This window comes from Dermochelys coriacea, chromosome 8 (assembly GCF_009764565.3).
Source record: "Dermochelys coriacea isolate rDerCor1 chromosome 8, rDerCor1.pri.v4, whole genome shotgun sequence".
NCBI lineage: Eukaryota > Metazoa > Chordata > Testudines > Dermochelyidae > Dermochelys > Dermochelys coriacea.
In genome coordinates, this window is record NC_050075.1 from 101,205,092 (window position 1) to 101,315,165 (window position 110,074).

General features: G+C 42.5%; 1 protein-coding gene and 1 long non-coding RNA gene across 7 annotated transcripts; one reads left to right on the forward strand and one right to left on the reverse strand.

Annotated features, from left to right (window-relative positions):
• The first annotated feature begins 37,567 nt into the window (after positions 1 to 37,567).
• SPATA6 (spermatogenesis associated 6) lies at positions 37,568 to 96,787 on the forward strand. 6 transcript variants are annotated; one of them, XM_043490586.1, is made up of 14 exons: positions 37,582 to 37,761; positions 38,748 to 38,913; positions 49,367 to 49,504; positions 51,517 to 51,565; positions 53,029 to 53,070; positions 54,374 to 54,498; positions 59,094 to 59,174; positions 61,814 to 62,092; positions 63,996 to 64,083; positions 67,144 to 67,184; positions 69,938 to 70,119; positions 84,510 to 84,609; positions 92,191 to 92,279; positions 96,410 to 96,787. In XM_043490586.1, exons 2-14 carry the CDS (start codon positions 38,899 to 38,901, stop codon positions 96,588 to 96,590), a joined length of 1,410 nt encoding a protein of 469 aa, XP_043346521.1. In that variant the 5' UTR covers positions 37,582 to 37,761; positions 38,748 to 38,898; the 3' UTR covers positions 96,591 to 96,787. The 6 variants fall into 6 exon arrangements, with proteins under 6 accessions (XP_043346523.1, XP_043346520.1, XP_043346522.1 ...); XM_043490583.1 differs by lacking the exon at positions 38,748 to 38,913 and having other exon boundaries at positions 37,581 to 37,761; XM_043490584.1 differs by lacking the exons at positions 37,582 to 37,761; positions 38,748 to 38,913 and adding an exon at positions 38,925 to 39,123.
• Positions 96,409 to 102,341, reverse strand: LOC122455474. Its single transcript, XR_006273695.1, has 3 exons — positions 102,065 to 102,341; positions 101,041 to 101,300; positions 96,409 to 96,518 (listed from the first exon to the last, which is right to left on the reverse strand). It is a non-coding gene; the product is annotated as an uncharacterized LOC122455474 (long non-coding RNA).
• Positions 102,342 to 110,074: the final 7,733 nt, after the last annotated feature.

A 110,074-nucleotide genomic window follows, 5' to 3' on the forward strand; every position in this document is an offset into this window, starting at 1 on the left:
AATCTCTGGGAAGGGGAGAGATGGGAGAATAGGAAACAAGCTGAGAACAAGAAATAAGATGACCCACGGGAAGGAAAATGATAAAAACAAACTCAATATTGTCAGCATTTCAAGGTTACAAGGTTAAACTGTGTGCATTTTTAAGGAGGGTGAAATGCCTTAATATGATGAATACCAATGCATCTAAAAGGCACAGTGCTGCTTTCCTGGCTCTGTACACAGAGTAATGAATAGTGGTGACAGCATGATAATTAAAATGACCTCTCGGAGATATGGATTAGAAGGCACGCAGAGCAGGGATAACTTGTCCTTTGAATTAATCTAGTGTTAATTTATTACTATAGTTGGATTTTATAAGGTTTTAGTGGAAGACTTTCAAAGTTGGTTTACTTGGAGGAAAAAAATGTTCCCTTTGCATATTGATTGAAACAAAACATTTGCAGAATTCCATGGTGTTTCTTTCTGAATGGCTCCATGTATCTAGGATTTCAGGCAAAGTCTCCTATTTGTTGGAGAATCTAGTCTAGAAAGAATGAATAAAGTGATAAATGCAACAGCTGAGTGTGTCTCTACATTTTCCTTCTCTTCCTCCCTGCAGATGTGCTCACAACCCTCGGGGTTGGCTGGACAGTGAAGGGTGGCTAAGGGAGGCATGGTCACTGTCCTGCTACCAGTTCTCAAAGTTCCTATCATTTGGCTTGTGTATTCAGACTGTTTTAATTTACATGGATATTTACACAATGTACAGTCAACCTGTGGAACTCTTTGCCAGAGGATGTTGTGATGGCCAAGACTATAACAGGGTTCAAAAAAGAACTCGATAAATTCATGGAGGATAGGTCCATCAGTGGCTATTAACTAGGATGGGGAAGGATGGTGTCCCTAGTCTCTGTTTGCCAGAAGCTGGGAATGGGCGACAGGGGATGGATCATCTGATGATTACCTGTTCTGTTCATTCCCTCTGGGGCACCTGGCATTGGCCACTGTCAGAAGACAGGATACTGGGCTAGATGGACCCTTGGTCTGACCCACTATGGCCGTTCTTATGTTCTAATGGCTTTATTGCCATGGAGATTAACCTCTCCACTCCTGACCTGCCTCCTTCCATTCAATCCTGCATCTCAGCCATGTGCAACATCTCCTCCTCCAATGTACTCCACCATCACCTCCTCTGCAACTTCATGTGCATTTCTACACTACAGTGGGGGTTCAATCCTGCCTCTGGATCTGAGCATCACTACAATAGAAATACTAAATAATGATGCTATCTGGGACCCATAATCTCCCAAGCAATAACCCTGGCCCTGCCACCAACTTGGGCAAGTCATTCCACCTTTCTGTGATCCCCTCTGTAAACAGAGGATAATAATTATAATTAATTGGGGCCTGATTTGACCATCCTCCCATCGAGTAGTATTTTACGCTGCAAGCAGTCCCATTTAGAGTGTGGTACAACATGAGCAAGGGTGGAACAAGCAGGTCCTTAATATTTGTACAATGTGAAATGCTATGTAAGTGCTAAATATGGTATCAAATTAAATCTTTCCTGGAATTCTGCAGGGCCAGCTTCATGGAAGTTCTTTCTGATAGTCCAGGTGTATGTGTGTTGGATGGAGACAGATGGACCAATGCATGCAAAATGCACGCAAGAGAATTCCCCCACTCCACGTAGATCATATACCTCCTAGCTCATCTTCTCCTGTACAGTCAGTTTCTTTTGAAAGGAAAACAGTTATCTACACATAAGGGTGAAGATTTTCTTTGAAAGAATGATGTCTATTAAAGGTCTATGAATTAAGAGGACAGATGCCTGTATGGAGCATGCAAAGATCTCCAAGGAGGACAACATGACACAGCTTTGTGATGAGGTGGTTATGTACAGTGATGGAAAAGGAAAATGCTTTCAGGCAGCTGTATTTTATAACCAATACCAAATATTTATAATAATTTTTCAGTCACAGCAAGGTATGGTTCTGCAGTTAATATTAGCAATAAGGTTGTCCTCTGATTGATCAAAGCTCAGACCAATGGATAGGAGAAAAGGCTCCTTTTTTTAAAGCAAGAGGACAGAACTAGTATATTAAAGAAATGTGTGGAGCTAGGAGCCAAATTCAGCACAGGTCTAAGCAGGCCCAAGTCCCATTGACTTGACTAGGAAAACCAACTCCGTTCCCTTTTATGTGATGCCAAATGGTCTCTGGAAAGTGCATTTAGAAATACTTCTCTACACATCACCAAGTTGTCTGACATGCAGACCCTGCAGAAGTGAGTTCCACAGGTCAATCAAATACTGCAGCTGGATTTTAGGAGAGGATTAAGTCCACTGGACCCTCGCTAGAATGCAGGATTTGGGGACCATGAGCAGTACCACATTAAAATGAATTGTAATGGAAGTAATTACATTTGGTAGCCATGGCCACGACCGTGTTATATGTGAATTTGTGCTATATAGATGCGCGTTCTAGCGAGGGTCCGGTGTAATTACATTACTATTTGCAAAGAAATAGGAGCTTTTATTTCCTCTCAAGGGCCATTTTTAAAATGTATTATTTGCCTCTGGATGGACATACAGGGCCCTTGTTTAATGAATTGAGAGCTGCATGTGTGGATTAGAAACAAATGTGTTCCTTATGAAACAAAGATCTTCAGGAGAAAGCCGGAGGTAAGAGACATGCATATAAAATACACCTGTATATCGGTATGTAGAAGCGAGGAAAGCAAGAGATGGCTGGCTGGCCCTGAATGTTAAGGTAACCTAGAATATAAGGCACAGCCTTGCATTGGGAGTGGTGTTGATGCATTGCCCATGGAGGCACATTGCAGCCCAGTGTGTGAGGGGCACTCGCCCACCCTCCAGATGCATGCACTATACACTACCGAAGCAAGCTGCCTCTGCTAGCTGGGGCCAGGACTCCCACCCTCCACAACCCTTAGGGGAGAACAGTGCTAGTGTAGGAGCTGGAATCACCTGGCTCTTCTGCTCCCCTCTCCCTGGCTCCCCTTGGCCCACTGAAGTCCAGTGGAAAGATGCCAGTGAGCTTGAGATCAGTCCCAGAGACAGGACAACAGAAGAAAAGTAATCTCTAAAAAGAATACTTGTCCCAGTTGCCAGCTTTGAACCATTCCTGTGTCTTCCGTTCTTGAGGAGACGCTCTGTGTCTCAGAGGCACTTGGACGTACATTATTGATCTGTATGACAAAACACTTTGATAACACAGGGACTGGCAGCACGGCAGAAGACAGATGGGTCAGGTGCCACCAGGGCTATTTTAGAGGTTCAAAATCCCCAAGGCGGGTCCCAATACTGGGCATTGTGCCAGATTTTGGAAAATGCATTACTATTTAAAATGAATCATCCTTTTATTCTGACACAAATCGAGGCTCTTTGTTTTTGGGGAGGTGGAATCAGTTGCATTCCCGTGCTGTTTTCTCCCTAATCTTGGGAGATTCTGCCCTTAGGAAGTGCAATGGCGAATTAGCTCCCTGTACACAGAGGCTGATTCATGAATATTAAACCACTGAAATTACCTTATGTTCTGTGCATCCCGCTCTCCTGACATGAAAATCCTGCTGCAAGCCCCTGCGTAGACAGTCTAACTATTGAATTGGACCCTCGCTGTGAGGGGATTATATATTCTGACTGGGGCTGCATTTGCAATTATTTTCTCTGCTGCACCAAAGACCTTTACTGCAGAGCTGCAAACCAGTTATAGGAACATGAAATGCTTTGACTTCTTCACTAGGGAAACATTAATCAAATCACAGGTTATGTCCATTACAGACTATGGCAATATTGTGTACAGGAACTCCCAGGAGAAATGTCTACAAAAATTGGAATCTCTCTATTACCATGTTATGAGATTTACTGGTGTGGATAAAATGGGCAGAGTTAAAATTACCAGGCTGGCTATCTCTAAAAGACAGGTGAAGTCTGCTGGCTATCATTGCTTCATAATATTACAAATGGAAAAGCCCTGAAGTAATTGAATAACACATCTGCTGAAAAACGCTGTGAACTGCTATAACTTAAAGATAGACTGCAAGGAAACAATATATATACAGCAGCAAGTTAAAAGGAAAAAGATGTTTTCCTTACCTGGCACCAGAGATCTCACAAATGCTGGGGTTTCTCATTGCCTCCATATATATATATAAAGAGAGAGAGAGATGAGAAACCAATTTCATCAGCACCTTAAAGGATGGAAGAGGATGGCAAAGACTTTTCAATCAGAGCAGGGCAAGTTTCCATTTTGAATTGGGGCTTTCCTATGGTTGGCAATGCTTGTGAGCAGCTTGGTTGTATATTTCAAAATAACAAGTAAGGGTCATAATAACAGGAGGGATCTCCAAGCACTTAGCAAGTATTAGTCAGGGCCTTGTCTATGCTTGGAGTTAACATTCAGCAATCAGTGGCCAGCAGCCGGTGAGTAAAGATCCATTCGACTGGTCCAAATGGCAGCTTTCCTCATCTACGCTTTGGCCACTGATGGCTGCATCTCAAACAGGTCTATGTCTCATAACCCCCAGAGGAGGTAAGCATATCCTATATTCATCACATGCATGGGGAAGTTGACACACAGGCTTGTGACTGGCACAAGATCTCTGTGTAAACTGGGTTGGCTTAGCTTTAGGCATGAAATGCCTAGACTCTCTTGGAACCAGAAATTCTAATCCCAGCATGGGCAACTCAATCCTCCAGCCTTCTAAGGTAAATCAAATGGAGTATTGGAGGTTTATTATGTGGGGGTCTTCTGAGATGCCATAAAAACTGAGGCTCTTTTTGGTCTGTCTGGCCATTAAAGATCCCATAGCACTGTTTGTGAGTCATGTTCTTCACTTGCTGAAGTTTCCAAGTGATGTTCCAAGGGCATCCCATGTGAATTGCATTGCAGGAATGCAGTAATATGGTAGTCAGGGGGTTATCTTAACCAGGTATCAGATATAGGAGAATCTGATTTATGCTTTTATTTATTTGTTGTTAATAGCTCACCCAAGCCTGTCTCTAGCAGGCTGGCATATATGTAGTAACATTTTTAAAAGAATGACTCTAAAAGGGTTTAAATCACCTTGTTAAACGAACACTCAGAATGCGAGGATCCTGAGTTCTTTTCAGCACGGTAAGATGAGGACTGTAGAAATTAGAGGTGGTTGAAAATGTTTTGGGTTTTTTTTCAATCGAAAAATTTCAACGTTTTAATTTTTTGACCACCTTACAGAGATCCTATTTCTCTACAGCACTCGGACTTTTTCTCTGGAAAGCAGAGCTATTGAATACTCAGGGCTGAGGCACATTAGGCTGTGATCTCCTGAGGCCTAAGCAGTGGTGTGCTTGTTCATACTGGATGGGACACAATGTAGGGGGGGGGGAAAACAGGGTTGTGCTAGTGACCTGGAAAGTGGTGCTCTTCTCTGAGTCAGAATTGAAACTGTGCTCCGGCACAATCACACGGTACCGGTGAGATGTAAAACCGAGCTGCTGACTACTCGTGGGCTTTAAAGGTCTTACAGCACTCTTTTGGCAAGAATAGGGGTATTAGTCCCGTTGCCTGAGGTCAAACTTCAACCCAGCTAGTACACCCTTCCTCATGGCTTCAGATGAGCATGGGTTTGTTTTCACGTCCTGTCCAAAATAGCTGAGTAATGTTGCTGGGCAGTAGTGAACAGCTGCCATGTTCCACCCCAAAGGTGGCTGCACGCCTGGGATGGTGAAGTGATTCCCACGTAGATAATTTGGGGGATTCTCTGAGGTGAAATGCGCTACATAAGTAGAACCAAACCACCTTTGCCCGTGCCCATGAATGCTCCTTGGCTGTAGTTCAACAAACTGGAGCCTTAGCCTTGTGTGGTCTGCAGTTCAACAGAGGGATGCTACGCTCTTTATGGAGACTTTGTCTCAAAAGACCCATGCACCACTTAGAGAGAGTTCTTTTCCTGAACTAGACACCACGTAAGCACAACTGGAACCCCTTTTCTGTCGCTGAGGCCCATCCCCGTCACGCACCCAAAGCATCTGAAAAACTGGGATCCCGAGTTACAAAAGGCAACACCTGACGAAGAACTTGCAAGGGGAGGAGCTGCAGCCCAACCTAACTCTAGCTTTACAGGCTAGTCATAATCCAGGGTTATAAAAAGGTGGGCGTACGCATCAGGGGAGAAGTCCTGCCCCCCACTGCCATCTGTGAGAGTTTTGCCACTGACGTCAATGAGACCAGCACGTCATGCCAAGAGTTCTGTGCCCAGTGCTCTCACAGACTCCCTGCCAGCCCCTGGACAAGTCCCATAACATTTTTCTGTGCTTCATCCTTGTCATCTGTATAATTAGCATACAACAAAATAGTAATACTACTCCACCTTCGTAATAGTACCCTCCTCTAGCAGCTGCTACATGAGAAATCTCAGAGGACTTTATAAGCATGAATGCAGTAAACCTTCCTAGCAGAGAGACGCCGGTGTCAAGTGGAGTGCCCCAGGGGTCGGTCCTGGGGCCCGTTTTGTTCAATATCTTCATAAATGATCTGGAGGATGGTGTGGATTGCACTCTCAGCAAATTTGCGGATGATACTAAACTGGGAGGAGTGGTAGATACGCTGGAGGGGAGGGATAGGATACAGAAGGACCTAGACAAATTGGAAGATTGGGCCAAAAGAAATCTAATGAGGTTCAATAAGGATAAGTGCAGGGTCCTGCACTTAGGATGGAAGAATCCAATGCACCGCTACAGACTAGGGACCGAATGGCTCGGCAGCAGTTCTGCGGAAAAGGACCTAGGGGTGACAGTGGACGAGAAGCTGGATATGAGTCAGCAGTGTGCCCTTGTTGCCAAGAAGGCCAATGGCATTTTGGGATGTATAAGTAGGGGCATAGCGAGCAGATCGAGGGACGTGATCGTTCCCCTCTATTCGACACTGGTGAGGCCTCATCTGGAGTACTGTGTCCAGTTTTGGGCCCCACACTACAAGAAGGATGTGGATAAATTGGAAAGAGTACAGCGAAGGGCAACAAAAATGATTAGGGGTCTAGAGCACATGACTTATGAGGAGAGGCTGAGGGAGCTGGGATTGTTTAGTCTGCAGAAGAGAAGAATGAGGGGGGATTTGATAGCTGCTTTCAACTACCTGAAAGGGGGTTTCAAAGAGGATGGCTCTAGACTGTTCTCAATGGTAGCAGATGACAGAACGAGGAGTAATGGTCTCAAGTTGCAATGGGGGAGGTTTAGATTGGATATTAGGAAAAACTTTTTCACTAAGAGGGTGGTGAAACACTGGAATGCGTTACCTAGGGAGGTGGTAGAATCTCCTTCCTTAGAGGTTTTTAAGGTCAGGCTTGACAAAGCCCTGGCTGGGATGATTTAACTGGGACTTGGTCCTGCTTTGAGCAGGGGGTTGGACTAGATGACCTTCTGGGGTCCCTTCCAACCCTGATATTCTATGATTCTATGATTCTATGACACCAGCAGGGAAAGGCTGGCCTGCTGACTACCCCCGCCCTACGGGGATTAACAGGGGGAAAGGAGGCAGCTGAAGAAGAAGCTGGCTAAGCCTCTACATCTGGCTCAAATGACTGGGCAGCTCCAGGGAGGACAGACTGTGAGTCCGGTCTGAAGACTATGACTGGCCAAGTTCAACCCAGCTCCAGGAGGAGGACTGGGGAGAGCTCCTGAACGGGGGCAAGAAAAATCTACCAGGAATCTTATATGGAGCCAGTGTGGGTGTGAACTTGAGCAACTAAAGAAGCAAATTATGCTCTGTGGAAGGAATTAATAAACCAGACCTTCCTGAAGGGAGTAGGTACTTTGAATTAATCTGGTGTGAGTCATTGACTGCCAGATCTCAAGTGGGGCTGAAGACCAAGCACCTGCAGGGCCGTGAGGGGCCACAAAAAGGCGTGCTTCAGGGCAGTGCCCCATGACCAGAACACTTCATATTACATCTAGGGACACTGAGGCACAAAGACTTTGTGACTTGCCTGAAGTCACATAGGACGTCTGAAGGACAGTGTTGGCACAAGAACAAGTGGGTGCTCAACTGGCCATGAACACAGTCAGGCTGGAAATTAGAAGAAGGTTTCTAACCATCAGAGGGGGTGAGGTCCCGGAACAGCCTCCCAATAGGAGTCATGTGAGGAAACAGTTAGTTTTGAGAGAGCTGGACACATTTGAGTGGGACTATGTGATAGGTTTGCTTGTGGTGGCAGGCGGGGGTGTGTAGACAGGGCTCAGCAGCTCTGGGCCTCACTCCTGGTTTGTCTCGTGTTCCTAAAAGCTCATGCTTCAGGGTTTCATCTGGCCATTGGCTGGGGTCAGGAAGGGATTCACCCCATGTATTCTGTTTTGTTTTGTTTTGATTTCCTTCTTCTGAAGCATCAAGGATGGCTACAGCTGGAGGTGGGAGATAGGATGGGGTGGGGCAGGGCTCTGAGGTGGCACCAAGCGCGCACACATTCTCTATCCCAGAGTCTAACTGATTGCCATATGTGGGGTCGGAAAGAAATTCCCCCTTAGGTCAGACTGTCAGTGACCGTGGGATTTTTGCCTTCTTCTGCAGTATGGGGCAGCAGGTTGCTTGCCTGGTTTATCTGGGTATATTTCACTTAATCACTTGGCCACAGGGGGGGTCCCAGTGTAACACCGACAGACCCCAGTCGTCAGCAGGTGGGATTGAACCTGGGACCTCTGGAGCTTAGTGCATGAGCTAAAAGCCATATGGCTGTTAGGTAAGGCTGCAGAAGAACCTTTTTTTTCTCTCTCTCTCTCATGGCCACAAGATGGAACAACACCACACCCAGGAGGTGTGTGGGTTACACCAGGCACTGGTGCACCTCGGTCCTTCTAGTCTCCCACAGTGGCACATGATGGGCTAGTCTCCTGAAGGCTGTAAAACTTTGGTCTAATTTCAGTTCTTGGGTTTAGTGTATTGGTGGTCTGTGATGTACAGGAGGTCAAACTACATAATCTGGGAGTCCCTTCTGGCCTTAAACTCTGTGCCTTTCTGTGTGGTAGAGTTGGGAACAGAACCTAGATCACCTGATGCTGAGTCTTCCAAGGCTGCTGGGGATAGTGATTAACACAGAGATAATGATTAACCAGGCTTAATTCATTGATGCTTGTAAAATGCTCACATGGTTGGTGCTGTGGAAGAGGAAAGTATATTATTATTTACAGTGGCTATTAAATAAAATAGCTTTAGTAAAAAAAAAAAAGTTCCTCTCTCTTCCCAGTAAAATATAAATGTAATAATATCTTACTGTTAGGCACAGCATTCATCTGAAGACCTCACTGTTATTTATGAAAATAGCACTATGCTTTAATCCCTGCTCCAATTTAATAGCATTCCCATTCTACTGAGGGGGAAACTGAGGCAGGGAGCGTTGAGTTGTTTGCTGAATGGCACGTTGCAAGGTAAGGCACAGCCAGGAGATGATCGTTGCTCTAATCATTGTGTTATACGGCCTCTCAGGCCAACGGTGCCATTTGTTCTGTGGGTATGTGTGACGAAAGCGCTTTTATCCTTATTTAATTGATCTTTAAATATTCAGGGTAAATAGGCCAAATCCCCTGAGATGGGATATTAGATGGATGGGATCTGAGTTATTATAGAAAATTCTTTCCTGGGTATCTGGCTGGTGAATCTTGCCCATATGCTCAGGGTTTAGCTGATCGCCATATTTGGGGTTGGGAAGGAATTTTCCTCCAGGGCTGATTGGAGCCCTGGAGGTTTTTCGCCTTCCTCTGTAGCATGGGGCATGGTTGACTTGAGGGAGGCTTCTCTGCTCCTTGAAGTCTTTGAACCATGATTTAAGGACTTCAATAGCTCAGACATGGGTGAGGTTTTTCATAGGAGTGGGTGGGTGAGATTCTGTGGCCTGCGCTGTGCAGGAGGTCGGACTAGATGATCAGAATGGTCCCTTCTGACCTTAGTATCTATGAATCCCTTTGCTCAGCCTGCTTGTCACTGCAAGTTTCACGCATCCATGTGGCACAGCAGCAACCAACCACATGAGTTTATTTTGTAATGAGCCAAAGAGACCGGCCAGTGGGCACGGGCTAGTTAGCTGGACCATTTCTGTTGTGTGTGCCGAGCGCTGAGTCTTATGGAAGGTAGGCCCACAGCTCGACTTGAGAAGACAGTATGGCTAGGGTTGCCAACTTTCTACTTGCACAAACCCGAACACCCTTGCCCCGCCCCCTGCCCTGCCTCTCCTCTGAGGCCACGCCCCCTCCTCCAAGGCCCTGCCCCTGCTCACCCCATTGCCCCGCCCTTTGTCACGCTCTCTCCCCACCCTCATTCACTTGCTCATTTTCACTGGGGTGGGGCAGGGGGTGGGGTGCAGGATGGGGGTCAGGGCTCCGGGGTGGGGCCAGAAATGAGGAGTTCTCACCCCGGGTGCAGGGGTGGGCTCCAGGATGAGGCAGTGGATTAGGCTGTGGTAGGGGGTGAGGGCTCTGGCTGGGGATGCGGGATCTGGGATGGGGCCAGGGATGAGGGGTGTGGGTTGCCAGAAGGGGCTCTGGGATGGGGGGTGGAGCCAAGGGGTTGGGAGGGGGGTTGGGAGGGGGTTCCGGGCTGAAGCAGGGAGTTGGGGTGTGGGAGGGGATGCTGGTGTGGGTTCCAGGGCGGGGCCAGAAATGAGGGGTTCAAGGTGCAGGAGGGGGATCCAGGCTGGGGCAGGGGATTGGGGTGTGGGGGGTAAGGGCTCTAGCTGGGGGTGTGGGCTATGGTGTGGGGCCAGGGATGAGAGATTTGGGGTGAAGAGGGGGGCACCTGGCTGGGGCTGAGTGGTTCAGAGTGTGGGAGGGGGCTCCGGCCTGGGGCAATGGTTTGGGGTGCGATGGGGCTGTGAGGGCTGTGGCTGGAGGAGCAGACTCTGGGGTGGGGCTGGTGATGAGGGGCTTGGGGTGTAGGAGGGTGCTCTGGGCTGGAACCGAGGGGTTTGGAGGGAGGGAGGGGGATCAGGGCTGGGGCAGGGTTTTGGGGTGCGGGGGGGGGGTGAGGGTGCAGGCTTTGGGCAGCGCTTACCTCAAGCAGCTCCCGGAAGCAGCGGCATGTCCCCGTTCTGGCTCCTATGGGGAGGTGTGGCCAGGTGGCTCTGTGCGCTGCCCTATCCGCAGGCGCTGCCCCGGCAGCTTCCCCTTTTTGCCTCGGTTCCTGGCCAATGGGAGCTGCGGAGCTGGGGCTTGCGGCGGGGCAGCACACGGAGCCACCTGGCTCCCCTATGCGTAAGAGCCAGACGGGGGACATACCACTGCTTCCAGGAGCCGTGTGAAGCCACAGCCAGCGGGGAGCCTGCCTTAGCCCTGCTGCGTTGCCGACTGGACTATCAACGGCCGGTCAGCATGGTGGCAACTAAACTAGCCAGGAGCGACAGGCCTGAGCGGGGCTTAGGCACCTAAGTAGCTCACCTTGGGCACCTGGCTGATTGGCTGGAAATAGGCACCTCCCTCTATTTGGGATCCTCAGCTACAAACTCTCCCTAGGAGGCAGGTCAGCTGCTTAGGTAGCCCCATGCCCCATCAGCCAAAACCACTTCGCTCCACTTCCTGCTCATGCTGCTTACCTCTCACGCTCGTTCTGTGTTTCCCAGTGTCCTAGGCTGACCAGATGTCACGATTTTTGGGGCTTTGTCTGATAGAGATGCCTATTAGCCCCCCACCCCATCACATTTACTATCTGTGCTCCTCCTCTGACCTCCCCATGGGATGATGAGAGGGAGAGAAAAGGGCCCCCAAAATGTCTGTAACTTGGGCTAAGATGGGATGAAATGGGAGGGGATGGGGCCTCAACGAATAGGATGGACCTGCCCCAGCTGTCTTTTGTGCTGGTGCTATACTGCCCATCCCCACCATCTCCCAGGGGCCTGTACCCAGCCCTGCTGCGCAGCTATCAGGGCTTAGGCCTGCTCCTAAGGAGCACACCTACGGGATCAGGTCCAGATGGTGAGCGAGGCAGTTCCTCACCTCGTTTGCGAATCCTACTCACAGGGCTTTGGCTTAAGCCAGGGCCTCTGAGCAGCTTGTTCACTGTGGGGCGACAGCAGCACATGGCCATCCCTGAAAATACCAACTAGTGGAAGGGAGGCACCCACCGTGCAGCAGAAATTCAGCAGTGCCTAGATGGTGGACTTACGTAACGAGGCCGACGGGTGCCTAAATACCCTTATGGCTCTGGGGCCCAGTGCTGCAGCAAGCAGAGGCTGGTTGCCAGGCAGAAATGCTCCAACTCCACTCAGTGTGGGAGGTTGCAGCAGGAAGAACCAGAGCAAATAGTTTTAAAGAGTGTCTCATGCAGGAAGCTGAGCAGCAGTGGGACCCACCATGCAGACGCCAGCTGCCAAAGGAAATAATAAGACCTCGCTCTTGCACAGCATTTTTTGCTCCTGGGTCTCAAAGTTCCTTCCAAAGTCCGTGTCGATTCATTGTCCTCGCTTCACAGGTAGGGAAACTGAGGCACGTGAAGGTTAAGTGGTTTGCACGTGGGAATGCAGCAGGCCTGTGACAGAAGAGCCTTCCCTTGACTCATATGGCCTGCCCCAAAGAGCCACACTGCAATGATGGCCTCTAAGCAGTTGATGTGACAGGTGAAAAGCCTGCTGCGGTAGGTGTAGAATGGTGTCGTGACTAAAGGCCAACTGCCACCCTTTCCCCAAAGGCCAGTCCATGAAAGGATCAGGCCCCTAAAACTGCAAACGAAAACAGGCGAGAAGCTTCTATGCTCCGCCAGCGAGACAACAGAGCAGCAAGCACCGCTCCCGCAGGCTCAGCTGAACCGCGTGCCTCAGACAGACAAGCTGGGGTTTTAACGGAGGCATGTTTGTGACAGGTAGCAGATTCTTACACTCACCCGTTTCAGCCACAAGCCTGGTTGCCAATTATTGTTTGTAGACTGTTTACTGCAGGGCTCGTTGCCATCCGGGTAGCAGAGCTTCAAACCAGAAGTAGATGGTTATTATTTGTCAGTAGGTGCTGGCTCTCTCTCATGTTACTAATGCTCCTTAATTAAAACTTGCATTTCTGTGGTTGGGTCCCGGAGTGATTTATTTTGATCCACTGACCCTGCGTGAATGTGTGCCTTTTTCCAGAATAAATGTACCGAGTTTCTCATAAACATTGAAAATCTGGAAGGGGGGCAAAAACCCAACCATCAAGTATTTGTTTACATTCAAAATCCTGACGAATGAGAATAATCTTCCTGTTACCCTTATGGCGAGCTGAGCTGGTGCTTGGGTTGCATTTGTGTGGAATATAGGCAGCACGCAACGGCCATTTATGGTTGATTAATCGCAGCCGTGTATCCTTTATTTCTTATTTACGGGTGATACAGTAGGATGAATTTTAATCAGCTCTCAGTTGCTTTGCTGGGCTCATCGTGTTCTCTGCTTTGAAGCCTCAGAAGTTAACTGTTTCAGGAGATACAAGAAAAACAGATCAGCTGAACAATGGGACAATTGGTTTCTGCTCCCACTGATTTGCTGTGGACTAGTGGAAAGTCGAGTGTGACAATATACATATTTAATGACAATGCAAGCCACAGAACAATCTCCACAGTAGGAAAAATCGCCGTTCCCGACTACATTTAGTGGGCCTGATACTCCACAGTGCTGCAACTTATCTCATTTAAATCTGTGCAAAGTGGGTGGGAAATAAGAAAACAAGAATGGCCATAGTGGGTCAGACCAATGGTCCATCTAGCCCAGCATCCTGTCTTTCAACAGGGGCTTGGGCCAGATGCTTAAGAAGACATGAATAGTACAAGGTAATTTACTGAGTGATTCATCTCATGTTGTCTAGTCACAGCTTCTGGCAGTTGGAGGTTAAGGGATACCCCGAGAATGGGGTTGCATCCCTGACCATCTTGGCCGATAGCCACTGATGGACCTATCCTCCATGAATGTATCTAGTTCTTTTTTGAACCCAGTGATACTTTTGGCCTTCACAACATCCTCTGGCGACAAGTTCCACAGGTTAACTGCATTTTGTGAAGTACTTCCTTTTGTTTGCTTTAAACCTGCTCCCTATTAATTTCATTGGGTGACCGCTGGTTCTTGTGTTATATGAATGGGTAAATAACACTTCCCTCTTCACTTTCTCCACACCAGTCATGATTTTATAGACCGCTGTCATATCCCCATTAAGTCATCTCTTTGCTAAACTGAACAGTCCAGATTTTTTTAACCTCTCCTCAGACGGAAGCTGGGCCATACTCCTAATCATTGTTATTGCCCTTCTCTGTACCTTTTCCAATTCTAATATATCTTTTGTGAGATGGGGCAACCAGAACTGCACGCAGTTTTCAAGGGGTGGGTGTGCCATGGGTTTATATAGCAGCATTATGATATTTACTGTCTTATTATGTACCCCTTTCCGAAAGGTTCCTCACAGTCCGTTGGCTTTTTCGACTGCTGCTGCACATTGAGCAGATGTTTTCAGAGAACTGTCCACGGTGAGCCCAAGAGCTCTTCCTTGAGTGGCAACAGCTGATTTAGACCCCATTGTTTTGTATGCATAGTTGGGATTATGTTTTCCAATATGCATTATTTTGCACTTAGCAACATTGAATGCTACCACTAGTGCGAGAGGTGACTTGGTGACTTCTCATGTTGTAGTGTTTTACACCCACTTTCCTAAATGCATGTGGCTAGTGCTAAGCAAATGAAGCTCACAATTTTGTGTCACAGTTTGTACATAACTGCTTTTAAACCAAGAACTTTTAAAGGTTGAGCTGTTTGTTTAATAATGCATTTCCTTGATTTCTCTTTGCATTGGTAAATCAAGCCCATTATTATTCACGGTCTGTTTAATGGGCAGAATCAGAAGATTTATCCTTGTCTGGATCGTTTAATTGCCTCTGTGTCTGGGTTCTGGCCAGGAGTTTTGTACTGTCTTAGCTATGAAGTCCTACACAGCTTTTGTGGACCACTTTTGATTTCAGTAGAGCTTCGTATTGGTGCATGGATTTTCCTATGCACAATCAATTGCAGGATCAGGGTCTTCATTCTTAATCCTTTTAATACTTTGCAAACTGTATCCAGCTGGAGGACACTGTCTAGCACAGCAGCTGTAAGCACATTCAGGTATTCCTTTGACAGAGGCAGGAGGAGAATAACAATTCATGCATAGTTTAGCTCAAAGCCTTGGATTATGTTCATCTTGGGTCCCTTACGGTGCTAAAACGGCAATAAAATAAAAATCCTGGGTTAGATTCTGACCTCGGATACACTGGTATAATTTTGAATCTGGGGTCACTTCACTGAAGTCATTAGAGTTGCTCTGGATTTAGACTAATATGACTGACATCCATATATGGTAATTAAATCAGCCTAAACGTATGTGTGTGTATATATAGAAATGTATATGTATTTATATATGATATAATACTCACACACACACAATATATTCATTACCTGTCTTATTAATAACACTGTAGGCTATTAAAACTGAAAGAGTTTTGAAAATCTAATGAATGTTTCACCATCACACCATTTGGATCTAGGCCTAATTTTCAAATTTCATCTCTGTTTAAGGAGAGGGCTAGGAGAATTGGAGCCTCCAAAAAACAATTCATCCCCTTAGTTTAGTGGGGCTTGGAGAAGAGACTCCACTGAGTGAATATGAATTCTTACAGAGCTTGGCACTATCATCAGAGTAAGACTGAGATGTGAAATTAACAGGCATCTCAGGTTGGCTCTTTCTCAGAAATATATTTACAAAATTGATGCAGAGAAATTATGAAATCCTGCACCTCATGCCATTGTTTTCCTTTCAAATAAGGGCCTGTAGGTGATGGGCATTTTTCCATGTATTAGGACTCTGTCAGCCCAACATAAAATACAAGAGCAAGAAAGTAAATGGAAGGAGTTACTTTTATTACAGATAATGCTACCGTTTTCAGCTAGCCATGCTTCAGTTAAACCCACCAAACAAAATTCCATATCACAATTCAGTCTGGAAAGTAGGTGCCTTAAGATAGCATGTAGAACAAGCAAAATTACTAAGCTGAATAACTTTTAGGACTATCATCATAGGTACAGTCAGCTGGATTTTATTTATTTATTTTTATCATGCCGTTTTTACCTTGAGATATTCTGCTCAGATCCAATTCTCCTGGTCTAGCCTAAAAAATGGACAAGTCTTTATAAAAGGAAAGCAGCATCAGGATCTTCTACTACCAGATGAGTCAACAGAGCAGGCCCAGCTAAATCCTGATCCCATTCATGGCAATGACAACACTTCCATTGACTTCAGTGGAACCAGGTTTTGGTCCTAAATGGCCCTTTGGGGACTTTGAGGCCTCAGGGATTTGGGAATAACATTATAGATTTCACCTCTCAGTACTCTCTTCAAAGTCAGCCTAGGTCTGTAGAGACTGAAAGTCCAGCTTTAGTAGCTACCATTTGTTGTTCTCACTCCAGTTCCTAGTGGATGGGTAGCTACGTCACAGAACTACTATCAGAAAGGCCAGGGCATCTTTCTTGACAGGAGGAGTTGAGGCTTGAATAGGTGATGGAGATCAATTACCCTCCAGAGCTGGTCATCCCTTCATACAGGACTGGGGAAGCCTGCACTACCTGGTCTGGGGATTAACAGAGCTTGGGCTTCAATCACAGGTACTAAACATACAGAGTGAAATTTTGCCACCCAGGAGCTCGTGAGACAAGTGTTGTGTCTGTAAAAAAGGAAGAAAGCAGAGAAGGAAGAGGATGCAAAGTTGCCATGGTAGGTAGAACTACTGTTGAAGTGGAGTTAAGAAGGGAATACACATTCTGCTCCCAATTATACCAAAGTAAAGCTAGCTTCCTTGGAGCTAGCTTGGATGTTGCACTAGGAGAAGAAGGTGGCTCGTTTTGTTTTTTGAAGAAATATCATTTGCAACTGGCTTTCATAAAGTGAGTGAGTAAATAGTGTCACTTGGCATTTGTGCATGTGTGAAACGTACGTGTGTGTGTGTGTGTGTGTGTGTGTGAGAGAGAGAGAGAGAGAGAGCGCGAGCGAGCAAGCATGTATGCATGTACACAAGCTTGTACGGCTTAAACCAAAGGTCTGTTTTTCAGTTACTGAGAACAACAACAGCCGCTCCTCTAAGTCTGGCCAACGTGAACAGCATGGAAATGAAGTATATTATCCTTAATGCTGTTAATAAATCATTAATGCTCAGCACTCATGTAGCACCTTACAGCTGAGATTTTCAAAGCTGCCCAGCTGCTTTGGATGCCCCTTTCCCATTCACGTTGTTAGGAATTCAGCATTCAGAGCCCATCTGCAGCTTTGAAAATCTCAGCCTATGTGTTGGATTTGTGTAGTCCGTGATTACTTAGCTCTCACAACAGGCTTTGTCTACAGCTAGATAGGTAGGTGAATATTATTCCTAATTCTCTGAGGCACAAAGAGGTCAAGTGATGGATATGGACCTGGCCACACTAACATGCACTTTTGTGACCTCCAAGCTTGACAACTTTAACAGAATATACATAGGAATGGCAGCAGGTACATTCAAAAAGATCCAGCAGCTGGTTAGCCAACATGTATGTTGTACGTATAAAACACTGCATTGCTTTGTATATTAATTATATTATGTTATATTGTATTATTTTTTACATTTTAATGTTATGTAGTTATGCTAAGTCATATAAGTGTGAATGTACTATGGTGACAGGTTTCAGAGTGGTAGCTGTGTTAGTCTGTATCAGCAAAAAAATAAGGAATCCTTGTGGCACCTTAGAGACTATCAAATTTATTTGGGCATAAGCTTTCGTGGGCTAAAATCCAATTCATCAGATGCAAGCAGTAGAAAATACAGTAAGCAGTGCATATATATTTCAGCACATGAAAAGATGGGAGTTGCCATACCAAGTTGGGGGTCAGTGCTAACAAGCCAATTCAATTAAGGTAGAAGTGGCCTATTCTCAACAGTTTACAAGAAGAGGTGAATATCAACAGAGGCGAAATTACCTTTGTAGTGCTAACGAGGCCAATACAATCAAGATGGATGTTGCCCATTCCCAACAGTTGACAAGAAAGTGTGACAGGTTTCAGAGTAGCAGCGTGTTAGTCTGTATTCGCAAAAAGAAAAGGAGTACTTGTGGCACCTTAGAGACTAACAAATTTATTAGAGCATAAGCTTTCGTGAGCTACAGCTCACTTCATCGGATGCATTTGGTGGAAAAAACAGAGGAGAGATTTATATACACACACAGAGAACATGAAACAATGGGTTTATCATACACACTGTAAGAAGAGTGATCACTTAAGATAAGCCATCACCAGCAGCAGGGGGGGGAAAGGAGGAAAACCTTTCATGGTGACAAGCAAGGTAGGCTATTTCCAGCAGTTAACAAGAATATCTGAGGAACAGTGGGGGGTGGGGTGGGGGGAGAAATACCATGGGGAAATAGTTTTACTTTGTGTAATGACTCATCCATTCCCAGTCTCTATTCAAGCCTAAGTTAATTGTATCCAGTTTGCAAATTAATTCCAATTCAGCAGTCTCTCGTTGGAGTCTGTTTTTGAAGCTTTTTTGTTGAAGGATAGCCACTCTTAGGTCTGTAATCGAGTGACCAGAGAGATTGAAGTGTTCTCCAACTGGTTTTTGAATGTTATAATTCTTGACGTCTGATTTGTGTCCATTCATTCTTTTACGTAGAGACTGTCCAGTTTGGCCAATGTACATGGCAGAGGGACACTAAGCTATCTAAACTACTACATGCCACAAGGGGGCACAACAATGGTTCCCGTAACCCACCCAGCAATATTGTTAATCTATCCAACTATACTCTTAACCCAGCAGAAGAATCTGTCCTATCTCGGGGCCTCTCCTTTTGCCCCTACACCCCCACGAACATGATACAGTTCTGTGGTGACCTAGAATCCTATTTTCGACGTCTCCGACTCAAGGAATATTTCCAACATACCTCTGACCAATGTATTAACCCACAGAGACCTTCCTACCAACACTACAAAAAGAAGGATTCTGGGTGGACTCCTCCTGAAGGTCGAAACAGCAGCCTGGACTTCTACATAGAGTGCTTCCACCGACGTGCACGAGCTGAAATTGTGGAAAAGCAGCATCGCTTACCCCATAACCTCAGCTATGCAGAACACAGTGCCATCCACAGCCTCAGAAACAACTCTGACATCATAATCAAAAAGGCTGACAAAGGAGGTGCTGTTGTCATCATGAATAGGTCGGAGTATGAACAAGAGGCTACTAGGCAGCTCTCCAACACCACTTTCTACAAGCCATTACCCTCTGATCCCACTGAGAGTTACCAAAAGAAACTAAAGCATTTGCTCAAGAAACTCCCTGAAAAAGCACAAGAACAAATCCGCACAGAGACACCCCTAGAACCCCGACCTGGGATATTCTATCTGCTACCCAAGATCCATAAACCTGGACGCCCCATCATCTCAGGCATTGGCACCCTGACAGCAGGATTGTCTGGCTATGTAGACTCCCTCCTCAGGCCCTACGTTACCAGCACTCCCAGCTATCTTCGAGACACCACTGACTTCCTGAGGAAACTACAATCCATTGGTGATCTTCCTAAAAACACCATCCTGGCCACTATGGATGAAGAAGCCCTCTACACCAACATTCCACACAAAGATGGACTACAAGCCGTCAGGAACAGTATCCCCGATAATGTCATGGTTAACCTGGTGGCTGAACTTTGTGACTTTGTCCTCACCCATAACTATTTCACATTTGGGGACAATGTATACCTTCAAATCAGCGGCACTGCAATGGGTACCCGCATGGCCCCACAGTATGCCAACATTTTTATGGCTGACTTAGAACAACGCTTCCTCAGCTCTCGTCCCCTAATGCCCCTACTCTACTTGCGCTACACTGATGACATCTTCATCATCTGGACCCATGGAAAAGAAGCCCTTGAGGAATTCCACCATGATTTCAACAATTTCCATCCCACCATCAACCTCAGCCTGGACCAGTGCACACAAGAGATCCACTTCCTGGACACTACGGTGCTAATAAGCGATGGTTACATAAATACCACCCTATATCGGAAACCTACTGACCACTATTCCTACTTACATGCCTCTAGCTTTCATCCAGATCATACCACTCGATCCATTGTCTACAGCCAAGCTCTACGATATAACCGCATTTGCTCCAACCCCTCAGACAGAGACAAACACCTACAAGATCTCTATCATGCATTCCTACAACTACAATACCCACCTGCTGAAGTGAAGAAACAGATTGATAGAGCCAGAAGAGTACCCAGAAGTCATCTACTATAGGACAGGGCCAACAAAGAAAATAACAGAACGCCACTAGCCATCACCTTCAGCCCCCAACTAAAACCTCTCCAACGCATCATCAAGGATCTACAACCTATCCTGAAGGACGACCCATCACTCTCACAGATCTTGGGAGACAGACCAGTCCTTGCTTACAGACAGCCCCCCAATCTGAAGCAAATACTCACCATCAACCACACACCACACAACAGAACCACTAACCCAGGAACCTATCCTTGCAACAAAGCCCGTTGCCAACTCTGTCCACATATCTATTCAGGGGATACCATCATAGGGCCTAATCACATCAGCCACACTATCAGAGGCTCGTTTACCTGCGCATCTACCAATGTGATATATGCCATCATGTGCCAGCAATGCCCCTCTGCCATGTACATTGGCCAAACTGGACAGTCTCTACGTAAAAGAATGAATGGGCACAAATCAGACGTCAAGAATTATAACATTCAAAAACCAGTTGGAGAACACTTCAATCTCTCTGGTCACTCGATTACAGACCTAAGAGTGGCTATCCTTCAACAAAAAAGCTTCAAAAACAGACTCCAACGAGAGACTGCTGAATTGGAATTAATTTGCAAACTGGATACAATTAACTTAGGCTTGAATAGAGACTGGGAATGGATGAGTCATTACACAAAGTAAAACTATTTCCCCATGGTATTTCTCCCCCCACCCCACCCCACCCCCCACTGTTCCTCAGATATTCTTGTTAACTGCTGGAAATAGCCTACCTTGCTTGTCACCATGAAAGGTTTTCCTCCTTCCCCCCCCTCCCCCGCTGCTGCTGATGGCTTATCTTAAGTGATCACTCTCCTTACAGTGTGTATGATAAACCCATTGTTTCATGTTCTCTGTGTGTGTATATAAATCTCCCCTCTGTTTTTTCCACCAAATGCATCCGATGAAGTGAGCTGTAGCTCACGAAAGCTTATGCTCTAATAAATGTTAGTCTCTAAGGTGCCACAAGTACTCCTTTTCTTTTTAAGAAAGTGTGAGTATCAGCAGAGGGAAAATTACTTTTTGTAGTGACCCATCCACTCCCAGTCTTTATTCAGGCCTAATTTGATGGTGTTCAGTTCGCAAATTAATTCCAGTTCTGCAGTTTCTTGTTGAAGTCCGTCTTTTAAGTTTTTTTGTTGAAGAATTTGCCACTTTTAAGTCTGTTATTGAGTGTCCAGGGAGATTGAAGTGCTCTCCTACTGGTTTTCGAATGTCACAATTCTTGATGTCTGATTTGTGTCCGCTTATTCTTTTGCATAGAGAGTGTTCGGTTTGGCCAACGTACATGGCAGAGGGGTGTCCCATGACACTTGGCAACAGTTGAACTTGGCTTTTTGCAGAAGTAAAAACTAAGCCTGTCAGAGACTAGATATATTAATAGTATGTCCTGGTACTGTGAGGGGTGCCTTCACAGCCTCCTGACACCTGTAATGTGGTATTCAAAATAATATAAGGAAAGGTACAGGATGGTACAACAAAACAGGTACAGACTGGCGGATGATTGTAGAGGGCTCTCTAACTTGTAATCAAGTGTGCTCTAAATGTGAGTAGTCTTAGAAGCATATTTTTGAAGCAGACGTTCTATGTACGATGAACGCTGCTTCCCGATATTGCTTCTCTCTTTTTGTATTGATCTGTCTTTGGTTAATAACCTGACTAAGCTTGGCTATTTGCTCTTGTGAATAATTTTAACATTAAACTGAGAGTGTAGTCAAGCAATTGGCCGAATCTACTCAATGTGGTACTACGTGCAGCCGCCCATCTGCTAAGAAATACCAACTTATGTGAACGCATAGTCCTGGTATGCTCATTGCTATGCTGGCTCCCACAAAATATCGCCTTTGGGTTGTGGTCTTGATCTTCAAGGGTTCAATCCTGCTTGGTGCTGAACCCTCTATCCTGATACAGCAAAGCACTTAATCATGTAAGTAGTCCATTGAATTCACATGCTTAAACAAAAGCTCAGTGAACAAGGATGGGCCAGTGGATTAGAGTGCTGGGGCTTGAAAAACCTGCTTTCCATTCCCTCCTCTGCCACAAACTCCCTGTGTAACCCTGGACAAGTCACTTAGGGCCTGGAATATTAAGTGTATTTAGGTGCCTGCAGATGCAGATGGGTGCTGAGTAGAATTTTCAAAAGTACCTAACTCCCATTGGAAGTGAGGCACTAAATCCTTTTGAAAATCTTTAGGCACCTAAATACCTTTCAAAATCTGTCCCTTAGTGTCTCTATGCCTCTTCTATAAAATGGGATAACAACACCTCACAGGGTGTTGTGAAGAGTGTGAGTGCTCAGACAGTGCAGTGATGGAGGCTACATAAGTACCAGAAAAAGACAGAAGCTTGCAGGATTGAGTCCCAAACCCTAAATGGCACAGACTGAGTTACCTCAGGGAAGGGTTCTTCCTCTGCAGCTCATGGATGTCAATGGAACGATCAATGACAAGACTCATAAAATTAGAGGTTCTTCATCAGAGGGATCAAAGCTTTCCACATCCGTTCTAAATGTGAAACCCACCTTGTCACCTTGTCTTTTCCATAAAATGGTAATATACATCCATCAACGACACCCCATCACCCAGGCAGTAGGAATTAAAGAGAGGCTCTTCACCTTGTCAAGTTTCTTCGCCATTGTGAAGTCCTCCTAGACCATGGCTCTATGTGGGGTACAACAACCCAGATTAGAACAGAAAGCTCTTCCCAGAGAGCATGTTTTCCAGCAGCAAAGATGCAGCTTTAGACTGATGTTCATTTTATTTCTTGATAGTAGCTAATTAAAAGAAATTAATAGAAGCATAGCCAGATCCAAAAATGTATTAGATGAGGCACATTGTAAGTTTAATTACACTGGTATGTTTTGTACGACACAAAGCCCACTGAAAGATGAATACTTGATGATCTCTGGAATTTGTCTGGGAGCTCTTCAGCCGGAGGGAGAATCTTCACAATTTCTAATCTACATATGCTGACACTCTCTGTGTAGCGGGGGCCCCAGGAGGGTCTTTAATTGCTCTGTAAACTTCAGACTGGAGTGTTTTTCAATAGTAAGAGTCAAGATGCTGTATTAAAGTTAAAAAGAAACCATAGTTGACATGTTTATTAAATACCCTACCCACAAAGGACACCAGGGTGGAGTAAATTATGCATGGAAAGAAAGAGTTAGTCAGTGCAAAACAATTATACTTAAATGTCAAGGTGTGACTACAGCTGTGTGAGTTCTGGGGAGAGATATTGGCAAACATTTCCCAAATTCTAAGCCACACCTAGGTTCTGCCATGTCTAGACCCCTTTTTATTTGCTTTTCTGCACCCAAGGGGACGAGTGGTTTCTATTTACACAAACATTAGGGGATCAGCTGCTATTTGTGGAAGAAGGTTTCTTTTATACAAGACTATAACAGGGTTCCAAAAAGAACTAGATAAATTAATGGACAATAGGTCCATCAATAGGCAGGGATGGTGTCCCTAACCTCTGTTTGCCAGAAGTTGGGAAAGGGCGACAGGGGATGGATCACTTGATGATTACCTGTTCTGTTCATTCCCTCTGGGTCACCTGGCATTGGCCACTGTTGGAAGACAGGATACTTGGCTAGATGGACCTTTGGTCTGACCTAGTATAGCTACTCTTATGTTCTCACAAGGACATGTATTTGTGTGAGATGCATTAGCCCACAGGTCACAAAATAAATAAGTAAAGGAAGGAGAGCTGAGGTTCTCCTTACATTTCCATTCATGGAGTTCTGTTACCTCACCCTATCAGGGTCAACGGCCGACCTTGGACCGGTTAACCTCTGTGCCTTCAACCTGGCCTGCTCTCTTTACTGAGAAAAGCAAGATGTTACTCCAGCTCATTCTCCCACCTCCAATGCTATCCAGACTCTCTTTTGCCTTGTGCATCACGAACGGAATTGCCAGCGCCATTCTGATTGCGGAATCTTTATTTTTTTTTTATTTATATTGCATTGCACTGCAGGGCACTCCTTGAGCTAAACACTGTACACACCCAACAGAAAGATGGTTCCTGCCCCCAAAGAGCTTACAATCTATGTATGAGATGAGAGAGAAATGGATGCAACAAACTCATAGGGAACGGTAACCATGAGACCATTCGCAAAAAGAAAAGGAGTACTTGTGGCACCTTAGAGACTAACAAATTTATTAGAGCATAAGCTTTCGTGAGCTATAGCTCACTTCATCGGATGCATTTGGTGGAAAAAACAGAGGAGAGATTTATATACACACACACACAGAGAACATGAAACAATGGGTTTATCATACACACTGTAAGGAGAGTGATCACTTAAGATGAGCCATCACCAGCAGCGGGGGGGGGAAAGGAGGAAAACCTTTCATGGTGACAAGCAAGGTAGGCTAATTCCAGCAGTTAACAAGAATATCAGAGGAACAGTGGGGGGTGGGATGGGGGGGGAGAAATACCATGGGGAAATAGTTTTACTTTGTGTAATGACTCATCCATTCCCAGTCTCTATTCAAGCCTAAGTTAATTGTATCCAGTTTGCAAATTAATTCCAATTCAGCAGTCTCTCGTTGGAGTCTGTTTTTGAAGCTTTTTTGTTGAAGGATAGCCACTCTTAGGTCTGTGATCGAGTGACCAGAGAGATTGAAGTGTTCTCCAACTGGTTTTTGAATGTTATAATTCTTGACGTCTGATTTGTGCCCATTCATTCTTTTACGTAGAGACTGTCCAGTTTGGCCAATGTACATGGCAGAGGGGCATTGCTGGCACATGATGGCATATATCACATTGGTAGATGTGCAGGTGAACGAGCCTCTGATAGTGTGGCTGATGTGATTAGGCCCTATGATGGTATCCCCTGAATAGATATGTGGACAGAGTTGGGGGAGAGACTTGAAGGAGGCTAGGGTAGTGGTCATAAGGATTTTTATGGGAAGCACCACAACCTCTGGTGACCACGTAAGAGGCAGAAAGAGCCTAGCCTGCAAGAGGCTACCAGAATCCAGCTGCAGTTTGAGGCACTCTCATTTAGGAAAACTAGCTTGTGATGGAACAAAATTGATCTTGGGCATAACTGGGAGAGAATAAATCTGGAAACTCACAAAGTCATTTTTTTTTACAATCACTCTTTAGCCTCTAATTATGCAATCCAGAGCCTTAAGTATAGAGCGTACATAAAGGCAGCTCTTCAAAAATCTTAGCTCTAGTGGGGCAATTGTGTTTCCGTAATATTTGTTTATTAGCAGAATGCATCTGATCTCAGAGGCCTGCATGACAAGTTCATTACATATCAATTTAATTAGTCGATTTACATTTAATTTCCATTTCAATTAATGTCTTTAGCAACAAAACGTTGCCTTAATAGGGTAATTGCCTCTTAGGCAATATGTAAAAGAATAAATAGTCACATTCCAAGGAAGAATTCCTATTTTCAATTTTTTATTACCATAAATAACCTAAATAATTATTGTTCTTAAGGGGCCAAGTCCCAGTTCCCTTCTGGGCCTAATTATAAAGACTTAGTACCTCATTAAGCAAGATGGTTTTGGAGTCACAGAAAAGCATTACTCTAATCGTGACTCATTAGTTTCAACAAAAGAGGAGAAAACTGCAAAAGTCGGCACATTTAGCCATATTATTCTTGTGGTTTCATAAGCAGTGGCCCATTTCTGAAGTGGCTGTTACAACTGTGTAGGTGTTACCCTCAGAAAGCCCAGTTCTCAGAAGGTTTCTTGTAACTTTGGTTGTTGGGGGGGGGGGGGAAATATCACACAGGGCTGAAAGTTGACATGGAGTGTAGTGGCGTAAAGCAAGCACGTTTAGCAAATTTCCCCCTCTTCTGTGCCAGTGCTCTCCCCGTCCTCCCAAACAAACAAATCCATTTGTTTGGGTTTTAAATTAAGTTCATGCCGGTAAAATATAACAGGCCAAATTCTGCTCTCAAAGACTGAAATTCACCAGCGTGCAAAGGGTCAATCCAAGGACTATGAACCACTTAAGTTCCAATTAAGGTCTGTTTGCACCCAGTGACACACCAGAATGAATGCCTGTTAAGTTAGTGGAATCGGTCCTTATTTATTCTGCTGTAGCTGAGAGCTGAATTGAGCTCTTAAGGGTTTATTGATCTAAAATGATTTCATGGAAGCGGGGAAAGTAGAGGGAGAGGGTAAGGTTGATTACAAATGTGTTTGGGAAGTGATTAGTCTGCAATGTGTTCTGGTGAGTTTTAGTATTTTTAAATCAAAGTGTTCAGTTGGAAAGATCTCAAGCAGTGGGAAGTAACTACTTTTCATATTGAGTTTTTTCTAGCATGGCAACATTTAAGGAGCAATCCACATGAAAAAACCAAGCTCTGTGCTAAGGAACGTCCCTTCTTGTGTTGCAATTAGCGGAAACTAAAAATAGATGTTAGGAGTGATAATATTTTGTACTTTAGGTAGTGCCTTTCAGATGACGAGCTAGTGCTTTGCAAAGGTGGATAAGTTTTATGCCTGATGTTCAAAGGTGGTTACATATTAATATCCCCACTGAACATTACAGATTGGAGGAATTGTGATTCTCCAAATGTCATACAGACAGAGCTGAGAAGAGACCCCACCACGAGACGTCAATCGCAATGCTCAGACCACAAGGTGTCTCCCTATGTTCTACCTCCCGCAGACATTTTATTGTCCTTCCTACATTTGTGCTGATCTGGAATTTTCCCTTTCAGGCTGTTAGGTCACTTTTTGCTTTTTTAAAGCTCATTTTAAAGCTTTCCTTCTTCCTTTAGCCTGTGATTAACACTAATCCTCACCCCCGCCCTTTCCCTCTCCTCTCCACTTATATTCACCCCTTGCTGCAGCCTGCCAGAATATTAACTGACACTTGCATTTCTTTGGGATTTCGATTCTTCTCTTTCTTGTTGCTGCATTTTCTCTCTGTTCCTGTGCAAGCTGTTCTATGCTTTCACCCCCACTTCTGCCTATTGCCGCAAATGATATTATGGTGCTTTGTAGGAAAAGCACCAATAATAGCCATAACACAGTGCTGGCCCTTTAAAATAGTTTCTTTCCATGAGAGAATATCCTGCTTTGTGGAGTGAATTCCAGTGAAAACACTGCGTTCCTGTAAAAAGGACTCTTTGTTCCTGCTGGATAGGAGCAATTTTAAAAGATGAAAAATTCAACCAACAACTTCAGGACTCTATATTAGCTAATGTAGCCTCAGCCTTTATGTAAAGAAAGTATAATAGTATCTACTGTAATGGTGCAAAACACTGCAGCTTACAATAAGGAAAAGAGCCAGACACCACATGAAATTCACGACGGACTTTACAATTGCCATTCTGCTTAATGTGGAAGCTGCTCAGATGTGACGTGATGGGTAGCAGCACAAACTCCTGAAATAGATATAATATAAAACACTGGCATTTTTTAAAAATAAGTCACAAGGCTCCATGGGAATTAGATAAATATTGAGGCACACAGAGGCTAAGCGACTTACCCAAGATCACTCACAGCAATTCAGGAACAGAAACCAAAAATTCTCTTGACTCCCAGTCTCCTCCCGCCCACCCACGTTAGCCTCTGCACAACCCTCCATCTTTTATTACTGCATTTTATTAACATACTTCATAGATTCATAGAGTTTAAGGCCAGAAGGGACCATTATATCATCTAGTCTGCCTTCCTGTATATCACAGGCCATTAAATTTCCCCCAGATACTCCTGTATTCAGCTCAGTAACTTGGGTCTCATTAAAGTACAACTTGTGTTTGACTAGAGCATATCTTCCAAACAGGCATCCAGTCTTGATTTGAAGACATCATGATCCAATGGCTGGAAGTTGAAACTAGACAAATTCAGACTGGAAACAAGGCATACATTTGTAACGGTGAGAATAATTAACCACTGGAGCAATTTACAAAAGGTCATGGATTCTCCAGTACTGACTGTTTTTAAATCAAGATTGGATGTGTTTTTCTAAAAGATCTGCTGTAGGAATTATTCTAGGGAAGTTCTCTGGCCTGTGTTATGCAGGAGGTCAGACTAGATGACCCACAATGGTCCCTTCTGACCTTAGAATCTATGAAATGGAGAATTCACCACTTCCTTTGGGAGTTTGTTCCAGGGGGTAAAAATTCTCCTTGTTAAAAATGTGCCTAATTTTAATGTGAATTTGTCTGGCTTCAGCTTCCCGCCATTGGTTCTTATTAAGCCTTTCTCCACTAGATTAAAGAGCCTTTTAGTAACTCATATTTTCTTCCTGCAAAGGTACTAATGCACTATAATCAAGTCACCTCTTTTAGTTTCTCTGACTGGCCACTTAGCTATTCTTGTTGTAGACAGGGACATCACTGCACACTTTTCTTAGCAGAAGCCCTAAATTACAGTTTAAATACTTTATTGTCCAGCCTTTTATATGCTAGCAGAATGCCATGCATTCCCTTTTCTACCCTCCCCAGCCATTTACATTGAGTTATTGCTGAATCAGGATCATTGGCATTGGGGTGGTACACCAATGAAATTCCACTTTCAAGTGCTACTTTCTAGTTCCTCCACCACAATCATCTGGAGTCACTTTGCCAGCCTGCCAATATTCTTTTCTTTGCTTTTTCAAATACAAAGCGGTGCATACATGAGAAATAAAACCCCCTAATTTATTCTACAGAAGTGTTCATCAAGTGAGAGACAGGACTCTTGGAAAAGATTAAGAGCTTACATTTTTCATTTGACTTATTTCACATAAAATTTCATAGAGGATAAAATGATGGGAGGCAAAGAGGAGAAATGATATTTCTGTTTTATCCCCGTCTAAGGACCATAAATCTTCCTGAAGTATCATTAATTGTAGCAGCTCCATTCACACAGCTATTGTTAAGCGTCTATCAACAGTCCCATTATAAACCCCCATTTTCAGGGGTTTATAACTTGGTTGGAAGAATTTTGTTTCAGGCTGAAACTTCACTTGTGCTGTGTCTCCGCATAGGAGAATTCTGATTGCATTTTTTTACATAACATATTAAAAGCGTCACCTGTTTTGAAGGTTTCAGAGTAGCAGCCGTGTTAGTCTGTATTCGCAAAAAGAAAAGGAGTACTTGTGGCACCTTAGAGACTAACAAATTTATTAGAGCATAAGCTTTCGTGAGCTACAGCTCACTTCATCGGATGCATTTGGTGGAAAAAACAGAGGAGAGATTTATATACACACACACAGAGAACATGAAACAATGGGTTTATCATACACACTGTAAGGAGATTTCAGAGTAGCAGCCGTGTTAGTCTGTATTCGCAAAAAGAAAAGGAGTACTTGTGGCACCTTAGAGACTAACAAATTTATTAGAGCATAAGCTTTCGTGAGCTACAGCTCACTTCATCGGATGCATTTGGTGGAAAAAACAGAGGAGAGATTTATATATACACACACAGAGAACATGAAACAATGGGTTTATCATACACACTGTAAGGAGAGTGATCACTTAAGATAAGCCATCACCAACAGCAGGGGGGGGAAGGAGGAAAACCTTTCATGGTGACAAGCAGGTAGGCTAATTCCAGCAGTTAACAAGAATATCAGAGGAACAGTGGGGGGTGGGGTGGGAGGGAGAAATACCATGGGGAAATAGTTTTACTTTGTGTAATGACTCATCCATTCCCAGTCTCTATTCAAGCCTAAGTTAATTGTATCCAGTTTGCAAATTAATTCCAATTCAGCAGTCTCTCGTTGGAGTCTGTTTTTGAAGCTTTTTTGTTGAAGTATAGCCACTCTTAGGTCTGTGATCGAGTGACCAGAGAGATTGAAGTGTTCTCCAACTGGTTTTTGAATGTTATAATTCTTGACGTCTGATTTGTGTCCATTCATTCTTTTACGTAGAGACTGTCCAGTTTGGCCAATGTACATGGCAGAGGGGCATTGCTGGCACATGATGGCATATATCACATTGGTAGATGCGCAGGTGAACGAGCCTCTGATAGTGTGGCTGATGTGATTAGGCCCTATGATGGTATCCCCTGAATAGATATGTGGACAGAGTTGGCAACGGGCTTTGTTGCAAGGATAGGTTCCTGGGTTAGTGGTTCTGTTGTGTGGTGTGTGGTTGCTGGTGAGTATTTGCTTCAGATTGGGGGGCTGTCTGTAAGCAAGGACTGGTCTGTCTCCCAAGATCTGAGAGAGCGATGGCTCGTCCTTCAGGATAGGTTGTAGATCCTTGATGATGCGTTGGAGAGGTTTTAGTTGGGGGCTGAAGGTGATGGCTAGTGGCGTTCTGTTGTTTTCTTTGTTGGGCCTGTCCTGTAGTAGGTGACTTCTGGGTACTCTTCTGGCTCTGTCAATCTGTTTCTTCACTTCAGCAGGTGGGTATTGTAGTTGTAGGAATGCATGATAGAGATCTTGTAGGTGTTTGTCTCTGTCTGAGGGGTTGGAGCAAATGTGGTTATATCGTAGCGCTTGGCTGTAGACAATGGATCGAGTGGTATGATCTGGATGAAAGCTAGAGGCATGTAGGTAGGAATAGCGGTCAGTAGGTTTCCGATATAGGGTGGTGTTTATGTGACCATCGCTTATTAGCACCGTAGTGTCCAGGAAGTGGATCTCTTGTGTGGACTGGTCCAGGCTGAGGTTGATGGTGGGATGGAAATTGTTGAAATCATGGTGGAATTCCTCAAGAGCTTCTTTTCCATGGGTCCAGATGATGAAGATGTCATCAATGTAGCGCAAGTAGAGTAGGGGCATTAGGGAACGAGAGCTGAGGAAGCGTTGTTCTAAGTCAGCCATAAAAATGTTGGCATACTGTGGGGCCATGCGGGTACCCATCGCAGTGCCGCTGATTTGAAGGTATACATTGTCACCAAATGTGAAATAGTTATGGGTCAGGACAAAGTCACAAAGTTCTGCCACCAGGTTAGCCGTGACAGTATCGGGGATACTGTTCCTGACGGCTTGTAGTCCATCTTTGTGTGGAATGTTGGTGTAGAGGCTTCTACATCCATAGTGGCTAGGATGGTGTTTTTAGGAAGATCACCAATGGACTGTAGTTTCCTCAGGAAATCGGTGGTGTCTCGAAGATAGCTGGGAGTGCTGGTAACGAAGGGCCTGAGGAGGGAGTCTACATAGCCAGACAATCCTGCTGTCAGGGTGCCAATGCCTGAGATGATGGGGCGTCCAGGATTTCCAGGTTTATGGATCTTGGGTAGCAGATAGAATACCCCAGGTCCTGGCTCCAGGGGTGTGTCTGTGCGGATTTGTTCTTGTGCTTTTTCAGGGAGTTTCTTGAGCAAATGCTGTAGTTTCTTTTGGTAACTCTCAGTGGGATCAGAGGGTAATGGCTTGTAGAAAGTGGTGTTGGAGAGCTGCCTAGTAGCCTCTTGTTCATACTCTGACCTATTCATGATGACGACAGCACCTCCTTTGTCAGCCTTTTTGATTATGATGTCAGAGTTGTTTCTGAGGCTGTGGATGGCACTGTGTTCTGCATGGCTGAGGTTATGGGGTAAGCGATGCTGCTTTTCCACAATTTCAGCTCGTGCACGTCGGCGGAAGCAGTCTATGTAGAAATCCAGGCTGCTGTTTCGACCTTCAGGAGGAGTCCACCTAGAATCCTTCTTTTTGTAGTGTTGGCAGGAAGGTCTCTGTGGGTTAATATGTTGGTCAGAGGTGTGTTGGAAATATTCCTTGAGTCTGAGACGTCAAAAATAGGATTCTAGGTCACCACAGAACTGTATCATGTTCGTGGGGGTGGAGGGGCAAAAGGAGAGGCCCCGAGATAGGACAGATTCTTCCGCTGGGCTAAGAGTATAGTTGGATAGATTAACAATATTGCTGGGTGGGTTACGGGAACCATTGTTGTGGCCCCTTGTGGCATATAGTAGTTTAGATAGCTTAGTGTCCTTTTTCTTTTGTAGAGAATCAAAGTGTATTTTGTAAATGGCTTGTCTAGTTTTTGTAAAGTCCAGCCACGAGGAAGTTTGTGTGGAAGGTTGGTTCTTTATGAGAGTATCCAGTTTTGAGAGCTCATTCTTAATCTTTCCCTGTTTGAACTGATTAAAGGGTGCAGATGTGACCTTTTAGATGTGTAAAATCATCCTTCATATGCCAAAGAAAGAATGAATGTACTGTTTGTAGCTGTGATAGGGTTGACTTCACTGGAATTACATGCAGGATGAATATGGACCAATGCGTCTGACATTCAGTCATTTCATATGGCAAGATTCTGATTAGTACCACTGAGTTCTGATTAGTACAACTGGCCTATTCCTCCAGTGGCTGTGGTCTCATCAAAACTTACCAGATAAATCCGTACTTTGATGGGAGTCATCCAAGATCAAAACAAAACCAGAAGACTGCTACAGGCTGGCTTGCCTCTGAAAAGCTGGAGGGCCTGGGGCTAGACAACTCTGATTACTGAAGAAGCACAGCTGGGTTGGAATAGGTGATTCCCTGTAAAGAGCAGCAGGAAGCTGCAAAGAGTGCAAGCTCAGGAAATTGCAGGGAGTGAGTGAGGCTGTGGCAGGAAGGATTTTGACATCAGGGTAATTTGGATACCAGAACTCAGTGAGGAGGAGGGTCCTGAGAGAAACCTTGACTGAGTCTGGCCCTAAAGATCAAAGCTGGAAGGCTCAGCTTCAATTAGGAGGAATGGGGAGGAGTGGCTGTGAGAAGACACTGGGATGGAAGAAGATGTCTGGTTGTGAAAGGAGGTGCTGGAGCTAAATAGAAATGTTTGTGTTGTGGCAATGGGCTTTATTTTGGGCCGCTGATGACTGTTTCAAACTGTTTCTGGTACACCGTACATAAGAATGACCACGCTGGGTCAGACCAGTGGTCCCTCTAGCCATGTCTTCTGACAGTGACCAGTCCCAGATGCTTTAGAGGGTGTAATCCATCCACTATCACCAGTTCCAGCTTCTGGCAGTTTGAAGTGGAAGGACAACGAGAGCATGAGGTTGTGCCCCTCATCATCTTGGCTAACACGTATTTAATTATTTCTTTAACCCAGTTATACTTTTGGCCTTCACAACATCCTCTGACAAGTTCCAGCTGTTGACTGTGTATGGTGTGAGGAAATAGTTTCTTATGTTTGTTCTAAACATGCTGCCCATTCATTTCATTGGGTGACCCCTGGTTCTTGTGTTTATTTGAATTGGTAAATAACATTTCTCTTTTCACTTTCTGCACACCATTCATGATTGTATAGACTTCTATCATATATCCCCCTTAAGTGATGATCTAAGTAAGGGTTGTTTTCCAGAACCAGGGCCTAAATGATTACTATTGGTATGTGCACTGCATAAAAGAATCCCTGGATTGTGACTGGGTGAAAAATGATTGAGTAATTTTCTATAGTTTACTTCAGCCAAAGCCAATAACACTGAGATCTGGAATAAATGTTAAGTAATAAAAAGCATGTTAAAATAGATCCACCCATTTCTTCTCCCCTCTTAGGCTGTTCATTTCAATGGAGAAACTGTTTATACTGTACAACTTCACTGTAATGATGCAATTGTTCAAGCCATGCAAAATGTATGTAACAATGCATACGCTGACTATTGAGATACGTTGTCCCTCCATGAAAATAAAACCTTGGCTTTACTTCAGTCACAATTTACTTCAAAAGTCAAAGCTTGATATTCACTTCAGCCAACATCAGTATCCGCTTAGTAGCGGAATAGAGATCACTTCCCCAATCAGAACTGAAAGAGAGTCTGTAAAAAACAAGAAGAAATGTCTGAGATGTAGTCAGGCTTGTTCCAGGTGGCAGGCGCTGCAGAGGAGAAAGCTCACTCTCCAATCTCACCCCTCTCTGTTAGAGAAAGAGAGAGCAGAGGCTCATGCTTGATATAGAATAGAGAGAGTGAGAAAGTCCCCGGGGACTTTTGCCGATAATGATTTTAAGGTACAGCGAGTTGATTTTGGAGTCCAATAGCTTTGCCCGGTTGTGTCCCAGTAGGTAAGGAGGGCTCAAGATGAATGCAATACATGGCATTGAGCTGAAATTAACTAAACAAACGTGGCCTTAATCTAAAGCAATAGCTATTAATGAACACTAACATGTGGGGAGCTTTTTTCTTCTTGCTTCGAAGTAGAAAGATTATATGAAAATATGTTTTTGTGAAGTCTTCCGATAATCTCCATCTTCCAACCTCATCCATCGCCTATCATTCTACCCTTCCCAGTGCCTCTCATATTACTGTCTGTGATAACACAATTTACTTTGCTCCTCCTAGATCCCATTAGAATCTCTTCCATTACAAAATTCTCTCTGCTTTACTCCACCACATGCTGGGATTGTTTAACATTAGCTTTTTCTGGAAGCTCCCTTGTACTAATCAGAATCTTGCCATATGACTGCACTGTGAAAGGTACAGTTATCCCAGTATTGAATCTGGAGATAGAAATGAGATGTGAACACAGGTATTGTCCTAGTAGATCAGACAAGAGGTCCATCTAGTTCAGTACCCTCTCTCACACAATGGTTGGTTTCAGAAACTTCTGAGGCAAACATTAAATCCCAACAATTATGCAATAAGATGCCTATGGGAGAAGTTTCTTACTAACCCTAGGTCTCGTCTTGTAGCACGAGCACATCCCTTTGTGCATTATAATTTATTTATTTGCATTGCAACTGTGCTTAGGAGCACCAATTGTGGACTAGAACTCTACTGCGCTAGGTACTGTATTAAAACAAAACAAAGATAATCACTGCCCCAGCTGCAGGTATTCCTATTGTTCATATAAATATCTGGCTTTCCAAATCCTCCGAAGATCTTTGCCTCATTAATGTGTAGCAGCAGTGAGTTCCATGGGTTAATTCTGTCTTCATAAAGCACTTTCTTTTATAATTTTTGACCAGGTTGCCTTTAAATTTTCATATTACCTTGTATTCTTGCCCTCTATACAATGAGAGTCCTAAACTTTTGTTTCTTTTCATAGGGAAATCTTTCCATGCCTAGCAATTTTTTTTGTAGCCCTCCTTCAGGACTGCACATAGGGGAGATGTTGTCATTGTTTCCACAATTATTGTTAGGGCAATTACTCTCAGTGATGAACTCTCAAGAGAAAAGAGAGGCCTAATTCTTAGTTAAGGCTCTTTTTGTGCTGCTCTATCAATATAGAGGCTTTAAAGGTAGAGACAAATTAAATGAAATGGAAATAATTGAATCAAGGCACAATTGCTCTCTGATCTAAACTATCTACTCTGCCTCTCTCTAGTCCAGAGTACTTCCAAGACTTTGATCACCAAAATATCATCTGCTGCTTTAGGTATGTGATTTCTTCCCTTTCCCACACTTCTGGATCCCTGAACCCCCTCCCCCCACATCCCATCAACAGGACTAAGTGAATAGTCTAGAAAATGTCCTGCTGCAACAGATCTAAAGCCCGATCCTTCTCCCAATGAAGAAAATAGGGTCATGATTCTCCTCATGTTTGTCTGGTACTGGTGTAACTCCAATTCTTTTAGTGGTTACTCCGATTCTCACTGGTAGAAGTGAATGCCTCTTCCATTTACTTCCCTGTTACCAGGATTTTCACTTTCTCTGTACATTGCCCAAATAGGGGGAGCAGCAGCAGAAGCTGCATTGGGTTCTTGATCATTTAGAGGGAGTTGAGTGTGAAAAATTAATATTATGCAAGGCAGCCACCCAGACATCTTTATTCACCTCCATACAACTGAGTGGAAATAATGCTAAGAGAAGATTTATGTCTGCAGAAGCAAAGGCATTCAGAGTTGAAGGGGTACTTCCACGCTAGGGGAAAGCTTAAGTCCTTTTAAACCTCGAATCCTTGAAACTAGCAGGTGTTTCTTGTACTTCTGGTAACCAGTGTTTCTAATCAGTAAATGTTTGTGCTGATATAGGGGTTTTCTTCCCTCAAAGCCCATCTATTAGAGCCGCTTGGGTCTATAGTGCAGTCATTGGACCAGATCATAACTGAAAGATCCAAATGGCTCTCGTCCCTCTAACTAAATGGGACAAGGACTCAGATCCCCGTAGGGTATGGCAGTGGGGACTTTACAAACTGAGACAGGGTTGGGGCAGTGTATGAGTGCAGGATGGGAATTGCAGCAGTGAGATGCAGGGTGGTGAGGGGCTGTGTGTGGACTGGGGGGGAAGGGGTATGTGTGGGCAGTGGAGTGCTGCAGATGGGGATCACAGTTGTGGGGTGCAGGTTTGGCTGGGGTGGTTGGTGGGCAGGGAGGTGCAGGCGGGTTGGGGCGCTGTGTGGGTATAGGGTGGGGATTGCAGCAGTGAGGTGCAGGGCCGGGGCTGAGGGGCTGTGCAGGACCAGAGGGGCAGAGTGGGAGGGGCTCGCAGCACTGGAGCGATGGGTGGGTGGAGGGTGCTGGGAGGGGATGTTAAGAATCAAAAAGCAAACGGGATGTTAGGAATCATTAAAAAAGGGATAGAGAATAAGATGGAGAATATCTTATTGCCCTTTTATAAATCCATGGTACACCCACATCCACAAGTAGTCCTTTTCTTTTTTCATCTCAAAAAAGATATACTGGCATTAGAAAAAGTTCAGAAAAGGGCAACTAAAATGATTAGGGGTTTGGAACGGGTCCCATCTGAGGAGAGATTAAAGAGGCTAGGGCTTTTCAGCTTGGAAAAGAGAAGACTAAGGGGGGATATGATGGAAGTCTATAAAATCATGAGTGGTGTGGAGAAAGTGAATAAGGAAAAGTTATTTACTTGTTCCCATACTATAAGAACTAGGGGCCACCAAATGAAATTAATGGGCCGCAGGTTTAAAACAAATAAAAGGAAGTTCTTCACTCAGCACACAGTCAACCTGTGGAACTCCTTGCCAGAGGAAGTTGTGAAGGCTAGGACTATAACAGGGTTTACAAGAGAACTGGATAGATTCATGAAGGTTAAGTCCAGTAATGGCTATTAGCCAGGACGGGTAAGGAACGGTGTCCCTCGCCTCTGTTTGTCAGAGGGTGGAGATGGAGGGCAGGAGAGAGATCACTGATCATTACCTGTTAGGCTCACTCCCTCTGGGGCACTGGCCGCTGTCGGCGGGCAGGATGCTGGGCTGGCTGGACCTTTGCTCTCACCCACTCTGGCCGCTCCTTTGCTCTTACCCCGCCCGTGGCACCTGCAGCCAGGGCTCGCTGCGGAGCTGAGTGGCTGGTGCCGCGGGGATGCAGGGAGCGCAGCGTGGCCCCGCCCCCGCTCCACAGAGCTCCGCCCCCTCCCGCTCTGTTCGCCGTGCCCCCTCCAGAGCGCGGCCCGGCTACTGGAGTCAGCCTTCTGCGCATGCGCATCGCCGCCGAGGGCGTCGCTCGGTCGAACCCGGCCCATGGCGCCAACGTCATTCCATTAGCCCCGCCCCGGGTCACGTGGTAGCGTTCCGGTTGCCACGACGACAGCGTTGTTCCCTGCGGGCGGGGCCGAGCGAGCGCCGCATCCTGTGCGGGCCCGGAGCTGCCCTTCCCCCTCCGGCCAGGGCCCCGCGCGGCCCCCGGCCCGGCCCCCCCCATGCCGCGGAAGGCGCTGGTCTGCGCCCTGGAGCTGGAGCTCCGCTCGGTGAGTGGGCGGCGGCGGGGGGGCCGCGCCGCCTCCCCCCCCCCCGGGCTGTGCTGTGACAGGGCGTGGCGGGCTCCTGGCTCCTCTGTCCCCCTCCCGCCGGCGCTCGGGGAGGAGACCGCTGCCCGGCGGGGAAACTGAGGCACGGGAAGGCCGCGGCCGCACCCGCCGGGAGATGGAGTCCGGCGCTCCCGATGCCCGCTCCGCTCTGGCCCCGCCCCCCGCGGACAGCCCCGGGCCGCCTTGTCGCGGGGCGGTGGGTTAAAAGGCCCCCGGGTCCCCGTTACTTTCGGCCTCCTCCGCCGGCCGCGCTCGCCTTGCCCGGCCCCTGCGGGGCGGCGGGCTGAGCGCGGGACCCCGGGGTCAGAGTCTTCCTAGGGGGTGAAACCCGCGCAGACCGGGGGCCGCTGGAGATCTGGGCAAAGTGGGGGGGGGGATTGAATTAATCTAGTCTGCTGGTATTTCTCCTGGCTACAGATGTCACGGGGGAGACCGGTGTTTCTCAAATTGCGGGTCCTGGCCCAAAAGGGCATCGCAGGGGGGAATCACAAGGTTATTGCAGGGGGTCATGGTATGGCCACTCCCACGTCTGTGCTGGCTTCAAAGCTCAGCAGGGCGGAAGTAAGGGTAGCGATACCACAACCGCCCCCCTACAATAACTTTGCCATCGCACCCCTCCCCCAGCTCCTTTTGGGGTCAGGACCCCTACAATTACAACACGCTGACATTTCAGATTTAAATAGCTGACACCATGAAATTTATGATTTTTTAAAATCCCATGACTGTGAAAGTGACCAAAACGGACCATGAATTTGGTAGTGCCTTCCTCATGGCAATCTTGCAAAAGAAGCGATCAATTCTTCCTGGCGGTTCCTGCCCTGCAGTTTCTCCTTGGGACTAAAATGTTTTAGGTAAAAGAGGAGGAGTGGAGACTGCTATATTTTACCCTAGACTTGCCAGGAGACAAGTGTCATCTATTTCTCCAGGTGACGACTGTGAATTGAAATGTTATGAAGGAGTCATGTGACCTCACCTGTGACCGCTCAAAGTAGCATACCTATATTCTGATTTACTCAACATAACTGTCTCTTCCCATGATCCCCCACCATAATTTTTAGACCTTCGGAGACACCTTGCATGCCAGCTGGCAAAGTGAGGTTGGGATTATGGTTGACTTTGCATGGTCAGTGCTCGCTTTGATCTATTGGTTATATTGGCCCACTGGTTCCTGAATGTACTTTGCACAAAGAAAAATCCTGGATGCCATCTAAAATATGAAAGTGCATTGTCCTCACATTGCCAGTGAGAGGCTATGTGGAGATGGAGCTGGTGTTTTTGGTTTCTGATTTGTTCCTACTGCTGGTAATTGCACGTTTGCTCTAAAACAGCCACCTGACCATGTACTTGTTATGAGATGAAGGATGGGGAGGGTACCAGCTTTCCTACAGTTGTTCGGGGATGGCAGCTTGGTAGATTTCGTATTAGCCTGTATCTATGGCTGTCTGATGAAATATGACTTTCTTCCCCCCTTCTCCCCAAAAAGCCCTTTTTGGCTGCTGGAAAGAAGAACTAGTATTTTCTCTTGGTTCCTCCTCACACCCCAGGTTTTGGGTGCTGAATGGGGTATGGGGACAGGTAGCCCCTACTCCCTCGCCTCTGGCTGCTGCAATTAGGGATATTTGCTACCCTTCCCACCCTCAAGATTCCAGGTTGCAATCAAAGCAGGCTTTTCAGTTATGTCCACCTGCGTCGGTTCTGAATGCGCCTTCCTAGAGAATAGCTCAAGTGCCTGCCTTTGATGCTGCCTGTACCTCTCCCAAATAGCTGCAGAGTGAAATTCACCTGATTCTTCATTTCACTGCCAGCTAGAGACTTCTTACCTGCAGCAACATGCCGATGACTAGAGCTGTGTGTCTGCAGGCTAAGGAAGTTAGCGTTGCACCTGTTTACATTCCATTCACATTTGGAAGGTTACCTTTGCAACCTGTGACGGGGCAAAGGCAGATGGCTATAGAAAAGTAGTCTTATTGGGATCTGGGAAGTGGGCGGGCGAAGCCTGTCCACTGCTAAAGGATCCCCCCCAGCCTAGAAGGGGGATCCACAGGACCTAGATTCCAATTAATTTCGGGGGACAACTAATGAAATAACAGGGATATAGAAAAGTAGTGGGAGATAGATATATTAGCTGCAGGCTAAACAAATCCCTGGTACCAGGTTAAGTGAATTAGAAGTTGCTCCAGGTGAATTAAGACACCTGGGGCCAATTAAGAACTTTCCAGAAGGCAGGGCAAATGCTATGTTGATTGGGACACCTGAAGCCAATCAGGGGCTGGCTGAAACTAGTTAAAAGCCTCCCAGTTAGTCAGGTGGGGGTGCATGTCAGGAGCCGTGGGAAGAAGTTGCGCGGTTGGAGAGGCTGAGTAGTACACACCATATCAGGCACAAGGAAGGAGGCCCTGAGGTAAGGGTGAAGTGGAGTTGAGGAAGTGAGGGCTGCTATGGGGAAAGTAGCCCAGGGAATTGTACATGTCATGTTTCTAAAAGGTCAGCTACCATAGCTGATACTATTAAGGTCCCTGGGCTGGAGCCCGGAGTATAGGGTGGGCCCAGGCTCTCCCCCCCCCCTCACCTTTTCCCCCTGATTAATCACTGAGACTGGGAGACAACAGATTGTGCAAGGAAGGATAACTTCTCCTCCCCTCCCTTGCTGGCTTATGATGAAAATGGCTCAGTAGACTGTGACCCTTGTCTCTAGAGAAAGAAGGGTTACGTTGAGGGTCACAGTGAGCCTCTGAGGCTAGCAAAATCCACCAGGAAATGCGGGACCCATGGAGGCAAGACAGAGCTTTGTCACAAATGGTGTCAGGAGTGGGATTTCATTCACAGCATGGCAGAAAAAAGAGGGTTTTTTTTTTTTAAAAAAAAAAAGTGCACTGGGATTTTGGATTTTTGTTTTTGTTTGTTTGCTTTATACCACAATGGAGGAGGTGGTAAGAGCTCTGGTACAAGCCACAGCAGCCCAGCAGGAGGCCACCTGGGTTCAGGCAATGGCATAACAGGAGTCTATGTGGCTACAGCAGGAAACCAATCAATTATTGATGAGCCAGGCGACCCAAGATCGTGCCCTCTTGAGAGCGGTGGTGGACCAGCTGAAGATCCTCACCACCCAGGCCTGGGGGTCCGACGGGATGCGAACCCTGAGGGCCACTGGTTGTCTGCCAAATATGACGTCAGGAGATGACGTAGAGGCATATCTCCTCTCATTCGAAAGGACTGCTCAGCGTGAGGCGTGGCCCCAGGAGCAGTGGGCCAGCATTCTCACCCCTTTTTTGTGTGGAGAGACCCAGAAGGCCTACTTTGACTTGCCTGCCACGGATGCCACTGACTATACCCGTCTGAAGGCAGAGATCCTAGCACGATCAGGGGTAATGACAGCGGTAAGGGCCAGAGGTTCTATGAATGGAAATACCAAGAGAACAAACCCCCGAGGTCCCAGCTATTCGACCTCATACACCTCGCACAGAAGTGGTTACAGCCCTAGGTGTGCAGGCCGGAGGAGATTTTGGAGAACCTGGTCATAGACCATTACATGTGGGGACTGCTGCCAGATCTCCGCAAATGGGTAGGCCAGAACGATCCGTCCACGTGCGACGAGATGATCACAATGGTAGAAAGACGGATGACAGCCAGGGAACTGACCCGACTACCCAAGGAAGGCCCCTTTCGAAGCAAGCACCCGACCCCAATCCTGGAAGGTTGGGCAGCCAAATCCCCGGGGAGTCCTAGGTGGAAAGGGGGGGGGGGCGAAAACCAGCGGGGACCCCAGAAGGAAGGGATTGGCCTGAGTGAGGGGAACCCTGGGACTAAACCTCCTAACCCCCGGGATAGGGGAGTGATTAAAAGCAATTATAGATGTTATGCAGGTGGGGAGTGGGGACACATAGCAGCACAGTGTCCCAGCACTGAGGAGCCTATGCAATGTAACTTGGGGGATTGGGAGGTCCCATGCTCCCTTATCCACCTCGCGGAGGTCGCATTAGCCCCGCATAATTACACCAGGCCAGTGAGGATAAATGGAGCAGAGACTACAGCGCTTGTGGACTCTGGGAGTGCTATCACCCTCATATCGGGTAAGCTGGTAAAAAATAGTCAGCTGCTACAAGCCAAATGCGTAGCAGTGGCATGCGTGCATGGGGCCATGAGCCATTACCCCACCATCCCAGTGGAGACAGAGGTTGAGGGTAACCCCATTGAGGTGACCGTGGGCATAGTTCCTAAACTCCCATATCCTGTAGTCATTGGGAGGGACTATCCAGGGTTTGATAATTTACTCCCCCCGGAGAGGCTGGAGGGAGGTGGGGATCCTGAGGACAGCGACTCGTCACCGGGGGAACGTCAACCCCTGATGTTCGCTGAGATTTCTCAGGATCTGTTCTCAGCCCCCCAAAAGACCCGGAAGATAAAAAAAAAAAAAGAGAGGAAGGCTGCAAAGGCCTTGGGAGCCCAGATCCTGACCCAGGGCCAGAAGACCTCCCTTCTAGTAGGCAGATGGATGCGAGCAGCCAACAGAGAAACTTCCACCACAGAAGGTGAGCCAGAAGCTGCCCCCAGCCATGATGGTGGCGAGCTGTTGGAAGAAGCAGAAGCCGGCCCCTGTGACCTTGGGCAGGTTAGTCCCGGGAGAGAGACTTTTGGGCGGGACCAGGCGGAAGACCCCAGATATGATAACACCAGGAAAGAGGTGGCCGAGATCGATGGGATACCCGTGGATGGGAAGGTGCAGGGTCCCGGACCTTACTTTATAGTGAAGAAAGATCTCCCGTTTCGCGTGGTGCAAACGCAGGAGCAAGAGATACAACAACTTCCGGTGCCACGAAAACATCAAAAAGCCATATTGAGTCTTGCCCACAGTCACCTGTTTGGAGGACACCTAGGGGTAGAGAAAACCCAGGCACGGATCCTGTGGAGGTTCTTCTGGCCAGGAGTACATGAAGATGTCCGGCGATACTGCACCTCTTGTCTGGAGTGTCAGTTACGTAGCCCTCGCCCGCACTTGCGGGCTCCTTTGATACCTATTCCAATAATAGAGGTTCCTTTCGAATGGATAGCCATGTAGATACGCTGGAGGGTAGGGATAGGATACAGAGGGTCCTAGACAAATTAGAGGATTGGGCCAAAAGCAATCTGATGAGGTTCAACAAGGACAAGTGCAGAGTCCTGCAGTTAGGACGGAAGAATCCCATGCACCGCTACAGACTAGGGACCGAATGGCTAGGCAGCAGTTCTGCAGAAAAGGACCTAGGGGTTACAGTGGATGAGAAGCTGGATACGAGTCAACAGTGTGCCCTTGTTGCCAAGAAGGCCAGTGGCATTTGAGGATGTATAAGTAGGGGCATTGCCAGCAGATCAAGGGACGTGATGGTTCCCCTCTATTCGACATTGGTGAGGCCTCATCTGGAGTACTGTGTCCGGTTTTGGGCCCCACACTACAAGAAGGATGTGGAAAAATTGGAAAATGTCCAGCGGAGGGCAACAAAAATGATTAGGACTGAACACATGACTTATGAGGAGAGGCTGAGGGAACTGGGATTGTTTAGTCTGCGGAAGAGAAGAATGAGGGGGGATTTGATAGCTGCTTTCAACTACCTGAAAGGGGGTTCCAAAGAGGATGGATCTAGACTGTTCTCAGTTGTAGCAAATGACAGAACAAGGAGTAATGGTCTCAAGTTGAAGTGGGGGAGGTTTAGGTTAGATATTAGGAAAATCTTTTTCACTAGGAGAGTGGTGAAACACTGGAATGCGTTACCTAGGGAGGTGGTGGGATCTTCTTCCTTACAAGTTTTAAAGGTCAGGCTTGACAAAGCCCTGGCTTGGATGATTTAGTTGGGGATTGGTCCTGCTTTGAGCAGGGGGTTGGACTAGATGACCTCTTGAGGTCCCTTCCAACCCTGATATTCTATGATTCTATGATTCTATGATCTGGTAGGGCCCCTAGAGAAGACAGCTCAGGGCCACCAACATGTGCTTGTTGTACTGGACTATACAACCCGGTACCCGGAAGCTGTTCCCCTGCGCAACCCAGCTTCCAAGACAATAGCTAAGGAGCTAGTACAGATCTTTACCCGGGTTGGGCTACCCAAGGAGATATTGGGATATTGATCAAGGGACACCTTTCATGTCCAAGTTGATGAAAGATCTCTGTTTATTGCTCCATGTACAAGCCCTACGGACCTCTGTATACCACTCGCAAACAGATGGCCTTGTGGAGAGGTTCAATAGGACCCTCAAGGCCATGAGGTGGTGGCCAGGAAAGTGGTGAGCTGGGATGGGAAAGATTGGGATACCCTATTGCCTTACCTCATTTTCGCCATCTGGGAGGTCCTGCAAGCCTCCACGGGTTTCTCTTCATTCAAACTACTATATGGGCGCCACCCTTGGGGCATACTGGATATAGCCAGAGAAGCTTGGGAAGAGGAGCCAAATGCCGGAAGGAACATAGTTGAGCATGTACTGCAGATGAGAGATCGGATAGCCCGAGTTACGCCCATTGTACGGGAACACTTGGAGAAAGCAAAGGAGACCCAACGAACCCATTATAACCACCAAACAGGGGATCGGGTGATGGTACTGGTGCCCAAAGTACCAGAAAGTAAACTGTTGGCCCAGTGGCAGGGACCCTACAAAATAATCGAAGCCGTGGGAGAAGTGAACTATAAGGGGCGGCAGCCAGGCCGCCGGAAATCGGAGCAAATTTACCACATCAATCTTCTAAAACCTTGGTACGATTAAGGGGCATGCTTAGTCATGCAGGAGACCCTTCCCCAGGAGGATAACTTACACGAGCAAATGAGGATATCATCCGACTTGACTCTGATCCAAAAGATCGAGGCAGCCGACATGATTAATCGCAACAGAGATGTGTTCTCCACAAAACCAGGGCAGACGACTGAGACCTATCACCATATCCGCACGATCCCCGGAGCCAAGGTAACACTGAGACCCTACCAAATCCCAGCAGCCAAAAGAGAGGAAATCAAGGCTGAAGTAAAGAAAATGTTAGAATGAGGGGTTATTGAAGAGTCTTGCAGTCAGTGGTCCAGTCCAATTGTTCTAGTGCCTAAACCTGACGGTACCATGAGATTCTGTAATGACTTTCGCCGACTGAGTGAAATATCCCAGTTTGATGCATACCCCATACCATGCATCGATGAACTGGTTGACCGACTGGGTAGTGCCTGATTCTTGACTACACTGGATCTCACAAAAAGGTACTGACAGATTCCTCTGACCAAAGAAGCTAAAGAAAAGACAGCATTCTCCACCCCGGATGGGCTATTCCAGTACACCGTCCTCCCATTTGGGCTCCATGGGGCCCCAGCCACATTCCAGCGCCTCATGGATAAGCTGCTGTGCTCCCATACTAATTTTGCAGCTGCATACCTAGATGATGTCATCATCCATATGCCAGACTGGGGAACCCACTTGGAGAAAGTTGAGGCAGTACTGTGCACCTTAAGGCAGGCTGGCCTCACTGCTAATCCCGCTAAATGCGCCATAGGGCTAGCAGAGACTAGGTACCTGGGATATATTGTGGGAAGGGGCATAGTGAAGCCCCAAATGAATAAGCTAGAGGCAATTCAAAACTGGCCCCGGCCGACCCAAAAGAAGCAGGTCCGTCCGTTCCTAGGCACGGTAGGCTACTACCGACGGTTTATTCCCGACTTCACCACTAGGACAAGTCCCCTAACAGACCTGGAGAAGGCCCAAGGTCCAGACATGGTAAAGTGGACTGACGTAGCAGAGGGGGCATTTACAGACCTTCAGACGGCCCTCTGTAATGACCCCGTACTCATAGCCCCAGAATTTAACAGGGAATTTATTTTACAAACAGACGCTTCCGATGTGGGGTTGGGAGCAGTTCTGTTGCAGATGGTGGGAGAAGAGGAACACCCGATCCTCTGCCTAAGCAGAAAGCTTCTCCCAAGAGAACAGAAAAACACAGTAGCCGAGAGAGAATGGCTTGCTGTCAAATGGGCTATGGAGACACTGCGTTATTACCTCTTAGGCTGGCGATTTACTCTTGTGACGGACCATGCACCCCTCCAGTGGATGCAGCGGAAGAAGGAAAAGAACTCAAGGGTCACCAGGTGGTTCTTATCCCTCCAACCATTCCAGTTCCGCATACGGCACAGGGCTGGATGCCACCATGGCAACGCTGATGGTCTGTCACGAGCATATTGCCTGGCGTCCCAAGTTGTCCAACTCTATGGTGTTGAGCGGGGTCGGGGGATATGTGACGGGGCAAGGCCAGATGGCTATAGAAAAGTAGTGGGAGATAGACATGTTAGCTCCAGGCTAAACAAATCCCTGGTACCAGGATAAGTGAAAAGGCAGCTGCTCCAGGTCAATTAAGACACCTGGGGCCAATTAAGAACTTTCCAGAAGGCAGGGAGAAGGCTAGGTTGATTGGGACACCTGAAGCCAATCAGGGGCTGGCTGAAACTAGTTAAAAGCCTCCCAGTTAGTCAGGTGGGGGTGCATGTCAGGAGCTGTGGGAGGAAGTTGCGCTGTTGGAGAGGCTTTGTAGTACACACCATATCAGGCCCAAGGAAAGAGTAAGGGTAAAGTGGAGCTTGAGGAAGTGAGGGCTGCTATGGGGGAAGTAGCCCAGGGAATTGTATATGTCATGTTTCTAAAAGGTCGGCAACCATAGCTGATACTATTAGGGTCCCTGGGCTGGAGCTCGGAGTAGAGGGTGGGCCCAGGCTCCCCGCCCCCACCTTTGCCCCCTGATTAATCACTGAGACTGGGAGACAACAGAGACTGTGCAAGGAAGGATAACTTCTCCTCCCCTCCCTCGCTGGCTTATGATGAAAATGGCTAAGTAGACTGTGACCCTTGTCTCTAGAGAAAGAAGGGTTACGTGGAGGGTCACAGTGAGCCTCTGAGGCTAGTGAAATCCACCGGGAAATGCGGGACCCACGGAGGCAACACAGAGCTTTGTCACAAACCGTATTGGCTAACACCTTATTGTAAGTGAAAATTCTGTAGGAGTTAATGGGCATTGTTTGTCCTTGACACTGAGAGTGTCTTATTTGTTATTAGAGAGTAGGCAAGTGGATTTTTGAAGCTCTGTGACTGGAGTTAGTTAAATACACACACATCACAGGCCTAAAACTGCATGTAAAATCAGACAGTGGGACTTCCCTTGAAAGGAGATCATGGTTCATTATAATATGCTGTCCCCTTATGTGAAATGAGTTTGGTGGTTCTCATTCCTTTTCTTATTGGATGCTTATTACATTACAAGACCACTATGACCACACATTTTTGGAAAGCTTGGCTCAGAAGACACAAATTGAATGAGTATGGATGCTGATCCAGTTTGTTACTGTATCTTTACTGGTAGTACCTCCAGGTCTGTTTTGAGATCAGTTTGGGTATACCACTGTCGCTCCCCTAACTGTACTTGTTTTACGGATAATATTAACATATTTTTACATAGCACATAACAAAACATAGAGTAAAACTGTCCATTGTACTTATCAAATAGGGGTTTCAGCGTAGTTGCCAAGGTCTGTGCAGCTCCATGTGACTTTATGGAAATTATTTCGTGAGTTAAAATGTATATTTGTAATTCACTGGTATATGCCCATAAATTGGCTTTAAAAGTTGTAGATTTATGCTTTTGCAGCTCAGCTAAATGAAGCCCTCAGTTTGTCTACAGGGCAGCAGAAGTGCAAACTTCCAGTATACCTGAACCCTGATCGGGGAAGAAGTTCATTTTTCTGGCAAGGCAAAATGGGATACTGGATGAAACTTGGGTCTGTCGGATTGGAGACTTGTCTTCAGTGACCTCCTTCAAGCTTTCATTTTTCTTATCTGTAAAATGGGGGAATGCTAGCTGCATCCACTAAGGTAAAGATATGAGGCCTTGGTTATTAAGGGTTGTGAAGTGCACAGAAATATTAAGAGCATTCAGTTGAAGAGCTGAGACAAATACATTGTCTCAGTTTGTAGCTCAGAGAATCTTCCCCTAGGCAACAGGGTGCCTTATGGGGAAGTCTCTCTCGCATTCATACTTATGTATGCATGAGTTTCATGCAAAGTATAATGCTTGGCAGGTGTGCTTTAATCTTTAGGACTGTTAGCCTGGTGCCTTTCATCAGAGATAATAGCTCTTGGAGGGGGAAACCTTTTGCTTAGCTAATATATGTTTTAACAGACTTTCTTGTTTAGACCACAGGTCCCCATTAAATTCCACAAATCCAGTGCTTAACCACCTTTAGGGTTGGCCCTTCATAGCTCCAGCATATCTGAGCTTGCTGCATCAGTTATGAATGTAAAACATTTTTTTTTGCTTGAGCCCCGGCTCCTTTTTCATTACAAATTGATTGAGCACTGCACAAATCCATTGGATTTAGGCTCCATAACTTCTTTCATTCAAGGATTATTTTTCTGTGACATATGAAGAATCCTTCTTTAGGTCCAGTAGGTATTCCTCATGTTCATCTGAGAGAAGAACTGTAGCAAATGTACCTCACTTAATTCCTGTCACTCTGCTCCATTTCTCTTCTAGCTGTCAATTGAAAATCTGAGCACTGCTTCTCCTGCAACCTTGTGTTGAAAGAGGCAACCTCACATTTATAATACTGTGATAATATGAGAGCAGCATAAACTGAAGTGAAAGGTGACTGGGAATTCTCTAGCTGGATCACACAGCAGAACCATCAGAATTGGAGAAAATAACATGTAGCTGTGGGGAAGAGATTTGTGTGTGTTCTTAATGTGAGAGAATAGCTGAGAATTGTGTGATGTACATCACAGCTTGAAAAAATGTATGAGATGCTCACTAGCCCGAGAACTAAACCTATGAGTTAGAAATAGATGTGAAAGACAGTGCACTGGCCACCCACCAGCAGTGTCCAGAGTATCACTCTAGTAAAAAAGTCCAGTCTCCCTTTGGTACTCCTCTGCAGTACGCAAACTTTGCAACATCAGGAATTGCATTGGCAACTTTCTGGGAGCCCAAGAGCTACACCTAATTCCCACATACATTTACATAAACTTTAAAAAAACAAACAAACCCCAACCCTAAAACAAATCTGCCTTTCTTAGGCAGATTATTGCTTGTGAACAAATTCAAAAACCACCAGTTCATCAGCTGAGTCCTCACTCCGGGAGGCTACGTTTTAGGACTTGGACAGCTTTTGGCTCTTGGGGCATGTTATGGATATCTCGTGTGTCATTGTTTGCTCCGTATAACCCTTAGTGATTAAATGATGTGGGTCGTGAACACCAGCAGTTATTATAAAGTGTGACCTTAAGGTTGGGGAGTCTGGCTGAAGTTAATGGAGCTGTGACTGCTTACGCTAGGGGAGAACTTAGTCCTAAATATTTTAAAACTATAAGTATTTGCCTTACTATAAGTAAGTACAGCTAGAATTACTTTAGAAAAGGAGGGTGTGCCACTGAACTATGTTACCATATGGTTCCCAAGCAAACAACTATTTTCATCTTAGCCCATTCTATTTTTTCTCCCAAACATAACCAATAATTCTAATGCTAAAGCTCAGTTTGTATAATAAATATGTTGTTCTTCCAGATAACTTGCCCTGGAGTGTTGCTGAAAGACAAAAGCGAACTCTATCTCAGCGCCTGTGTATTTGGACAGTACAAAAGGACTCAATGTGTCCCTGCAGCATTTCCACTCTTCTTAGAAAAGAAACTAGTATTTGAAAAGGTATGATCATAACATCGGACATAAGCATGTAAAAAACAAAGAACCAGAATCCCCAAACACAAATGATCACACCGAAAATGGTATTGTATTACTACTAATTTCTGCAGCTCTTCAACACAAAATACTTTTGTTTTTTAATTATAGATATAGTAATTTAAAAATAAATTTGTGAACATATGACCAAAGTATATCATGAGGATTTTTAGGTTTTTGTTCTTTCTTCTTTTATGAAATGATCTTTTTTCCCAATAGCTCCTCTTAGTTCCTGCCAACTGTTATGCTCCTTAAATATAGGTCAAAATGGAAAATTCAAGTAGGGAATAAGGAGAAGAATGAAAATTAAAAATCACAAAGTAAGATTATAAAAACAGTCTGAAGCAAAAAGATGAAATATGAGCTTGGGCTTTCTGGTGACAGCTCTCTGCTCTTTCCTGGTTTGATGTCGCAAGAGCCCCCTTGATGGCACTGTAGTCTTGTATTTTACCGTTGCCTATCACTTCTTCTGTGTCCCTACTAGTTTCATTGTGAGTGACGTAGGAATAATGAAATTCTGTACCTTACAAACATGATTCCGGTTTTTGACTACTCATGAATAACAATACTTTGCACGTCTCTAGTGCTTTTCATCCAAGTATCCCAAAGCACTTTCAAAGACTGACCAATTAAGCCTCAACAACACCTTTGTGAGATAGGTAAGGAATGGAGAGGGATAATTTCACCCACGACCGAAAGGCAGGATGGAAATGGAACATAGCAGCTATTTAACAGTGCACAACCAGACTACAAAACAACTTAGGACAGGAAGTGCTGATTACTGTATTCAACTGAAACTGAGGGAGAAATCTAGGTGCATTTATAGAGTGCAATTTCTTAAGTAGGAATTTAGTCAGAGAACTGGGAAGAACATCCATGCTCGTACAAATAGTGTCATTTAATAGCTTGAGGTATTCAGGCTCTCTACTTTTACATCGTCAAAAGTTTGGTAGCTCCAACAATAGGATGCCTCGCAACATCATGCTGAGGCATTGGCTCAGTATTGAATCAGAGAGAAGAGTGTCAGCTGCTGAACTTCCAACACCACCATCTGCAGCTAAATTTGCTGTTTACCCTCTAATTGGGTGTGATGTTTGTTTAAAAATCTCACTGAAAGATTCTGTAATGTTACAGTCCATATTCCGAAGATGAAAACATAGCGTATTTGTCAATAGAGTACAATTCTGGCATACGTTGCAACTGTTAAACTGCAGAAGAACATCTCCACTGAAGTATAACTTATTAATCTATTTTCCCCTAGAAATTATAATAACAAACTAGTCACTATTTTTTCAGGACTTGCAAAAATGTTGTAGAGAGCTTCCCTTTCTGGCTTTACAGCAGTCGTTAGTGAATGAACGGTATTCCCAAGTGCTGACATGATCAGTAATAGTTATGCACAAACAAGAACATAATGAAAATGTGTCATGTTATTTTCAGGTCAGTTACAAGTGCCAGAAGAATTTATCAACATTATACAAATGGAAAGAAGAAAAAACAAAAGGGAGAATAATTCTATTTTCAAATATCTAAAAAAATTGTGGGATCGCTCAGTGTAGAAAACCCAATAATTAAAGTTGCTGACATTGTCCCTTTAATCTTTTTCAGTTAAAGATGAAAGATGAACTTTTCTAACAAGATCAGCTATTTGTCTTTTTATATTGCTGAAATTTGTGCAGACTGCAATTTCATGTTCATGGCTCTTTATCTATGGTAGCTCACATAATTTAGATGGAGAGGAAGAATCTTGAAATGGTTAGAAATCAGATGACCAAAAGTGCTGTCTTTCTAAGAAATATATTCTGTCTCGGTGCCAGGTTATAATTTCAGTTTTCTGTTGTTCACCCCCCCGCCCCCGAAGGGGGAATAGTACTGTTTGCAATAATCAGAATCAAAGAGAAACTTTAGTTTTCTCTAAGCACATCTGTTATTTCTGATCAAATGTGTCCATTACATTTTTTTTAAATCTTTTGTTTTAGGTATTTACTGATGTAGTTGATCCTGGAGAACTTGTTGAGCTACTTGAATGTAGGTTTTGCTTTTTATATACATTATATTGTATGCACCTAGGTCTAGATCCTCAGAAACAGTGCTTAGGCTCAGCTTTGTAGTGCCTAATATGTAGGCATTCTGCTGCCCATGAATTTGGTGCTTAGACTCTGTATACAATGCAGTGGGGAGTTAAGTTCCTTAAAAATAGTCATGGGGCAAAAGAAAAAGAGAGAGACTCTGTCTCCTAGTGGTTAGTGCTCTTTCCTGGGAGACTCTGGTCCAGTCCCTGCTTCAAGGAATATTTAAGTATTTCATACAAAGTAAAACAGCTTTAACAGAAGAGATTGAGAGCCCTGCGTGAGCTGGGTTCCGAGCTGCTCAGTGACTTAAACAGTTTTGCTCATGCCCACAGTCACAAATTTAGATGCTTAAGGGACTTTACCAGTGAAAACTTACGGTTCTGGGTAATTTAGGTTCCTACAGGATTATGTGGCCACTGAGCAAGGGTTTAGAGGCTCTAAAGTTTGAAACTTAAGTGTCTAAACTGGCATTTAGCATCTGAATCCCTTTGTGGATCTAGCCCTTGCTGGCTAATATTATATTAATAATATGGAATCTAAAGATATTTTTGAGAGTTGAGGGGTTAGATTGGGAACAGGAAAACATTCTTGCTATCTCTTTGAAACCCTAGTGGCTGAGGAATGATCAGTACTCCATCTGCTACAAATATGTGTGACCATTAAATGAAATAGTCATTGCTCAAAGAGTGATCCTTCAAATGTGAGCCTAGGAATGTTTTAGAGGATGTGATGGCTTCTTTTGATAGTAATAACTTACCAGGAATACAGATAAATAAGCACTTCCAGAAATCTCTAAATTTTACATTTCTTCTAGTGTATTCAAGAGAGTGAAATTTAAAACAGTTAAAAACGTACCTTGTTCATATACAAAGACTTCATGAACTCAACAAACTGACCACATATAGCAAGCTGTGTTCAAATACTTTTGAACTTCAGTGAGCGTTTTACTTTGTCAAATGATTGATTTTTTTTTAAACAGAGTGACTCCACAATGAACAATCCTGCCATACATGGAACATGACAAATCATATTAAAATAGTATTGTGCCTGAACTAAAACTCCGAATTTAGGTCCCCTCAAACCTTGTGAGAATTACAGTCCAAAACAGGATCCAAACTTCATGGCTTCTCTGTAGTCTCTTCAAAGGATTGAATCCATCTGCTGCCATACTTGACAGTGTCTGTTACAAGCTTGAGCCAATAATTTATTATTTGCATTATGGTAGTGCCTGAGGACTCCATTGTGTTAGCCTAGATTTGCAGTATTCATATAAAGTGTTCCTAATTGAACTTAATACATTAGCGAATACATTGCTGAGATGGTTAAATCAGTGAATGGGTGCTCTTTTACTTTGCATATTAAAATTACTTCTGATCATAGTTTAGTTTTTGACTTTTGAAAACTTTTTTTCCTTTCTAGTTGACACAGCAGTACTTGAACTAATACAACTTGTTCCTCCAGGTATTGTATCAATCTCTTCATAAATTATGCAGTTTAATCGGTGAATTTCCGTGAGGACATACAATCATTTTTCTCAACATACAAACCATGTAGAAAGCTCTTCAACAAATAGTCCTCTGAATATAAAATGTTAATAGATGAAGAGGATCTCATTTTTGAAAGAGAATAAAGCTAATATTGAAATGTTCCATTCTGAGGCTTACGAAAGTGATAATACTTTAAAAATTGAAAATAAACCGAAATCACACAATGCATACTTATTAAAGGCATCAGAATTCACTTGTGGTCTCCTGTGAGGTTTCAAAGTGTATAATCTTGTTCTCAAAATGACACTTTTATTTTATTTTAATGGTGACTGCTGGGGAAAACCCTTATCCACGCTATAAATATTACAGGTCTCTGGGGAGAGGTGAAGATAATAAATAATGATTTGTCATATTTCTGTTATAGGTTTGTGTGATTATAAAAAAATCTATCTTAATGAAATTCAGATATTCCCATGGATACTATAAATCTGCATTTTATTGGAAATAAAATAGAGTTTGAAGGAGGACTTGATTGAGAACTGTGGAATTAAAAGCATCCATAGTACAGGTCCTTAATAACATTACAGCAAGCAAGAAAATACCTGTTTCTCTCAGTGGCTTACTGGGATATTTACACAAAGAAACAAACTAAATATGGATTTTGTTGTTGTAGGAGCGTAGGAGATTTAAGAAGGAGAGAGAGCTTATAATGGACGCTTGGCAAAGTGACTGTGGTAGAACAACTTGAAAGATTTATATAATCGATCTTGTTTTTTTCCTTAAAGAAAATAAAACAAGATTTGAGGATCTTGAAATATTCTTTTTGATTGTACCTAAATTCCTTTCTGACAGCTGGCTAAATCTCTGATTAAACAACCATAATTGTTCTGTAATACAGAATAACAGATGTGAAGTTTGCTACTATTAGAAAATCATTGGCTGTACATAGGAGAGGAAGAAAGAAAGAAATTGAAGAAATGTCGTAGGAAAACCTTTTACATGTCTCTTAGTGCAACAAAGGCAGTCTGCTTTACATAAATTTGATACAGTTTTCCTGTTTTCCAGTTTTCAGTAAAAGGTGCTCAAGGGCCCAATCCTGTGCATTCTTACTGTCGGGGCATAGTCCCACTTTAGTCAGTCATCTTATGGCCTAGTGTAGTAAGAGCTTACTCTTAATTTTTAAAGGTAAAACATTGTACTAGTTTCGGCATAGTCTCGTGCATGTGTGTCTACACATGACTGTTTCCCAATACATTAAGTACATATTTCCTTTTTAGTGGGAGAAATTCTAGCCACTTATGAAGAAAATATAAGAGATTTCCTGTTCCCTGACCCTAAGCTTACTCGTGGACATCATGGTTCAGATCGCGAAGTTTTAATGAAGAGGTCTTCTAGTTTTACAGTAAGTGCATATCTGTGTATTGTACTTATGATACAGTATGTTTCACAGGAGCAGCTTCGTAAACTACCTCAAGCCAAAAGTGATTACTTTTGACAGATAATTCAATACCTGAAATGGCAAGTACTAATCCAAGGCTGAACTTTGTGAAGATAGAATATGTCTGCTGGAAATGTTATTTTAACTTGATGTGCAAACTGTACTTGTATAATGTGAACAAGTTAGTATCTAGATTGATTTGATATATAGTACCATGGCCTTTATATCTTCTTTTCACCCATCCACTGGGTGCAAAACTAGATTTACTGCCAACAGGAACCATCAAATTGTACAGCAATTGAACTATGTAACAGGACAATCTTATTTTTGACACTTTCCCACACTTACTCTTTTGGTTGCATTTTGTCTCCAGTTACATTGGAAACCCTCTGGGTCAAGGTCTGTTGATCCATCTCTTTGTACAACACTGTGCGCGGTGCGTCTCCAGCACTCATTGGAGCTTGAGGGATCTCATGTAATAAGAATGAATAATCATCATAACCTGTATTTAAACTTGATTCAGACACTGTGATAGCTTTGGTTTTCCCTTCTAGAACTTGTTTGTCAAACGCTTTAGCCTCTGTTCACACTGACTGGCCAAGCCATTTTAGAAACTAGCCACATTTAGGCTTTCAAAAAAGCCATAATTGCTGAGGGGTGATTGGAAAAGTGAATAGAATGAATTAGCATTGGTCTTTTGTAGCTGCAGGCTCAAATGTATACTAAATGAAAATAAGTTTGATCTCAGCCTGCACCTTGGTAGGTGTTAAAAGCTGACAATTCTCAGATGGGAACGGGATAGTCCTGAAAGCAACTTTAAAGAAAAAACACAGTTCCCAAAGGTATTTCCTTAATTTGATATAATTGTATCATTAAAGTGACAGAACACTGAGATTGGGATGATTTGGTTCTCAATTACTACTAGATTTCTTAAATTGATGATTAAAGGTCAAAAATGGCTTGCAGCTGGTACACTGTGCCTCATAAGGGCAACGTGAAAAATCACCCTGTCAGTTACAAGTAGAGGTGCTAATTTGATGGTTAGAGGTAGCATACTTCATTTGAATGACTTGAGTAGCAGAGATGGGCTTATGATGATAGGTTTTATTTGAATGAACTTTGTTTAAATGAAAACTTTGTTGGGCGAGTTGGAATCCAGATACGTGTGTTTAAGTGATTTCTCCTGTACCACAAAATTGTAACATCATGTGATGCAATTGGAAGCCTGCTTATAACCAATCCAGATCTGGACCAGGAGTGTTTTTATGTCAAAATTCAATACACAGGTGCACCTTCTTTTGGGAGATTCCCCAATAACTGCTTTATACAAACCATTTTTTGTTAGCATCCTATCTGCATGTTATCAAATATATTTAGCCTGATGATAGATAACCTAATACAGTATGATTTACTTTTATATTGTAACTTCTAATATTAGTAGGAAGGTTTTTTCCCCAAATGAAAATATAGTCCTATTACACATTGCAGTTTGGGGCTTAAGGTATATATTTGACAGTTGAGGAGTATTAAATATGAAGCTTATTATAATTTTTACTTATTATAGCTTATTATAATTTAATTTTATTAAATTAAAATTTGGAATTCTTTAATTCTGTTGAAAAACTAGTTCATGTCTCCCAAAGTTCTTTATGGTAAATCAAATATATTTGCATTTGAATTCATTTTGAAAGGCTGTCTACCTCTTTGAGGTACAAGTGTCCAGATAATTGGCTTTTTGCAATAATCACTGTAGTAAACCATGGTAGTTCAGCGGTGCTTTAGGGCCTTTCATTCTTGTTGAGGTGTTGAGCAGAGCCAACTGGGGCATCGGCATCTGCATAATAAAGCTGTAGCAGCCCTAAAATGACTGGAATGATGGAATGGAAAAAAGTGCTCCAGTCTCTCTCACCCCCAGGAAAGTATGCGGAGCAGTTTTAGAAGGTGAAATCTGTTCCTGCAGAAGCATGTGTGTCTCTTCCCTCGCAGAAACATGGAATGGCTTAGAAGGGGTAGTGGGTAATGACAATACTCCCAGAATAATAAAGACAATTTGTGGGGGAGAGAGAGATGTGGAATGGAGGATTTGCAACTCCTTTCTCTAGATCAGTGCTACTCAAAGTGGTCCGTGGACCGGTGCCAGTCCGCAGGCCATCGGCTGCCGGTCTGCGCGCACATTGGGGGGGAAAAAATGCCGGTCCCCCACATCAGATAGCTCGAGAAGCACTGCTCTAGATGATGGTTTGGGCAGCCATGAGGGAAACAAACTCCCCTTCCAAACCAAGATGAAAGAGTCTCAAATGTTCCTTCCCAGATCCCCATCATACCAGCTGTGTTTCCTTTTGGGTGGGTCTCCCTCTACTCTCTGAACTGCTTCAGATTCCTGAGGTTGGGAATGATGGGTGCTTCTGCCCCACCCCTCTGCTCTCTTTCCTCTTGGGTGAAGGGTGTTCTTGCTGTCCCTGTAGGCAGCAATCAATGTGTGTAAATTTTATTGCAAATGGTAAAATGTTAATCATGATCTTGAGAACCAAAACCACTCACCTTATTTCAACACTGGTCAGTTGAATTCTTCCCACAAGAAAAGTTACAACAAGCTGCCATAATAAGTATATTTGACTGACAGCTGTGCTACAGTAGTGCTTTGATGCCCAGTAACTTTTTCTTGTGTTAAAACTAAAGGTAGGAAAAGCAAGGTTACTGTTCTGGACTTCAGCTAGGCAGTGACAAGCAGTGTCTGATTAGCACTGCTAATCTGCCAGTTGGAAAGAATTCCAAGATTAGAATATCAGAACTCCTCCAGAAAGCTGGCACTTGGCTGATAATGTCTCTAGCTAAATGTCTTACAAGGCTCACAACACACAGTAAGAATATAAGGCATTCCTGGAGTTCTCTCAGAACAATTATATTTCTTTTTTCCTGCTCCAGTGTTGTCCTGCTGATGCTTTTGCTGGCTCTTCAACATTTCTGTGCAGACCTCACCTCTAAGAACATGATTAACCTGCTCTGATTGTGACAGCTTATATAATGCACTGTCTTCTCTCTCTGTGCAATATTTGCAGCATCACTTAAACAGACCTTTTCTCCCCTCCAGTATCTTTCATTAGAGTCCCAATTGGGGAGCTGTTTTTTGTTTTGTTTTGTTCTTTTTAAAACACAGACTTTCAAGAAACTGTTTCTCTGTTGAACAAACTTCTAAAGTTTCTGTAATAATTCCTGGTGTCTTTAAGAACAGTAGGCACTCTACTGAGGCTTTTCATAGCAGATGTATTAATTCTAATTTTCTCCTTTTTAGACAGTTGATAATTCATGTAGATAATAAAAATGAGTGCTGATTAAAGAAGGTCAGCTTTAAGATGTGTTTATACCCTGTGGTTTGACTTTTTCACAAAAAATTAACCACTAGATTGAATTTGTCACCATCCAGGGCCCTGATGATTGTCAAGGCTAAAGGTAACAAAAATCACGGTTGGCATTTTTGTCTCTTACACTTCTGATTTTAGTATTCTAGCATGGGGCCAGATCATGCCATCTCATGGGGCGTGGGGAAATCAATGGTGTAGGCGTGGGGAAAGGAGGGGCAGAGAAGGGTCTCCCTCATGGAGTTCCCCCCAGGTGATGGAAGCAGGGTTCACAATGGAAGAAGGCTACCTAAAATCTCTGATCTTGGAGACCTACTGGAGACATGAGAGCCACTAGTGCGGAGGTCCTTTGCCTCCATACTGAATCCAAAGCCCCTCTGTCTTTCTGTGGTAGTGCACCTTCTCTACCACTTGTGACAGTGCCCAGGACCTCCAGGCTGTATCAACTGTCCTGCAGAATGTCCCAGCCCTCAGCCCTCCTGTCTCCCCCTCCCCCCATTTCGGATACCTAGACCCCAGTGTCCTCTGCGGGTCTAGGGATCTGCACATGGATAGATGTGTGGTCCTTGGAGGGGGTGGGGGATGAGGTTCCCTAGGTTCCCTTCGCTAGCTGACCCCAGCTCTCTTCTGCACATCTGAGAAAGATGCATGTGTAGATGGGTCCCGCTGTCCCTTGATCTGCAGAACATGGTAGGCTCTTAATGCTGTATACTTTTTTTCCTAACATTCTACACAATCAGTGAATACCAAAAGCTTACATATAAGTAAATTGAAAAACATTAGTTTAGCATAAGCTACAGAAACCACAAGCAATAATGTGTTTATAAACAAGTTTACAAAGTCAGTAGGAATGAAACTTGCAAAGCTTTACTTGAATTTTTATTGATGGTGTAACATGACATGAAAAATCTTTAAAACTGCTTTTGACAAAGAAATATGTTGAAATAAAAGTCAGACCTTAATTGTTGTACAAAATTGTACAGTAATCATCTGTAATTGAATTGTCAGAAATGCAAATGTTATCTTCTTGACATTTACCATTGCTGTTCTGTCTTTTCTAATTATCTTTATTAAAGGCTGAAATTAACAAAGGAAATGGTTTAAAATTAGGAATGGTTTGTTACATTAGGTGACATTTATTTCTTTGATACCCTTTATCTTTAGTTGGAGCTTGATGTTCAATTATTGTCTCTCTTCTAGGGAATTGCACCAAAATTGAGATTTTCTACCAGCTCCCTTATTACAGAAAGCCTGTTAAGTTCAGGAAGGATTCATGTACAGGTTAGCATAATTTAACTGTTTGTGATTTAATTTCTAGATTTAAACTGACAGCTATGCTGTCAAATGTTTGCATGTGCTACTCCCTACAAACTTTTTTCTTCCTTTTGTTTGGGTACAACAGTTGTCAGAGGTGCTTGACAACTTGATTAAATTTTTAATCAAGCATGAGTAAAGAGAAGGCTAGGTGCTTGACAGTAGGTGCTGAGAGTTCCTCGAATACGAAACAATTAACAGCTGCCATATCCTGTGATCAGCTGAGGTGCGAGTCCCTGGTGTGTGTGGAGTTGGAGAGATGCCTTCTCATCATTATCTAACTGTAGCTGGGTGAACCTGGAGATGACAAATTATTAAAAACAAACCAAACCAATACATAAAGTATAACTGTAATTATCTTGAGAAATTATTTTTGTAATGGATATGAAGACTTCATTTTAAAAGGCGACCATCAACTTGTCAATCAAATATCCATCTGGAAATTATGAAACAATGGTTAGTAACGCTTTAGAAGAACTAACTGAAGGAAACTCTTTTTCTGCAATTTGTTTACTTTGTGTTTGACAGCATTTTGTGTATAGTCAGTTTTACCGTTTCAAGCCTCTGTTGGGCTTCCTGTCTTATACACTTATATGATGACATCACTCTTTTCCCTATTGTTCAAAATAGTGTTTATTAGTAATAGCAACAGCAAAACTGAAAATGAACAGGCGGCAGGCAGGAATGTGCACAGACAGAGAAGGCGTAGCCTGTGAATGTTTGAGTGGTGGTGATGACGTTGGGCCTATTCTTAAGCAGGGGAGCTAAATAAAAAAAACCTTATCAACATTTTTAAAGGCACATTCTATTAGAAAACTGAATGTTTCTAAACTGATAAACGTAAAAAAAAAGTTGACATTGTCACTTTAAAGAGATGCAATCATATTGGTGTTTTTCTAAAGTGTACATAGCATGTACTTCAGGTTTCAGAGTAACAGCCGTGTTAGTCTGTAATCGCAAAAAAGAAAAGGAATACTTGTGGCACCTTAGAGACTAACAAATTTATTTGAGAATAAGCTTTCGTGAGCTACAGCTCACTTCATCAGATGCCCCAATGCATCCGATGAAGTGAGCTGTAGCTCACAAAAGCTTATGCTCAAATAAATTTGTTAGTCTCTAAGGTGCCACAAGTACTCCTTTTCTTTATAGCATGTACTTGAGATTTTTAATGTACTAAAAAGTACCTGAGATTCTTAAAATACCACTCTGAAACCAGTCTTAAACACTTAACTCACTGTGTGTGCAGATGGAAAGGCAAGCAACAAACAGTTAGTCTGTAGTCAATTTCTATTTCAGTTCTTATGCACTGATGTAGTGCAGTTGTATTGTATATGCACAGAATGATGTCTGTCATCCCTTTTTATTTTAAAAGGAAAAGTAATTTCCAAACGAAAATAATAAAAAATATACAACATTAAATACCAATAAAAATTAGGTTTAATGAAATGAGAATTTGGAGCCAAACTTTACCTGAAATTCCAGTTCATGATACTGTGACATCAAAGCCAAAATGTTCAACTGAGAGAGCTTTCAAAGCATAGCCTTTTTTCTAGCGTGTCACCAACTATAAAGCTTGTAGAGGCAGCTGAAAGATGATTTTGTGTTGAAATTACAAAAGAGTGATAATGTATTTCAAATTAACCTTCAATACTGAAAGTATTAATCTTGACAGTTGATTTTTAAACTGGTCAGTGAAGAAGTTAATAGTTAGGGCTGGCTCTTTTCCTAATAACTGTTAGTTTGGTGTTGCTGGTTACAAAAGAATTGTGGTTTGTTAATATACCATGCATGTGCACAATGTAGTATTTTTAAAGCTTGTGTCAACTCTGAGCTAGACACCTAGGCTGGCATTTTAAATGGTCGCCAAACTTTGCCTCCAAACCCTGTATTTGTGGATGCAAAAAATGCCATTTTTACCGGCAAATGTTTAGGTTTGGTATTTGCATTATATTATTGGCGTAACTTAAGAGGAACATTGGAAAGTGGGTCATTAGAGTTATATTATTATAGCTTTTTGATAATAACCTTGTCTTTAAAAAAATATCCCGGTAAATTTGGTCAGCTTCTAAAATGCATATAATTTAACCATAAACAAGAGTTCAGTCTGTTGCCATCCACTCTTTAAAATTAAATAAATAATTTAACCTTACAATCGGAACAGTAAAAACTTTAAAAGATTTTACAAAAAAAGGTGTTAGCCAGTTGAGCAAATAATTTCAAATCTGTAAACTTTTAATCATATATGCTAGGCAGAGTTGTCATTAAATGAACTAAAGTGACATAATTCAACTTAATTTTATATAGTGTCTTTAGCACCAACTGTGTGAGCAAGCTAATTGGATAAGTATCAGGTGCTTAACCTTAAAGTCTGCCATTTAACAATGTGCATTTTATCCTCCTCCTGGTTTTAAACGCATTATTTTTTTCTAAATTGCTGCGTGATTATAGTTTCGTTAGGGTAACTTGCACTGACATACGTCTATTTCTGTCGGAGGTATTGGTTCCCGTTTTGCAGATGTTTGTTTGTTTGTTTGTTTGTTTTTATCATCACTAGCAATCTTTGCTCGGCATGCTGTCAAACCAGATAATTTCTCTTTTCACTTTAGGATAATTTGGATTGGGTGCATCATTCAACACCAAATGGAAGATTACAAACAAGGTCACTAAAGAAAAACACCCCTTCACCTGAGAAAAACAGGCACTGCTTAGCAACAAAGAACTATGAGCAGCCCACAATAGCTTCTAAATCACGATCTCCATCTCCATATACAAAAAGACGAATGTGTGAGCTATCAGAAGAAGCCAGACAACGACTGGCCCATTTAAACCTGGGGCCTTTTGAATTCAGAAGAGAAACTGATAAACCTCCATTTGTAGTTAGACGTGTATGTATTCTCTGCAAAGTGTTTCCAATTTAAGCTCAGCTCAAACATTATTCTTTTGCTAAATATTACTCCCCAAATCTAGTTCAAATGAAAAACCTTTTTTTCTTCTAAACAGCCTGCTACATAGTGATTTAAATGTAAAATTAACTAGAATAAAAGTCCTTTTGTCAGCACTGGTAACTGACAAGGCTCAAACTCTTTCATGAATACCATGTTTAAATTCTGAGTGACCATTCTTTTTCTTCTAGCACACTGGACAGCATAATAGGTGCATAATTCAAGTTGGAAGTAATTGTTATCGGTATTAAAAGTGGCTGAATAGGATTTGAAAAGAGTGCAGTGACTTTATGAAGAGTCAGACTCCCTCCTTTGTACCTTTCTTTACATTATCATCTTGTCTTTGAAATTGTCCCTTTTCTAAAATATAAACTTAATCCTTCAAGTTCTTGAGCATTCTGACCCCAATCTAGCAAAGCACTTATGCATATGCTTAACTTTAAGTATGTGGGTCATCCTGCTGAAGTCAACAGGACTACCCTTGCTTAAAGCTAAGCATGTTCTTAATTTGCTGGATTGGGGCCAGAGTGCTTAGCATCTTGGAGAATCATATTGTTCAATATGTACTTTAATGTTAGTTTTCTTTTTTCTTAATATTTCCCATGATCACTATAAACATCTCCCTTAAGAATCCAACCTTGAAAGATTGCAGAGAGAAGGAGAAATGGGGCTCTTTTGTTTCTGTGCTATGACATCAGGGCTTGCGTGCAATTCTAGTGATCTTATCTGCCACGTTACCTGATTATCTTAGTTACTTCTCTGATTATTCCTTTTTTTAGCTTATTACTAATTAATTCATTAGCATATGTTATCAAACTCTGGAATTCACTTACACGTTTTCTTTTACTCCTAGATACCCTTTAGAAATTCAGATGAGCCTTAAGCAACCATTAATCTTCATCCTACCGCTTATCGCACTCCCAGGGATATTATTTTTTCTTTTAACTCAAATTAATCAATTCTTCTGTTTCTGATCTATAGGTGATGTTCACAGTGTAATTACAGCACCTTTACATGACAATTGCTGACTCTGATTACTCTGACTACTTTTGTGCCTCTTCAACAAAAAGAAAATGTGTATCTGCTGCATTCTTTTAATGTACTATATCCAGACTTTCATTGCCTTTCTGATCTTAAGGATATCTTTAATTCTGTGGTCTTCTTGGACTGGGAATTCTGTGTGTTACATTAAGATCAAAATTTGAACTTGCTAAAACATTATCCTTTAATTAGGAAGAAGAGCTGTGCTTTAAATATCTTGGTGAGATCTGAACTATTTCTGGTAAATATTAGATATCTATTCTGTAGCTTTTCCTTTTTTCCTGTTATGTAACTGGTGCCGTAGTAGACTATGTATAACAAAGCTGTAAGCAGGGCTTTGGACCTGTGCTCCGGCTCTGCTCCAGCTCCAGGCAAAAACTTGCAGCTCCACTGCTCCGGAGCTGCTCCAGCTCCAGCTCCGGGCTCCACTCCAAAGCCCTGGCTGTAAGAAGGTTCTAGTGGATCTGCATTAATATATAAGACAATAAGTTACATCTTGTTCTGCTGCATGTCACCTTCTCGCCTCCTTTCTGGTTTGCTTTATAATTTCTAATTTAAGGGTTTTTATAACTGTTCTTACATTATCGTCTGTGTATATGTAATAATACTACATTTACACAGACAAAATACTGAGAATAGCTTTCTAAACATTATCATCAAAAATCTTAATTTATAAATTGAACCAGAAAGGAGCAGAGGTAGACATACAGGAGAAGGAAAGGTAATTTAATTTATTTGTGTGTTTGTGGTCGTATAAAAAGTTTATCTCCACACACTAAATGTTTTAACAATGTTTTGGCTCCAGGTTGAACATCTGAGCCCCACTGTTGATGTTCATACTTGGCGTCCCACCAGAGAAAGTGGACGAGAAGCTTGGTCCAGGGTATCTTATGGTAAGTATTGACTTGTGTATCTCGTCTTAGATACTCCTGTTCCATACAACAGGTTAGGCTTTTAACCCCTTAGTGTGGAAAGACTGTCCTTTCTTTCGAGGATTTAGGCAGGATGCTGGGGTGAATGAACCTACTGTTTATATATATTAAAAAAAAAAAGTGGCTTAGGATATTTAATTAGTCCAATGATTGGGTCCTTAGTTCTATGTCATCTGAAAACAGAGTGTCTCCCAACACAGGCTGGTGTACTGGTAAAGTACAGCCTATGCTGGCAAGGAGCCAGTGCAGAGACAGCTGGTGAGAGACACTAACTAACCCTGGCCTATTTGGGTGAACAAAGATGATGCTGGAGAGGGCACTCCAAGCACTAGGCCTGAGGAGCCCTGACAACCCAAACAAAAAACCCTATTACTCACTTTGAACTGTAACTATTTTAAGCCTCTGTACCTTGGATATCTGCAATCTTTCCCTTTCCTGCCAGCCAAAGTAAAATATCCTTTCACTTAGCCATGTGTCTGATTGGTTATTGGGGCCCACCAGGGCTAGCCCCTACAGGGCCTAGCTTCTGAAGCCCCTATAATGCTTGCCTCTGAATTTCAGTACATCTGGCATGCTACTGTTAGCCTACAGGGTTGGTGTACTGGGTAGGGACAATAATTATGTATCTTTATATGAACTGAAAAATACAGGTCTTCCTACAGTGTTGGTTATGCTTTGCCATTTTATTTAGCTTCTGATCTCATTTCCCATATGCACGACATGGATTATTTGCTTTGTTGCTTCCAGTAATCCATGGATTAAAGTTAGAATCCTTTAGTGGAGAGCTATATTGAAAACAATCCTTCTCCCATATAGTGTATTTCCACAGACTTGGAGATTACCTGTCTGTCTCAGGTAAAATTAGGGAAGGCAGTACTTTAAAACATGGTTTATTTTGTTCAGTATTCCTCATGTATGATAGCATGAATTCTAGTAAACTTCGTCAGTATTTATGTGTACTTCTATTTACATTTTATTTCAGAGTAGCAGCCGTGTTAGTCTGTATTCGCAAAAAGAAAAGGAGTACTTGTGGCACCTTAGAGACTAACAAATTTATTAGAGCATAAGCTTTCGTGAGCTACAGCTCACTAAGTGAGCTGTAGCTCACGAAAGCTTATGCTCTAATAAATTTGTTAGTCTCTAAGGTGCCACAAGTACTCCTTTTCTTTTTACATTTTATTGTGACTCCTCACTAGTAATACCTTCATTGCAATTCACCATGAATTAAAGGTACTTTGCAGTTTGCCCATAGTGGAAGGACTGGAGGCTGAGATGTAGACATTGGGATGCAAAGCCTTTCACCTTAGGGTCGTAAACTTGACCCTATTAGAGCCACATTACCACCTGATAGGCATTAAGCACGTATATGAAATGAGTTAGAGGTCTTGGGCCAGTCACTAGGGGACTGAAATCTACTTCAGAAAAGAGTTGTCACTTCTAATAGTCATAAGATTCATTGGTAGAGAGCCATCCCCAGCCTATGTTCTGGGTTGTAACAGTTATAAGGATCAGACTTCTGAAAAATACAGATGTTCTAATCCTAGAAATGACAGCCTAGTGCTCTTTCATCCTTCTGGAGGTAGTTTACTGAGTCCATGCAGTTTACTGCAGGTATATATTGATCTTCTGGATGAGACTAAAAACATGGAGGTCCTGTCTGCTTTCTGTGGAGGGGATTTTCAAATTTGGTTACTTGGTTGCACCCCCAAATTAGATACTAAATTTCATCATTTTGTGCCTGTAAAATCAGAGGCAGTTATTGAAAATTTGACTCTACAGATACTATGGTGCTTTTAATTAAAGAAGGGTTTGCCCCAGTGCTTTAGAGGGAAGCTTTCGTCCTGATAGTTTCAAATATATGGCCCCTCTTAGATATAAGCACATTTTATCAAAACTTGGGAGCCATTGATATCGGTGGGATTTTGGTGCATGTATCTGTAGATAGAATTGGAGCCCCTGTCTGGTTGTCCTGCACTCTGGATATCGCAGAAGAACTAAGCATTAGATACTATTAGGTGAGCTTACTCTCACCTTGAAGGTACTATCCACTAAACTGATTCGAGGCATAGCAGTACAGAGTGAGAATAGTTGGGACATTTCCAGTCCTGTGGATATACAGTGGACTTCTCTTTTAGGATGGAAATTTGATTTCCTTTTCAAAGTGGCTTACTACAGTGTAGTAGAAAATATGGTCCATATTCTGGTATAGTTTTACTTTACATTGGTTTAAGCAATGAATAACAATATAAGTCACTTCAGTCCACTCACAAAACTATACTCATCCTCTGTGATGAGTTCCCATTCATTTAGACCATGTCTACTCTACAATTTATGTCGGCAAAACTTATGTCACTCATGGGTGTGAAAAAACTACCCCTCTGAGCAACATAAGTTTCTCCGGCATAAATGGTAGTGTGCACAGCACTATACCAGCGGGAGAGCGTCTCCCACTGACATAGCTACCACTGCTTGTTGCAGGTGGTTTAGTTATGTCTACAGGAGAGCTCTCTCCCGTTGGCATAGAGCAGCTACGTGAGAAATTTTGCAGCAGTGCAGCTACATCGGTACAGCTGTGCTACTGTAAGGTGTCTAGTGTAGTCATGGCCTTAGTGCTGCAGCCAAACCTAAAGTTATTGTTGTCAGATGAAGAAATTGAAACCCTAAAACACTAATGGCCGTGACATATTTTGAATTACACAATGTATCATGTATCAGAGGGGTAGTCGTGTTAGTCTGTATCCACAAAAACAATGAGGAGTCCAGTGGCATCTTAAAGACTAACAAATCTATTTGGGCATAAGCTTTCCTGGGTAAAAAACCCACTTCTTCAGATGAATGTAAATTGCATCTGAAGAATGTAAATGTATAACAGTAAATTGCTTTGGCTACTGTTTTGAAAGGTGAGTTGTAAGTGATTTTTGGGAAAGACTTTTTTTTAAAATGCCCTAAACTGCATGTAGATTCTAGACCTATAGTCTCAAAACTTGTTTAAAAATTCTGTTGGGGTGCACTTTTTTCCAGATCCTTCTCTTCTTGGCAGCTATAGACCCAAGCATACTAAAGTAAGTAATGCAAATAAAATTGCATGTAAATTTTTCTATGTTTTGGAGTACGTGGAATAGAAAAGCATGTGGGATTTTTGTTGAAGGTGCCTGAGTGAAATCAAGTACACAACTTCTTCATCTTGTTGTTTGATGCTGTATATGCACCGTTACCTGAATATAGATATTGTTTGATTATACTATAAAGCGTTCTCAAAAAATTCTGCACACACAAACTGTTAACACTATGGACATAAACTCATAGTGAATAATCATGTTCTGCAGTTATAGAACCTAATTTTTATTTACAGTAAAGTCACTTTCACTTTATGATGCCGGGGTGAGTAAAGGCACCTTAAAGTGAGTGTGAAATTACATTTACAACCACTTCAAGAGGATCTCTTGTATCACCAGAGCATTGGTGTAAACGACAGCTGGATCCACAATGTTTTATTTTTGTTTTGTTTTTTTAAATTGCTGCTCATTACTTCAAATGTTTGGCTCTTGTGATTTATTCTCAAGTTTTGTCTTTCCTTCCTCAGCTAGCTGCTTTTCATATGTTCTTGGTTGGGATGGAGAGCCTTGTTTGTTTCACCCACCTGACAGACATGTGAAACGAGATGTCACTTCTTTGTTTATCTTTTTTTTCCCTAATTTTTGTCTTTCCTGAAATACCCTGGAAATCTTACTAGGAGACGGTAGACCGTTATTTATTGTGTGTGTGCCCTATTAGATTTCCTAATGGCTGGCAAGAGAGATGGTGCAGGGAGGGACAAGGAAAGTGAATTAAAAGAATAAACCTTTGGTTCAGACCAAACATTCTTGTCAGCTTCTTAACTTTCACTGTGTAGGATTGCAGTTTTATGTGGCATGTAAGTCTAATATATTGTGCTGCGTCTGGATTGTTCCATAGTGATAAGTGATAAACTATACTGAGAACTTCTAAATATGCTTTTATGATGGATGTTTTAATTCAAATCCATTTTTCTCAAATGGGGAAGAAGATATTTGTGGCAGTCATTGTTTGGAGCACATAGATAACACAGATACAGATTAAATTCATCACTCTCCTGATGCCCCTTAAGCATTCCTGGTTTCAACAAAAAAATAAAGGCAAAAGGGAATATACCTTTTCTGTTGCCAAAATTGATAGTATAGCTCTGAACTAGATGTTGTTAATATTGTGTAGAGTAAGAGGACCTGAGAATTACTATTGGTGTAATGTAGCTGTTAAGGGGAAATCAGTGTTAAATTTAATAAAGCAGATTATATTTGGGCATGCTGTTTGTCTGTGTGTTTAATCTGAAGATTACATTTGAATGGGATTCTAATTTTGTAGCAAACATCAACTACATCTTTTAAAATTGTTAGGTGAATTAGCTCATGGGGCTGAAATGTTTGGACTCTCCTGGCTTTTATTTGTTAATTTAGGTCTTCTGTATGGTGTGACTAGGGTATTAAACTTTGGTTAAAGTTCACCTAAAAATAGTGTATTGTGCGATGGGGACAGATACAGTCCTGCCTTTCAGAGGGTTTCCTGGCTAGCATGGAGAATTCCATGGAATATTATTGAGTTCCTCTACGTGTGTGGTGTAAAATAACAAAACAAATTCCTTTCTCCCACAGGGCACAAGAAGCTTTAAAGGGCCAATGGTGGAAAGCTTTAGTCAAGGTTACATTTGAATAACACTCTGATGAATCTCTTTGTAGGAATATATGGGAACAGATCAAATCTTGATCTAAAAATGCTATTTCTGCATAAGTGGGCATGGCAAACCAGATGAGACATGGCCTGGTCCCCTAAGCTTACAAGCTAAGCTGGAAAACATGTATCCTTATCCCGCCCCACATCTTTGTCATGGAGCTGTTCTGGCAGCTCTACAGTGTCCAATGATCTCCCTTATGTGGCTGCAGCAGTATCTAGAGATCAAGAGTATGGCCCTAGCTGATGGGACCAGCAGGGAGTGAGATGCTGGATCAAGATGGTGGAATATTAAAGGTTCATCATGGTTGGACACCTTTCTGTGAAACTTAAGGAATATAGCAACCCTTCTAAGCCCTTTACACTGCTTGCATATTTTTCATTAGCAGCAAACTCCATTATTCAAGCATGCAAGGTGTAGCTTTCCTTAGCACTTTACAAGCTTACAGAGAAAACCCATGCAAAATGAACTGTAAGGGTGTAGTATTCAAAGAGTCATAATTTGGGCAAATAGAGAACACTTTCAGGGGAAATCTTCAAGGTCTCTTTTCACTAGAAACCTGCAAGGCACTTTCTTCAGTGAGGGCTGTTTCAGATTTTTACCTCTAACTTTTTTCAGCTCTGAAGCTGCTCCAAAAAAATTCAAACATTTCTTTATAATTGGGGAAAATGTTGTCTCCCTCCCCTGCACCATCTTGTTTGATAATCCAATATGACTGAAGAGCTTTTGCTGAGACTAAAAAGTCCCTGTTCAGAAACCAATCCTAGAAAATTTCATCCGGAAAGGTGAAAACTTCAAAAAGATATCAGTGACTGAAAACAGGGGTTAGCCTGGAATGCAATCTTAATTATGGGGGGGTGCTGCTGCTCCCACTCCAATGTTATATGCAAACCTCTGTAAATAATTGCCTTATGTGTATCGCTTAATACAGACAACGTTAATTTTTAACTTTGTTTTACATACAGAACAGGTGGAAAGTGTACATCTCTGCTCCGTTAGCTTCTGCACAGGCATAGCCAAGGCACGTTTTATATACTGTTTGAAGTTCTGCTGCTGTTTTTTCTCTGACAGATGATCAGGTCTCATCATGGGAAAGACTTAGATGGCTCTTCTGACAGCTGTGATGAGCACCCGATCTCGGGTACTGCTAGTAGGCGTTTTTGTTCTACTAGTTCATTAGTACGTTCAGCACCCTCCTCAATGCAGAAACATTCCTCAAGTCCTGTACTAAACCGTTCTTCGCTTAGAGAAAGGTAAAGGCTTGTTTTCATTTGTTGTCTGTGAAATTTTGGAATAATTGGCAATAGAGAATAACAGTAATGTTTGCATAACTGTAGGTTGTAGGGGTGATACAGGCTAAAATGACTGTGGATTTCCTGTTACTTTATGTAGTCATTTGAACTGTCATCAAAGGACCACATGTACAAAAGTTGGGGTGTCAATCTTCTCTCAACTGCATTTGTATAGCCCAACTAACATGGGTCCCAAAATCACGGCAATAAAAATCTCTTCTCCAATTGCACGTTTTGAATATTTGGTATAACTTAGTCCGAGTTTTAGCTCTGAATGTCTATTATATATCTCAAGCAACAATTGGTCAGTATCTTGGAAAATTCTAATATTCCAAACTCTGACTTAAATGTCAGGAACTTAAATGTGGTGATTGTGTTAGTAAAATATTCTGAAGGTGTTTTGAACTTTTTACTTCTGCTTGTTTTTCAACCCCAGTATTTGTTAATTTATATCTAACTGAGAGATTAATGTGTATTGTGTATTGATGTTTCTCTTTTTTTCTCCTTGTTTGTATATTTGATAACTGTGTGTGTGTAGGTCACTATGCCACCCTAATAGATTTTTACCCCCTTTTCTTTTGTGTGGATCTTTCACAGGCAGTAGACAAGATAGAACAATGCTTTGAAAACAACCTTTAACTCTTTTTTGCATGGTACTCATCTTTGCCAGTCCAGCTCAAAATCAGGTCAACATTCTTGCTGTTTCACATCACAGGTCTCTCCCCAGCAGAGATTCAGAATTTTGTCCATTGATGTCGTGTTCCCTTCCTATCGATAGGGGGACACCAATGTTGTTAATAAATACCCACAGTTTCCTTACTTGAGATCCAAGACTTTTTAAAAAAAAATGTAAATGTTTAAAAGAAATCTTTTGGCAGAAGCAAAATCCTAAAATAAGAAAGCAAAGAGGCAGGAGCAATGAAAATGTAGTCTAAATCTGACCTTAATATTAGTACTGCTCAGTTTACTACAGTTTTAACAGAATATATGCTGAAAGTTACATTTGAAGCTGGCAAACATGTAGCCAGGGTCAGCTTTTGGAAATGTATTAAAATACTATTGTTCAAATCACCTAACTGTGCAGAACATCAGTATTGCTGAAAGCATAACAAAATACACAGATATCTAGATGAGTATAAGAGCCCAATCTTGTGGTGATTTGATAAATACTGCCTCCAATCTATTTGGAACCTAGCGTACGGAGAGCACTGAGCTTCCAGGCTACATAATGCTAGTCAGCACACAGCAACAAGAAAACTTGACCTCTTTGCTAAATAGGTGTGTAGTGAGTGTCCATGACATTATTTCCCCAGAGCCCCCACTGTTGGTGTTACTTGCATAACTATGCACTCCCAGAACCTTTTTGAGCAATATATAAAAGGGGGGCAGAAGGTTTGCATAATTCCCATGAATCCTGCATCACATAGCCCAAGGGTATAAATATCGTGTCCTTTCTAATAGTCCCTCGGCGCCTGCCTGCCTGCCAGCCAGTGGTTGTAAAACTTCTCCCTTTTTCTTTAGTGTTTGATAAATAAATCAAATAGCAAATAGTTAGATTGTTAGGCTAAGGCTGAAAAGTTTGCTTCATTATTTTAAATTTTTGTCTGTTTTAATTTTTCTCAATTTTTAGGTCGCTTTGTGTCATTGCCTTAGAGACCAGTCTAAGACAATGGGTTTAAGAGGTGGTCTTTCCCCATACCTGCTTTATATAGATGTGTAACGTGCCCTTTATACCTTGGGGAAGTGCATTCCGCTAAGCAAGGATTGACCATTATTTTTTGTCAAGGTCCAAATTTTTTGGTCAAGGTATAGTCAAGGTCCAGACTCCAGAGAAAATAACAAAAAAAACCCAATAATAAGTACACAAATAAATAGATTTTGGGGGTCCATTCAGAAGTACCTGGCAGTCCGGATTTGGCCCGTGGTCTGCCCCTATTGACTGGCCTGCTGCTAAAGTCTTTGACTCTCAAAAAGGGCCCCAAAACATTGTAAGACTTTGGTCCAGAACTTGCTTTTGGAACAGGCTCCAGTAGCATGCAAGTCCCGGTGATTTTCTCTTATGAAAGTCCCACCAAGCACAAGTAATTTGGCAGCTAAGTCTTGCTAGATGACAACGCCTGATGCAAAATCTCAAGCTGAAATCATCCCCTTGTTTGAGATTCCTTTACAAGCATTGAAATCCAGCAGCTAAAAAGATTGAAGTTCTTTGGTTGGCTCTGAAAAGAGAATGCACAGTCATGATACTTGGTCATTTCTGGTGTGCTGAGAGGCAAACCGGGCTTTGAGAATCATGCATTCAGTTTGAAGTAATCCTTTCCATTCTGCACCTGGCAGGTGTAAAAACTCCCTAGCTGCTGATTTCAGTCTGAAAGGTGTGGAACATCATGAGTGGTCACTCCTGCCCTCAGGTGCTTGTGTGATTTCTGCCAGATGGGATCATTGGAACATGGATTTATCTGCTTCAAGTCAGAACAACAAACCACAATCAGGTTTGCTTGAGATCAGTCAGGGATCCATGTTGAGCACTCTCTTTTGCATTGGCAAGAGAGTCTCCTTTTACTCCTTTCTTCTGTTTTCTCTCATTCCCAGAGTACTGGGAAAGTTTTAGCAGCATAATGTTGGGTGATGTTAGTTAATCCAACATGAGTCCAGTTGACCATGTGTGTCCTGGCTCCATTGAAGTCTATGGAAGTTTTGCCTTTGGCTTCAGTGGAGTCATGATTTCATCCCAGGTTCTTGACTTCTAGTTTTGTCCCAAGGTTGTTTGTTCACCCTCTTCCTGAGTCAAGATCTCCTGTCCCAGCAGAGTAATGTATCCATACTTCAAGGTTCTTCGTCTCATGTAATAGAGATTGGCTTTCTAGGGCACAATGTCTTAAAATGGAGTCCAGAAAACCATCCACTAGAAAACAGAATGCTGGTAAATAGAACTGTTTTTAAAAGTTTGCTCACCGTAAAGGCTGTGACCTGGTTTCCTGTCCAGTTCCAATTGGTTTAGACTTTCTTCTGTCTCTGTTATCAAAGCTGTTCTTAGGTAAGCACCTGCAGTTTCCATCTGCTATTACTGCTTATGCTGACCCTGAACCTGGCCCTGTGAAAAGGTGCTCTGGCTTTGTCTGTTCCCCAGTTAAACAATTCTTTAAAAGTCATAGAAACTTGTACACTCCTGTTCAGGAACCTATTCAACTTTGGGACTTGAACTTGGTATTAAATAAACTCATAGGAGGGTGTTTGAGCTTTTAGGGTCTTGCTCTCTGCATTGCTTCTCAGTGAAGATCTCGTATTTTGTCACTGTGAACTTGGCCAGGAGGGTTTGAGTGACAGGTCTTGATGATCCGTCACCTTATACTATATTCCACAAAGATCAGTGGCTACTTCACCCCAATCTAGACCAATTTATATCTGACTTTTCATCTCAATTACTGATATCTCTGCCTGTCTCTTTCACAATGCCCCATAATTATGCTGAGGAGGTGAAGTTGAACACCCTGGATGTCAAGAGCACTGGCTTCTACTTAAACAGGACTAAGCCATTTCAGAAGTCAGACAGTTTATGGCCTCTGGACAGGAATTTGAGAGTCAACCACCTCAGCTCAAAGACTGTCAAAATGGATAAGAAAATGCATCCAGTTATAATATATACCAGGTGTGTCTGAATTCTTAAGAGTTTGATCAAAGGGCATTGCAAAGTTGATGGTGTATACATGCAATGTACCCTTATGTGAAATTTGTAGGGCTGCTACCTAGAGGTGAGTTCACACCTATGAATCACTATTTTCTCGACACCACGTCCAGAGCAAATGGTGGTATTAAAGGACATTGTTTAAGACCAACCTCCTTAGAAGGTGATTGGCTAGCCTTCGCGCTTTAATTTAAATGAGTTTACTTATCAGCAAGCTCATGTTCTCTGTGTGCCTCCATAGAGCTAACTCTTTTCTGCTTCAGAGCCCAGCTCTATACAGGGCTTCTGGGGGTGAAAAGGAACTGAGCGACCATTAGAAGGGATGATGCATTTCCTGTTTACAGAATTTAGCACTCGGGTGCACTCAATTCCTCTACCAGCTACTGCTCAAAACAACTATTTATTGCCATAGTATGACTCTTAGTACTTGTCTACGCTTAAAAAAAAAAGTGGTGGTTGTAGCTATTGCTTCACAGTTAAAGCAGCAAAATCCCACAGGTTGGGAGCAGTTATATCAGTATAAAGATGCTTATACCAGTATAGCTTCTTGTGATTTGGAAACTGAAATAAGCTATAAACTATAAACCGTATAGCTATATCTACAGGAGGGCTTTTACTGTCATAATCATGTCGGGGGGAAAAAAATCACACCTCTTACTGACATAATTATGCCAGTAAGACCAACCCTTACAGCATCTCTCTGTGTGGCAATATGTGCTGAGAACAAGTAGTTTTTGGTAAATAGCCACTTCCTACCCTTTAACTGGAAATAAAGTTACTTCTTTCTGGTTACCATGAGTAATGCAGAGATACAAAGTATCCAAGTTCTATCCACTTTGGAATTAAATGTACCTGTATTTGGTTTTTCTGGATGATCTCTCATGTTCCATAGGTAGTTCTGAAAGATTCTTTTAGCTGTTTGTCTGATTATATTTATCTAAGGAGTTATTTCTTTTTTTTTCTTTTCTTTTTCTGTCTTGCAGTAGAGCTCTCCAATTGTGAATCTGCTACTACAGTTCTTTATTGATTTCTGTCCTGTGATAGGTTTCAGAGTAGCAGCCGTGTTAGTCTGTATTCGCAAAAAGAAAAGGAGTACTTGTGGCACCTTAGAGACTAACAAATTTATTAGAGCATAAGCTTTCGTGAGCTACAGCTCACTTGTCCTTGTATGTAGTTTATTCCCAGCATGAAGTCTCTGCTTTGAAGTTGATAAATTCTTCATGGAGGCCACATGCACACATTTACACACACTGTTGGAAGGTTTGCTGATGGGGAAGGGGTTATACCTGATGCAAACGTTTTGCAATAAGCTTTTGCATTAACTCTGCTATCCAAGATGGTGTAGGATTTCTTGCTGATAGGTGATATTAGCATTTCTTGCTATGTGCAAATGAATGATTGGACTGTCTGACTTTGAAAATACCTATTTATTATAAAGTTGAGAGTTGTAAGCTGGTGTTTAAATAGTATACATACATCTATTTGAATTTTTAATAGTCTGTTCCATCCTAGTGGATGTCTGAGAATTATATTAATCTGCATTATAACATCCAGACTTGATTCTTTTTTTGCACTAAGGTAAATGTTGTCTGTTTGCATGACTTCAAAAAAAAAATCCTTATCTCATAAAAGAAAATAAATGTCTTTAGTCACATTCCAAGGGAAAATAGTTTTGTACCTTAGATCGTACTTGACATAGCGTCTTTGAAATGAATGATAACTTCTCTGATCTGGCTTTTTCTGGGTCACTGAACTATGCTTCCAAAGTGTTTATACAATCTATTGGAATCAATAAACAATTTAAACTGATGTAACTGCAGAATGTTTGCAAGTCCCAAAGAAAATTGGAATTATGACAAAATACAGCTATCGAAGTTTATCAGGGCAAACAGCCATTGAAATGAAATGACTTTTCCTCCAACATTGCAATAGAATACTGACGTCTTAATCACATAAATAAGTAGCTAATGGTTTTAAAAATGCATTATAGTGATTTTGGGCAACTGAAATTCCTTTATTTATAATTTAAGAAGCTGTGCTCTGAAAGCCATTTTATAAAATATCTCCAATAGGAGTTATCACATCATTAGATGGTTTCAATTTAGATTATGGGTGTTACATTTTCTGGCATCATTTTATTTTCGGATGAGTTTTGACTGGTGTAAATATTAACATTGACTTAAAATGTGGATTAGGCTTTATAGTTATTACTAAAATTAGACAGTTAAGATACTGGCAAAACTAATTAAAAAAGAGCTGATACTGTTTTTAATCATACTTAAGGTTTTGATTTTTGTAATTTAAGTTCAGGGCCTATGTGATCAACAAACATTTCTTATACCACAGTGCACACTAGTGGATTGTTCAGTAATGCTACTGAAGAAATACATATAGCTTTTGCACTAAATACTTAGTTTTCTGCTGTGGTACATGGATACATCTCATATGAGTGAATAAAATAGCAACTATGGTTTTTATATTTTCCAAGATAGAGCATCTGACTCCTAATGACAGGTTTCAGAGTAGCAGCCATGTTAGTTTGTATCCACAAAAAGAAACGGAGGACTTGTGGCACCTTAGAGACTAACAAATTTATTTGAGCATAAGCTTTCGTGAGCTACAGCTCACTTAACTCCTAATGGATATTTATAAACATGAGATCAGTAACCGTGCTTTGAAAACCTCCGAACAAACCGTAGCTGCTTTATTTCCTGTTTCAGAAAAGCAAATACTGTAAACTATAGCAACATGTCTGACCTCTCTTTCCAGTATTAAACAACACAAGCAAATCTGACAAATTGAAATTGCTGTATACATGAGACAAGGTGCCCCATTCTCATGGACTAAGTTTCATTTATGGAAATAGGAACTGGCATACTTGAATTGCTTGCAAATATACTGTTTTACATGCACAAGTTCAGCAGCAATTTCTCTAGTGCTAGGGTTTGGAACTAGTGACAGGAAGTTGGAAGATCACATTACTAACCCTGCTCTTCCTTTTTTTTTCTTTTTTTGGGGGGGGTGGGGTGGGGGATTATTTCTCTTTTACCTGCTCTATTTCATTCTGTGTCCGAGCATTTCAGCAGAGCTGCAGGTTTCTAGCAATTTATTGGATAAGAATATAATGTATTCGTTGTAATGTTCAGCCTTAGTTCAGTTATATGATGAAAATGCAGAATCCAGCCTTCTCACTCATAATTTCTTTGATGTCAGATCAATTAAGAAAAGTCAGCAGATCACTCTGCCTTTTTCTAAGAAGATTACTTAAAATCTGTTACTCTGACAAGATTTGTTTTGGTTTTTTAGGTTCTACCTCGAGAAGAAAAGAATAATTTAAACTGCTCGTACATACTGCTAGGTTCTAAATTAACTGTAACCGTTCCAGAAAAAAACATTGTCTGATGTAATGAAAAAATCTGCACAGTGATGGTCAAAGAGCAAACAAAATCTTAAACTATATAAGGAATCTGAAAATATGCCGATATATAAATCAGATTTAATCCTCACCTGGATGACTGTCAGTTCTATGCATCCTCTCTCCAAAGGGAGATAGTTGAAACAGGAAGGGTTCAAAAATGGATGACAAATGATTAGATGCATGGAAATATTCTGTAGGAGGATAGGTTGAAAAGATTGGGACTGTTTACAGGGAAGACAAGGAGGCATACTAAATAATGAATAATTTAGAACAGGTAAAATGGATACAGAAAAATGGAGGAAAGAACAGGAATCTTGAAGTAGAACACTTCTGGAATAACCTGCCCATATTTGGAGTTGCTCAGTTAGAGGTTGGTTATTCTCTGAAGCATGAGAATTTAGATCACATTGAAACCTTTGGGTTTTCATTGTCATCTTTCTTGCCACTTCCCTTTTGGGGGTCGATGACTTCTATAGTCTTCTTCCAAAACTCATGATCGTATACGAGGCTGTTGCACAGATTGGCCTTTATGAGGTCTATTGATATCTGGTCAATGTGCCATATCTTTGGTCTTCCCCTAGGTGGTCATCTGTCCACAATCATGGAAAAGCCATCCTACTGATATAGCTGTCTGATCTCTGCTTGATATGCCCATACCAATGTAGATTAGCATCCCTCAACTTGTCTTCACTTGGAGAAACCCACATAAAGCCCCTTACAACCTCATTTTGTTTCCTATCCTAGAATGTCCAACCATTTGACCATCTCATCTTAATTTCTGTGATGGAGAGCATTACATCAATAGCCATTGATGGATCTATGCTCCAGGAACTTATCTAATTATTTTTTGAACCCTGTTATAGTTTTAGCCTTCACAACAACCCCGGGCAACGAGTTCCGCAGCTTGAGTCTGCGTTTTGTGAAGAATTACTTCCTTTAGTTGGTTTTAAACCTGCTGCCTATTAATTTCATGGGGTGACCCCTGGTTTTTGTGTTATCACAAGCCATTGATCCTAGATATTTAGTCACTTTCACTCTTCTAAGCTCTCTGCGTATGATATCCTTTCTGGTGAGTACTCTTCCCTCAGTTATCTTAGCCTTGATCTTACCAACATTCACTTGAAGTCCACCTTTCAAAATTATGTTGCCACTGTTCAAAGTTGGCTTGCAAAGTCTCTCAATCTTTCACATATATCATTACGTCATCAGCAAACAGCAGCTTTCAAAGCACCTCCCTTCGTATATTCTCACTTAGCACATCCATGACAACCACAAACATATAAAGGGGCTCAAAACTGACCTGTGACACAGGCCAACATTTACTGGAAAATCTCTACTATGGCCCCGTTCAGTTTGACTATGGTAAACACTCTATCATACATATCCTAGGATATCCATAGGATATAGAGGGCCCTAGACAAATTAGAGGATTGGGCCAAAAGAAATCTGATGAGGTTCAACAAGGACAAGTGCAGAGTCCTGCACTTAGGACGGAAGAATCCCATGCACCGCTACAGGCTAGGGACCGAATGGCTAGGCAGCAGTTCTGCAGAAAAGGACCTAGGAGTTACAGTGGACAAGAAGCTGGATATGAGTCAACAGTGTGCCCTTGTTGCCAAGAAGGCCAATGGCATTTTGGGCTGTATAAGTAGGGGCATTGGCAGCAGTTTGAGGGATGTGATCGTTCCCCTCTATTTGACATTGGTGAGGCCTCATCTGGAGTACTGTGTCCAGTTTTGGGCCCCACATTACAAGAAGGATGTGAAAAAATTGGAAAATGTCCAGCGGAGGGCAACTAAAATGATTAAGGGACTGGAACACATGACTTATGAGGAGAGGCTGAGGGAAGTGGGATTGTTTAGTCTGCGGAAGAGAAGAATGAGGGGGGATTTGATAGCTGCTTTCAACTACCTGAAAGGTGGTTCCAAAGAGGATGGATCTAGACTGTTCTCGGTGGTAGCAGATGACAGAATGAGGAGTGATGGTCTCAAGTTGCAGTGGGGGAGGTTTAGGTTGGATATTAGGAAAAACTTTTTCACTAGGAGGGTGGTGAAACACTGGAATGCGTTACCTAGGGAGGTGATGGAATCTCCTTCCTTAGAAGTTTTTAAGGTGAGGCTTGACAAAGCCCTGAGTGGGACGATTTAGTTGGGGATTGGTCCTGATTTGAGCAGGGGGTTGGACTAGATGACCTCCTGAGGTCCCTTCCAACCCTGATATTCTATGATCCTGGATAAGATGGGGTATCCTTCTGGGATACCCTTCTGTTACACACTATACCAAACTATTTTTTATGGTACACAATTGTACGCCAAGACCATACTCGATTGCCATCTTTTTTTCTCTGAACTTCTCCGTGGGGATTCATAGTGCACATATGGCATGAATTGTGCTCCTTCCTGACATGAATCCAGCCTGATCCTTCCAAATTTCAACCATTCCACACAGACATTTTTCAATAATCTTCTTCCATACTTTCACAGCAGGTGATATCAGCTTGATTGGTTGATAATTAGCACACAGTGTAATATCTCTTTTATGATTAAAAATAGGCACCACAAAGCTTTCATGCCTTTCATCCAGCATTTTCTCTTTCTTAAGAATATAATTAAACAAACTTGTACTTAATTCTTTCCATTCCCGGTGATTTCATTTCACTCACTAGTACTTCATCTGGCCCAACTACTTTCCCCTTTTTCATTTTCTTAAGTGCCTCTGCAGCCTCTTCCTTCTGTATGCAATCAGGCCCCAGTTCAGCTGACATGTTCTTAATTCCTCCTTTGGGTTCTCCTCATTCATCACTCTTTCAAAGTAATCACTCCAAACTTTGCTGATTAATTCTCCATTTATTTGCAGTATTCCATATTCATTTATAGCGTAAGCAAACTTGATCACGTCCCTTAAACTTGTTCACGTTCTCTCTTGCCCTGGCAAGTCTTTTGATGGTCTTCTCTCCCTCATGTCCCCCTAGTTGGTTATATAGCACATCACAGGCCACACTTTTAGCTCTCACAACACTTGTTTTGGCTACTTTTTTTGCCTCCATGTATGCCATCTTATCTCTCCTCAAGCCACTGACCTGCCATTTTTTTTATGAAGGTTACCATTTTTCACCTCCAACAGATTCTTTACCTTGAGGAGCCCACCACCCAAGTCTCCCTTCTTATCCTTTTTGGTGTTGGTTTAATCATTCCTAGGACTTCATGTGCCATTTCTAACAGTTTACTTTAATTTGAATCAGTTGTCCTCCACCCATCCCTGTGTGTAGTCAGGAAGTCTATACATTACTCTTTGTTTGAAGGTTTTCTCATTACCATCTTTAAGTTGCCATCACTTAAGCCTCGCTGGTGCCAGGGGCTCAGACATTTCTGAGGTCTCTGCATTCTGAAGTCCATAAGGAGAAGTCTGAGCTGTCTCACAATGCTCTCTCTGAGTATTCCCTTACAATTTATTATTTGTGATCTATCTAAGAAATCAGTTTGGGACTTGTCCTCCACTGGCACAAGTTATGAGATGGCTTCCCTTCTTCTGCAAGTGCAGTCACCAATTCCAAGGCCAGAAAAGTCTCTAGAACCATTTCCCCCCTCAAAAGTTTCTGGTTCTAGTGCCTTATGACCTGCTTCATATCCAGCCTCGTCAGTTCCACTGCATGCATTTTAGATCTATTCCGATAAATGTCTTCTCATTAGATAGTATGTTTCTCGTAAGGCACAGCAACTTATCAAAAAACTTCTCTTTTGATCTTCCCCTAACTCTGATGCACATCAACTTATTATATGGATAGTGACATCTTCCCAACACAATTTAACATCCATTAATCGGTCCAACCTTCTGGTAATCTCTATCATATGCCTGTGTGTAGTTTCATCTGGAATAGCTTCCAACACTATTTCAGGCAGTTGAACTCCCTGAGTAATAGATTTTGTAATCCTCCACCACTTGGCTCTGCAACTTTCCCTATGATCTCTTGTATAAGTGCCATATTTACTCTTCGCCTCTTTTTTAGACCTCGCATAGTTCCAGACTTCCTCCAGTAAATGTTCTACATTCCAACTTGCACATGTCCACTTACTCACTTGCTTCTTTAACATTAGCGGCCTTTTCCCAGTTACAGTAGTCAAACAAGGCTGCTGTATCTTGCTTGCAGGGAACATCTTAGCTCTCTGAGGTTCTTGACATAGATGTCAGTTCACATGAACATGTCTGCTGGACGAGCTTTATAGGTCAGCCATCCAAACATGCGACCTTTGGTTTGAAATTGGAGTTTCCCTTCTCCTAAGTGAACTGCCAACCAAGGGTGACAAGCTCCATCTGCCCTGGCAATACCTTTGTTTTTGTTTTTGTTTTTAAATAAACCTATTTAATCATCATCAGTTTAGCCTTCCTTCTTTGCAAACTCTTGGCCAGCAAAAAACAGTCCTTTTTTTCCTTTTATCTAGCAACTGTGCCCAACAATCAATAATTCTTATAGACTGGGCTTGTAGCCCTGCCTATTATTAAGGTTGCCCAACATTTCCCATAAGACCCTATTTTCAGTAGCTTATAACTTTACCAGACTGTTTGGGCTGAAATTTTCCATGCTGGGTGTCTGCCTCAGGCAGATTTTGGTTTTGAAAATTTCAGCCGGAATGATTCCCTCAGCTCTGAGAAAGAGGCTAGTGAAAGGTACATTTTGTCCATGTTTAAGAATTTCAGTGCCCTTTTCTTTAAACAGCTCTAGCATCTCTGTGATTTTGAGCAGGGACTTGAAATTTGTCAGGGGATGGCTCTGCGTTGTCCACATGAAAATCGCCCCAAATTTGGCCAGATTGTAAGTCATTGAAAAATTGCAGTTCACACATGCTCAGTAGAGACTTCTTAAACTGGGACTTGCTGGACAAACAGACTGGAGCTAGGAACCAGTGGGGGGGGGGAATACTGGGGAAAGTAACGGGGGGGAGGTATGGGAGAGACAAATGGGATGAGGAGCCTGAGAGTAGAGAGTGGGAGCTACTGTGGGGGGAGCAGAGACAGAGATCAGATGTGGAGCTGGAAAGGGGGAAGTGGAACTGGCTAGGCAATGTGATAGGGCTTGTGGGGAGAGATCTGTGAAACCTACTGGCAAAGTTCTCATACCACTCTACTGCTGGTCCACGCTGAGGTTGACAATCTACTATTGCTATCAGTTACTCCGTTAGCTCAAATAGCAGAGGACTATGTGGTGGATCTAAAGGTTCCATCCCTGCTAATATGATGCAACATATTAGAGATCCTATTTTTTCAGTTGGCTATTTTAAAAATTGAGGGAATTACACACAGAAAAACTGTGTTAAAAGAGCATTTTTAAGGTTGCAAAGTCAAACACTCTAAAGTTATGAAATGCCAGAATTAAAATTCCCTGTGCAACCTTAATTTGTCTCCCTTGTGCATATGCATTGTCATAGTCTTTAATTGCATGATCGCATGCTGTTAGTGACTTCCTCAGCATCACAAAGGAACACTGTGGCAGCAGGAGGAATAGAAACCCATCCTCCAGGCAGCATTCAACTGCCTTAATCATAAGACCATCTTTTCTCTTCCTGCAGTCCTCAGCCTCATTCACTACATGCCTTCCAAATTCTGCAACAAACGAGACAGGGGTCATACAGACAACAGCCTCCTTTACTACACAGTCCTGTTTTATCTTCAGAAGAAATCCACTGTACCGATTGAGGCAGAGGTCTTGTGGGGAAAAAACAGTACTTGATCATTGTATCATAATACGTAAACGTAAGGGGGCTGAATTAAGGTTGCACAGGGAACCTTAATTCTGGCATCTCCTAACTTCTGAGTACTGGACTTTGCAACCTGAATAATTATAATAATAATATTCTAACATAGTAAAGAGTTGGGGACGGGAGGGTCAGAGAGAGTGAGAGAGAGAGAGAGAGAGACAGACCGCAAATGTGTAGGTCAGCAATGAAGAACGTGTAAAAAGAGGCGATCCCAAAATATTTTTTTTTCTCCACTAACTATTTAAGATTAACTCCTATTCTGAAAAGTTAAATGCATGGGGAAAGGTAAAACTGAAATCTTTTTAAAATTACTTTTTCAAGTAAAATGAAATAAACAGGGTGCATGTCATGAAAAAATAAAATCCATCCGTTTATTTTGCATGAACAGATGGAGTTTCTTGTTTGATCTGAGCATCTTTTTTTTAAAAAAAATTAAGACTTAGAACTTTGCTACATCTTGTAAGATGGAAACTGAACTTGCAGTTTCATAAAACTGTTTTGTGACTTTCAGGGATTTTTTAGTGGTTTGGGGGTTGTTCTCCTGTTGATTCATTTTGGTGGAGGGAATTTCATGAATCTAATTCTTCATGTAAGAAGAGAAAATGGGACTTCATTGTTGGGGATGAAATAATTGTTTAGCTTTTCTATACCATAGCAGTAGTACAGATATGACACAAACTGTACCATTACAAATCCATGCATAGAAAATATGGACAATGCTTGTACATAATTGAAATTGTGGTTATATTTTCCCAATGCAAATCTTTGAAAGGTTCCTTTAGCTCAGTGATACTCAGACTGAGGCTCAGGAGCTGCAAGCGGCTCTTTAATGCGTCTCTTGCAGCTCTTTGCAGCACATATTAAAACACTGTGTGATTTAATTATTAATCCATCAGGATGCTTTTGCTATGTAAACTAATTGTAATTGATAAAATAATTTATATATAATGTATGTATGTATGTATGTATGTAAGCTAAGTATTTCCCCTGTTGTCAGGGCCGGCACCAGCGTTCCAAGCAGGTGCTTGGGGTGGCAGTGTTTCTGTGGTAGCAGCAATTCGGTGGCAGCTTCTCTGGTCTGCCGGACGCGGTGGCAATTTGGCGAGAGTTTCTCTCTTCTGCTGTCTGTGGCGGCAATTTGGTGGCAACAGTTTTTTTCACTGTTTGGGGTGGCAAAAATGGTAGAGCTTGCCATGCCTGTTTGTACTGCTTAAATATGAATATATAGTAAATGAAACAATGAATTCACACTTCTATGGCTCTTTTGGGTAATGCTGATTGCTAATTTGGCTCCTGAACACCACTGAGATCTGAGGATCACTGCTTTAACTCTATCCCAGAGGAGAAAGAGAGGATTGAACTTTAACCTTCTATACATTCCAAATAGAAAGTAATAATTTGTGTTTCTTAATTTTAAAAAAACTTCACAGCAAAAAGAGTCGGCCCTCTTTAAACTAAGAATATTTCTTCTATTATTTCCCCCCCCCCTCTCTTATAGGTTTAACACTGGTTGGTCTACACCAGCAAATGGAGAGGAGATCCATAAACGAGTGAAAAACATTTTAAGGACACACAGTGCTAGGCAAAGGCTGACATTTGTAAGTTTTATGTTTTCAAGCTAAAAACATTAATTTGTCACAAAATATTTAAGGGGAAAAATTGTCCCTCCTACAAGTTTTGTGTAATAAAAGGTTTCTTTTCTGTAAAAGTCATGGACAGTGTGGCAGGCACTATTTAGCCTTTATGGACAGGGCTTGTGGGTAACTCCCTCACAGAGTGTCAAGGGATAGTGACATTATGTTAATCTTTACATTTCTCTCTCTTGCTCCAATTTAAAATAAACGTAATAGAAATGTGTTATGTGGATTGAGAGAGCTTAATTCCCAAGTACCTGAATGTCACCCAGTCAGGGATACTGTATTCAGCTGTTTTGTACAGGTATCTTTAATCCTCAGAGACATGTTATGTTATTTTTTCTTCATTATCTGACCTATGAATGGTGGAGGAAGAGCATGTTCTTTATGTAAATAAGGAGTTTATGCCCTAGATCAGTGTATTCCATTCTTCTCTCAGTTAGAACTTTAAGGGCATTTGTAGTCAGATAAGTGAACCCATATCCTAGAGTGTCTGAGTCCTAGAAACATAGGCCAAGATTTTTTAAAAAGTTAAGCATCTACATCCATAAAAGCAATTCTGCTCTGGAAAATGATTTTGTAAAATTGGCATAATGAGATTCCATTTTTGTGTCTTGGTGATTCCAGGTCAAACCAATTTACAAGAAAAACGTTTTATTATAACTGCCTAACTCATCCAGGAATCTGAAAGTCAGTATATGTTCATTCTGGCTCATGCTCCCCCAACAATAATTCTGTAGTTGAAATGCAATTAACAGTGCTTCTGATCTGTAAGCTAGGCTGGAATCCAAGTCACTCTCCTATAGCTGTGTTGGCTAGTCAGAGGTAATGAGAGTAAAAACACTAGTAAAACTCAAATTGGAGCAGATCTACACAGTAGTGATAATACTTAAGGGTTTTCATCCATGGAATTTAAAGCGTTTACAAAAGAGAGCTAGTATTAGTGATGGGGAAACTGAGGTGCAGAATAGTGAAGTGACTTGCCAAGGTCATCCAGTAGGTCAGTGGCACAGCTGGGAATAGAAACTGGTCTCCTGACTTGCAGTGCTACCCTAGCCAAAGACAAGAAGGGAATCTCTTCTTCTTTTTTTTTTCATAACACTCTTCAGAGTAGAACTGCGCTTAAAAAAATCAAATCTATGTATCTAGAAATCTCTTTAGTCTGAACCTATTTCCTGAAGTTTCAAGTTGCTCAAGTCAATCTTTGTCCTTTGTGCTTTGTTGACATGCTAAACAGTATGACAATCTGTTAAATGCTTTTGTGATGTTCCATTTAGGGTATGGCTACACTTGCAGATGTAGAATGCTATGAGTTAAACCAGCCCTCAGAGAGCGCAGTAGGGAAAGCGCTGCAGTGTATCCACACTGTCCAATTCAAGGGCACTGGTGTTACCACATTAGCAGCTCGTGCAACGGCCACAGAGAGTAGTGCATTGTGATAGCTATCCCAGCATGCCAGTGGCTGCAACGTGCTTTTCAAATGGGGGGGTGGGGGGAGTGTGACAGGGAGTGTGTTGTATGTGGGGGGAGAGAGAGTGGGTTTTGGGGGGGGCTGAGAGCATGTCAGCATGCTGTCTTGTAAGTTCAGACAGCAGCAGATCCCCTTTCCCCCCGCTGCTCAAGCAACATTCCACTCTAATGGTTGCTTTGTCCTGGAGCAGATAAGCAGCCAGCTGTCAGAAACGGAGCTTTGAAAGGGCATATCTGCATTCCTACAGCTGATTCCAAACAATGACAAGAGTGGCCACTTCCGGGGATTATGGGACGTTTCTGGAGGCTGATCGCAGAGCAGTAGTGCAACACCTTCTTCACACTGACGCTGGGGCGTTTCAGCCAAGACGCAGCAAGCATTCTGCTTCTTGTGGAGGTGGATTACCAGGAGTGCTCCAGCTGCAGAGTCCAGGCACTCTTAAGTGCCTTGCCAGTGTGGACGGGTCGTGAGTTAGGGCACCCAGGGCTGCTTTAATGCACTCTAACTTGCAAGTGTAGCCAAGCCTACAGTCTGATAATTCCCCTCTTGAAGCTCTACTGTATGGGGTGAATACTGTTGTAAATTTCCCTTCGCAAGATCTCTTATCTCCAAAGCACAGACTTCTCCTGTCGCTTCACCTGTGCATGCAATATAGCTGAGGGTGAGCAAAGCATTTTATATGCCATACCAGCTTACTGCAGCACTGAGTATCTTAAACCATTCTTTACTGAGAACTTCATGAATACAAACTCCTACGTCTTCAGCTCTCTGGCACAAATAGCAATTATACCTGTACTCAGGTTTCACTGCGAATATGTATAGATTAATGGAGTATGGAAAGTCAGTTTTGTTCAAAGGTTGATTTGAGATGTTGGTGCTATCATTTTTTTGTCACTGGACATGAAGGAAGGAAGGAGGCTTGGTCTCATCTTTATCCTCAACATTCTCTTAATATTAAAACATTCTCGTTTTTCTCCCATCATGAAAATCTTACTGATTCCCAGCTATTGTATCATACTTTCCCTCCCCTCTTGATCATATGGACAATTCCTTCCTACCAACTCTCTCTCTTTGACACCTTGTAGACTAGCTTTCTGTCGAGTCAAGTGCCAAAACTACTCTTGCTAAAGAAACCCATGACAATATCTTGGCAGGATCTAATGGCTTTAGCTCTCTCTTCACCTTTGAAAGGACTGATAACGCCTCCTTGTCCCCAGTCTTCCAATTCAATGTACTGTGTCTTGGTTTTTCTCCTTCCTTTTTAACTAGCTCTGTAGTACTTTTTTCTATGGCACTATCTTCTCCTCCTCTCCCTCTCTGTCAGAGTTCCTGGGACCCCATTCTTGACTCCATCCTCCCACTCTCTCTGGGTCATCTGATCCATAACTATCTTTACAGTAGTAATTACTCATAAATCTACTTCTCTGCTTCTTGTTGTTACTTCCAATTCTGCACTTTGCTGCTACTTCAGATTCACGATAGTGAACCCAGGCTTGGCTATTCCCCTACCCCCCTTTGTCTTTGCTTTTTCCTGAATTGGTTCACACCATCACCATTTTTCCTGTATTACAGACTCTCATGCCTACGGTCATTTTTTATTAGTCTTTGATTCTTCCGTCCTGTCCAAACCATTGCCCAAACTTCCTTTTTTTACAACTCTTTCAAAATTAGTCTCTTTTCACACCCACTGCCAAGGTGATAATCCATGCTCTAGTAATTTCCTTCCTAGGCTACTATAACCTCTTCCTCATTGGCCTTCCCCTCTTCTCTTCTTCCCCTTTTAGTGCATCCAGAATGTATCTGCTAAGATCCACATGTTGTCAGAGCTCTCCAGAGCTCCACTCTGCTTTTATACTTTCCCTCATCTACACCCCTAACCCTGCCTCCTCACTATGCTCTGCCATACTTCCTGTTTAACTCTCCCGTGTCTCTTTTGCCCACTCTAAATTTCATGTTTCCTTTCATGCTTCCTCCACTTCACACTCCAAAGTTCCATGCAGCCTCTCTGGATATGCTCCACTGCCAGCTGGCCTGTGCCTGCGCGCTCGGGATCACGGGGCTCAGCCTCTTAGCCCAAGTCAACAGGCATGGGCCAGCCGTGGGTGCTTAATTGTAGTGTAGACATACCCTTTGAGAGTGATGCCTGTTCTGTGAAGTGTATTCTTAGCGCCCCCTACCAGCTGTGTGCTATATTGCATCTGCTCTGACTTCAGACTGTTAGATTTTCATATTTACTGAAAGGTACAGTTTGCTAGTAATGGTGCTATATATGACTTCTTTACATGAAGGAATGAGAATGAATTGTTACTGATTAGCCTAAAATCACATCCCTGAACTCCCATGACCTCTCTTTTAAAGGAGGACAAAAAATTTGACTTTCCAAATTAGTAATTTACAAGTTTATTTACAAAACTAGGTGTACGCACAGACTGAAATTCTTGTCAAATGAAAGATATTCAGTCTGAATCCCCAGATTTACAGTATAGACAGTAACTAAAATTCATATAATTCATATGTTTTTACCCATCCATTCATATTCAGGTATGAGAACCTAGTCTCCTAATCTGATTTTTCTGTCCACTCTTGGCTATTATTCAAAGCTATTAGAGCCTTTTTTTGGTGCATGTTAAGACTATTTGACTAAATGTAAGTGCACACGCTATACCTTCCAAAATTGTACATGAATTTCATGACCTTGTGTGAGCTGCACTGTGGCCTGTTAGATACAAGATGTTTGTAACATTTTTTCTGTGTTCTAAGCACTCAAAAGCAGGTACAGCTCAGGTCAGTCTCTTCTGATGTTCCAATGAATTTAGGATGGCAAATTGAATTTTATGACAGTCCTGCACCTACGTGTAATGAAAGTTTGCACAGCCTAAACCAACTCCAATAGTCCTTGACTGCTTCTCCTGAACACCAGATCATGACTCTAAGATAAAAGGATTTACTAGTTTGCTAAAAAAGCCTGATGACTGGCTATATTGTCTTCCCAGAAAGCCATAAATGACTTTTAACTCTGAAAGAGGAACTGCAAATAGGGAAATGTGAGTCTTTTTCCTCCAAGCACCCCTTTTCCACTGGCCCTTTCTTGAAAAGTCATCATTTGAAAACACAAAAATAAAGCCTCATGCCACTACTGAGCTGCCTCTGCACGAGAGTTTTCTGTCTCTTACCACCATATTGAACCATCTCTCCCTTACACGCTCACCCAAACTTGACAGGATGTGCTGTGTTGGCTTGAGCAGACATGGCCAGTTCTGCAGGTGAGTGGATGGACTGGCACAGGCAGTGTTGAACAATCGTAAGGCAAGTCTCTGTGACCCCCTCTCCCTGCCCAAAAGGATGATCCCATTTAGGAGGGTAGGTGGGAGTGAGAGCCAATGGGAAGAAACAGGAAGGCAGGACATCAGGCAAGATGGGATCTTTTTGTTTTGGTACACTTGTAACTGACTGGCTTTCAGATAAAAATACTGCTTCTTATGCTCTTTTGTTCATGTTCACTTCGCCTCTATTCACTTAAATAAGCAGAGAATTGCTTTTTGACATTTATTATGTATCATTAATTTGTGTTGCACTATCACCTGAGGCACCAGTCGAGGATCATGGCTCAATAATTCAGGGTGCTGTATAACACCCGGTAGAAAGACACTTCTTGTCCTAGAGAGCTCAAAATCTAGGTTGTGATAGGAGGCAACAGGTAGATGAGGCAGATGAGGAAGGGAAGACAAGGTAATAATACAGGAAACAGAGGTCTTGGCATAGGTCTCCACTCCTGTCCAAATTTGTTATACTTACGGAAGGGTCTCTAATTCCTGTTATTCCAGAGAGCATGGGCCTACTGTCTCTAACCTTTCCAAATAACCGCAGACCTTGAGATCAAGTGCAACATCAGCCAACTGGGTTTTGCTAGTTTTTATATCTGTAGTGCCTTCTTAAAATACTGTGACCAAAACTCTGGAGACTATTCCAAAGGGGGCCACTACTGCTCTAATTATAATGTATGGAAAACTAGAATTGGGCAAAATATTTCATCTGAAACTCTTTCAAAAAATGTAGATCTGGGTTGACCAAAAAGTTTTGTGGATTTGTTGATTTTGGCAAATGGTTTCAGGTTCAGAACAAGAAGAAAACAGGAAATGTTGAAATGAACTATTTTGCCTTAATTGAAATGAAATATTTTGATTTTTTTTTTGGGCTGGCTTCACCAGGAGATGTAGGAACCATTCACAAAATGGAAGAGAAGGTGATGGCAGTGCCCCACTTATATGGTGTAGCTCAGTGGTTAGAGCACCCACCTAGGGAGACTCTGGTTCAAATCTCCACTCTGAAACAAGGACTCAGGTCTCCCGCCTCCCAGGTGAACGTCCTAATCACCAGGCTATCAAGTATTCTGAGTGGGGCTCGCCGTCATCTCCTGTTGAAGCTGTTCCACATAGTATATCTACTGGGCCAGAGAAAGTGAGAACAACTCTATACTATAATCCTAGTGGTTATGGCGCTCACTTGGATTTCAGTCCCTGCTCCTATGAATATTTATTTGATTTATTTTTGTTTTTTGGACCTGCTTGCAAACCAAAAACTCCGTTATTCAGACAGCTCTATGGACAGCATCTTCCTGTTTACATATGATGCATCTTCTTATGCTTTCCAAAATTTAATTTGCTTCTGGCAAACATTTCCGGGTTTATCACTGCACCTGATTCCTTCTGCTTGGTGCTTTGTAATGTGTGACTGCTGAGGGCAGAGTCAGATTTCCTGTTTACACATGCACTCTCATTACCTTCTATTTCTCCATGATAAATAGCGTTAGCCTTTCCACAGTCCTAGGCCATTCAGCTTGCTTTCCATTTTATTTCTTTTTTTTCCTTTATATTCACTGTCCTGTTTCCCAGTTTTGTGTTCTCAACCAATTTGATTATATTAACGGCGTATGTGAAAGGTAATTTGTTCACTAATCCTTGCAACAGTTGGCTTCTGCTGAAAACATCCTCTAGCTTCAACTCTGTATAGTCCTTTATTCTATGCCTGCACAGTAAGTGTGGGTAAGCAAGGGAAGGGTGTGACATTACACCTCCATATTCTTCATAGAGATATTGTTATGATGTATTATGGCATAACAATGATACAAGATAGGTCGTGATGTATCATTGAAAAGGTTATGTTTTACTGAATAAGATTATCCTATCTGAATACATTTTTGTATCTGAAGTTAGGAATATTGTCTATGCATCTCTTACAAATGTGTTTACACCTGGGGAATGCCCATTAGGCAGAATGCAATCAGTCTAGATGTCTGGTTGGGAAGGGCCATTACAGGGAGCAATAGGTTTTAGAAGATGCTAATCTCCCGCCAGGGGAGCCTTGCTGGGGACGCTGCAAACAGCCTCCGAGTCATGGCTACGGTGGCCCTACAGGGACATGTGACGCAGTCACCTGATCTTGGACTCCATGGTAATACGAGTGTTTTTCCACTGACCGGAAAAGTAAAGTCTGGTAAATTAAATACATACCCTTTTCAGCCCCACAATACCTGATTTAGTTGGGGGGTTAGGTCCTGCTTTGAGCATGGGGTTGGACTAGATGACCTCCTGAGGTCCTTTCCAACCCTGATATTCTCCCTGGAATGAACATTTTTTGTCCTCTAAAATGCTGCTAACTGGTTAAAATGCATTACATGTATGACAATGACCTATTATAATGAGCTAATGAATCTTTGTTATTCCAATTTCCTCTTATGCAAGATACAAATGCAGTGCTGCCACCAGCATGCATCCTAGCACTCAACCCTGTGTGTGTATAGTAAGCACGAGTGATTACCATCATCTGCACAGGCCCTTGGATGGACATATCCCAGAAATTCTTTCCAGTTTATTACCTGAAAATTATTAGCTGAGTTCCAGTGATTTTAATTAAAACTGATCATAAGTAGGATTTGGTTCATTACACCTTTTCCTTTCTCTCCCTCAAGAAATGTAAGCAGTTTAATAGTCATTTACTAAAAGGAAAAACTATTTTTAAATGAAACTATTGTAATCAGAACCCGGGCTAATGAGAATTTGATTTCTGTTTTTTAGGATGAGAGTAACTCATCGAAAGGAGACTCCAGTAAGACCAGAGAAGTTTCATGTAAAGACTCATTATGTGGCAGTGAACTACAGAGCAGGTATGAAGTTTGGTTATGTGGTCCTATCTGGTAATTGGTATAGAAACAACATGTACACCACATGGCTAACATCTAGCTGCAAAATTGATACTTAAAGAATTCATTTTCTATTTTAAATTATGCTGTAAAATGGCCAAATGGTTCTCTGAGTTAGGCCTACTAAGATTTTTTTTACCTAAAAGCAAAAATACACTTAAGTATCATTGTATCTTCCATGCTGCTCTGACTGACGCTGTGTCAGCGTAACCTTCATTAATCCCTATTTTCAGGATTCAGAGTAGCAGCCGTGTTAGTCTGTATTTGCAAATAGAAAAGGAGTACTTGTAGCACCTTAGAGACTAACAAATTTATTTGAGCATAAGCTTTTGTGAGCTACAGCTCACTTCCGATGCATCCGATGAAGTGAGCTGTAGCTCACGAAAGCTTATGCTCAAATAAATTTGTTAGTCTCTAAGGTGCCACAAGTACTCCTTTTCTATTTTCAGGATGTACATGGTCATAAAAATGATCCTTGGGCAGTAATTTGGATTTTATCATCTCAGCCAGATAGCAAATTTTCTATTTTTTAAAAAATATTTTGTTATCTTTTAAATTACAGAAATGTGAAAATTGATACTTAGTAGCTAGACAGCTTTTTCCAGGCATGTAACTGAGAGAGGTTTTTTTTTTTAATTTAAGATCAAGTGTTGTACTCTATGCTTCATCTGTGATAGGGTGGATTAAACACAGTACTAGACAGTTTAATGTATGTATTTCAGATGAGACTTTAAAAACTGAAGTCCTATCTGATTTATATAGGCCTAGTATCTTCTGGCACTCTTCATCTGAAGAGGCATTTGCTCCAGCGTTCTTAATCATAGTGCATTGGTTCGTTACCATCCTGTACCCTAGAGATGGTTGCAACTGGGAGTGGGAGTGGGACTTGAGGAAAGGTCCGTTGGTGGTAGTTTGTGAAATACTTTGGGATTTATGAAGGTGAAAGGCACTACATACATATAAAACATTATTAGGTCTATGTACCTTTGCTTTTTGTTTTAAAAAAGCCCTCCAGAATTGCCGTGCTAAATCTAGGTGGATTTGACCTAAAATAGGTTTTGACACTTAAATGTGATGCAAACTTTCACGATTGCCAAGTCATCATTGTATGTACAAACAGGAAGAACATTCATATTATGCAGTGTAGTGAACTAGTAACATTTAGTGGTTTGCTATTAGCATCGTTTAAAAAACCCTACATTTTAATTTCTGCAATTAGGGTGTAACTAAGGGTTATGATAACAATCATTCTCTCTTCTGTCAAAGAGCACTTACTTTTCTCTTTATCAAGTTTTAGAGCAATTCCTAGGTAAGTTGTTGGTAACACTTCTATACTTACTGCCACTGCTTTATCATAAGTGTATCCCTTATGTTCCCTTACCCTGACAGTTGAAGCAAACAAAGTATCTGTATGTCTATGTACACGCGTCTCTATATTGAGACAGCTTTGAGACTTTGATGTTGAAACTTCAAGACTTGGGGGAAAAAACCAACAACAAATCCCAGTATTACAGTATCAAGAAATGACGGGATATGAAATGGGGCACTCAAGTTGGGAAAGTACTGCATCTTGGAGTTAGACATTGGCAACACTAATTCCACTCACAAAAGGCAAAGAGACATAAGAACTCAAGGATAATCTGACAGCTCAGGGTTTGCAAACAGGATACAAGGCCAGAGACAAAGTTCAGAGGAGGATATGGTACTACCGACCAAATGTTTGCAGTAAAGTAGATGATTGAAAACCACTGGGAGTATGGAAAAGGTCCATGTTGTGTGAAATATTTAGTGTATGACTCACTCTGAAAAGAATGTCTGGGACTCCTAAAGGAGATGTATGAGGGAATAAAAGCACATGACGTGTATTCAGAGTGGGGAGTTTTGTGCAGAAATCCTGTTGTTAATGATTTGTGTGTGTAATTCCCAGATCACTTAGCTCAGATTGTCAGGAGGGTTTCCAGTTAAGACAAGAGACTGGCTTTTCTGTAACATGGCTGTCTCTGTCCATACCAATGCTGCATATCTCATGAGCAACCAGTGACTAATGGAAATACACCAAAAATAGACAGCCCTTAAGCTTTAAGGCTTTGTCATGACCTTGATGTGGAATTTGCTGACTTTATTCTCATTCTTGATGAGTCAGCCATGTTTGCCACTGTGATGGTTTTTGAATGGACGCATATGAGGAACTTTAGTTTTTTCTGGCCCAAATTACGTTTTAGTAGAAGGAAATGAAAATACAGACTATAGGAAGCACTCTGTCTAAATAAGAAAGTAGAACTGTTCATTGAGTTGTATATATGAAGGAGGATGCATTGTCCTAGTAGGATATTTATTTGCTGAACTGTGGTCTGTGGCTTCTCTTCTGGAGAACAGGTAGTAGTATGGGCTGTGCAAAAGAAAATACTAATCTGATATCTTGACCTAGCCCCAATTCCTGGAGGCCTCCAATTCTACAGAACTGCCCAAATTCAATGTGGGACTGTGAGGGTCTTTTGCTGATTTGACATTCCCTGTGTGTTGGTTTCTTATGTGTCAAAGTTGTAAAGTGCAGTTCTACCTGGCTGGCAAGGAAAGCTATGTTTAATTTACTGCAAATAGTCAATTGATTTAAAATACCAGGGCCTGTTTTTGGTGAGGGGGTTAAATGTCAAGATGGCCTTTTATGCATTTTCAGCCTTCTGTCCACAATTGTGGGCACAGGTGATGCCATTTTCACCCAACTCCCTGTTTATATAGCATGTAGGCTGGCTTCCAAATTACATTGTTTGTGCCCCAGCATATAATTGTAAGTGGAAGATTATACCTTCTGTTTATCATGTGCTATAAGGGAGGCCAGGGCTTAGAGATCTGGCACTAAATCTCTCATCCTTCCTCACCCTATTCCAGTTGTTTTAAGTGCACCTTTCAGTGGAAACCTCATTACAAGATGCTGTAGCTAGCTAAAAATACACTCATGAATAATTTCACATACGTTGGTTAACTCATTTATCACATTGTTTAATACATATTAACTTCAAGACAGAATATTAAGACCCGGAAATTCTGTCACCCTCCTGGAGTGGTGTGACTTGACTTGATCAACATATGCATAAGCAACACAATTTTGAAATTTACCTGTAAAATCAAATCTTACTTCTATTTTCTAGACAAAAATGGACACCAGTAATCTTCACATGTCCAGTTTATTTTCCCATCCAGAAGATGGTAGGGTTGTGATCTGAAGCTTTAGAGTAGGGGGTAAACATTTCAAAAACACCAAGTCATTTAGGTATGTTTGGAAACTTTACCCCAGAACTGATTTTTACCTTTTTAATTTGTGATGATCTAATTTCAAATATAACAACATAAAATCTGACTGGCTAGTTTTATTATAATGTAACCATTTATTTCAAAGGTTCTAACAGAAAGCAAACAGTCCATGGAGCTTAGATATATGAATGCATTAAAATTTGTCAGTGCTTGGTAATGAAGACTTTCAGAGGATTTCAGACTTTCAGAGGATTAAAATCTACTTGATGGTTCTAGGAAAATGAATTATGGAAGCTACTGGTATATGAAAATCTTTTCTTACAAATATTAAAACACTGACAATAATGGGAAGAAACAAGTAACATTCCATTGTCATTATATCATAATGTATTTGGTAAAATATATTTTAACCTGAGATTGTGCGGATAGAACACATTATGGCTGCAACTGCAATCATTTAATTTACCTTGAGTAGATTGTCTTCATATTGAAATAGCTGCTCATGGTTACATTTTGACCTTCAAAGGACACAAATCCTATGTAGCTGCTGCATATAGGGCTCAATGCCAATCAAAATACAGTAAAGCAGCCACATTCTGTTCCAAAACAAATTCTGCCTCTATTTCAGAGGTATTTATAAAGGGTACTTGGTTACATGAACTAAGACTTCTGTATTTCAATAACATGGGCTTCTGTTTCTTAGAATAATTGCGATATAATTATATTTTTACTTGTAAAATGTTACTGTTTCTCAGCACTGTATCTGGGTTCACACTGCATTTGCAGACTCATGTTTCCTCTTCCCCTCAGATTGATCATTTTGGCTTTGCTTATGTTAACAGTTCATCAGTTCAGCAGAACACCACCGTTCACTTGGATAATGGTGAATATTGGTCCAACCGTGCAGCTGCGTATAAAGGAAAACCCCACAGAGCTATCTTTGAAGACAGCCTGGAGAAAATATACAGAAACATGTACAAAAAAGCTTCTAGCACCATTTCAAAAAGAAAAATACACTCCTGATAGCAATACAACCAGAAATGTACAGTGCACAAGGTTACTATTTTTAATGAGAATTATTTTTGTGTAACAAATATTTGTACTCTATTTTTTAACATGTACTGTTCACTGGGATGAACTCTTATGGGCTAGTGGGGCTTTGAGGCTGGGACCCCAAAAGCAAAATGTTTAAAATAAAAAGAAAATCCGAAACAATTGAAGGTAAGCAGGTGCATTGTTCCCTCAAGAAGCTAGGATGGTGCTATTTCACCCACCCCCTCATCGTCCGTTTCAGTTCTGAAGCAGGTGCTGAGTAAGCTGGATGTTCCTATCAGTCATCAGTGCAGGCTTTGATTGTAGCCAACTCTATTTCAGTTATTAGCAATTTAATATAAGTGGTTGAAAGTGAAACCTGCCCCGGTGTTTAAAGATCTGGCGAGATGATCATAGTACAATACTATCTGTTTAGAGGGATTTTTTTTAGAAGGATAACGTCTGCTCATTCCAGGTCTGGAAATGGAGAAGGGAAAAATTCTGAGAGTAACCCTGTAGCTGTGTTGAAAGTATTTCCCAGCACTTTCAGCCATGAAATTTCTATTAATGTCAAGCTCTTTTGAAAATAACTGTCTCTATATTGTAAGAAAACATCTCTTCTTCATGCATCCCAATGTAACAATGTCTAAAAGTTTCCAGGACCACTTTGGGAGCTTGTCGGCTAGAGTCAGATGCTCCATGCATGCATTATGAAGTCCCTGCATCACAATCCCACCAAATTTGGAGCCTGTCCTGACTATCCTGCTGGGGATGTATTGGAAGAAATTGCATCTTTTCATTAAAGGCCACCAAATGTTCGGCAGTAGTTAGATGCTTTCCCAGGAGAGGGAATCTTTTCAGCCTCACATTGAACAGCTCCCACATTAACAGACCAGGGCAAGCTGCCCATCTGAGTGATTTAAAAGGGCAAACATGTCCATCTCCTGCTTGTTTCTCCCATTTCAAAAGGAAATATGTATCCTGGCATATTCGCTACAGAAGCAGGTAGCTGCGACAGATTCAGTTACACTAGTGCTATCTTATATCTTGCTTTTGGACAAAGGATAAAACTAGCTGTACAGATGGCAGAAATGTAGGACTGTAACCTGTCAACATACGGGGATAGACTAAATGTTGGCCTACTCCTATCCGGGCTTTCTTACTAAGATAACCTAATTGATTTAAGGAAGCAGCCAGTGAACGAATAAGTCAGGTGGAGAGCACATTGAAAGGCTGTTCATTGCAGCTTTAGGAAAGGGGGCTTTTGGAGGAAATGTACTGAATACAAACGTTTCTGCTCCCGGTAACAGCTAAACCAATCACTGGATTAACAGCTCCATGTTCCTGGCCTTGATCATACTTGGCCCTTGCAGTGCTTTAGCTTTTCAAACTGCAAAACAAAGATTAACCAGTTATTTAATCCTCACAACCTCCTATAATGTAGAGAAGCATTATTAAGTCTCTTTTTAGAGATGGAAATGTACAGCACAGACTTACCCAAAGTCAGGGGGTGACCGGCACAGCAGGGTTTAGAATGTGCAAGTTTCTGGATCCTAGCCCTGTGCTTAATCATTAAACTGTGCTGTTTTTCTTTGGCTCCAGTCCTTACTGGTCCGTACTACAGTAGTTTCTTAATCGATAAAATTGACCAATGAAAAGATGGCAGGAACAAATTGTGAAGACCACTTATGCATCACGAAATGCCAAGGCAGGATTTGATTGGTTCTCTGCCAGCATGTGACCTAGAGTTACCCAACCGACATCTACATTGCAAGTGCAGGTTGAAATGATTTCCTGGGTATGAATGAGCACTCAGCCATGAGTCCTGTCTTCCTGCCCGTGCAGTCAACCCCTCCTTGTTCAGTTATGGCTGAGTGCAAACTGTAGCATGCACATTATTATTGTTCAGGTAACCAGAGCAAAGCTGGTGTATGCCCTAGGCATGCTAGATCTGCAGAACATGAAGTATGTACTGTGTATGCACACGTGCTGTGTGCCTCACCTTGACTGCTTCCAGTTGTCTAAAACGTTTTAGCAGCCACAAGCATCCTTCATAGTCTCAGCAGGACAGGTGTAATTGTGGTGTGTGGACTAAGAATATTTTGGATATCACCTGCTGCTCTTTGTTTTGCACTTTGGCCCATTCTCTCTCCATGGTATAGGAGTGCTACTGGCTACGACCCATCTCTCGTGGTTCAGCCAATTAGTTACTAATTTCAGCCTCATTAGTTCAATGCATGGGAGGTGCTGAACATACAGAGGTGCCATCTCCTTGCATGTGAGACTGGAGACCCCTGCCCCAGATGCGCAGCCAGAAAATCGAGAGATGGGAAGACAGGGGAGAGAGGCCCACCATGAGAAGCCAGGGTAATGAGTTGGAGGATGGAAAGAAAGTGTGGGCTAAAGGGGCCGGAGTTTGGTGGGAAAGATGAGGCTGTAATTTAAGTTCCATTTTAGCCTAATTGAAAGGTGGCAATCCTGGTTCTTTAAATTTTGGGGGAACCTACAGGCTTAGTCTGGGCTTCCTTTAGGAAGAAAGGAAGAAGAAAAGACGCGTTCATATCTGAATTTTGCTGGATAGGAATATTCTCCCTATGAAGTTTTGCTATATAACATAACTTGTGCAATAAATTGAATGGCTACCCTTTGGTCCTGCTCCTATCATGTGTGTAGATGTTTTGCCTCTTAGAATCAGCTAGTATCATCAGTATCAGCTAACCACCTCTCTGATGGCAGGATTGTGCCTGTAATATGTACACCAGGGTATAGCTAAGGGTTTTCTTCCAAACCCTGTCTTGGAATTCATTTCTGTTGTTAGGGGGAGACTTGTATATGAAATGTGACTTGAGTCAAGGTACACAGCTCTGTCCATTTGAAATCTGCAAGCCGCTTTTAACACAAGTGTTTGGCCCCCTTCTCCTTTTTTTGTGCTTGGCTAACCTTCTATTAATACGCATATAGCTCAAGTGCAGAGAAGACTGATTCTCCTCTGCTACTGCAGTATGCGATAAGTATAGACGCAGGCAGTGAACCAATGTAGTAATAAACTGTGATTGTTTAGTGCACCTTGCCTTCTAATACAATTTAAATCCCTTCTATCAAATGCAAATTTCTAGGTTCCTGAGCTGAGCTTCAAATAGCATTTTCTTGCTCAGCCCTTATCTTTTGCCATCCACAAAGTGGTGTGTTAGTGACAGTAGGATGGCATAATTCCACCACCACCATTTTACCTCCTAAAGGAAAACTGCCTACTCAAATCGAGAAATAATGGGATAGATTAAGAGAGAATTAGAGTTTATTGCATCAGTCTTTTTATTTCTTTTTTTTCTCCCCTGGACTGTCATAGCCCATGAGTAGTCTAACCAGACATTATTTGCCTTTTTGGTATTATATGTGACACAAAATGTAATCAGCTTAATATTTTAATCACTTTTCTTTTCAGGAGTCAAACTGAGGCTACTTTTGTCTCAACTCCCACTGGGCAGAAATTTAGTTTGTGCAAACACAAACTGTACAAACAGTGGGGCTCAATCGTAAGTCAGGCTCTTTGCTAAATAGCAGTCACTTTAAAAATCCCTCAGCATTGCCCTGTAGTGATTAAGGGGTGGAAGTGTCAAGCTCTTTAGGGAGCAGCATTATCTAGCTTCCCAGGTAGCAGGATAGAAGCTTCGGCTTGGTCCCTTGAGAATGTCAGATGGAGCGTATGATATGGAATCCCTTGGGTAATGAAGACACTGAGAATTTTTAGGCTCAAATTTTGAACTGCTTTAAACTCATTTGATCCAGGTTCTATGTACTGTGTGTGTTTTGGGTTTTTATGCACTAGCTCTCCAAGATTTCTTCACCTGAAGTTTTCAGTGAGTCACCAGAAAAGTAAGAAATCACTTATAAGAAGCAAGAAGCTAGTCTTCTTTGAGTTGTCCCTGTGGGTGCTTCACTTCAGGTGCACATGCATCCTGTGACTCTGATTGGAGATTTTTGGTAGCCATGCCCATTCAGACGTAGCATGCCCCCTACACATCTGCATGCCCCATTCTCAGGCTACATAAGGTTGTGTGGGTGCAGCGCCTGCAGTTCTTTCTCACCCACCTTCCCTTCACAAGCCCCTGGCCATATTGCAGACTTCTACTTCAGCAAAGGTGGCACTGCCAGTTAATGATGCTCTCCTTGAGCCAGTCCACACCATCTGGAAAACTCAGTAATAAATGATAAAAAATAATAAAAATAAATAAATAAATAAAATACTATGTCCCCAGCCAGGGATTCCGAGTTTTTGTTTTCACATCCAGCATCAAATTCTCTAGTCGTGGACACAGTGAATGCAAGGGGGTGTCAGCATATTTCTAAAGCTACCCCGTATAACAAGGAGCAGAAGTGGCTGGAGTTTTTTGGTCATAATAGCTACTTTTTGGCAACATTACAGTTTGAGATTGTGACTTACCAAGCACTGATGTTGAAATGTAACTACCTGAATTAATGGATACGTTTAATGCATTCATTGACCATTTACCGAGATCCGTATAGTGCCATAATAAAGGTGGCCCAGCTCGTGGCAAAGACAGCTTTGCAGGCTTTACTTATGTTGACTACACTGCAGCCAGGTCTGTTTCCACTGCAGTAGTGATATGCGGACTCCACAGACACCTCAATTCATTCCCTAAATGACTAGGTCTACACTTAGGTTCCTGGAGATATACATGCCTGGAAATAAAAAGAAATTCAGCAGGTCTCAATTAGTGCAAAGATCCCATTCTGCTTAATTTTCCACCCACCGTAGACCATCTGAATTGTCGGCTAAGAGGTCAAGATTTTCTAAAAAGGAGCCAGTGACTAACTTGAATACTTCATCCCAGCCGATCTACATTTCCCAAACATCACTTTTGAGGATTTGGTCGGGAGTTTGAACCACCTGATAAGGTTTCTCGGCTACACTATTCCACCCCTTTCCCTTAATTGGACACCGTCTCTCGCTATACCAGCAGGATTCTGTCTCCCATGCATCAGACAAATGGGTATCAGTGGCCGTTACTTCTGGTTATATGATCCAATTTATCTCCATCCTGTCCTTCCACCCCCCTTTTCCTTCTCCCTTCAAAGACCTTCTCAGCTTCTTACTTCCCAGGTATATAAAACACCATGGCAAACGACTTCAGCAGACATTTTACCCTAAATTGTGAGTAGGAGTTGGACTTGTGAGTCTCTACAAAATATTCCTAACTTGGGAGTTTCCAGAGCTTGACTTTTGCATCACTGCAGCCAACATGGAGTGCAAAAAAGTCTGCTCCAGAGGAGGACTCTAGCCTTTATCTCTTGCAGCCACCTTTCTCATTACATGAACAAAGGGTCTTATTTATACTTATCCACTGATTCCACTGCTTTTAAAGGCTTTCAACAAGATCAAGCAGGACCAAGCCAGGGTCATTTTGGTTGCACCAACTTGGCCAAGGCAGGTTTGGCTTCCTTACCTCATCGAATTCACCTCTTGCCCTCAATTCTCAGCTATTATCTCAGAATGCAGGTCAAACACTTCACTCCAATCTGAATGTACTGCAACTCCAGGCACAGTTCCTCAATGATTCTTGGGACTAGAGGTATCCTGTTCATCAGGAGTACAACCTGTACTGTTTAAATATCAGGAAAAATCTTCAAGATACTTACTTCCAGAAATGGAGAAGATATCATCTTTGGTGTAACCACTGTCATCACTCACCTATCCAGTCGTCTCTTTCCACAGTCTTTTATTTACCTGTTGGAACTGAAGATATCGGATCTATCTGAGAGTTCCATCAAGGTTCACATAGAATTAATAACCTTCCACTCACCAGGAGAAGGTTTCTCAATTTTCACACTCTTAACCATAAGGAGGTTCCTGAAAGGTCTTATGAAACTTTTTCTGTAAATTAGAGATCTATTCTGCTTTGGGATCTCAGTCTTGTCCTTAATGACAGGTTTCAGAGTAGCAGCCGTGTTAGTCTGTATTAGCAAAAAGAAAAGGAGTACTTGGGGCACCTTAGAGACTAACAAATTTATTAGAGCATAAGCTTTCGTGAGGATGTCTTGTCCTTAACTGTCTCATGAAACAGCCATTTGAGCCACTAACTACATGCTCTGTTACATTTGCCTATGAAGATGGCCTTTTTGGTGGCCATCACTTTTGCTCAAAGGGTTGGAGAGATTGGGGCTCTAATGGCAGGCCCTCCATTTACTGTGTTCTCCAAGGAAATGGTATCATTACAACCCCATCTAAAACGTTTACCTAAGGTTTCTTCTGAGTTTCACATTAAACAGACTATTCACCTTCCAGTTTTCTTTCCTAAGCTTCATAAGACAATACCCAAAGCCACCTTCCATACACCAGATGTTAAAAGAGCATTGACCTTTTACGTGGACAAAACTGAACCAGGAACCATTCAGGAAGTCCCATAGACTTTTGCTACTATTGAAGACAGGCCTGGGGGATCCACCATCTCCATGCAGCGACTCTCTGGATGTATTATTACCTGTTACAGTTTGGCTGATTTTTCAATCTCCCCTAACAGTGACTGCACATTCTACTCAATCACAGTCTACAACTGTAGCCCTGCTTGAGGACGTTCCAGTTGTGGAAATCTGCAGCGCTGCAATGTGGACCTCAGTACTTGCTTTTCCCAACCATTATGCTTTGGCTCATGCTGCAAGATCAGAAGCTACAGTGGACAACACAGTCCTTTCTTCAGTGCTGGACTCTGTTACGAACCTTCTGCTTACATAAGGGGTTACGGCTTGGAAGTCACCTGAAGTAGAGCACCCATAAGACACTACTCGATGAAAAAGGAGAAGTTACTCACCATGTGCAATAACTAGAGTTCTTTGAGATGTGTGTCCCTGTGGGAGGACCACTAACTGCCCTCCTGCTTCAGAGTTTCCTTTGTGGGACTTCGTAGTTCAGAAGGAACTGAGGGCGATTTGCCCACTCAGCCCTATATAGCCTTGGTCACAGGACACATGCGTGGGATGAATGGGCACTTCTCCGATAAAAGCATAGGGTGCATGCGGACCTGAAATGGAGCACCCCAGGGATGCATCTCAAAGAACTCCAGACACTGTACAAGGTGAGTAACCTCTCCTTGTGGTTGGGTTACAGAACTAGGAGCAAGAAGACTTGGGAAGTCTGTGGTGAATCACTCTGCCTCTTTGTGCCTTCGTTACCCTATCTATAAAATAGGGAGACTATAGCTCTCTAACACAGGGAAAAGTGCTTTGAGATCCTGAGACAGAATTTGTTACAGAAGCGATTTATTACAAAACAAATAAATAACTTCATCAAGTCCCATCTCCTATTCAATCAAAAGGGCTTTACTGTAGATTTCCCAGTTTCTTACTTTTTTAATCATGTAACGGTCTAAATTAAACAAGCACTATTGTTGAGATGGGAGTCTGATGTTAAATCTGACAGAGTCCATTGAGAAAGAGAATACACAACTCTGACAGTTTGTGGCTCAGAGTCTAATCATTATAATAAAAATCTAGCCAACCTCATTGGTTTAGGTCTTCATCCTGCATGTCTAATCCTGCATTGTTCCTACTCAAGTCTATTCTACTCTATACAGGTTCTTGTACGTCATCTGTGTATGTATATGTATGCATACGTATGCCATGCTATTCATTTATCTTAGTAGAGTCAAGGTCAAAATGTGCCTTGCTCTTAGAGTGGAAGGTGGTGAGTCATTCTATCACTATATAATCTCAGTCTTCCTAAATCCTAAACTTGATGTTATTTTAGCAACATTGAACTGTGCAAAGCAAAATTTTGCCAGTGGCCTCTCAGTATATAAATACGATCATTTAATGGAGAGTCTTTGGATCATGTGAAGTCTAACAACTGTCTTAATTATGACAGTGTGAGTTTACTTGCCCAGTTAAGTGAAGGATAAAATTTATCAGAGATTATTATTGAGAAGATTTAAAAGTTGGAATTAGCTGTGGAGTGTGACAAAGACATTGGAGCTTTTTTTTCTCTAAAAAGTTTGAGGAAAAACCTTAAACTTTAGAAGTCAGTAACCAAGCTAGTCTACAGCAATAAAACCACTAGAAGCCTGCCTTTGGGGATGACTTGAATTAACTACCTCATTGATGGAGATGATGCAGTAAAGAGGGAAGTCTTTTTAGATCAAATCCTGTGTCCCATAACGAACAAATTGGTATTCTAGGAAAAGATCACTGTCTTCCAATAATTCCTATTTCTGTCATATAGTGGGGTCAAACACATAGACATCATCAGTGGTCACCACTAGAACATCCAGTGATATTTAAATATCTTTATCCCAATCTTTTAAAAAAGAAGAGGGGGCAGATTGTGGCTATGAAAGTGTTGACTCTTGTCACCACTGATTGAAAAAAGAGACAAGGAAACCCTTGTTCTCTCCCCTTTCCTTTCGCCGTGCCCCATCACCTACCACCCTTGTAGTTTCATGTGCTTGCTTTGTGAGGGAAAACTATTCTGAAATCCAGGATAATTTTCTGGATGAAAACCTGTAAGAAATTTAAACTTTACCTTCGGCATATCAACTTCAGAGGTCATGCAAGCTTTCTGCTGTGGATTCCCATCCAGTCAGGGTGGTTGGTTTTGATCTAACAGAGCCGTGCGACCTAACCATCTGAGACCACTTTCCCCATGATGCTCCATTATGACAGCTGCTATCAGATGAGCTACTCTTGTTGATGGTCCCTGGCTTTGAAAGCTTTTAGGCCTAGAGGCCGACATGTTTTGGTGGAGAGTCTTTGATTGTAGAACTTTCTCTCTTTGTTCCTCAGAGTTTACCACCTTTCAGAGCATAGGGTGTGATCCTATTCTTTGGTCAGGCTTCTACTTAACTCTGTGGAATTGCTGGGGAGGTTTTTCTTAGGATGGGTTGGGGTGACACAAAAGAAGGAGATCTTTGTTCAATCTGTTGGGGGAAGTTTAATGTATTGCTTTCCATATGCATCAACGTACCCAGATGCCACGGATGAAGGGTTTATAAAATAGCCATTTAAATAAATCATTCGAAGGTAACACGGGCAATATCCACTTCATCGAACATCTGTAGATTGGACGCTTATGTTTATATCATTAAACCAACTGGAATTTTTGGACTTTGAGCTGAATGTGTTCTTTCAAAGGCGACAGCTCTGTGAACTGGTTCATTCAGCACTCCAGTAATAAACACTTGACAGAAGGTTGCTTTCCCTGCCTGCCTTGTTTTCACCACAATCATGGAGTGTTTACATACATTTTAGCCTCTGTGCCATTTTTGAAGGCTTTATTTGTCTCATTTACATTTTTGGTTTGGATAATACTTAAATATGAAATCCATCTGTGAAGCATATTGTATATACATGTTGAAGGGTAAAACCAGTTTTTAATTAAAATTTTATACAGCACTTGTATTTCACTTTGTCCTGTTTTATTATGAAACACTTCAATCTTCTTCCTAAAACACATATGTCTCGTACGTTTCAAGATGTTCTGTGTTGCTCATGCAGAACCAGTTTCTGAGCTCTGTCAGCAGAGCGCCATATGTTCTGGGGTTCATTTAGCATCTCTCTCTGGCATTTGTGGAGGCAGCATCTTGGATGTAGTACAACTAAGCTATATTCCATTCTTCCCTTTTGTAAAACTTGTCAGGAGATAAAATAGCCGGGGAAAGAAAACACTGAATTATACTCTAGTAACTTGCATTATAAATAATTTATGGTAACCTAGCCAATCAAGATAAGATTTTTTTTGTATGAGGATTTCATTTAATGAACTGCTTGTGCAGAGGATATAAAATGTACAAATGTTTCAGTGCAGCTCAATGTTGCATCAGAAATTAAATGCTGGAGATGAAGATACTACTCGTACCCACAAAATGACTCTTGTCATTGAATAACAATGTAAAAATACAAAAGTTGAGTTCTACAGCACATGGGTAAAACTTGTTAAGCAAGCAGTTCCAAGGGTCAAGCAAGAGGTTCCTTCTGATTATTGATTAACCAGGTGTGGGTTTTTCCCAGAGTTTGCAGCCTTGAGACCCTGTTAGACACATTCCTGAGGGCACATTCTGCTCTTCTAAGGTGCATGTATCAGCAACTTCAACATCATTCTTATCAGGAAGGACGTGGGGTCAAGCTGCCCTTTCTGTGGCACTCAAAACCTCATCCCCTCCTGTCTTGGTCAACCTGAGCTTGCTACATGGCCATTTTACGGCCTACTGACTTGGCTGCGTTTAGCAATAAGCCACAGTGATTTCAGGCACTTTACTGGTTTGCCAAAATCTCCCCATACAAGGTAGTAGGCATGCTACATGGTAACGTGGTGAACTTATTCAAGATCTGCCCAAGTGTGTCAGTCAGCCACCCCTGAGGGGTTTTCAGTGTGGATAACGGTTAAGTTAAGGGGAAGACGCAAGCTATACTTTTTGTTCATTCATATACTTGATTGAGTTGGCTGCTGCCACCTCAAGCAAATGGTGTTTTTACTACCCTAAAACCCATCACTTACAGATTACGACAGCCTGAGATACACATGCACCCTCTCATAGGATGAAATTCCTCCCTGTCCTTTCAGGCAGCAGCACTTGAGTCTCGCTTGAGTAGGTTCTGAACCATGCAGAAACCACCTTCTGAGCCTCTGCACAGGGGCAAATTGTGCCCTCAGGCACTGTTTACCACTGCTCAGATTTTGTATTCGGATCCTGATTGAATGTTACATGATACATTTCTGCATAGACTAGTTAAAGTTAGACGGGAGCCTTTGTTTTTCTCAATAGGGATTGTCCAGAATGACAACTGAATTTTATTCAGCAGGGGGCAGAATTTCAAAAATGTTGTACTTACAACTGAAGCAGATTTTTCCAAAGAATTTAGCACACGCCATACTGAGTTCTTTTGAAAATCTGAACCAGCAGCCTTAATAGTCTAGTGCAGCCACAGTTCTATTGGTTTCAGTATTTCAATGAGCTGCTAACAACATTTTTAGAGTCTTATAACTTCTTTGGGGCAGAGCAGGGCACATCTAAGGATCTGACCTTCATGAAATTTATAGTAGGCACTGCCCCTGATTTCGGCTGCAGGCTGGTATTAAGGAGGTTTTTTAGAAATATTGCAAAAGCTATTGCATTCTAAAAGCTTTAACACGTCTGCTTACAGAACGCCCATAGCTGCAACCTCTATTGCCTTAGACTCCTTGGCGAATGATGGACACGTGGGGGGAGGGGGGAGGCCAGAAAGGAACAAACACTGGTTAAGCAGAGCTTCATACCCCTCTAAAATGTGAAATGCACCAATACTTAACCCTCTGCAAAACAGCAAATGACGAGTTAAAATAATGTATTATGTGGAACTGAAAAGTTAAAGTAATGCAACCTTGAATCTCTTAAAATCGGAACATGCAAAGAAGGAATATACCAGGAACTAAAGGTACACGTCACCTCAACACAGCCACAACTCTGACATGTTGGCACATCGAGGAGAATTACACCCATTCTGGCTCCCTGCCCTAACTGATGCTTGATCCAGAACGCTTCGCGAACTGAGCATATGAACGCTATAGAGCAAAGTCTAACCCCTTCTCTTTGCTAAGGCAAAAGTTAGGTTCAGGTAGGGCATAGAAAACAGGAGCAGCCTTGCCTCGTCTATGCCACACAAACTGCACCCATACTTGAAAAAATGTTACCATCACTTCACCCCCGGAGAGCTCCTTCTGAGACCCTGAATACACATGCCCTTTAATAAGTCCTGGAGACTACTGTCAGGTCTGGCATCAGCCTGCTGACAATTCACATGCAAGAAGACACCATTGTGCACCTCTGCTGACAAAATGGAGGGAAGGCAGTGCCGAACTGAGGCGTACTTGCTCATTCAGGACACATGTGCATGTCTCCGCAAATCACAGCCATGAATCTACCAACTGACTTCAACTAAGCCTGTTCTCATTCAGTACTGTGACAAAGCTCTGACCTTGTCTCAGTGGGTCCTGCGCTTCCTTAGAGGCTCGCTGTGACCCTCCACGTAGCCCTTCTCTCTCTAGAGGCAAGGGTCACAGACTACTGAGCCATTTTCATCATAAGCCAGCAAGGGAGGTGAAGAGAAGCCACCCTCCCTCACACAGTCTCTGTCATCTCCCAGTCTCAGTGATTAGTCAGGGAGGGGAGGGAGGAGCCTGGGCCCGCCCTCTATCCAGACTCCAGCCCAGGGACCCTGATAGTAGCAGCTCTTGGTAGCTGACTTTTTGGAAACAGGATGAGTACGATTCCCCTGGGCCACTTCCCCACAGCAGACCCCTCTTCCTCAGTATCTCTGTCACCTTTATCTCAGGGCCTCCTTTCTTGTACCTGATAGGGTTTGTACTGCTCCATTTCTCCAACAGCATAGCTTCCTCCTACAGCTCCTGACACATGTGCCCCCCTGACTAACTGGGAGGCTTTTAACTGGTTTCAGCCAGCCCCGATTGGCTTCAGGTATTCCAATCAACCTAGCTGCCTCCACTGCTTTCTGGAAGGATCTTAATTGGCCCCAGATGTTTTGATTAACCTGGAGCAACTGCCATTTGGTTACCATGGTAACAGAGATTTGTTTAGCCTGGGGTTAACATACCTGTTTCTCACTACTTTCCTATAGCCATCTGACTTTGACCCGTCACAGTGCATAGTGAATGTAGCCGGTGCGCCCACAGACAAGTGTTGGCATTTCAGTGTGTGGTGCACCATGCAAACAAGAGCATGGGCTTAGAAATGCCTCATGTTTACTGTGATGAGCATACCCTCCCGTAACCAACTGCAGGAGCTATTGCTAGCTCCAGGGGCACAAAGTTAAGGTTGTTTGGTGCGAGTGGCTTGTACAATAATTCTCCATGTCCTGGTTTTTGGAGGGTTATATTTTGCATGTCCCAACGCTGCCTGTAATTATGTATGTGGGTGGTGAGTGGTTTGCATGGTTGGGTGCACAGTTAATTCCCCTAAACCACTTGTGTATCGATATGTCAAAGCCAATGCTGCAAAAAAAATCTCAAATCAGGGAGCTGGCACCTTTCACCTATAAAAACATGAACGCTGTGCAATGTTTGGTGCTAGGGCTCTGAGTTGTAGAGTGTGTAATCATACTCGCACCAGCACTCGTGCTACTGCATTAAAACCAATCGTGTGGCCATGATAGCACTGGCAGTGGTGAGAGGCAGGGTAGTTGGCCCGAGCACAAACCCTCAGGACTCTGTGGGTATGTATTTGGGGCACTTAGCCCGGGCCACCGCTTGTGAGAGCCCATACTACCAGGTGACACTACTAGTTTAGCTAGCTTGATGAGCACACATCTCAGTGAGCTGGGACGTCTCACCACCAGCTCCAAGTATAGATGTAGCCTAGACGAAAAACCTTCACCAAAACTCTAGCCTTAAAAATAAATCCACCCTCGCTGCCAATCCCTTTCACCAGACACTCTGAACCTGGCTGCTGTAGCTCTAACTCTGAACTGTGTGT

What these genes read in the sequence shown, in the direction of transcription:
- SPATA6 (XM_043490583.1), top strand. Translation starts at nt 37,714, where the DNA reads ATGCCGCGGAAGGCGCTGGTCTGCGCCCTGGAGCTGGAGCTCCGCTCG. An exon ending in AGAGGTCTTCTAGTTTTACA is followed by an intron (nt 54,499 to 59,093) that starts GTAAGTGCATAT and finishes TCTCTCTTCTAG; the next exon opens with GGAATTGCACCAAAATTGAG. An exon ending in ATAGACCCAAGCATACTAAA is followed by an intron (nt 67,185 to 69,937) that starts GTAAGTAATGCA and finishes TTTCTCTGACAG; the next exon opens with ATGATCAGGTCTCATCATGG.